This window comes from Parasteatoda tepidariorum, chromosome 2 (assembly GCF_982258835.1).
Source record: "Parasteatoda tepidariorum strain Cologne lab strain chromosome 2, Ptep-v5.0, whole genome shotgun sequence".
NCBI lineage: Eukaryota > Metazoa > Arthropoda > Arachnida > Araneae > Theridiidae > Parasteatoda > Parasteatoda tepidariorum.
The window spans coordinates 62376920-62512963 of record NC_141756.1 but is presented as its reverse complement, the minus strand read 5'-3'; the positions used below and the strand labels follow the sequence as shown (position 1 = coordinate 62512963).

At 27.6% G+C, this 136044-nt stretch overlaps 2 protein-coding genes across 5 annotated transcripts; one reads left to right on the top strand and one right to left on the bottom strand.

Moving 5' to 3' along the window:
- Positions 1 to 14367: 14367 nt before the first annotated feature.
- On the bottom strand, positions 14368 to 33591 carry LOC107437763 (uncharacterized). Its single transcript, XM_043045164.3, has 8 exons — positions 33551 to 33591; positions 30337 to 30564; positions 28757 to 28928; positions 22081 to 22266; positions 20116 to 20360; positions 18483 to 18689; positions 16961 to 17153; positions 14368 to 14692 (listed from the first exon to the last, which is right to left on the bottom strand). The coding sequence occupies exons 2-8, from the start codon at positions 30500 to 30502 to the stop codon at positions 14491 to 14493; spliced, it is 1371 nt and encodes a 456-aa protein (XP_042901098.3). The 5' UTR covers positions 30503 to 30564; positions 33551 to 33591; the 3' UTR covers positions 14368 to 14490.
- Positions 33592 to 35918: 2327 nt separating this feature from the next.
- On the top strand, positions 35919 to 76870 carry LOC107457469 (sorting nexin-13). Of its 4 annotated transcripts, none has more exons than XM_043045160.3 (25): positions 35919 to 36167; positions 36768 to 36877; positions 37080 to 37173; positions 39490 to 39576; positions 40047 to 40168; positions 40389 to 40504; positions 41571 to 41678; positions 43125 to 43213; positions 43297 to 43380; positions 44828 to 44969; positions 47183 to 47298; positions 56276 to 56375; positions 57745 to 57800; positions 59283 to 59417; positions 59724 to 59828; positions 61492 to 61612; positions 62458 to 62492; positions 65389 to 65563; positions 68298 to 68440; positions 69781 to 69996; positions 71440 to 71622; positions 74327 to 74472; positions 75012 to 75080; positions 75172 to 75284; positions 75963 to 76870. In XM_043045160.3, exons 2-25 carry the CDS (start codon positions 36768 to 36770, stop codon positions 76220 to 76222), a joined length of 2925 nt encoding a protein of 974 aa, XP_042901094.2. In that variant the 5' UTR covers positions 35919 to 36167; the 3' UTR covers positions 76223 to 76870. The 4 variants fall into 4 exon arrangements, with proteins under 4 accessions (XP_042901094.2, XP_042901096.2, XP_042901092.2 ...); XM_043045162.3 differs by having other exon boundaries at positions 35950 to 36167; positions 37107 to 37173; XM_043045158.3 differs by having other exon boundaries at positions 35950 to 36172.
- Positions 76871 to 136044: the final 59174 nt, after the last annotated feature.

The following is a 136044-nucleotide window of genomic DNA, read 5'->3' as shown; positions in this document are numbered from 1 at the left end:
TTTTTCTGAACTTTTATTTTGTAACTGATTAGTTAGCACTAACTAATTAATATATTTACAAAGTCACCTTTTCATAACATTAAGATTGGCATTCTATTTTCTGACTTAATAGTTAGCTCTAAATAATTAATATATTTAAGATCACCTTTTTATAATATTAAAAAAGGTATTTTATTTTGTGACTTAACAACAAACTGATTAATATATTTAAGGTCACCTTTTTATAACGTTAAGATTGGCATTTTATTTTGTGACTTAATAGTTAGCACTAACTGATTAATACATTTAATATCACCTCTTAATAATATTAATTAAGATTGACATTTTATTTGTGAAAACTCGATCCTTAGAACAAAAGTAATTTGGAGTTATATATTTTTTTTCTTTTTTCTAAATGTACAAATAGTTGATGAGTAAGAAGGTATTGATAAAACATTAATAAAAAATAGATTTTTAAAATGCTGGGAAACTTCACCCCCTGCTCGTTCCATTCACTCACACCCATAATAACTACTTAACTCATCCTTATTTTATTTTTCCTTTAACGTCAATATTTTCCTCAAAATCACTGATCATTTTATATTCAAAATATACAATTGTTGTAGCTTTATGTAAGAACATTTTATTAGGGAAAAATGAACGCTTGATGAAATGAAAAGCACTCTGTGAGTAAAGTGTATAAACAAATATGGCCATTTTAGCATACCTAATTTCAACTCTAACTGTGTTTCTGCGACCTGCAGAGCGGCCCGTATAATGTTTTCTGTTCCCAACAAGTTTAACAGTTAACAATTCTCGAACTATTTATCTAACGTCAATTTTCTTTATTCAATTATATTCCCTCTCACCTTTATAATTTCAAGTTTCTAACTTTTGGAGATTTTGAGAACCAAAACAAAATATAACGTTAAGTTAAACATCCGAAATAGCTGCGTCTGCAGGCCTCATGATTTTTTAATATAAAGAGAAAAACAGGCAAAGGAAGAGTAATGATACCAAAAGGTCTTAGTAAAACGTACTTATATTAAACAAGTATAATACTATCGGTATATGCATACCAATACGCATACAAAAATCAATTTAAAGTAAAGTTTGCATGACACTGTATACATTGACGTGCAAAACTAATGTCAAAAACTTAGTTTTATTTGCATTTTCCTTTTTTTTCCAAACTTGCACGTTTAAAATTTGATTAGAATCTTAACTCATTAAAAATTTTAACTCATTATAAATGTTAATCTTAACGCTTCTTAGTTTTGAATCTCAACTTATTTTCATTATAATCTTTGCCTTTAAAAATTTATAATTGGATGCCCGATTGACGACATTTTAAGTTTTTTCAGAAAATAGGAAAAATGACTTAAAAGTGAGATTCTTCTAACAATAAAAAAATCGAGATATGGACTGACGATGTGATGAAATCTCAAAAGATGTTTAGAAAAATGAAATTTCTTTTGTCATCGTTAGTGGCCCCACATATTTATTCTTAAATTAATCTAATAACAAAATTTTAATCAAAGCTGTAATGTTTCCGCATTAAAAGTAACACATTTTTTAAAAAAATAGCATAGGAATTTAGAATTTATCATTTAGCCGGTTTGCAATTATTCTTACAATCGCTCAAAATGGTGCTTTTTCAATTAATTGAAATATACATTTCAATCATAATACGAAGGCTTAAAGATCTACATCTAAGTAAAAAAATAAAGAAACCAGTCACAGTGTAATCATTTCTATTTTATATTACGTCATACTAATTATTAATGAAATGAAAAGTGCAGTTATTACTTTATTTTTAGTTTTATATTTAAATGTATGATATCCTTCCGGCATAATTTTTTTACAGGATTCAGAAGGCAAATGTAAAATGACTTTATATAATGCTAAAATTTATAAGACAAATTCAATTAGAAAGAAATTCGAAATAGGATTTCTTATCATTATTAATTTTGTCAAATAAAATTAAATGAAAAAGTTATTATATATTTTTTAAACTCACGTTATTTTGTACACAAGTAATTTTTTTCCTTGGATGTAAATTTTCATTCGTACTATTCCATTTCGTGGTCTATGAAAATTGTTTTACTGAAGTACCTACTTTTTTATTTTAAGTAATTATTACCACAATATAAGTAGCATCCATAAAGAAAACTACTTAAACATCATTGGTGTTAATAATAGTTTGGGGAACTTTTCACGGCTCTCCAAAACAGAATAGTACCTTTTCAATCCAAAATAAGTAAATAAGTTTTGTACGTTTTGCAAAATAAGTTTTGTAAATAATTTTATTATTCAAGCTGCAATATTAGAAAAGTGTTATGCCAAGTGCTCGATATTTTCCTTTTAGAGTTTGTTTTTCGTATGTTTATACAATTTTTAAAAATTATACAGTGTTTTTCTCTAAGGGGTGAAAAAACTCATCAGTAAATTAGTGTTTCAGAAAAGGAAAGGTTGAAAACTAGAGATAAATAATTAATCAGTAATGGATAGACTTAATTTTATATTATATTTATTTTTCACAATATTGATATATTTATTTAATATATTTATTATATGTTATATATTTATTTTAAACAGAGAAATTAAAAATCTAAAATTCGTAATTTAAATAATAAATTTTGATTTAAATAAAACCGATTTCGTTTATTTTTATTTACTTATTTATTATTATTTTTTTGATAATGAAAAAGAACTTTCTGGGGTATTTTAACAAGCCGGATTCTGGATACTTTGCTGCAATCTGTTTTTTGCACTGAAAGAGCTTTTTTTTTTAAAGTTTATAGAAGTATTTTCTATGCTATTTAATTGCGATCATGTCGTAAAAAATAGGAATGAAGAAGTATGAGCAAAAGTCTGACACCTAAGAAATAATTTCTCCAAAGGAACAATTTGGTCGCTTAAAGAAAAAATTTCTTTCAACATTTCTTAGATGGCAAACATTTTTATCCATTTTTTTAATTTAATTGTGGTTAGTTGACGAAATTAAAGTTACGAAGCTCATATTAGTTTTTTTTTATTATAAATTAAATAATACAAAAAATACACACCGAATAAAAAAGAACTAGTTGGCTGCGCCCACGGCTCGCTAACTGTCGCCAACCCCCGAAAATTGCTACGCAATCTTATATGGTTTGCTTCGCAAACCAAGCTTACTTCGCTCGCTACTAACTTAGGTACATTGCAAATTCACAAAATTTTAAGAATTCAAAACAATCATTCAAATCCGTATAACAACTTTTTTTTTAAAAAAATTACAATTTTTTAGTAAATACTAAGTCATTAAAATTAATTTGAATTCAAATAAATGACATGTAATTCGTTAAACCTATTAGAAATGTGCTATAGTATAAAATCTTAAAGCGTAACAGCACGACTGAGACTCATTTTTCAATGAATAACTAATAACAATAATATAACAAATAAATTCGTGATATAAATCAAAAATCGTCAGCTAAATTCGTAATATATAAATTCGCGAAAAAAAGCGCTTTCGACAAAATATTAAAATAAAGATCTATTGACAAAGACTACTCACTTCTGCCTAGCTTAAGGTTATTTCAGTTTCCGTTTTTAAAAGCGCTACATAATGAGCCACCTCAGCTAGATTTGGCATGTGACATTTTCAGCTGCAATTACTGGTCGATTTTATAGCGTTGCCATTCGGGGAGTTGTAATGAGGCTTTTTTTGTCGCCGTGTAAGAGAAATACTTATATAGATGATTATGTTGAAATGGTAATCCAATTTATGAAGAATATTAAGGATACTGTTCACTCAAAAAAGTTGGAAAAAATAATATTGAAGCATATACAATGTATACAAGGGAGGAGACAAGTCAATGCTGTATGATGATGAACATAGAGATTTCGGTTAAATATTTTATTTATTTATTAATGTTTTTGTTCAAATATAGGTTCCATAGCAGCTTATGTGATGTTTCACTTCTTTGACCATACAATCAATACTTTAGATTTTAATCGAACAGTCCTGGTTAATAAAACCATTCTGGCGCGTATTTTTAATGGGACTGTCCAATAATAGTTGACTAGAAGAGAAAGTTTGACTTATGTTAAGTATTTTGTTTTCGAAGAATATATAAATTTTCAAAAAATTATCGTTAAAGTAATTAACATAGCTATCTGAAAATATCCTAGCAAAATTAGTTGATGCTTAATTTGATGGTTAAAACAAGTCGATATTCTTTAGCAAAGAAATTTAAATGCAAGCAGCTTATTTTCGATAAATAACGTAAACAAACAAATTGCGGGAAAATACGAAGATAATTAAAATTTGACTTAAAATTCTCAAAAAGTCAATACTAAAAAAATTAAAAATTTATTAACTTTTATTTATACTGAAAATGAATAACATAATGTTTAAAAAGACTATTTTTTAGTATAACATGTATTTTCGCATACATATAACTGCAAACAGAAAATAAAATACAGTACTTAATACAGTACTTGTACTTGTCTGCTTAATCATGTTCATTTATTAATGTATTCAGTATTTATTTTATACAATACTTATTTAAACATCAATATGCAACAATATTTATTTGACAGGATGTGTTCAATTAGTTTAAATAACCATAATCTTGAGTTGCATAATCATATTCTATGAAAAGAATACCGTGTTAATATATAATTAGGAACGCGTTGTTCAGTAAAATCTATGACATTATAGTTTGCACAGTTTTTTCCTTTTGTTAATTTCTTTTACTTACCTTTGAATATCATAATTTTTATACAGTAAACGCATGCAGCATTATAGCGTAAACTCTTAATTTATTTTTTAGTAAAAATTATTATTTCAGAAATTATTTTAAGAATCATTTCATTTATATTGCATATACATGTATTTAAAAGAAAGGAACTCAAATATAATTTTACTTTTATTAAATAAAGAACTTCAAAATAGAGTTTACCTCTTATTTTCTAGTAAGCTTTAAAAAATACACAAAGTATCACAAATATTTAAATTCTCAATGCAAATACAACTTAATCGATTTAACATAGAGAAACTAAGGACTATCTTAAGTCATTTAATACTTATGACAGCTAATGAAATTTACTTATACTGCAGATTTTAAAGTAATCAGTAATATCGTTACCAAATAAACTAGATATAAAACTGCGAGAGTAATTTTTTGTGATAAATTTAAAATTCATTAAAAACTAAGTTTGAAATCGCAAATGGCAAAAATTTTATTAAAAACCTCAAAGGATGTCCAAGCCAAAGATCTTTGAGTGGAATAAAACAATAAATTGTCATTTGCACTATTCCTATTGGACGATTCATATACAAATCCCAATAGAAACATATTCCTATTGGTTGTGATCTGTTACTAATTGTTCATTGATGATTTTTACTAGTGGACAAGTAAGTAAAGTGATCTCAGCTTAGATATCTCACTGCGCTTTTCGGAGTCACAATGGTACACCTTTCTCAATAAGATAAAGGATGATTTTATGCGACAAGTTAAGGCCTCTTTAAGTGATAAATAATCTCTTAAGCCAATTTAATAAAAAAATTATTTCATAACGTTTATTTAGTAAAAATAAAGGTATTCAATAACAATTATACCATTTGTGATTTCAAGCGTTGTTTTCGCTGAATTTTAAATCAACTTGAATAACAGTAACAGATTATGATAATAAAACAGATTATGTAATAAAATTTTGAAGACTTTTTTCTCGGAGCATCTAACAATGACACATCTAATAAACTCATAAATTTTTATTTGAGAAGCGTAAATTTACATCATTGATTGATGCATCAGCAAACAGTTTGCACTGCAAATATGATAATTTATTAAGTTTCCATTTAAATAAATTTGCCTCATTCTGAATAAAAGGGCTCAGAATTAACTGCTGAACACTCATTTTAACAAAATTTTTGAAGGCAATTTCCCTCTATATAAAAAAAAATGAAAGCGCCACTTCTGTTTTGGGTGCTTATTAACTTAAAATTTTATTTTGATTTGCTACCCGCAGAAACTATTAGACTTAAAATTACGAAAGTGTGTTGAAAAGTGAAAGGGGTGTTCTAACAGGGGTGAAAAGGGGATAGAATGAAAAATTAACATTTGATAATTATTTCGAGAATAATTAGCTATTAAATTTGGAGTTAAAATAGCATGCGGATCACTCTACAGAGTACAGAAAGGCAACCTCAGAGTACAAAAAGGCAACCTCAACACATCTTAGTTTCACATCGTAGTTCTTTTAATTAATAATAAAAGTAAAAATAAGACAACTATCATGTATACCCAAATATTCAATTACTTTTTTTATAAGCATGTGTTTTGAATTTTTTTACATGCTTTTACAAAAAAATAGTGGAAAGTTGCTTTAATTAAAAAAAGGACGAAATATACTTTTAATCAAAACTATAATTTCTTTATTCCTAAATTAATTTACGCTATTAATATACCCATTATCAAAATAGTGATAATTTCTCATTCATTCATTTCTACATTGTCAAGTTAATGTTCATATTATTCTTAAGAACAGAAACTCATATAAAACAGCTAAAAATAAAAACTGCCATCGAACTGCCCACATTCGATTGATAAATTGAATTCTATTACCAAAACTGTTTCAGAAAAAATACTTTTTTCGGGTAACTTCGTAAAAAGAATTTAAGACTTTGTCGATATCAATTTCATCATGGAAGATTAACTGGTCACGAAATAATCTCCAGTACACAAAATAAACTTACACTAAGTTCACCCTACAACTCCAACCGATCATTCAAACTGAATCAGAAACAAAAACTGCCCAAAACCAAAATGTGCTTATTTGAAGTTTATGGATTCTCGCTTTTACTAAAATCTTTCAAAGATCAATTATTATTGCTAATCAATATTTTATTGACGCAACATTTCTTTATTTTAAATGCTGATAAATAAAGGTGTCATTTTTGTTTAAGTAAAAATATATCATCGAACTCTTTAGCCGACTAATGCAATAAATTATTTGATTCTTAAACAGCCTAATAAGATGTGTGTGATATGTTGTTGATATAAGTTATTACAATTGGCACAAAGTGTTACTCAAAGTAATGTAATTAGTATAATTCAATAAAACATCTTGCGCTATGTTGATACATTTCAGATTGTCGCATTCGACATTATAAATTTAAACAATACGAAAAAGTTTATTAGTTATTTCAATAAGAAAGTTTTATTTAGAATTTGTTCGCTATGAGAATGTAAAAGAATTCATGCATGAAGAAAAACATTACTTCTAATTGAATATTTTTTCTCTTTACTATATTAAAAGATTTTAGTTTAGATATAATATGCAGGCAAACATTTTTATTAAATAGGATTGATTTTACGTGATTCTTAAATACATAGAAACATTTTTAGCATTTCTCAAAGAAATACATAAAAAAGTGAAAATATATGTCTTTTGAATAACATCGAAGAGTTTTAGAAATAGAATAAAACTAAGTTTGAAAACAATTGTAAAAAGGTCTTCGTTTTTATAGCAACTTAAAATTTTTTATCCAATTCTATTTTACAAATTATTTTTTTTTTTTTGTAATTCAGTACAGTTCATAGAGCTTTTTAAATTTATTCATTGCAAATTGTCTGTTTTTTTTTCTTTTTGAGAATAGTGTTTTTTCATTGTTTTGTAGAAAATAAACTAAAATACAATTTCTGTCAACTCTAGGCCTAGACAGGTTTTCCGTTTTTTCATTCGAAAACGAAACATTTCTCTGCGTAGGTTCCAAATATAAAATGCATAGTAAACAGTTTTCGAAGTTAATACAACTAAATTTATCCCAAATGTATTTCTATTTCCAATTACGTTATTATTTAATTGCTGTGAGAATAAAGGCAACAGTAAAAATATTTCATTATGACGGCCTCAGTTCTTTTTCGCACTTTACTTAGAATACTTCTGAAGCAGAAGCTGAAAAAACTATAGAAAAAAGAGAATGAATTTCTGAAGATAATGAAACGAGCATGTTCTCTCCAAATGTCACCCCTTATATGTCTCTGATAATTTGTATAATCTTGTGACAATATTCAGTTAAACTTACCGGAATTGAAATTAGTTTTTCTTACAGGCTTTGAACTAATAAATCAAATCATAATCTAGAAATTAATTCCTATAAAATAATCGAACTTAATATTATATATTGTGATTACTTCATTTATAATATCCTATTTTGCTATTTTCTTATTGTATTTTCCCATAAAAACGTAAAGAAATAATAAGGAAAATCGTATATGTATAATAATTAACACATTGTTTTTAGACTACATTGTTGATTATGCTAAATATATGAAACTTTAAAAAAAACTCAATTTTGATATATTTCATTAAAAATATTAATTCCTTAAATATAAGTAAATAAATTATTCAATTTTCTTTATACCGCTAAATCATGGTTTAAAATTTAGGAAACTTACAGCGAAATCTTGATTTCAATGTAATTCATAAAGAATGTGTTATTGCCGAGTTTTTCTACGGCAAAAAAGCATTGCATCAAGCATTAAACTTTATAACTGACAACCTTAAATCAATAAAACTTTCAAGGTGAAAAATTCTGGTAAAATTTCCGTACTGAAGGGTAATAACATTTCTGGTAAAAAAAAACTATAAATCTAGAAATAAAACTTAAATATATGGTATTCATAAAACATTCATTTTGTAATTTTTCCACTCATGTGGTTGTGGTTTATTGGAAATTCTGATTTTCTAATATATTGTTTTTATTGCCACACATTTAGTAAAAAATAAAACAGTGAAAAGTAAATTTAACCGAATTAATGGTTTTCATGACATATTCTAAAGAATCATTTAAAAATTAACAAATCTTGCCACAATTACCAAATTTTACCACTTATTATAACACTATATTTTATGGTTAATTTGACCCTCATCATTATCAAAGAGCTTCACTCAAAATAATGGAGTATTTCGGTATTTCCTTGGAGTCAGAAACACGGTAAGTTTAACCATAGTAGTTTCGAACATGCTTCTTTTCTCAGTACTAAATAAATCAAAATAACCTGAAATCAAAAAACCTCAAATCAAAACAACCTTAAATCAAAGCAAACTTATATCGTAGCAACTCAAAATCAAAACAACCTAAAATCAAAGCAACCTAAAATCAAAACAACCTAAAATCAAAACAACCTAAAATCAAAACAACCTAAAATCAAAACAACCTAAAATCAAAACAGCCTAAAATCAAAACAACCTAAAATCAAAACAACCTTAAATCTAAACAAACTTAAACCAAAACATTGTTCCTAAATCTAAACAACCTTAAATCTGAAATCAAAACAAACTAAAAATCAATGCAACCTAACGTTCCAATAAACTGAAATCAAATTTTTTGTATGGCTGGCAAAGTATTTCCTTTGATTAAAGAATCACCATTCACCATCAACACTCACCATTAAAAATCGCGATTCAAACTTATTGGCAAGCTTTTAAAATATTTTCGCAGAAAGCTATAAGAAAATCTTTCAGGCAATATTATTACAAACGGAAGTCTCAAAACACCTAACATAAAAGCTTGAAAGTAAACCACTATTTTCCCGTCGTTAACATTTTTCAATACAGCCCAAACGGTAATATCTTTGACTTAAATAAAACATTGGTCCAATACATTTTTCCCCATCTTTTCAGCATTTTGCTTGGATTCAGCCTTTCAAACAACAAGTATTATATTTCTGTCGTAGCTTAGGGAAGGGTATCTTTTAAGATGTAAGTCAAAAGTAAATAAGATACGGCGTATGAGCATTGTGATAGCCTAAAGGCTGCAATGGGGGAAGGCGAAGATTTTTCGAAAGCGCTGTTCTTTTCACTTGAAATATGAAACTCAAGAAAATACCAATCTTTCGATTTTTCGGAATGTAGTTCGTGTTAAATTCCTGAGAAGATTAAACAACCAATGCGAGTAAAATAAAGCGGAAAAAAGGCATTCAATCATAAGAAGAATTGAAAATTGGAATTTATCTTCGTTTTTCTTGTGCCAGGAATTTCCGAACCTAGCAGATCATATTTTAGAATTGACGGGAATCTAATTAATTTACAGTCGACTAGCTGAATATTCTTCGCTTTATGGAACGTCATTACATTTCCTTACATGACTAAAAGAAAACAGAATATCTTTAAAATCTAAACAATTCTCTCTTTTTTTCTTATGGCGTAAATAATTCGGTTTTTTTTTTCTTAAGTTTAAGTATTAAAATTAAAAAATATTATCAAAAACTTACTTGAACAATATTGGCAAAAATAAAAAAAATTAAATCAGATAAAATTTAAAATAAAGAAAAAACATCTATTTACATATTTCTCTTACACGGCGACAAAAAAGGCCTCATTACAACTCCCCGAATGGCAACGCTAGAAAATCGACCAATGATTGCCTCTAAAAATGTCACATGCCAAATCTAGCTCAGGTGGCTCAAAATATAGCCCTTTTAAAGACGGAAACTGGAATAACCAGAGAGAGCATCAGCAGGTTGTTTAATTCAGCTGCGGCAATCTCATAGTCTTAAGCTAGGCATAAGTGAGTAGTCTTTGTCGATAGATCTCTATTTTAATATTTTGTCGAAAACGCTTTTATTCACGAATTTATATAGACTAAACCAGCTTTTAGTCATGGGCAACTTTATGTTGGCCTCTCTAGGGTTAGATCATTTGACAGGCTAACAGTGATAGCTCCAAGTCCAGAAATTTGTAATTTTGTGTTCAAGGAAGTTCTTAATCTTTAATAGTAATTATTTTTTGTTATTAACAAAGCCCTTAATCTTTCTCAGTATTTGTTCGTATTTAGTATTTATTGCAAATTAATGTTTAGTATCTGCAAGTTTTTCTTATGTATGTCAAAGTTCAAAGATTTATTCTTATGTTTTTAACAAAGTTGTGAATTTTTTAAAAAGTCCTTATATGGATTTGAATGATTGTTTTGAGTTATTAGAATTTTACGCATTTGCAATGTACCTAAGTTAGTAGCTAGCGAAGCGAGCTTGGCTTGCGAAGCAAACCATATAAGATTGCGAGCAAGGGGCGCAGCCCACTAGCACAAATAAAAATTCTATTTCACTTCAATAGTAGAAGCAAGTTCATTAAGTTGATCTTGCCTCTTAGAGAAGAAACATGAAAAGGATTAACAAAAAAATTACTTTCACTGGTAAGCACAACAATAATTGTCTTGCTTTTAATACTAACAAGAAATGGCTGAAAATGCTTTTCTAATAAAGTAAAGATCTCCCATAACAGCTTGTTGGTCGGCGAGAAGAGTTACGGAGACTAAAGTTGCACAATCTCGAGGTCAACGACATGATGGTGGTAATATGGTCAGCATGCCTGCCATCTTTACCTTCTAGAATTCTTTTAATAACTTGTTTATCCAAAAGCGCAAAAGGTTTTCATAAACAAAAACCAGATAAAAATTACATTATTTTTCTCATAAAATTAAACTAATTTCAAATTTAAAAAATCCAATGAGGTTACCCTGGTTTGAATCCTAGCGGTGGCTGGTGGAAATGAATTCTGCTCCTGACTTAAACCGACCACTGTGCTGACGTAAAATATCATCGGGAGTAGACGAATCATGGGTTTGAGTCCATATCTCGTCCGGCTAAAGGTGAAAGGTTTTCGTGGTTTCCCTCTCCATGTAACGCAAATGTGGGTCAGTTTCATAAGAAAGTACTCCACGAATCTTAGTTTGTCCCAAAGAACAACACGGAAGTCTTCTGTGTTGGATTCAAAATTATAAGACTACGGAGTTGAATATAGATAGTTGTAAACTCAGAATTAGGCTGTTCAACGCCGTTCATAAAATAAAATTAAATTAATAAATTAAAATTATATTTCACTGTACTATTTTTCACTAATACTATTCAACTCAAGTCAAATTTTTATAGGTTACTTTGTTTTTTTAACGCATATACATCAGGAATTAAACAGCCGAAAGTCAACCAATTTATTTATTTTCGATGCAAATAATTTTCGATGTTTATTTTCGATTTGTTTATTTCTACATTATCTGCACTCCTTTTTTGAACAATCAAAATATATATTCTCTTTTAAACCTGCAGTAAATAATCTCCCAATTGTTAGAATTTCAAAATAATAGGGGGAGGTTCTCATGAATTCCTTCACTGTATAAATTTAATTGAACTACTTTTTCCTTTTCCACTTTTTGTTCCTTTGCTATTATTACAATTTAATTTTTTTATTATTCTTTTTTACCTTTGCGGATGCCATAAGAAATGCATTAGAAAAAATTCTTAACTACGGTAAGAAAAAGTTTTAGTTCGAGGAACGAAAATTTGCGCTTCAAAGCTTAAATTAGGAAAACAATCCGCATTTCCTATTTCCTTATGCTGCGCAACAGAAGCGAGGCAAGCACAAAACGTAAGCAAGAATTTTATTTGTTCTCATTTAGTGAAGTTAAAAGGAGAGTTTCGTTATTAAATCTTTCTTAGAAAAAAAATAGAAAAATATGCTCGCTTACTTGTGAATTTTTTTTTCTCTAAAAGGAAAATTAGTATAAAAAACTTTTCCTTTGGTTTATTTTCTTACTTCTGCTGTTTCCTTTATCAAAAAATGTTTTTTTTTTCTAAGTTACGAACATGAAACGAAATTAAATAAAATATTTCAAAACGTAACTTAAAAAAAATTCTTACTCATTAGTTTCAAATAATAATAAATGTGTTTTATAAAATTAACTATCGGTTTTTATTTTCGTGGTATAAGTAGCATTTCTTTTATTAGAATTTTTTTAGGTTCACATCTCAAAGAAGATCTGCATATAATTTTTTATTTATTTTTTCATTTTATTTTTTATTTTTTATTCTTAGTTTTAAAAACACGATTAAAATTTAATTTTTGCAATATTGAAATTTTATCATGCTTTTGAATATTAAAACTGAGAGTCACACATGATTCCATACTTCTAATTCACAAAGCATTAAGTTCAGCCTAATAAATGCTGAAAAACGAAATTTTATTAATATAATTTCAAATGTATAGCTACGTTAAATTATCAGTGTGTGAAATGTACTATGAAAGTATGCATTTTTATTAAACAATCTCTTTTTTTTATCTTCGTGATATTACAGACGTGCAAAAGTATTAGAACAATATTCTCGTGCTCCTAAGGGATAAGTTTTCGAACTTTCAGAAAGCATTTTACTAGAGTGAAATACAATTTTCTGAGCCAAATTATAATTTGTTAAAATACAATACAACTATTTTCATTCAGATTTTTATCTTTTAAAATCTCGCTCTTCCTTAAGAAAAAAAAATTGGTACATAATTAAATAGATCAAGTGTGATCTAATTTATTTAAATTTTATTCTAGATGTAACGAAACATCAAAAACAACATTTGAATTTTCAAATATAATGTTATCGCATTTTTATATATTAATTTAAAAATGCTGTTAGTTACACAGTAACTCAGTTTTTACATTTTTTTAAAATTTCTTATACTTATTTATCCTTTTGCTTCTGAAAATCATAATAATTTTTATACAGTAAAAGCATACAGCATTATAGCGAAAATTCTTTTTTCCTTTTTAATAAAAATATTTACTTCAGAAATTATTTGATGAATCGTTTGATGGTAAGATCGTTAAACGTGTGTGGCCCTTCAATAGTAATTATCCAGCATTTCGTAAAAACCATAATTTCCACGAGTAAAATACAGTGTGTTCCTAAATTCCACCAACCAATTCAGTGAAGTATAGAATATGGGATAGGTACAGAACATGGACATTCCCATGGAATGTGTGATTGCGAACCACGTTAAAAGGATGAAAATGGAGAAAAACACACTCATTTTCTGGCTCTAGATAAAAAAAAAAAATTGGAAATCTGTGAGTACTTGACTAGTTTATAAGACATCTTTGGACATACCTGAGGATCTTATGACTCGGATCGTCGACCCTTCGGTTGATATGAAAAACGACCCAGCAACTTCGAGCGTGTCAGAGAATCAATTTTACGTCTTGGTAGACTGTGAAATGGAGTGTTCACTGTGCAGACGGTGCAAAATTTGTACAGCGGTGCAAAATTTGCAAATTTGTGTTACTTTGCACATTTTTTGTGATAATTAATAATATAATTTTTTTTTGTGGTTAGCAAAATTCTAGAATCTTTTGTAGTCGTTTTACAGCTTGACTTCAAAACCCGCAGGGATTTTTTTTTCCCCTTCATATTCTCAATACGGGTTTCGACCCTATGATCTATGGTCAGTTTTCACTCTCTTGTTGCCTTTCGTCACTCTTCGTATTTTGTTGATCAAATTTCGTAACACCCAGCATAAAATTCGCTTGTTAAATCTGGGGCAAAAATAGTGTCTGATATAAATTAGTAGCAATAATATTACTTTATACTTCGTAATACATCAGGTTACATATTTGTCAGTGTTGATCTCTGTAAAATAAACACTTTTCACATTGCATAAAAACCAATTTTTAATATACAGTGGGAAATTTTTGCGAACATTCTAGAAATAATGTTCCAAACTCAATGCATCAATAGACGCGTTAGGAGATGTTGAGTTACCTTTCATATTTAAATAGCATGGTGGATGAAACTCTTCGAGTCTCACAATGTCTAGGAATGAGGAATATGTAGCGATGGCACCACCTAGAATTCCACTGGCACCAATAATGATTAGAATTATTTTCTTATAAGTGGGAAGCGATCTATGAGGATAAGGACAAACATTACTAATAAACAGTACTCACTATTTTTAATTAGATGTTTAGTAAAAATAAGTAGAATTTAAATTTTTTCTACGATGTGTATTTATAATAAGTAGAAAATTTAATTTATTACATATTGATAATTAAAACGGCAATACCAGACCATATAGTTATCTATCACCAAAGCTTGATATGCCTAACATTGTGAAGCAGGCTTTGATTTAATGATGTAGAATCCTCAAAAGATCGTGTTAAACTCTTTTCCAATTCGATTCAAAATAAAAACAAAATGATAATTTAAAACTTATGGAGGAAACGGCATAAATAGACTGACATATTATAAATGTTAAACATGTGAAAAATCAAAGTACTGACAATTCAAAAAATATTTTGGATGAAGGAATTGCACCTAACAAATCTTTTTTGTGATTGTGAGCTAATTAACCAGATACGAGCGTAACGAAAAGGATGGGTTAAGTGAAGCTTGATTAACAAGCTCGAGAAAAGGGTGAGAAACGAAGGTACTGTTAATATGCAGACCAAAAATAATTTCTGAGAACTAAAATACTCATCTTCAGAGCAATTAATAAACTTGAGATAATCTCTTTTCTGTATAAATCACGTTATGGAATCAGATGTTCTGAGAAAGTTTCCCTCATTAATAATAATAAGTTTTAAGAAATGATTTCGTTCGATAAGCTTATTATGATTTTATTACTCTGATCATACCTCAACTCAAGTGATGTCGCAGTGGAAAAATTGCTAAATGTATTCACAGTAGTGCACGTTGGTCAACGGCACTGAATCGCCAGAATCTGCTCCTAATTCCAACTACTTTAGAGCTTGAACTTGAATATTCGTAAATATGAAAAAATTTATGATCTTCCTTTCGTGGTTTAATCGATTCATCCACAATTATGCTAATTTACGGAACTATCAGCATAAATCTGGTCAAAATCAATCGATTGTTTGCTCAGAAAATGAACCTGCTAGTAAGCCTAAAAAGAACAAAACGAGAGCTGCTAACTCTGGCAATCGCTATCCATTATCCATGAGGATTGAGGATGTTCATGATTCTTCCCCTCAAGACCCACCGGTGCCCTTCGTTACTTTTACTGTTTCGACTAATATTAAACCAACTATTATTACAATACAGGTACTAAATCAGCAAACTGCTAGATAACTTTAAAAAAACAGCACTAGATGTCCTCTTTCCATCTCCACGACTTTCTGAATGACCAAACAATTCTAAATTTGTTACCTAAGGACTTTCTGTTTCACAAAATAACTCATTCTCAATCGTAGAAAATGTTTAAAGATGAAAAGACAAATTAGTAAACCTGGAGAAAGTCTTCAGCTTACAAATTTCTTAATGTAAGTTCTTAATGTAATTCAGCTGAAAAATATCTTAATTCAGCTGAACAATTGCAATTCCTTTGAAAGTTTCCCATTTACAATTCATCAGAAAACAACGAGATCTCTCCTGGATAAAGCAAAATTGGAGAACGCATTATAAGAACTAGGACATTTTTATAAGAGGTTCAATCACCCCCAATCTATCACCTTCAATCACCTTCTAAAAAGGGATTACCACGCGGCAATTCGACAAGTTTGTGAGAATATGGACTACCCGAGTTTTCTTTTCTCTCTTTTTTCAATTCAGAATGATTTGATACCACAGGCAACACCAGATGCACATTTGTAGCAAGCCACTTTCTAGGGTGGAGGTTGGACCTCCGATTCAGAGTAGATTCCGATCATTTTGCATTAATAATAAGCTTAAAACGATGTAAGCACAGCACATATATATTACAATTTACATACGCAATATTTATAAATGCACATATACAATTAGATCAAGAGGGAAAATGGTCATTTTAAAGGCAAAATGATATTTTAAAGGATTAATGCCCATCCGAACAACACATTATCGATATGTTAAGGTTTCAGAAAACTAATCAGATGGGTATGTGATGCATGCTTTCACTGTCAATTATTTAAGCTTTTATTGCTATAAGCATACAGTTGTTATAGTTAGGTCCCGTTAAAAGAAGATTTTGGCTCAGGTATTAAAAATCCGAATGATGATATATAATTTTAAAAAGAATATTATCAAGTTCAGAATAATATCGAGTCATCATTACTTTACTGAAAAGAGCAGCTTTTGATGAATCATTCATACTGGTCATTGCAAAATTCCACTAACATTGACCGTAAAAATCAAGCATTTACCCTTAAAATTATTATTAAGCATTAAAAAGCTGTTACCTGTCGGGCCAAGTAGGAAGAACATCTGAGCACAATTTGTAATAAAATAAACAAGGAAGCACTGTGGAGCATAATACGATAGCTGATGCACCCACTAAATTAAGTATTTTACCAAAGCGGGGAATAGACAGGGCTACGAATAGGACAAAAAGGAGTATTGTGACTCTAACCAGAACTCTTTGCCAACCAAATTCTGTAAAAAAAAAGGAAACTCAAATGTATGAAGTTTATAATTAGATTTTAGCGAATAACATTATCGACAAATATCTCGTAAGTAAATTCAAATCTAATAATTCTTACAGTAATAAAAACTAATACAAAAATATTAGGGTGCAGGTTAAGTTCTAAGTTCATATTTTCGAAGTTATATACACTTCTTGTCTAAGTTTTCGGGGGAAGAAAAAGCTTTAATGTGTTTTCTGAAGATAAATTAACCTTATACGTGCTATCTTAAGAATAGGTTATTAATTTCCTGTAAACTTTAGCCTTTGTTCTATAAAACTATAATGATCGCGTATGTATGCGGCCACAAAAACAATAAAATATCCTTTCTCACGTTAGCAACGAAGAGCTGTAAGAGACTGAGCTATAAGCTGGGCCGAGAGGAAGTGTAAAAAATATACTTTTCATTTAAGCAAAGAAATTGTACTGTATTTTTACTTGAATCGTGTTTCTTAATTTACGTAAGCTACCTATTATTTTAGATACATATTTTAGTTTTGATGATGCTTAATAATTCACGCAGATTGAGATAGCGGTGTTTCAAGGAATAAAGCTAAACGGGATAAAAAAAAATCTATATATTACTTATAGAGAAGTATGTTATTTATCGCAATCTACTTTTTTCTCTCAACCTTGGAATACTACTTCCTTTTTCACCTACTTTATTTATATGTTTTTTTTTATTCCTTTTTTTTCATCTTTTTCATTGGTTTTTATGGATTTTAAAATTTATAATATTTCTGAAATAAATGATTTCAAACTGTTTTGACTTGTAATTTAGAATTTTAAATATTTGGAAATTCTATAAATAATTCGTCATAAATATATTTTCAATGTAGTAGTATTCAAACGTAGGTATATCAATATTTTAATGTAGTATTCTAATGTAGGTTGTGTATTCAAAGTAGCATTCGAATGTAGGTATGTAAATTGAATAAAATAAATGTTAAGCAAAGATTTCAGAGGATATCTGTGTCACATAAGGTAATTTTGCATTTTAGAACATTTGCAGCTTTATTAACATTTTAGAACTTAATTTTGAGTAGAGAAACCGCAAAATGAGCATAATACCTAGTTAAACTACTGCATTATACTTAGATTAAAATCGTCTAGTATCCAATGAGTAAGCGAAATTAAATCGGCTTAGGAAGCCATGTGAAAAGATTTGCAAAAATTTTCATGGGTTAATGAACGCAGCGAGTAGGGACTAGGGCATTTTAGTTTAATATAATCTAAAATTTTTCAAAACTTCAAAAATTCAGTCGTAAATGTAACATGAGAAGTAAATACGTTGACTCACTATCGGGAACATTTAAGATGTCTTCAAATTCTTGACTTGTAGCGTTGATTACCATTAAGAAAACAAAGAGAGAACGAAAGGACATGAAAAATAATACTATGGTTCTGTATACAGAGGGTGGTGTAGAATCTGTAATATCCATATGTACAGTATCCCCATACACATGATAGCCAAATATTGTTATCGGAATGTACATCAAGAAAACGACTAAAAAAATGTGTTTAGAAAAATATTGACAATTAATTTTTTTACTTTAAAATTTCAAAATAATAAATAATTTTGTATCATAAAACAGGAGAAAATTTCTTAATAAATTAGTTGCAAACTAATTCTTAACCAAATGAGATGTTCAAGCTGACATCAGCTTGAACATATCATTTTGTTAAGAATTAGTTGATGATGCTTATATGATGATGCTTATTCAAACATATGGTGATGCTTATTCAAAACTGAACTTCATTGTAACGGCCTGTATACGCAGACTTGCTCAACTAAATTTAATGTATTGTAACACCTCAACACCAGTGATCTAGTGGTGTCCCCAAACTTTTTATTGCCACAGACCGGTCAACGTTTCATAATTTCGCCGCAGCCAACTGAAATTGGTGAACTCTGATTGTTTATATTTAAGATCGCTTTGATTTAATAATTTGATTTTTATATCTACCTTCTAATAAACATGCCTTCTAATAAATATTGTTAATATGCCTTCGAAATAAAACGCAGCTACTTGCGCCGTATTTGTGAGGCTTTTGGTGACGACTTTCAGTTCCCTGTAAGACTCTCGTACATTGAAAGTCGCGCAAACCCGAGAGAATACACCACAGTAAATAAAATGGATATAATTTAATGACTCTTGAGTGACCCGGTACCTTTTGATCCACTGCCCGATACACAGAAGAACAGTTAATCTAGAGGAAACTACCAATATAACCAATTGCTTAAGTTACAATGCATATAAAATTTTGACACTGAAAAGCACTTTTAATTATCTTGCCGTCAAAAACAAACCATATGCTAATTGATATTTTAATTTTGTGAAGAGCGTAGTTTTTACTGTATATTTAGCACATACGTAATCTGCCTACTTGAATATAATGAGACAATCTAATACGTAACAGTGAAGTTACTGATTCAGTTCAACCTTGGCTTAACTTCTATATTTTGCCTTAAATAATGCATCGTGTGCATTAGTTGATTGCTGATAGCAATTCGAGTGAGTAGAGAAAAAGCCTTTTAGTGACTTAATGCAAATTAACTGCAAAATGCAATGATTTATTTTTATATCTTTTAAAATACTTGAGAAAATAAAGATCATGCCTAGCTTTTCCTTTTTGTTCAAAAGTTTCGCATTGGTAAAGCGTAACCAATCAAATTGTTCACGTCTTATTGTTTGAACTCTGGGCCTTTTTAAATGCCGGAAAAGAGATGCTTTCTTAGGTTGTTGCCGACAAGACTTAGAACCCTCTCCCATTCCAAAATCACTTAAAGGCTGTCACTTAGCATCTTTACCCACTAAGATCAGCGAAATTTAATAATTTTGCAGAATCCTGTATTTTAAAATTCTACTCTCGTCTCCATTTTCGTAATAAGAAAGAATATACGTAAATATGAAAATATGGTATATACGTACTAGCAAAGCCTGTTATGACAGCCCTCGGAAATGCATCTTTGTTCTTCATATCATTTTGAAAAGTCGGAAAACTAGCTGCCCCACCAAATGAGAAGAATATTGATCCCATAGACAAAAAAAAAGATAGAAAAGTAGGATTTTTGTGGGTTACTTTCAAACTAGTCGATGAGGCATGTTTTGCAATAGCTACAAGCAGCATAATGATAGATCCGATGATAGTGACAAGGGCCAAAACAGCAGCTATCCTAAAGAAAGAAAGTTTTTTCCTAAACATATCATAAGGAACTAAAGTTAATCTGTCATAAAAAATGAAAATAGTCTAACCTGATATTATTATACGATACGGTTTTGAAGTACCATGATTTATGAATGTCATTTTGTAGCTGTTAACACTTGCATTTGAAAAATTGCATTTTTTTCTGTTTTTTGTTGTGTTGATTACATTTTTCACTTGCTGATTTATATCAAAGTTATATTTTGTTCCTACCATTACCATTCAAGTACTTTTTTTTTAAGGAGATGGGACTTTTGGGAAGCAATCGACAATTTCATTTAACTCAGCCTTCTCACTCCCATCATCCACCTATAAATTTACACCAAGTCATATTAAGTATCATTCATATGCGTCAAAAATGTAAATAAATTGAAACTTGAGCTGCACTGGTTCAGGGGATAGAGCGTTCGTCTCCCAATGAGGTAATCCAGGTTCGTATCCCAGCGGGGGCAGGTTGATACGAATTTTGCTCTTGTCTCGCACTGACCGCAGTGCTTACGTAAAATATATTTAGTAACAAACGGATCAATTGGTAGAATCCCATTACCGTCAGGCTAACCATGGAAGATTTTCATAGTTTCTCCCTGCATACAGCGCAACCACGGGCTACTTCCATTAAAAAGTTCTCCACGAGAGCTGGTTTGTCTCAATGCTTGACACGATGTGATCATCATGAGCTATCATTCATATACGTCAAAAGTGTGAATAGGCTAGAACCTGCTTATTCACACTTTTGACGTATATGAATTGGTGGTGATTCATCTTAAAAAGCTTTTCGTCTTCCAATGAGATGATCCAGATTCAAACCAGATTTGGTTAACACGAATTCTTCTCCCGACTCACACTAGTACACAGTGCTGACATAAAATATCCTCAGTGTATGACCGATCTTGGGTTTAAATCTCCTTGCCATCAGGAAAACCGTGAATGATTTTTTCCATGTTACGCAAATGCGGGTTAGTTCCAGTAAAATGTTCTGCGCGAAATCCAGTATGCCCTAATACTTGGTTCATGAATTCCCTTGTCTTCTGGGGCTGGGTTTACATACTACAAAGCTAAGGAGTTGAATATTGATAGTTATAAACTCAGAATTGGGTAGGCTGTTTAATACCGGTTTTAAAATAAAATATAAAATGAGCTAGATCTATAGAACTGATATTTTTCGGTATTTATTAATTTCAAGCTGTGGTAAAAAACCTATTACTACAATACCTTTATAAGCTTCTAATCTTAGTATATTAAGTACCTATTATTTCAACACCTATTTTAGCTACCAATATTATATTAGATACCTATTACCAGAATACTATAAATACCAATTATTACAATTATTTTAACCTCATCCAATGAAAGTTTGGCGATTTATTGCTTACCATTAAATATATGAGCATGGCAACATAGAAAATTTTACTCACTTCGAATAAAAGAATGCAGAATTGCTGAGATGTTTTAAGAACATTATAAATTTAAGTATTTTATAATTTATTCTGTAGATCGAAAGCAATATTATATACTTTTTAACGGTATTTTATTAATATCGAAAAAGGAGAGGAATTTTAACTTTTTCATGAAGAATGAAGGACCGATTATTCAAAACATTACATAAGTACTAATTTTTATTAATGGTAATCACGCTTAGTAATATTTAACGTCGAAAACAAGTGTGAAAGGCTTATACGATATTATTATACCAGAAATCTTTTGGTGTCCCAAACCACATCATGGGACATATTACGGCTGCTAAAATAAGAATCCAATAACAGAAAGGTATTCCCCATGATGATGGAATCAATTTGGCTATCATTTCGGCTGGAAGTAACAGATACACTATTGAAATACCTAAAAAATTGATCTCCAAAACAACAGACAAGAAGTTCCTGGAAGAGAAAGCATTTATTTTGTTGAATAAAAGCTATGCATTTAACTAAAAAGTATGATTTAGACTTTTTCAACTAGAAATACGAATGAAAATTCTACGAATCAAACCTCATTCATCCAGTTTCGAGAAGAGCTTTGTTTGAAAATGACCATTGTAAGGAACTTCTTTTAAATTATTTTCGAACTGAATATTATTTTAAAGGGTTCCATGTGTTTTAAAATTTAAAAAAAAAATACTCTTAATATTTTCCAGCCGTGGCAAAGAGATACTAAAAAAATACAAAATGACTTCAATTTTTTCTAGCAGTTTCACTATCATTAAACTGAATAGATTCTTTTCAAATTTCTTTTTAAGTTCAGTTTGCGTGAAGTTATTTGGGTTTAAAACACAAAGCTGCATTGTAAGCTTCTGGAACGTAACGAATTAATTATTCAGTTGAACTGAATTTCTATTTAAGAGAAATTGAGAGAAAAATTCTTTTTACATTCTTATTTTCGCATTACATTTATTATTCTTTTCAAATTTCTCTTTAAGTTCGGTTTGCGTGAAGTTATTTGGGTTTACAACACAAAGCTGCATTGTAAGCTTCTGGAACGTAACAAATTAATTATTCAGTTGAACTGAATTTCTATTTAAGAGAAATTGAGAGAAAAATTCTTTTTACATTCTTATTTTCGCATTACATTTATTATTCTTTTCAAATTTCTCTTTAAGTTCGGTTTGCGTGAAGTTATTTGGGTTTACAACACAAAGCTGCATTGTAAGCTTCTGGAACGTAACGAATTAATTATTCAGTTGAACTGAATTTCTATTTAAGAGAAATTGAGAGAAAAATTCTTTTTACATTCTTATTTTCGCATTACATTTATTATTCTTTTCAAATTTCTCTTTAAGTTCGGTTTGCGTGAAGTTATTTGGGTTTACAACACAAAGCTGCATTGTAAGCTTCTGGAACGTAACAAATTAATTATTCAGTTGAACTGAATTTCTATTTAAGAGAAATTGAGAGAAAAATTCTTTTTACATTCTTATTTTCGCATTACATTTATTATTCTTTTCAAATTTCTCTTTAAGTTCGGTTTGCGTGAAGTTATTTGGGTTTACAACACAAAGCTGCATTGTAAGCTTCTGGAACGTAACAAATTAATTATTCAGTTGAACTGAATTTCTATTTAAGAGAAATTGAGAGAAAAATTCTTTTTACATTCTTATTTTCGCATTACATTTATTATTCTTTTCAAATTTCTCTTTAAGTTCGGTTTGCGTGAAGTTATTTGGGTTTAAAACACAAAGCTGCATTGTAAGCTTCTGGAACGTAACAAATTAATTATTCAGTTGAACTGAATTTCTATTTAAGAGAAATTGAGAGAAAAATTCTTTTTACATTCTTATTTTCGCATTACATTTATTATTCTTTTCAAATTTCTCTTTAAGTTCGGTTTGCGTGAAGTTATTTGGGTTTAAAACACAAAGCTGCATTGTAAGCTTCTGGAACGTAACGAATTAATTATTCAGTTGAACTGAATTTCTATTTAAGAGAAATTGAGAGAAAAATTCTTTTTTCATTCTTATTTTCGCATTACATTTATTATTCTTTTCAAATTTCTCTTTAAGTTCGGTTTGCGTGAAGTTATTTGGGTTTACAACACAAAGCTGCATTGTAAGCTTCTGGAACGTAACAAATTAATTATTCAGTTGAACTGAATTTCTATTTAAGAGAAATTGAGAGAAAAATTCTTTTTACATTCTTATTTTCGCATTACATTTATTATTCTTTTCAAATTTCTCTTTAAGTTCGGTTTGCGTGAAGTTATTTGGGTTTACAACAAAAAGCTGCATTGTAAGCTTCTGGAACGTAACAAATTAATTATTCAGTTGAACTGAATTTCTATTTAAGAGAAATTGAGAGAAAAATTCTTTTTACATTCTTATTTTCGCATTACATTTATTATTCTTTTCAAATTTCTCTTTAAGTTCGGTTTGCGTGAAGTTATTTGGGTTTAAAACACAAAGCTGCATTGTAAGCTTCTGGAACGTAACAAATTAATTATTCAGTTGAACTGAATTTCTATTTAAGAGAAATTGAGAGAAAAATTCTTTTTACATTCTTATTTTCGCATTACATTTATAATTCTTTTCAAATTTCTCTTTAAGTTCGGTTTGCGTGAAGTTATTTGGGTTTACAACACAAAGCTGCATTGTAAGCTTCTGGAACGTAACGAATTAATTATTCAGTTGAACTGAATTTCTATTTAAGAGAAATTGAGAGAAAAATTCTTTTTACATTCTTATTTTCGCATTACATTTATTATTCTTTTCAAATTTCTCTTTAAGTTCGGTTTGCGTGAAGTTATTTGGGTTTACAACACAAAGCTGCATTGTAAGCTTCTGGAACGTAACAAATTAATTATTCAGTTGAACTGAATTTCTATTTAAGAGAAATTGAGAGAAAAATTCTTTTTACATTCTTATTTTCGCATTACATTTATTATTCTTTTCAAATTTCTCTTTAAGTTCGGTTTGCGTGAAGTTATTTGGGTTTACAACACAAAGCTGCATTGTAAGCTTCTGGAACGTAACGAATTAATTATTCAGTTGAACTGAATTTCTATTTAAGAGAAATTGAGAGAAAAATTCTTTTTACATTCTTATTTTCGCATTACATTTATTATTCTTTTCAAATTTCTCTTTAAGTTCGGTTTGCGTGAAGTTATTTGGGTTTACAACACAAAGCTGCATTGTAAGCTTCTGGAACGTAACAAATTAATTATTCAGTTGAACTGAATTTCTATTTAAGAGAAATTGAGAGAAAAATTCTTTTTACATTCTTATTTTCGCATTACATTTATTATTCTTTTCAAATTTCTCTTTAAGTTCGGTTTGCGTGAAGTTATTTGGGTTTACAACACAAAGCTGCATTGTAAGCTTCTGGAACGTAACGAATTAATTATTCAGTTGAACTGAATTTCTATTTAAGAGAAATTGAGAGAAAAATTCTTTTTACATTCTTATTTTCGCATTACATTTATTATTCTTTTCAAATTTCTCTTTAAGTTCGGTTTGCGTGAAGTTATTTGGGTTTACAACACAAAGCTGCATTGTAAGCTTCTGGAACGTAACAAATTAATTATTCAGTTGAACTGAATTTCTATTTAAGAGAAATTGAGAGAAAAATTCTTTTTACATTCTTATTTTCGCATTACATTTATTATTCTTTTCAAATTTCTCTTTAAGTTCGGTTTGCGTGAAGTTATTTGGGTTTACAACACAAAGCTGCATTGTAAGCTTCTGGAACGTAACGAATTAATTATTCAGTTGAACTGAATTTCTATTTAAGAGAAATTGAGAGAAAAATTCTTTTTACATTCTTATTTTCGCATTACATTTATTATTCTTTTCAAATTTCTCTTTAAGTTCGGTTTGCGTGAAGTTATTTGGGTTTACAACACAAAGCTGCATTGTAAGCTTCTGGAACGTAACAAATTAATTATTCAGTTGAACTGAATTTCTATTTAAGAGAAATTGAGAGAAAAATTCTTTTTACATTCTTATTTTCGCATTACATTTATTATTCTTTTCAAATTTCTTTTTAAGTTCGGTTTGCGTGAAGTTATTTGGGTTTACAACACAAAGCTGCATTGTAAGCTTCTGGAACGTAACGAATTAATTATTCAGTTGAACTGAATTTCTATTTAAGAGAAATTGAGAGAAAAATTCTGTTTACATTCTTATTTTCGCATTACATTTATTTACAGAACTATACGAGCTTGTGTGTGTTTATTACAAAGAACGTCTCATAAACCCATTTTATAAAATAAATAGAAAAGCAGGTAGCTTTGAATAAATAAAAAGAGCATAAAGTTATACCGTGTCTACCCCTTGTGGATCGGATTTTTTTGTACTATAACTCTAAACTTTAAGACTTAAAAGGCACCATCTGAAATATGATAATTAATTAGGGCGTGCATTAGTTAACGAAAATCTGAGTCAAAAACATATTTTCTCTGAATAAACAAACTTTTTTCTGTTGACTGATTTGAATTATTGACACTCAAAATACGCGGATTAACCGCAATTCTAGGAAATATAGTCCCAATTGGAATCAATAGGTGGAAGTGCGGTCAAATTTTTGGAGTGTTGAATGTCGAATGCTTAACGTTTATTTTAAGACTTGTGTATTTCGGTATAACTAGATGATTTTTTAAGCGAATTCACAGTTTTTGTTACACAATTATAAAATTCATTTGTCCATAGATAAATCATAATAAAAAATTGTCTATTACTTTTATTATTTTATTTGATGATGTAAAAATTTTTGAATTGCAAGGTATACAAATCTTTGCCTCATTTTAAAGTATTAAATTTGAAATAGAATAATATAAAATTTGTAGGAACTAGGTAAATTTTAAAAAATTTATTGAATTTTAAAATTTACGTTAAAAAAATTTGTTTTCCCGTCAATAATTTTTAAAATTTCAATTAAATTTCATAGTTCCTCATTTAAAATTACATACTTTAAAATCTCTCTATATCAAAAAATTGTAAGTCCCACTCCAGTTGTTTTGAATGTTACAATTTGTTTTGCTGCACAAAAACTGTAAGACTTAAGTACTTGAAAACACAAAGTCGCAGGAAAATAGGAAAATATACAGAAAGTACAATGGCATAAAAAATTAACACTCGATAAGTACTTCGAGAATTATTAAATGTTAGACTTTCAGCAAAAAAAACAAAGAGTCCCAGTCTGCAGTTCTCAGAAATGCAATTAAAATAATTTGACTTGCTGCAATATTTGTTTATGAACTTAACACGATCTTTTTCTTTTAATTCTAATTTGTTTTAAAGTTATTGCAATTTTAAATGCTTTCTTTCTGATTTTTTTCACTTTTTTTGAAATTATCGTAACATTTTGTTTGGTTGTGCAGAAACTATAAAACGTATAAATTTGAAATTACGAAGTCGTCTTAAAAATGTATGAGAAAAACAATGGAACAAAAAAATTTAAATTCGATAATAAGTTTTTTTAGCAAAATATTAAATGTTAAATTTTAAATATAATAATAACTTGTGAACAGCTCTACAGTCAGTAGAAATGCAGTTACAGAGTTGAAATTTGACGTGTTTAAGGGCTATTTTCATTTATGAACTTAAAGCGAGAATTTGTTTTAAATTCCATTTTATTGGAAAATTATTGCAATTGTGAGCTTTTTTTCGGGACTTTTCTTTCACTTTTATTGTTTCAAATTGCAACTACATATTCATTTTTTTAAAAAAAAAATGATATTTATAGCGATCTCGTGTTTTATAAACTCGCACTTGATTCAATGCGAAATATCACTAAAAAGTGAATGAAGATTTAAAAAATAAGAAAGTGAAAGATAAGAGGATACCAGATAAACATAGTTAAAAATGATATATTTTAAAATTAAAGACTGAAAACAAATTGAAAAATGTTTCCAACTCGATCTGCTGTATGATATAAGGTTATTATATATTGTTAACATTTAAAATTACTTCGAATTTATTTCTTCTTATTGTGTCACACATCCCTAAGTGTCAATTCATATATCCCTTATGAATTGACTAACATATTAACAAAATGTGCTTACATAAAAAATATAATAATTATATATTTTATAAACATAACTATCTTTCTCTTACCGATTTTTAAGAACAAAAAAAATGGAGATGAATGAGAAGCAACTTGTTGGCTCGTGAGGGGAGCCTCCACGTTTACCTAACAATTCAAAACATTTTTTACCGTTATCAAATAATTTAATAAAACAAATAATAAATAATTATTAAAAAAAATTTTTTACATGAAATTAACTTTTGTTGAATGAGTTTCATCATTAAGTGCAGAAAAACCTGCAAGAAAAATCTGCTTCGAATTCTCTCGGATTACAACGAAATACGTAAAACGTTAAATTAAAATTAAGGGATCCAAGCATTTGACTGCTCTTCTATTTTAACTAGTGAGACCTTATCTCTCAGATTGTGGTTGACATCAATGTTATGACAATCAAGAATCCGCGTCCGACAAGAAAAATCATTTTTATTCCGAGAAAGTAGGTTTTCAGCAAAAATCTGATCATCAGATAAAAGGTTACTCAAGGTGCTGACTTTTTTTATTTTACATACTGTACATCTAAGGTTACTTTGGAATTCGAACTCGCATTTTTATATAAATCACTTAATACCTACAAAAATACGAAACAAAGAAATTTCCATATTCATAATATTATTTCAAGCAAAACATAAAAAACAAACTTATAATAATTTCGTTTTTCATAATTTTATTAAATTATTCTGGAATTAGACAGTTTGAAATCAGTTAAAAATAAGTTAGGAAGTAAAATAATATACGTTTATTAATGGTTTTTGAGCCACAATTCGGGAATTAATAAAACATTTCTCTTACCATAATTTTCACAGTTTTGACATTTATAGGAAAAGAGTTTTATTATTTTTCTTATGAGTATATTTACCTCATGTGTACTCCATATGCTTTTTCAGCAATGGCTGGATATGGCTTCCTGTGTCTAACATTTCTGAATTCGACATATCTTTCTTCAAGAATGTTCCAACAACGAGCTAAACATAATCCAGCATACAATGAAGCTGAGCAGCACAATATTATAAACACTATTCCACCCCAACCTATAAAATGATTTTTAAACGTATGCATTATCTACCTTATATGTAGGCGAATATATGTAAATACAACAATGTAAAGTGATTTGAATTTTTTTTAATAAACGAAATTGAAGAAAAAAAATTATCTATAGGATGTTTATTGATAATTGCTTTTAATATAATTTTTTTTAGCAATCTTGTTAAAATTTAAGTCAAAAAAATGTGTATATACATTAGGGGTCACAAATTAATATTTAAGCTAGGAAAAAACAAAAACAGTATCGAAATCTGACAAAATGCTAAGCAGGCAGAACTAAGAACAACAAGATCTGTTTGTTCACCAGAGAAAACCTGGAATAATTAATATTTCATTCTAAGATACCTCGAAGTTTCATCAGGCAAACAAACTATTTTTCTCTACTCCTGCCTGCCTCTCTATTAATTAACATATTACGATATCATTTTTATTCTTCCATTTCTGGAATAATAGTTTGTGATTCCTTATGTGCATATGTTTGTTTTTACTTCATTTTTGACATTCTAAAAATTGCTGGTAATTAATAAACATCTTATACAATAAGGTTATCAATTCAGAGGTTGAAAACGTAAAGAAGGTATGGTACATCATAAGGATTAAAAATCATATAGCCACCCCAGACCAAAAATGTCATAGTGCACCGCTAAATTTGCTGCCCTATTATGAACAGACTATTCAATCACATTTGAAGAGAGAGAACTTTTTCTTAATCTAAATTATTTTAATTTAATTTTTTAATTAATTACTTTAAAAAAAACGTTCTTTAAAAAGTCCAGATTTTGTTTTTTTATTTACAAGATATTTCGAATTTATTGACTTGGCAACTAAAGTGCTAAGTTCGCCAATTAGTTCACAAAATTGAATAATACATAAAAACGGCAATTTTTAGAGCTACTCTTGAACACAATATTTAACATTTATCATTTATCAATAGAATTTTTAAAAAAATTTAAACAATTTAGACGAATGCGGGTAAAAATGAGCAAAAACGGCCTATATATTATAAGGAAGAGCCCCTAGCGCTGCGTGATGACATTTCCTGTCATAGGTTGATGTTCAACTTTTGTTCTTTTTTATGTGCCCTACCTCCCTTCTAAGTTTAGATTATAACTGTTAACAAAATTATAACTGTTAAGTAGATTATAACTGTCATACTGCATAATAAGGAAGTCCCTCTACTGATATAGGATAACATTTCCGGTCATAGGTTGTTATGCGATTTTTGTTTTTATGATGTATTCGCATTTGTTTCTTTTTTCATATTCTACCTCTCCTCTAAGTTTATAACTGTTATACTGATTCATACTGTATATTGTTCATTGTAACATTTTAAAAGATTTGAGATGATTATACAGGATTTGAAATGATGGAAGAAAAGCGATATAAAAGCGTTACCGGTATCTGCTAAAGCTCTAGGTAAAACAAGTACTCCACTGCCTGCCATATTGCTCACAATAAAGAATGTTCCGATCCAAAATGAGTAGCCCTCTCTTTCTCCTAATTTCTTCTCCACCCTGTTAGCAGTAGATGTAGCTGAAGCAGCAGCAGCCGGGTCTATCATGTTTGCTTACCTTCTGAAATAATTGTAGGATAGAGTTGTGCTGGAAATAATGATGCACAATACTGAAAAATACATTATAAATAAATAAATATAAAAATAATGAAAGAAAAATAATCCTTCAAAAAAAAAAATTAAATAAAGTTCTAAGATGGCAATTTTTTTTTTAAATTTTTTTATTTTAATTATGGTTAGTTGACCAAATTAAAGCTACGAAGCTTATATTAGTTTTCTTTATTATAAATTAAATAATACAAAAAATACACACCGAATAAAAAAGAATGATTTGGTTAAAATAGTAATCCAATTTATGAAGAATATTAAGGATACTGTTCACTCAAAAAAGTTGGAAAAAATAATATTGAAGCATATACAATGTATACAAGGGAGATGACAAGTCAATGCTGTATGATGATATAAACATAGAGATTTCAATTAAATATTTTATTTATTTATTAATGTTTTTTTTTTCTTCAAATGTAGGTTTCATAGCAGCTTATGTGATGTTTCACTTCCTTGACTATACAATCAATGCTTTAGATTTTAATCGAACCGCCCTCGTTAATAAAACCATTCGCGAGCTTATTTTAATGGGACTGTCCAATAATAGTTAATTAGTAGAGAAAGTTTGACTTATGTTAAGATTTTTGTTTTTGAAGAATGTATAAATTTCAAAAAAATTATCGTTCAAGCAAGTAATATAGCTATCTGAAAATATCCTAGCGAAATTATTTGATGCTTAATTTGATGGTTATAACAAATCGATATTCTTTATCAAAAAAAATTTAAACGCAAGCGGCACTTGTCACTTATTTTCGATAAAAACATAGACAAACAAATTGCGGGAGAATACGAAGATAATTAAAATTAAACTTAAAATTCTCAAAAAGTCAATACTAGAAAAATTAAAAGTTTTATTAACTCTTATTTATACTGAAAATGAATAACATAATGCTTAAAAAGACTATTTTTTTAGCATAATATGTATTTTCGCATGCATATAGCTGCAAACAGAAAATAAAATACAGTACTTAATTTAGTTACTACTTTATAAGGAATGAGCACATTTAACCTTGAGAACATTGTAGTTTTGAGTAAAATTAATAAAAAATACTTTTATTAAAAATATTTGTGGCCACTTTTTATGACAAACGAAAGTGAAGAATGTGGCTGCTCATCGCATGGACTAATAGAATTAATAGGGAAACAGAAGATTTGTAGGGTACTCCAAGGGTACTATTTCAACTTTAACATATTTAACTTATACAATCTATATATATATTTCTCTTACACGGCACCAAAAAAAGCCTCATTACAACTCCCCGAATGGCAACGTTAGAAAATCGACCAATGATTGCTGCTAAAAATGTCACATGCCAAATCTAGCTCAGGTGGCTCAACATATAGCTCTTTTAAAAACGGAAATAATAACCAGAGTGAGCATTGTCAGGTTGTTCAATTCAGATTCATGCCCTAAAAACATGATAATAAAATTTAATGCCATGTAATGTAATGGCACTAGATTAATTGTTACAAACTTGCAGCGTAATTTAATTGAAGCTAAACTGATTGATGATGATGAAGCAGGTACATTTTTCATTCCGAGAATACCTCTAATCCCCTCTGATAACAACATGCCGTTCTCTTTTAAGAGAAAACCATTTCCTATTAGGCTGGCCTTCTCCATGACTGTAAATAAGTCACAAGGTCAGACTTTTGAGAAAAACAGTTTAGTATTGACTAAACAAGTTTTTAGTCATGGACAACTTTATGTTGGCCTGTCAAGAGTTAAGTCATTTGACAGCCTTTCAGTAATTGCTCCAAGATGCCAAATCTATAATTGTGTTTTCAAAGAAATTCTAAATGCTTAGTGCTAATTTCTTAGAGTTTTGCAGAAAAAAAATGTTTTTTGGAAAAAATTTATTTGAAACTTCTATTGGCAATAGGCAAGGGGAACTGCCAAAATCAAAACTCCCCGATTAGAAATGCAGCATGGCGACCTCCACGTGATATTTCTCGGGTAATGCTAACAGCCATGCATTTTAATTTATTGTATGTAAAACATCCTTATTTTGTTCTAAAATGTTATGTACTTTATCACAAATGTTAATTATAGAAATTGATTTCAATAATGCTGATCACCAAAAAATATTTCATTTGGCGATAAAACAAATTTTTGTGTTCTTGAAAATGAAAGACTTTTTGAGGGATATTATCTCACAAGGAAAAGTTAGGGTTTAAAGTTTATATTTTTAAATAATAAAAAAATTTTCTAAAACTTTCAGAATTTCTAGCATTAACTAATTTATTATACACATTTAGTTGAATTTAGGTGAGTGACTGCAATATTTGATAATTTATTTTGCTAATATGTTTTTCATTTAGCTAATGCTTTAATTTTTTCACCATGTACAATCAAAATAGCTAATTAACTTTTAATAAAAGCCAATAAGAACAGTGCTAGAATTCTTCTACATGAGTACAATACTATGTCTTTGATGATAATAAACTATGTCTTTGTGCTAGAACATTGTGTTCATTGGCGAGCGAGGGCAGCGAGCCATGGTTCACGGCGTGAACCACATAGGATTGCGTAGCAATTCTCGGGGGTTGGCGAGCGTAAGCGAGCAGGGGGTGGAGCCTCCTAGTACTTATTTAAACATCAATATGCAACAATATTTATTTGACAAGATGTGTTCAAATAGTTAAAAAGCCATAATCTTGGGTTGCATAATCATATTCTATCAAAAGAATATTGTGTTAATATAAAATTAAGAACACGTTGTTCAATGAAATATATGACAATATAGTTGCACAGTTTTTTCCTTTTTTTTAATTTCTTTTACTTACTTTTGAATATCATAATTTTCATACAGTAAACACATACATCATTATAGCGTGAATTCTTAATTTCTTTTTTAATCAAAATTATTGTTTCAGAAATTATTTTCGGAATCATTTTATTTATATTGCATATATATGTATTTAAAAGAAAGGAACTCAAATATAATTTTACTTTTATTAAATAAAGAACTTTAAAATAGAGTTTACCTTTTATTTTCTAGTAAGCTTTAAAAAAATACACAAAGTATCACAAATATTTAAATTCTCAATGCAAATACAACTTAATCGAATTAAGATAGAGAAACTAAGTACTATCTTAAGTCATTTAATACTTATGACAGCTAATGAAATTTAGTTATACTGCAGATTTTAAAGAAATCAGTATTATCGTTAACAAATCAACTAGATATAAAAATACGAGAGTAATTTTTTGTGATAAATATAAAATTCATTAAAAACAAAGTTAAAAATCGCAAATGGTAAAAATTTGATTAAAAGCCTTAAAGGATGTCCAAGCCAGAGATCACTGAGTGGAATAAAACAATAAATTGTCATTTGCACTATTCCTATTGAAAGATTCATATACAAATCCCAATCATAGAGTTGAAATACTGTTGACTACTATATCAACTCTTGATCCCAATAGAAACGCATTCTTGTGGGTCTGTCTTGCTGTGATCTGTTACTAATTGTTCATTGATGGTTTTTTTCTAGTGGGCAAGTAAGTAAAGCGATCTCAGCTTAGACATCTCCCTGCAATTTTTGGAGTTGCAATGGTACACCTTTCTCATTAAGATAAACGATGATTTTAGCCTACAAGTTACGTCCTCTTTAAGAGGTAAATAATCTCTTTAGTCAATTTAATGAAATTTTTATTTCATAACGTTTATTTAATAAAAATAAAGGTATTCAATAACAATTGTACCATTTGTGATTTCGAGAGCTGTTTTCGCTGAATTTTAAGTCAACTTCAGTAACAGTAGGGAAACATTGCAATTTTTCAAAAAGGAGTTGTTTTACGTGAGCTTAGGACTGGAAAAATATGCTATAAAATATGAAGAATCAGAACACAAAAGACTGATCAGAAAAATAAAACATTCATATTTGTTTGAGTTGAATTTAAAACAGATTATGTAATAAAATTTTGAAGACTTTCTTCTCGGAGCATCTAACAACGACACATCTAATTAACTCTGAAATTTTTATTTAAGAAGCGTAAATATACATCATTGATTGATGCATCAGCAAACAGTTTGCACTGCAAATATGATAATTTATTAAGTTTCCACTCAAATAAATTCGCTTCATTCTGAATAAAAAGTGCACCGAATTTACTGCTGAACACTCATTTTAACAAAATTTTTAAAGACAGTTTCCCTCTATATAAAGAAATTGTAAGCGCCACCGCTGTTTTAGGTGCTCATTAACTTAAAATTTCATTTTGTTTCGCTACCCGCACAAACTATTAGACTTAAAATTGCGATATATATATATATATATATATTGCGCAGAATGTATGATAATCCATAGATATACATAGAGAAATGTACAGGAAGTAACACAGAGATTGAAAAATATTTAAATTTAACATCCGATATTAGTTCGAGAGTGTTTGAATTACAGTAAAAAATTGCTGTGTTGGTAGATTTGTGTATTACTGAAATACAACGGCGGAGTTTCAATTTGAAATCATAAAAGGGGCAATTCGTGGATTATTTATTTTGGCAGTTTTTTTTTTAAAAAATATTGGCGATTTATTCATTGTTGTAGAGAAATTTGTTCATCATATCCAAACCCTTGCAAGACCCATTTCGCCAATGGGTAAAAAAAAACAATGATGATCGAATGAAAAGCAATTTCTGGGTTAAGGAGCGGAAATGCTATATCCCTACTTATGAAAATGAGCTAGCCGATCAGACTCGTCTTTCCAGAACTCATAGTCTAGAACTCATCTCGTCTTTCTAAACAGTAGCTTTTGGAAATGCGCCTTTAAACAATTGGATGCTTGCAAGTTACGTAGGTAAATCGACGCATTGTTGATTCAAAAACTAATCACGTTCAAATCGCAGGAATGACGCTAGCTTTCAGGAATCCAATAAAATCTAATTTAAATTACACGGTTAGGCATAATCATTTTTTCTTAATTAGTTGCAAATATCTAATTGCATTAATTGGTAAATACCATAAATCTGTTCTTTGCTACCAAAACGGGGGTGCCATCGCCTTGTCTCTAGAGAGGATCAAAATTTTAATAGCCTGTCTTTGGATTTTTCTCAGCGGCCATTCCTGCTACATGTGATTTATGCACTTTCCATTGCCATCGAAGCAAATTGAGTATTTGAATGGCAAGTTCATAGCAAGAAAATGTTTTTCAGTCTTCCTAGAAAGCAATTGGAAGGGAGAGAACCAATGATATAGATAATTACTCGTTAGAAATGTATCCTCTAACGTAATGTAATGAAATATACATTGAGATTGAAAAATAAATAAATAACCAAACAAGCACAGCGCACATGCGTTTCTTTTTGTTACAGTCTAATTGAGTCTTAAAATTTATTTATAATATAAATTAGTTGAACTGGCAACAGGAATTTCACTTTTTTTCTACTGCTTTTTGATCGCTGATTTGTTTACATTTTACACTGCTTTCCTGTCTGGTTTTTCCTTATAATTTTCAGATTTAATGACCATAACAACTTCAGTTTTCAATTCATCATGCTATTATTGCTTGAACTAATTTGATTTGCTATGCATCAGTTGCAGAAAATGTTCATAGTAAGCGTGACATGCATTCTGTAAAAGTTCATCAATATGCCTTTTTGCGGTATGGTAGGCGTTTTGTTATTGTATTTCGTGTTTTTTTCTTTATTTATGGTCAATTATTTTATTTCAACATTTCTTTCTGTCGCTTTTTATATTTTTTATTATATGCCAGTTTTTATTTAATTTTATTTCTGGTTTCTCTTCACCATATTGAACTCAAAATTAATTAAATCTTTATCTGGTGTTAGTCAATAACTTGGAAAAATATACTTAAAAACCACGAGCCTATTGGTTTTTCACTTTATAATCGATCACACAACATGCATTCACTGTTATATTAATAATGCATTTTATAATGCAAATAGGGAAACATTTATTTAAACAAATTATTTTTATGCTCGAAAATATTTACTGTCTCTATTACAGTTATGAAGTTATTGTTCAAACATTTGTGTTGAAGATTTACTTATTATCTACATTTTTTAAATGTATTTGCATGAAATATATTAAATTGAATATGCACTAGGAGCGTTAAAGTTAAAAATATCCTATTTAATTTATTTATGTTTAAGTGCGTTAGCTTAAAAATTAAATTAATTTTGTGTCATATTCACATAATTATAAATGACCTACTGCATCTTTACAATAATATATTATTTAGATGATTTGGAAAAACTTTTGGCTGTGGCTCATAATCGCTCTCTTCATTGCTTCATTTGGACCAGTTTTATTGATCACTTTAATCTTCAGCATTTTAATTCTAATTTTGAGGTAAGTTAGAATCTTTAATTGTTTATTTACATGTCCACAATTTAAAAAGTTCTAGTAGTTTTTACGTGAAAGCTTTCTACATTTTTTAGTATAAAGTCAAGTTTTTTTCTCTCATTAAAAATTTCAATATGTTACCTATTCTTGAATTTTATTGTATAAAGTCTGAAGTATGTTCTAATATTTGTTGTATCTTTCTGTGTAGTATATTTCTGATTACTCATGTCTATAGCCGAAGAATATCAGTTGAAAAAAATGATTTACATAGAAGAGTTGCTTATCCTACTCCACTTTTAAAGGTAAATGAAAAATATATTTGCTAAAGAGTTTTGTTGCAATTCTTTAAGTTTGTACTATCTACTAGGTATTTTTATTTTTGATATTTCTTTTATGCTTAGAATGATTTACTTTATATGGCACGTTATATTTTTGAAATAGATTGCGTTAAAACTTGTTTCTAGTTAAATTTTCCCTATCTATGCGTTTTTATTATTTTTGATAGATTCTTATGCTTGAATTTACTAGGCATTTTTTTATTTTTGAAATTTAATGGGTTAAAACTTGTTTCTGGTTTCTAAAGCAGAAGATGCTAAAATTTTGATTGAAATAGCATTTTTATATTGGTGAGTTTTTCCTCTTTTTGATGGAATAATGCTCTTTTTCAATTTGATTAAAAGAAAAATTAAAAAAAATTTACTCTATTACGAATTTTTAAATAGGAATATTTTTTTAAGTTTTTTCTTACCCATGTAAACCTGATTTCAAATTACCCAATGTGATTTCTGTTTAAGTGATTTAAAATTACCCATCACAATTCAGATTCATACTCATTAAAATCACGTACTGTGTTTCATGTTCGTAAAATTTTAAATTTCACATTGTGAAAGATATTTGTTCTGATTTAAAATTCTATATTGTTATTCATATTCAAAAGATTTAAAAATCTCATATCTGGATTTCTATTATTCTGTTTTAAAAATCACACATCGAGATTTATATTCACGGTCATTTTAAGGTTTTTCTTACCCATGTCAACCTGATTTCAAATTACCCAGTGTGATTTCTGTTTAAGTGATTTAAAATTACCCATCACAATTCAGATTCATACACATTAAAATCACGTACTGTGTTTCATGTTCGTAAAATTTAAAATTTCACATTGTGAAAGATATTTGTTCTGATTTAAAATTCTATATTGTTATTCATATTCAAAAGATTTAAAAATCTCATATCTGGATTTCTATTATTCTGTTTTAAAAATCACACATCGAGATTTATATTCACTCGATTTAAAATCCTAAAGATCCAACTTTGATATTCATATAAATATGTATTCATGTAAATTTACACAGTTTTATATTTTAAAAAAAATCCTGCATCAATATTTTTTATGAAATAATTTATAATATTCTATGATTATATCCTTCAGCATGCTTTTTCTTGCTTTCATTTATTTTTTCAATTATTTCAAAAGTGTTTTGCACATAAAATTTTTGGATTTCTGTTTTAAACTTTTTTGGATTTTTACTGATTTCATCCCTAAATTCAATCAAAGTCCTTGTTGAACAAATAATATTTTAAGTAGAACTATTAAGGTTCACTTTTTTGCAGAACAGTTTAAGTTCAAGACCTGTTGTATGTTTAGCAATTTTTGCTTCATCATGAGGGCATTAATTAATTTATTAATGTAATCTGTTCATAAATGAGTTCTTTAAGGTTTTTTAAGTTTACATTGTAAAATTATTCATCTTATAAAAAATTGTGATTTTAAATAATGAGAATTGTTTATTTATCTTTGATGTTCCCCTCTCAACATTTCTAGTCTCGAAACAGTTGTATTTCTGTTTTAGGGTTTCTCATTTAAAAAATTCTTTGTGGTCTGAAGTTTGAGCACAAGTTTGTTATTTTCATGCTATCTTTTGTTTATTTATATTTTATCTTTTGTTTATTATTTAATTTTATTTTAAATAAAATTGTTTGACAACTGACTGTGCAGTGTATAAAACTGTTTTTGTTTTTAAGCAAATAATCAATTTGTAACAATTGATCAATTTGAAACAAATGATCAATTTTTAAACAAATAATCATCTTTGAGCTCTTACTATTAACCAATAGTTTATTACAGAGTAAATTAACATTAAAACAGTTAAATTTTTATAAATTCAAATTTGATGGCCATTTTATTAGTTATCTGGCTGTTGCTTAACTGCAAAGTATATTTTTGTTTTTAATAATAGTTTCAGAGAAATATTTGATAAACAAAAAAGATAATCATGACACCAATACCTCATTAACAAATTATAGTTAATGTTTTTAATAAGTGCAAATTTTTCTGTGCACTTTGTCAAAAATAAATAGCTTAGCATTTGTCTAATAAACTAAAATTTTTAATTTTTAGCTGATAATTTCAATATTTTTCAGGGGTGATTGTATTAAAAATAATTTAACAATATATGAAATTATTATCAAGATTTGGTCATAAATTATTCAACTTGGATGACAACTTTGGATCTTATTACAGATTTAATTATTATTGCATTTATATAACTTATTAAGTGATGTAAAGAAGCTATAAGCATGTTCATGGTATTAATTTCAATAATTGTTACTTTTAGATGCATGGGCCTGGCTCTTCAAAGAAAAGTATCAAATATGACCAAAGATTAACAGGATCCAATATGATTGATGATCCTTTACAAGAGGTTTCAGTGATTTCTTTTGTATTTAACACTTTTATACCTAATTATATTTGTCTCAGTGTTTTTAATTTTTATGTTTTAATAATAGGAAAACCTGCCTTCATGATGGGTTTAGCATTACAACTTGCTACATATGCAAATCTGTAAAAAATGCAGCATATGCATATTTGAAATTATAAAAAATCATTTTTCTTGCTGAAGACCTTTTCACCCCTTCCATAAAGCAAAATAAATTTTTATTTTACGTCCATTTTTTGCTTCATATTTCTTGAAGTGAATTGTTTGAAGGCATATGAATCTTAGTGCTCTTTTATTACAGATCTTTTTATGGAGATTCCACCAAAAAAAAAAACATTTGTTGATTAAGGAGTAAAGAAAGATTTTCTATAAGCTTTTTTTTTTAAAGTTGTATTGTACTTTTTTATAAACTATGTTTTCATTTGAAGTAATGAAGTCTCTATCTGTTACTCTAGGTTCTTAATTATGCTTTTCGAGATTATATTGCAACTTGGTATAGCCATATTTCTAAAGATGAAGATTTTCTTTTAAGTTTAAAGGATCTTGTCAGAAAAGTGATTGTGGCATTTTCTGGCCGGTATGTTTACTTAATTTGATAAAATTTTAGTAATATTAGTTAATGTTATGTTCACAACATTAACAAATTTAACTGTTGAATTACTTTGAAGTATTAATTAGTTTTGGTAGCAAATATTGAAAAATATTAAGTTTATCTCCTAAATCATGTTAGTTAAATTTATTACTTTCTTTCCCATATAAAGTTACTTTGTTTATACATCATTACTTTTAAATTTTAGGTTTAAAGATGTTGAATGGGTTAATTATTTAACAACAAAGTTAGTTGATGATTTTACATCCCATCTTCATATCTTTCGTAGAGCACATTCTCGTTTAAAAGATTTTCAGAAGAAAGGTAAGCATTTAATTTGTGTTGCTTAAATAATATTTCCTTAATTGTTTTGTTAATAAATCAGTTTAAAAATAATTGCAGTGGTAAGTTGGCAAACAATATTTTTAAATCATAATATTTTTAAGTTATGTTGTTAGGCATGTCTCATTAAATTGTAGCCACCTTGTCTGTTTTCTATTACTGGATGGACATCCCAGAAGCAGAATATTTTCAAATGTTCTGCAACAGGACTTATTAATTTATATAAATGTTCTGCAAGCATTTCCCAGCAAAAAAAAGTCAACTTTACGTTAAAATACTATATTTTCATTTATAAAAATAAATAATCATACACAGATACACTACATTATTTTTTAAACCAAGGCAAACATTCTTGATTTGTTACCTTCTCAATCACTTTTGAAGTTAAAAATTCTGTTAATGACGATGATGATGAAGTATTAATAAAATACCTATGATATGAAGGTCCAAACATTAAAATAAGGGCTGCCTTAAAAATCTTTCGCAGGGACAAGTGCCCAGATGGTGCACCACTTGCAAACATGAACCTTCGCCGGTCTGTTGTTAAAACAACTTCTTCATCTCCATCGAAAGCATTTGATCTTTTAGAAACAATTCTGTCAATCGTAGATCCCTACGATTCACAAATTGCTTCTGGAATGGGAATAGAAAATATAAAAAGTCATAAACTTTATGAAATTTGAAATCTCTGAATTTAATACTTTTACGACTTGCTTTAGAAGCTCTCTTGATAAAAATGGTTACAGAAGTATTAAAGATACAATTTGTTCTGCGACGTACGTCACACTTTTAGGCACTTTTTGCTTCTGGGCTGGACATAAATACATATATTATCTTTAATGGCTATAGTTGCACCCTTTTTGACATATTATTTGGAGCAGGAAGTGAGTTAATGTAAATATGCATATTTTAAAACACTTTCATAACATGTATGTTTATTTGTCATTGGTTTTCTTTATTTCACTTACAACATAAAATTATGGTGGCTTTATTTAGAGGGACATTTATTGAATTAAAGATGTTTTTTAATGTAGATAATATTTTTCAGATCCAACAACAAATATGAATCTACTGTCTTTGTTTTTTAAACTTGAAGGCTCCTCTGAAGATAATCTAAGTCATAGTTTAGTTTGTACTTCTAAAAAACATGAACAAGGTATGTCAAGAGTTTGTTTGTTATATTATTTTTAAGTATTCTTATGATTTGAAATAGATAATATCTATTAAAAAAGTGTGCAGTGTATGTAAATGCAGTTTTTTATTTTATTTTGTGAAATTTCTTATTTTTCTTTTTAAAATCTATATCTCCAATTAAGGTTTCAATTTAAAAATTTTGTATGACATTTTGTTGCTCTATTAAATACGAAATATGTAATGACATATTGAATATTTTTCTACTCAATATCATTTGATTGTCTTTGAATTCATTAAATTATGTTCAAAATTTTCTGTTATGAAAAAATGAAGCTGCATAAAAAGCGTATCGTGGAATAATAATTTTAAGAATTTCAAATTTGTTTAAATTTATAAAATTTTTAGTTTGAAAATTTTTATGATATTAAGCTTCAGTCTTCATTATGTTATGAATTTTATTAGATAAACTCATTGAGTTCTGCAATTAAAATTATTTATTTTATGAAATTTGTAAGTAGTGCACTGCTTATAATCAATTATAAATTAATGTAAATTCATTGAATTCTTCATTTTGAAATATACACCTGGCTTAATAATGCTGCATTTTGTTGCTTTTAATTTTAAACACTGCATTTGGAATAAAAGAATTGTTGATCAATAATCTTGACCTTTTAAATTCTTTAAACTAAAAATCTGAAATGTTTTTGCTTAATGTTCAAATCTAATTACATGCTTTCATAGTTCGATTTTTTTTATTTTATTTTCTTTCCACATTTTTGTGAAATATATATATCTTTTTTTTAATTGCTTTTGTATTTCTAATAGTTATGCAATTAATTACTTTTAATTATTTTCATTTAATTTGATTTTCTACTCAAAAATTAAATTTAAAAAATTGATGTGTTAAATATATAGTTTCAACTTTAAAATAAGAAATGTGTTTTATCAGACATGTTTTATTGAAAGTTTAATTTAAAATTAATCCGTTTTAGAAAATGCTTAATTTTTGAACCTTCAAAAGTAAGTTAATAAAGCATTTTTTTTTTTTAAAAAAATAAATAAACGGAAAAAAATGCTTATTATTGAAAGGTTCATGAAAAAAAAAAAAAAAGACAGCCAGAGGAATAAATAATAGATTTTTCAAAAAAAAAAAAAAAAAAGAAAGAAAGAGAGAGGGAGTAAAATTAACATGTAATATTAAAGACATTAAAATATTAGCACACATTGATATATAAAGAAATATATTTTTACAATGAATATTTTTGTTTATTCTCAAGTTATGAAGTGTTTTTGTGTTTTATGTCAATACTTTGGTATATTCTGTTTCTTAAGGCTATAAATCAGCATTAATAGAATTGATTTTTCTTTCTTTTAAAGTCAAATGAAAATAATTTTATTGCTTTTAAGCAAAGAATGTTATTAGAAATAGTTTATTTTGACTATAGTTGATTTTATATCATTCTTTTAGAATATTTGGAGGAATTATGTGAAGTCATTATGTACATTATTTTACCATTTGAAGATTTCCAAAATTTAGTTTCTAGGCTTATCTTAAGGGTAATTATAGAAACTTTATTCCTTTTTTTAAATTTTGTTTTAGTTTCTAAATTCTTAGCTTTAAAAATTGTTTTATTTTTCAGGAAATTATTGTCAATGCAGCAGTTTTACCTATTATTGATCTCGTATCTGACCCAGATTATATTAATCAAATTATTGTTTGGATGGTGTGTATAATGTTTTTATGAATAATATTTTCATTGGTAATATTTTTATTATCATGTTTTGAATATCTAAGTTTTACAGAAGTTAAGTGAAATGGTTTATCTCATTTTTTGTTAATAAATAACTTTTTTTAGTACTACATAATTGTAAGCTGGCTGAAGGCAAGGTATTCTTTCAAGCCCTCAAAGTTGAATAGTATTATCTATCATATTAAATAATTTAATTTTGAAATTGAATTGAATTTAATTTAATTTAGAAATTGAAAACATGTCAATAATAAAAATATTAAAATAATTGTGGTAATAATTAAAATGACAAAGGTTTATTAATTTTTATGATGAATGGATAGAATTACTTTTTTTTGTTTAGGTGCTAATTTTTTTATTAGGAAATACTTGATTTGCTTGGTAGTGGCAATCATATTCTTTATTGACTTAATTTTTATTTTATTGACTTTATTTGTAACTCCCATTGATGAGGATGATACTTATTAAAGGGGTTTGTATCCATTTTTGATGCTTTATATGTTTTTTAATTTAATCTAGTTTTATTGTGTAGAATTTTTTTTAAAAATAGTATAACTGATGAAATTTCTTATGGTTTTAAGAGGTTAGTCATTCTTTTTGGAATTACTATTTTGGGTACATTAATTAATATGCAGCAATTCTGATAAAGTGTTTCGCTGAATTTTTTGTTGTTATAAATATAGAAATTGACAAATATCATCGATGTTGATACCCAACTCATGAAAGTGCTGTGTGCATGGAAAGTGCTGTGTGCATCAAAATGTATCAAAATTATCATTAATTGTGATACATTTTGATTACTAATTGTTTGGAAATTATGTTAAAGCATTTATTTATTTTTTTGTCATCACTACTCAAATATTTCTACAATAACTAAATATTTTTGAAGTTTGTGCTTGACTTGCATGGATCCCATCATGAATTTATATGTAATTACTCTTACCCCCCCTCCCCCGCTCTTTTTCCGCAACTATGCTCTTGGTTAAAATTGTCTACATAATTTTAGTTGATACCCAACTCAATCATAACCAATCATATCTTTCAATTCTCAACCACATTTGTTCGATTTTGCATCGATTTGATATAGTTTTCGGTCACCATTCCATAGTTATCGCTACGAATTTCCACATGATTTTATGTGTCCTATATTTTTTACAGGCTATTATTAAAAAATGCCAAAAGAGAGATTTAAAGAAAACATAGCAATGCAAAGATATGAGAGAAATAAAAAGAAATATAATAATTAAAACTCGTTTCTCAGGTTGATTTTTTGATTGATTAAAATGTAACAAATATAACATTTAAAGGCTGAAAACTTATGAGAAACATGGCAAAAAAATTTTGTGCTGCTGAGTCCTGTACATGAAAATATTTTATATATATTTAAAATCTAGTATGAGAAGCTCAAAAAATTTATTTTTAGTGCAAAGAAACAACTTTTACCACTGATGGATTTCTACTTGTTATTAGATGTACTGATAACATTGCAGAATTGCAAGCAGTTCAAGAAATGGTGAACCATGAAATAGCTGTTTTAAGATCCAGAGACTCTGGTGGAAATGATGGTAAAATCTTATTTATCATAATTGGACTGATTTTTTATTGTGCTTTACTTGGCTTATTGTTATTATGTTTTATTGGCTTATTCAAATATTCAAAAGAATTCATACAATTTATTTTACTGGTGACAGAAAATCTGAAACTCTTGTTGTTGTTGCTCATTCTTGTTTTTCTTAGAAGTGTCAGCTTTAAACCACTGAGTATTGCAAACTGTTTGCTGTTTCTCTACTCCCACATTATTTCTTCTGTGTTCAACACCTTAGTTTACATAGCATTTAATATTTGTTCTTATCTTGAGCTGAACTATGAAATTAATTACATTAAAGCTATTGCCTAAGATAGCATTTTTTATTTTTAATTTCTAAATAGACTTTTTTACTAATTAAAAAGAAAAAAACTGTAGGAAAGCTTTTTAATCCACATTTTACAATAGTTTAAAAATCGAGATTTGCTGCAAAACCAGGTTAGCTTTAAAGTTGGCTATCTGATTAATGGTGTTTTTGGTCTGGTTTCCAATATAGGCTTATAACAGTTGATAAATTGTGACTAAATGCTTAGCGTTCCTGTGTTTTAGCTTGTGACTGTGCACATAAGTTTCTAATTGAGTTTCATGTTTTTCTCTACTATTAGTTTCATGTTTTTCTCTACTACTGTAGAAGCAGTGTCTCCTAATAAATCAAAATAAAAAGGAAAAGTGATATGGTATGTCATGGTGAAAAAAAAAGCCAAAATTCTTTTCTGAGTATGTGAGATATGAATTGGAAAGTTGACTAAAGATTAAGAAAATTATAATGAACCGCAAGCTTGTGGCAATTTCTCTGGGTATTGCAACTAAAATTATCAAAACTTAATGATATAAGATTTCAGGTTGAATTGGGATACTGCCATGGGTTAATATTTTCAAAAACTTCTTTGCAAGGACTTCAAAAGACAAAGAAAGAAACAATGAGGTTGAAGTCTTAGAATAAGGCGACTTTTAGGATAAACCATTATCTTCACAAGAATATATATGGTTTTTAATTTTTTTTTAAAGTCATAAAAATTCAATAATTTTTAAATCTCATATATCAATATTTTTTGTCAGGTGATTTTCAAGTCAGTTTTAAATGTGTATTGTGATTTCATTAGTAGTTTTTAATTTTTAATTTTTTATCTTGAAGTTCTGATCAATATATGTGTGAATAATATCGTTCAATTTTAATAAGATTTCAGTTTTTATTAAATTAAATTTAATTTAAATAAACATTTGTCTATTTGCAGTCTTAAAAGCTCATATTTGAGCATTAAATTTAGCCAAATTTAAGTTTTGGCTATAAGCAAAAAGAGCTAACTCCAGGAAAAAAACAACTTTTTAACTCCCATCTTTCACATGCCTCTACCACCTAATATGGTGTTTTAAAACACACTGTCCTAATCCCTCAAAAACCTGAGTTTTTTTACCTATTTCAGAATGTATTTTTTAGAAATGATCTGTTATACAACTAAAAACAATTTTTTCCTATTATTAATTTTAAGTTGATTTGTTTCTATATTTGTCAGTCTTAATTTAAATTGCTTGTGTGACTTTACTTTACCTATTAACAAAACATGCACAATCACTCTAACAGTTCTAAATGAACAAAACAATTACAAAATTAAAGTAAAGAAAATAATAAAACAAAATTTTTAAAAACTATGTTCTTCAAATGAACTAGAAAGAAGATTGTAATTTTGTTTTAGTTTAACAGAAATTGAAAATGTAGGTTACATAAAGAGCAATTTTGTTGGTAATAAAAGTTTAGTATAAAAGTAATATGCTGTATGATTTCACTTTAAATCTGACAAAAACTGAATTGTTTTCTCTTTTCTAGTTCCAATCAAAAACATAGTTTTTTTAAAATCAATTTTGTTTTATTATATAATATATGAACACTTAATAGTAATACATTTTCATCTGCAAGTTCTGTTTTTTATTTTGCATTTCACTTAAAATTTGCATTTTGAAGATTTAAACTATCTATGTTAAAAATTTGTTCGTTTGCTTAAATTCTATCTGTTAGAAAATTTTAAATTTAAAAATGTCTGTCTATAAATATTTTTTTGGAAATGCTGAAAATATTTAATTTTCTTATACCTAAGTATATTATTAAACATTACTATTTGTTATCTTTTTATTGTTTGCTTATTTAGGAATTTTGTGAAAAAAATTTAAACTAAAATTTTGGTATGGACATTTTAGATACTGAAATAAAGCAACAGTTGAGTAGTTTGTCTTATGTTCGTAAAGTTGTCGAAACACAAATGCGAAGACTCAGTGATGGGAGTGTCGATACTGATTCAACTGGAATGCCTACAGTAAGAAATTAATATATTTGCGAGTTACTATGTTATCTTTAAGCTAGTAAGTCAATCATTTGCTTTCTTGTCCTTCATTAAATTTTATATTTTCTTTTTTATACTATACCATATTACAGAATTACCTATACTTGAGAAACAAAAAGTGCTTGTTTCATGGGCTCCATCCCTAAATCCAAATTCATAGTTAACACCAAAACTAAACATAAAAACTCACAAAAAATGCTTTTACAGGGTGGCCACTCACTCTGAAAACCGGGAATTCTCAGGGAATTTTGAAATACCACTGGAAAACCGGGAATTCTCAGGGAATTTCACGTCAATTCTGGAAAATAATTTTGTCGCGCGTCGCCGCTCTTTTCTTCCCATTCCGTTATGTTTAGTTTTTCGGAGCGAGACACATCTGCTTCATCGCGATCAAGCATCACGTGATTATCCTTCAATGAACGCTTCGTGTCCCCGCGAAAAAGCGGAAATTCGCCTTTTTTTCTCCCAATTTTGAAAATTTCCGACCATGTTCCAAAAACTAAAATTTTTGGGAAGTCCTATTCGAGAAACCCAAGCCGCCCGAACGATAGTCGGATTACTGCGACTTCCGCTATAGAGTGAAAAGGAGTCTAAGCGTTTCGTTTCTACCGCCGATATTTGATTTTTTTGTTTGACTGATTTTCGGAATTTTAAATATTAGGAACTGCACCGGAATCTGCGAAAATCGCGATTTTTAATCAGACGATTTTAATATCAATCATCGATTTTCGTATTTAACTGATTTAAAACTTACGCGTTGCAATTTTTTGACGCGATTTAAAAATCGTACTAGCAATTCCTATTCACTCAATTTAAAAATCAATATCGCGATTTGTATTTAAGCGTTTTAAAAACCCAATATTGCGATTTGTATTCTTGTGAGTTTAAAATCCAACGTTGCGATTCGTATTCACGCATTTTTAAATCCAATTTTACGATTCGTTATTACGCAGTTGTAATATCAGATATCGTTTTTCGTATTTGTACGCTATTTAAAAATTACTCACTGCGATTCGTATTCACGTGATCTAAAAATTATGCATCGTGATTCTTATTTACGCGATTTAAAAATTCAATATCGCAATTTGTATTTTCGTGTTTTTAAAATCCAACAGCTCGATTCATATTTACGGGATTTTAAAATCCAAAATCGCGATTCATAATCACGCGCTTTTAAAATCCAATATCGTGATTCATATTCACGCGATTTTAAAATCCAAAATCGCGATTCATATTCACGCGATTTTAAAATCCAATATCGTGATTTGTTTTTTCGTGTTTTTAAAATCCAGAATCGTGATTCATATTCACGCGATTTTAAAATCCAAAATCGCGATTCATATTCACGCGATTTTAAAATCTAATATCGTGATTTCTATTCACGCTATTTTAAAATATAATATCGTGATTTCTATTCACGCGATTTTAAAATCCAATATCGTGATTTGTTTTTTCGTGTTTTTAAAATCCAAAATCGTGATTCATATTAACGCGATTTTAAAATCCAAAATCGCAATTCATATTCACGCGATTTTAAAATCTAATATCGTGATTTCTATTCACGCGATTTTAAAATCCAATATCGTGATTTGTATCTTCGTGTTTTTAAAATCTAATATCGTGACTTCTATTTTCGTGTTTTTAAAATCCAACAGCACGATTCCTATTTACGCGATTTTAAAATCCAAAATCGCGATTCATATTCACGCGATTTTCAAATCCAACAGCACGATTCATATTCACGCGATTTTCAAATCGAGAATCGCGATTCATATTCACGCGATTTTGAAATCCGAAATCGCGATTCATATTCACGCGATTTTGAAATCCAAAATCGCGATTCATATTCATGCGATTTTAAAATCCAATATCAAGATTCTTGAAAGAAGTAGAAGTGAGTTTTCTCTTGAATTAGTTACTGTAAAGATGTGATATATTTTTCATTAGTAAGCAGGGTTGGAGTTTTTGCCGGCAAAAAGGGGTTTTTGCCAGGACAGTGGCAAAAACCTGGTAAAAACCGGCAAAAACTGGTAAAAACCGGCAAAAACCAAATTATCTAAATTGCTGATTAAATATTATTACAAAATAATTGAAACAAATTTAAATCAATCATAAGGAATAATAATTTTGAAACATTACATGAAAAAATTATTTTTAACATATTAATAATTAATATAAGGGTAATAATTTTTAAAAGATTGAAAGTTTTTGATCTCCTTTCATTTTAGAATCCTAAAATATGTTTTTTTACAAATAAATATTATTATTTGTATAATATTATTATTTATTATAAAAAATTATTATTTGTACAATAATTAACTACACATGTTGATAAGATATTTTATGCTTTAAATTATAGTTATATTAATTTAAAATAAGTTCATTTCACTGGAAAAAAGAGAATAATCACAAATTTTCCAATCAATAATGTTTTAAACTACTAAATGATATATTATTACATTATCATTTAATTATGGAATAATAATTTTGTTAATTTTTTTGTAACTATTTATATTTATAAAATATATTTCAATTTTAGGAATAATTTTGTATCAAAAATGTGTTTTTGTCCTCTCATCTTGGAAAATATAGGTTTTTGCCACTTTTTGCCAATTTGCTTGGCAAAAACCTGTTTTTGCCAGGACGGTTTTTACCGGTATTTACCATGGTTTTTTCCACCTGCGGCAAAATCTTGCCAACCCTGTTAGTAAGTAATTTAATAGTCGTGCCTTCCTATAATTGCTTAATTTTTTTTAATATATTAGTGGTCAAAATTTTAAAATTATATTTAAGAAAAATTTAAAGTTAACTGTCTAAATGCTTCTGCCACTTTAAATATTGAATAAAAATCTCCCAGCATAGTTAAGAGTTACTAAAAACTTATAAATCTCAGTATCATATAGAGCACTCTCCCCCCCTCCTCCCAGTGACCTGCGTTGTAAAAGTTCAGCTTGTTTTTATTTTTGTCCACTTTCATGCCTGATTATGGCGAGCAATTTCAAAAAACCTATTTAGTTATGGGCTTTGATGAAAGTCTAAATAAAATCGCTCAGAAACAACAAATGGGCGTTAGTGTTTGACTTTGGAATAAAGATACAAATAGTCCAGACACGATATTTGACATCAGTATTTCTTCGTCATTCAACAGCAATGGATTTGTTGGATAATTTCAAAGAAGCTCTTACCCAATTTTCCATCAATAAAAATAAAATAATTCAAATATTTATGGATGGACCTAATGTCAACCATAAATTTCTTAATGATCTTAAAAAAGAACCTGAAGAAATGCCGCAAGATCCTGTGCTGTTAGATATAGGTAGCTGTGGACTGCATACAATCCATTGTGGGTTTAAACATGCAATAAAGTCTACAGAGTGGAATGTAGTGAACTTTTTATGGGCGCTATACTACATTTTTAAAGATGTACCATCACATAGAGCTGATTTCATATATTTCACAGGATGTGAAAAATTTCCAAAGAAATTTTGTGCAATCCGATGGGTTCAAAATGTAGAAGTTGCTGAGAGGGCATTAGAAATGTTGCATCATATTTTCGAATTTGTAAAAGCAGCAATGAAAGAGAAAAAATCTTTGTTGGCTCAAAACATTTCAGTGTACTCTCGGAGTGTATCAAATACAGTTTCTTTGCTGCAAAATTGGCATTTTTTCAGTCATTAGCTGCTTTTATTGAAACATTTCTCACAGAATTTTAGAGTGATGCTCTATTAGCTCCTTTACTTTTCTCTAATTTAACATAAATTTTAAGATCTCTTCTTGATAAATTTGTAAAACCCGATATTTTAGTGGAGAACTCTTCAAAATTAGGAAAAATAGATTTGTCATTGGCAGATAATCTGCTTCCAATCAACGAAGTTGCTCTTAGTTTTGCAGTTGCGGATGAAATAAGGAAAATAAAAGATTCTTCACCTTCTGAAGAATTTTCCTTTAGGAAAGAATGTGCAATTGCTTATAGAAAATTCTGTGAAAAGATTTTAGAAAGATCACCTTTTAAATTCTAGTTAACAAGGGGGCTATCTTGTCTTGATCCTGGTGTAATTTTAAATATAGCAATTATTGAAAAAAGGCTTTCATCTTGCCTTTCAATGTTGGTATCTAGCAATTGGATATCAGGTATCAAGGCTGACAGTGTGAAAGATAGTTACAAAACGTTCATTCGGAATCCTCTAGTTAAGAAAGAAATGGAGCAATTTGAGAAGAGGGAAGAACGACTGGATAATGTTTTCTTCTCTCTATTTGAAGTTTGCAATGCACCAAAAAATTTACGTTCCTTTGTTAAGTTTCTCCTCATATTGTCACACGGAAGTGCTTTTATAGAAAGGGGCTTTTCTATTAATTCAGATTGTTTAATAGAAAATCAACATGAAGTTAGTTTAGTTGCTCTAAAGCAAATTCATGATAGCGTTATGGATGCTGGTGATGTTGACAATATAACTGTGACGAAATCCATGATAAACTACGGAAAACAGTCTCACACACGTTATATCTAAGTGTTAGAAAAAAGGAAGGAGGCAACGGAAGAAAAAAAGAAAGTTATGTTGAAAAGAGGCAAAATGAAAAATTAAAAAAAGAATTGCATGCTAAAAAACAAAAATTAACGGCTGATTTTTATTTAGAAACTTCTTTAATTGATGAACAATTAAAAGCTATAAGAAATTAATTTTTAAAAGCTTTCAATTATTCACTTGTTGAGCTATTTATACTGTAGAATTTGATTAATTCCACTTTTTAAAACATCTCAAACTTAAGTGTCAAAGAATATATTAATATATATATTGGTATATTTTTTATATTTATATTTAAAATAAGTTTCCCAGATAATATAAATGAACAACATTATATGACTAAATATTTTTGGCTTTTCATTTATTGATAATTTATTTCACAAGTAATTTAGATCTCAATTCTAAATTTTTAGTTTGATGGAGTTGATCAATTTGTGTAATAATCTATTTATATAACAACTTTTTATTTTATACAAAATAAAGTTTCTAAAATTCCTTGAAATGTAGATTTTTATTTTTATAATTTTTATAAACTATTATTAATTTTTAAGTTTATTTTTATGGTTGAGTATACAGCAGTTATTTTTTTATATGTAAATTTTATGGCTGCTATTTCAATAATCTGTATTTTTAGCAGAAATATGTGTATTAATATATATTTTTTGTGCTAGAAATGCCTAACTTTTTACACCTGTTTTATTAGAGAACATTTACACTTTTTTCCTCGTTTTAATGTGTCACCAGATCTTGTAAATGTGTATCCACATTTGTAAAAGAAATTCATACAACACATTTTAAATGCAACACAGCTGTATATATATATTATTTACTGTATATTGTTGTATAGCTAATAAATTTATGAAGTCTCGCTAATGTTGCGTTGTGGTATCTGGAATTTTAGAAATTTACTCTGGAAAGTCTGGAAAACTCAGGGAATTTTTTTTGGTCTGGAGAGTGGCCACCCTGTTTTATATTCTTTATTTTAATCTTATTTTTTAATTTCAACTTTTTCTATTAGGGATAAAAATTTTTTTATCAAGGTTTTAAGTGGCTGAATGAAAGACAGTTTTTACAAATTGTTATTTCCAGAAAAGAGTGCTTTTTACATGTGATTGAAACTGGATATGCTTCTATAACTGTACTCATTTCTGATGATATTCATGCCTTCTAAAAATTTACTTATTTTCTGGAAACGAGAAAATTTTCAGTCTGGCTGGCATTTCACATTTCTTTGAAAGTCACAATTGCTGTTAATAATTTCGAAAAAATCTTCCATTGTTTCGAAATGACACCAAAACATATTTCAGAATAATTAAGTTCTAAAATACCTTTAATAGTTTTAAACAATCAATCATGTACAATGCTTTTTCTTTATAATTTTTCATTATTTCTGATATTATTTCATGCTTTTCAAACTAATTCTCTTGCCTGTTAAATCCAAAAAAAGTGGAAAAAATTATTTTCTGAAAGAGTATGTTCTGCATTTATAATGTATCAAATGTAGCAGTCTATTTCACTCTTAAAATCAGGAATCTCATTAAATGTAGGCTTGTTATAAATACGTTCTAGTGTATAAAAATTCTTATTTGTTTTCGTGCTATTTTCTTTAACAATCAATTTAGGAAACAACTCGGGAAAAGTATCTACAGGGTATCCGCGCACCTGAAAAGTCATGAAAAATCATGGAAAGTCATGAATTTCAGTATTGAACAAAATTTGTCATGAAATGTAATGATTTTTGCTATTTTTTTAAAAAAATCATGGAAAGTCATGAATTTAGGTCTCCCAGTGTTGCAAGTGCTGCGCCGATTCGTGCCAATTTGGAATGCTCCAAATTGAACTAGTAGGCTTAAATTGCCCCTATCTGCGCCAAAAGGGATATTTTTCCCTGGGTATCGCCAAGTTACAATTTTGCGGCAACCAAGCTACTGCCATGTGATGGGTTGCTCTGGATTCAGTGGGAAGGATTCTTGCACTCTCATGTGCAACTCTGCTTCATTTTTCAAGATATTCTCAATTTCAGGTTTCATTTTCCACTTTCCGAAATGGAACCGAAACTTCCCTCGAATTATTGGGGACCAACTAAACATTGCCAAATTTTAATAGCAAAAGAAAGTTTTATTTCTCTTGTTAATTTTATCGTTATTGAAGTGCCGTCGTCTTCGTCAATGGCAAGCTAATGGCCTTCTTGCTCTATTCTATTTATAGAATAGTACCCATGATCTTGGAATTAACTTGGGGACCATTCACTAAGTACATGTTTTCATGTTGCTCCTTAGAGCAGTCAAAAATCACAAAGCTTCAAAACCTCAAAATTTCCATCTCCATTCATTTAATTTAATAAGGATAGAATTAATTGAATTTCTTAAACGTAAATTTTTATCTGAGGGACCATCCACTAATTACATATTGTTTTTAAACATTTATTTTACTTTATTACTTTTTTTTACTAATATTTTTTTTACTTATTGCATTTTATTACTATTGTGTTATTACTTTCAAAATTTTCAGTGCTCTTATTTTGTTTCAGGAAAAAACTTAATTATATATAGAGCCAGATAAGTATGAAGAGAGGGGCTTTCAGAATTATTAAAGCAGCAAAAAAATCTTATGATTTTTCAGATTTGTCATTCAAAAATACTTTATAATTCATCTCTTAATGATTTGATTTAAAATAATTGATATAAAAATTTTTAATTATCACAGATTTGTTAAATATTATGAGTGTAGGGACAATATAATAATTTACTTCTGACAAAGAATTTTTAGCTTCAATACTCATTGTATTTGCATTTAAAAATATTTAATTTTTTTAATTATTTCTTTAATAAAATACTGTACTAGGTCATCAATTTTAATTAAAAAAATTTAGGGGTCATTCACTAATTAACATTTGTAATATAAATTTATTAAAGTTTGCTTAATTCTTTACATATTTTTATAAATTCGGTATGATCAATATTAATCTTGTTAATATTGTGTTGAATATTCTACTATAATATTTATTTAAATTTTAAGAAAAATATACACAATAACCTTTAAGTTAAATTAATTAGAGTTTTAAATTACCTTTTACAGAATTAAATAAAGTAATTATTAATTTAAAAAATAGTATGAGCCACTCAATATTGAATTTATTTAAATTGCTTTTGCCAAAAGCTCATTTTTAAAAAAAATATTTCAGCTATATTAGAAATTTTTTTAGGTCTTTTCCAAACTGAGACACCATTGATTCACTTGCTGTATGATGAAATTGTGTCTCTAGTTTAAGCATTGTTAGGGAGTTTTTTAAAAAGTTCTGCTTTTCTTAGTTTGACAGGAAAGGACTTAAAATCTTTGGATGTAGAAAATGCAGAAATTTGGCAAAATTCAAATGTAATAGTTGGACTAGATGCCACAAATGCGATGACATCTTTATCTTCTTCAGAAAAAAATTCTATGTCCTAATAATTCTATTCCTTTTATCTGAGGCTAAGACGAGGATAGCAGAATATTTAACAGCATTGGAAGATACCAAAAAGAAACTTAATTTGTTTATGCAAGGACCTTCAAAAAAGTGTAAATAATAAGATATGTTATTAATGATCAAAAAACTCTTATTATTAAATTCTTGTTTTAATTTTTTTTTATTAAATATGCTCCAAATCTTTGTTTTGCTGTTCCAAAATTGCTTTTTTCTTGCTCCAAAACCATGTTTTGCCACTTGCACCACTTCCAAAAAATCAAATTTTTAAAATGGAATCCCCCCTCCCTAATTTCATCCTATTTCAACTATCTGAATTCCTAACAAAATCACCACTCAGGCATATTTTATAAGAATATAAAATTATTTTATCATGTTCTTTAAAAATTATGGTGTTCTTTAAAAAAAAAAAAATGAAAGAAAAACCATCATTTCTAGAGGGAATTATCTTTTAAATTCTTCTGTGATTTAAAAAGTTTTATTTTTTAAAAATTTTATCAATTTAAAATTCTAGTTGAAGCAAACCAGTCATTGGAGAATTTTTTTTATTCCGAAATGAGAACAGAAAAATCAGGAGTATTTCTTTCCTTTCAGATGAGCAAGAAAAGTTTCTTTAGAATATAATTCTACAGAAAAAAATTATTTGCTTTTGTATTTTTTTCAGCTAGTTTATTGTTTCAACTCTTTCTTTACTCTGTTTTTTAAATTTAAAATCTATAAATATAAAAATGCAGAGTATAGCAGTTTTGGTTATACCTATAATTTCAATTAATGTTATTATAATGCTTTTTTTAATTCATTGTTGCGTTTTTGTTCGAGAAAATAGTAACTTCGTTAAGTCATGAAAATCTCTTGGAATTAGTCATGGAAAATCATGAAAAGTCATGAATTTGAAAATCTAAAATGTAGCAGATACCCTGTATCTATTGAATTATTTAAATAGATGTGTAAATTATCTTTTTAGGGCATTGATTGGAAGGTTTTGACAGAGCCGGGTGTGAAGCTTTTCCCTCTACATTTTGATGTTGTTCTGACTAATAATATAGCCCTTCATTATTTTACTGGTCAGTGGTTATAATTTTTTTCCATTTAAAGAAGCTAAAACTTGTGATCTGTTATGTGAGAAAAAATATTTAACTATTAAGTTTCATATAACTCTTTAATTATTTTTTGATTCTTTTTGAAATCCATAGGCTGAGCGCTAGCTGCTTTTGCTTTCCTCAATGAAAAAGATGTTCCACAAAAACAAATCGATATTTTGTAAGCTACAAATCGTTTGTGGTCGCCCCCTTTTACATGGTGGACGCTAGAGGACCACTCGTCTGGTCAGCAGAAGGGGAGATAAGGAGTGATAGATTTATGAGGAATTGGAATGTAGAACCCCTTATCTTATCAATTTGTTTTTGTGGGAAGTCTATTTCACTGAGGAAAGCAAAAGCAGCTAGCATTCAGACTTACTGGTTAGCCTTTGTGCTAGATCCATTCCATGAGAATGTAATTAGCAAATAATTTAAAAACACGAAACCCAACTCTCACATTTTTGATCTACGTTTGTTCCATGTATTTAATTTTATTGTTAGTATAAATAACTGTGCCATCTTTTACTTTAACTCGTGCGCTCGAATTAATTTGAGCACGCTAAACAGGCCAAACTGTGCAGACTCGAGACAATTCGAGCGGCATTGTATTTTATGCTGCCATAATTTTCCCCACTAGAATATAATCGAGAATTGAAAATAACAATGTGAAAGCTAAGAAAAAAAATCGTTTTATTGATATTTATCATTTACATAAGATTGTAAGCTATAACACTTATTTATTCAAGAATAAAATAAAGCCTTTTTCCATGGAACAAAAGCGCAGTATATCAAAATTGTTCAACAAAAGAATAGTTGAGCCAGGACAATGTTCTAAAGTGTGTTGTTTTACATTAAAAAAATAGATTTTTTTGGCAGTTTTTTTTTCTTTGAAAAATCTGTACATTAAGGGGTTAAACAGGCACTCTTTTCAGTGCAGAATCTGCTAACATTTTTTATTTGTTTTTACATTTATGATGAACTGCTTCTGATCAAACGTTATCTAGAGATGGGGAAAAGGAAAAGGCTTCACATTCAAAGTCATAATCAAGCATTCAAACTCATTCTAGTCATAAATTATTATTATTTTTTTAAAAAAATTGTGTTATTTCTTTGAATATATATATAGATGCATTATTTTAAAACTAAGGAGTTTTTTTTTTCATAACTTAAAAGCTACATGGAAGCACCATGTCTGTGTTTATTCTTTATTTTTGCATTTATATTTTTTAAAAAAAATTAATTCAAAGGAATATAAGTGCTCTTGTTGTCCATATCAATCCAATTTAATTTATTTCAACATAAATTTTTCCTTTTAATTAATGTTATTTTTTGTTAATATTTATATCTCTTTCAGATTTTATGAGTGCTTTGTCAGCACAAGGTTATATTTTCTTCTATCATTCTGTTGAGGTAAGTTGAAATATTGTGTAAATGAATAAAAGACTTTCTCCTCATGTATTGTAACATTTTTATTTATTTTTTTTATTTTTTGGTTTAGCATTTTAAATGAATTCTCAATTTATTTTTTAAATTTTTATTTTTTTGTTGAAATTTTATATTCCCCCCCCCTCATTTTTAGCAGTATTCATTTAGATTATTTGTTCATTTGTGTGTTTTTTAGAATTGTTAAATTAGTTTTATTAGGTTAGGTTCAGAAGATTTTTTTAAAATACCTTAAGTAAGCTGAATTATCCCTAAAATAATGTCATCAAGTTATCCTTTCGAGAAAAATCCGGATGGTTTACTGGGTTACCACCTGAAGTTGAGAGTTACACTAATCAAGTTACCTTAAAGTAACCAATTTAATAAGTTGAGGATTTTATCTCAGCCGTTATCTAAAACTTCTTGTATGTTCAGTACACTTTCATACTTTATATCGCAAAGGTTTCCTATTTTCTGATAAAATTAGAGAAAGTCTTATTTACTATTCGGGTTAAGTTTGATGGAAAAGGGGTAATTTGGATTTTATTTTCACTTGCAAAAGATTTATTATAGTTCTATACTTTCATATTTTACATAGTTTGATACTTTCATATTTTACATAGTTCTATAATTCAGGTGTAAAAATTTTTTAAAAGTGCATTTTTTATCAGTTGCATCACATGAGTCACTCATTTTCTGATAAGAAGACTGCTTATCTTAATCATTCTTATGAGAAGGCGAATGTAATGGCATCTTTTTTAAAAGCAGCTGCATTTTGTGTTTTTAACACTTTCAGAAAAAGGATCCCTATATTTTATCATATTCATCTATATTTCATCAGTTAAATCCATTAAAATTTTCATGTAAATATTTAGGATTTGAAAGATTTAGAAAACAAAGATTTAAGTAATTTGATTGCATAATACTTTCTTCAATATATTTGTGATAAAATTTGTGGTTGTTCATCAAACATGCAAAAGAATACTATAAGAGTGTGAGAATCTTTATATTAATGTACTTAATGTGTAACATACTTGATTGGAAATTTTAAAATTCATATTATATCCACCAAATATGATTCTTTTAATGAACGGTAACATGATCAGAATCTCAAATATTATTTTCATTATGTTTTCAACTACATGGCTTATCAGTATGTTATCTACAATAAATCTATTTTCCATTCCTCTTTTTCATGAATTTTTCAGACTTTAAAAATCAGAAATTGGCCTTTTTTATCAAAGTGAAATGCTAATGTGAGATGATATCCATCTTTTATAATTGACCTTTTTTATCAAAGCGAAATGCTAATGTGAGATGATATCCATCTTTTATAATTAGATAAAGTGTATTTTAATTTTTTAAGACCTATAAACTTATTTGGAAAAAATATGCACTGTAATTGTCCATTTTTTTTTCATAGTTGAAATCATATAGAAGTTAAAATTTGTATAATATTTCTTTCTTCAGAGTTATAAAGTTTCTGCTGAACAAATGCTATCTCAAAGTAAAATCAATGAGAATACCCAATCACCAACTCCCCCAGACATGGAATGTTTGAGAGAAGCTGCTGTTCATATTTTTGATTTATATTTATCTGAAAAAGTAAGTTAAATGAATATCCAAATTATGTAATTAATTTATTGTTAATTGTTCTAATTTTATGTGTTAAAATTTAATTTTGTATATCTTAGATGGTTTTTAAAACTCTTGTTATAATTTACCCAGATATTTTTAATAATAAGATTAAATTATTTAAAGTGTAAGCTATAGTTATCCAAGCCAATCAGCTAAATCCTTTCACTTTAACTATAAAGATTGAAATATAAAATATGTTATTGGGCTTATCACCTATGTTTATTGATATTTCTAACTTAGATCTGTTTAATGATAATATTGTTTAATATACAGGCAACTCTTAGAGTTAGACTAGATGAATCTCTTTTAAAGAAGTTACTATGTCGAATACGCACAGAAACACCTAGTAGCACCTGGTTTGATGAAGCTCAGTGGAAAGTAAGTTTATTGACTACATGTCATGAATTTTGTTTCATAAATAAATATTTTGGCATATTGCTATTTTTTTTCATTGCTCATGCCTTAGAGATGGGTAAATGCAAATATTTTTTTCTTAGTTGTTGCATATTGAAACTGATACAACTGAATATTAAGTTATAAAAAGCTGATACTTCTTGTACCATATGCTTATAAATACTAATTTATATTTTATCTAATGGAGGGGAAAATAAATTATGAATTGAATATTCCATTGTATCTATTAAAAAGTAATTTTAAATTTTTTTTATTTTTTTAAAATACAAGATTGAAAATAATTTTGTCCCAAAAGTTTAATGGCACTTGCTCTAAATCAAATTTGTTAAAATAAATAAGTAAGCATTTTCAAGTATAATGAAAAATTTTAATTGTGAAAGCTATAAAAAATTCATGTATTATTTATGACAAAATGATGAGCTGAATGTGATACCAAACAAATTTTTTTCATATTTATTTTATGGTAACTAGCTGTTAAAAGAATATAATTCCTTCAGCTTGTGAGAAAATATTCTGAGAATGAAATTAAATTTTGTTATCCTAAATTGCTTTTAAAAATCATTTAATCAACAGTAAAAAAAAGTTTTTTTTTGTTCTTAATTTAAAGAAGGAAATGTAAATGGTTTGTAACTCTTTATCAAATGTATTTTTTTTTAAAAAATCCTTCGTATAATGAAAGCTTCTAAAATATTTATAATAATTGACCTTTCAATTACTGCTTGTGGAACCTTTTATTTCAATTTTGCTTGTTGAACAAAACAATTATTAAAATATGATACACTAATTTAATATATCATAAAAATGTAATAATATAATGTAAGAAACTCAATATAAATGTCTGTAAGGAAGGGAAATTGTTGTGTCAATCTTCAAACATTAGATCCTTTGCATTAGTTCAAAAAGTGATATGATTTGGAATCAATTTTAACTGCATTAGTAGATAGCTGTGAGTTCATTGAACTTATACCAAAGTGTAACCATTTCTTCTTTGAGTTAGTACCTTCTAACCAATATGAGTGGACTAGCTACTCAGTGGAACTGATATTGAAATCAGTTCCACTGATCATTCACATTAGAATAGTATACAAATATTATGATAAATTATACAAATAAATGTGGTTTTCTGGTTACAAGATTTTAAATTTAAAATTTGTTACCATCTAGAAGTAAAATTTAAACGATATTTTTATAAGATTTTTAGCAGATAATTTGAAGAATAAAATTAAAGGAGAGGGAAAGTTATAGGGGATTTTAACGATTCTATTCTACGATACGACGAAGATAATTCCTTTAAAAATTTTGAAGGTTTTACACTACTTTATGTTTTGACGATAAATTGGTACAAAGTGTACTGAATTTTATGATGTAGCTTTCATTCAAAATATATGGTTAAGTACAATATATCAAATGAACCGACTCATCTCTACCCTGTTTTTATTTACTTCTTATCATTACAGTTTTTTTTTCTTTCCAAAAAAGATGTGTGATTTGTTAAAGCTTATACTTTGTATCAATTGTAACTTTTTACATAAACAAGAAAAAAGTGTATTTTTTTAAAAAGTCTGAGTCACAATATGTAATTGTATATCAGTTTGTCTTAAAATGTTTTTTTTAATTGTATTATTAGGTTTATGAAATAATGCAAGATGAGCAATATTTTCCTGCATTTAAAAACAGTCAAAGTTATATTAAGTTGCTTGCAGAATTGGATCTGTTAAAAGAAGGGAACATTAAAACTGAAGAAGATAGTAAGTTTTCTATTTTATCATTGAAAATCGCCGGTCGAATTGAAATGCATTTTTAAACATATTAATACTCAATCGTGACTGTAGAATGTTGTTTGCCGCTTATTCGCAATTTGTTGAATACTTTGTTTGATAATCATTTCTATTACACCTAAATCTCTTTATCTGATTCTAAACTTTTAAAATACACTAGCTTTTTTGTGCTATGTTTTTGTTTCCTATGTTCTTAGTACTTGTTTATGATCGTGTTAGTACTATGTTCTAATGTCCTATGTACAACTAGTTTTTAAATCTTCAGAACTCCTCAAACTTTCAAACAAGATTTTATGCCAAAGTAAATAAATGACTTACTAGCTAAATTTTCAACAAAGTAATTGTGATTTAATACAACTATAAGAATCAGAGTAATTGTGGTTGCATGTAATCCAGCAATCTATTCTTGCATTTAAATTAAATTATTTTGCTCTGTGCAAGTATGTGAATTTAGTTCAGGCTTCCTTTTCATTTAAATTGAGGACAATTTTAAAATATTAATTTAGACTCTTCTCAAAGTCATAGGACTGAAAATTGATAGGACTGAAAAATATTGACTCTTAATGGTCTTATTGTAGCTTTCAGCCACAAATTTTTGTTTGAAATAATCTGGATATTACTGCAAAGGGTTAAGTGAATGTTATATTTTTTAGTTGTTATTATAGTATGCTAATGTAAATTATATTTTTTATTAGTTTTTTTTCTCAGTTCCATCTCATCTATTGAAAATATTTGATAATCTTAGTAATTTTTTATTGATACTTTTTTAGTTATTATTTTAAATGTATTTTTCATGATTTCATTGTTGTTTTCAGATATTTTCCTGAGTCCTAAATTGGCAAGCAAAGATGTAAGTGAAAAATGATAATATTTTTAATAACAGTTGAACCTCGATCAATCGTTCCTCAATGGACTATTTAATGAGAAAAGGACCAATATGAATCAGCATAAAATATCATATAATGTCCAGAAAACATATGGAAGTTAATAAAATTGAAATTGGCTTGACAATTAGTAACTTTGCAATAAATATAAAAATTTTAATTAAGAAAAGATATGTACTTATTGTAAAAATAATTATGAAGCAAAAGAAGGGTGAATACACACATTTATGTAGTTCGAACACACTCTTGTCTTTTCAGAGCAAACAAATAAATTTTCACCGTAAGTGACAGAGTGCTCTTCATTTTCTGTAACTTCACGTGAATACAGAGAGTTTCTCATTATTTTAAAGCCTACGAGGCTTTCCGCAAATGTCGGTGCTAGTTGTTCTGTTTCTTTGTCTTCATTGGTATCACTTTGTGTTTCTTCAGCTATTGCAACAATTTCTTGAACTGACAACAGCAAATATTTTAAACATTTTCATCAACTGAATCAGAAACATCAAACTTGATTAAGGTTTTTCATCCAACCAGCAATGAATCCTCCTGTATTTCTTCATCATTAGTGGGAGTTAGTATTTTTCTTTTCAAAACAAAATTACCTCAATATTTTTTTAAAAAATGTTAGAAGAATTTCTAAACGATATACGGAAGAATAACTAATTCCAAAAGGAATAGAAATGGATATTAATGTTGTAAGAATAACATTTGTGACAGGAGCGTTAAATCAAGACAAAGCATAGAGAAAACAAGAGATGCAGAAATGATTGATCGAGGTTCGACTGTATTTCCTGCAGAACTTTTATAAGAACTCTAAAAGGCACTTTGTAAAATAGTCGCAATTTTCTGTTTATGTTTGTTGCACTGAACCTTTACAAATTTCACTCAAAAAGATCAATTCTATGATTAAAATAACTTGGAAAAACTACTATTTTTAGATATAATAAATGACGTTTCAAAGAAAAAATAATACCGTAATTTCGTGAAAATACCCCACAGCGTTATTGAGTTAAAATTGGAAAATTTTGTGGGAAGACTTATCTAATCGGGTGGTGTACATAGAGTACCTTTTTTTCTACTTTAGAAAATTTACTCTTTAGAAGCCGGGTTGGAAATTTCATCATAATTTTTCCACCTATAACTAGTGCCTTTTAATTATTTTTTCATGCTTAATGTTACTTCAAAGAATGGTCAATGCACCTGGAATTGTCCCCTCCCCCACTACTGCTGGCATCCTCTCTTGGAATCACTTTCTGGGGACCACTATCCTCAAGAGAACAAAGTCTCTCTTTCCCTTCAGCTGTACAAACAGCTGTTGAGTATAGGGAACAGGCGTGAAGTGAAGAAGCACAAGACCTGACTGTCAACTGGGTTTTCAAGCAAGAAGTGAGGCCGTTGTGGAAGAACTGAATGGAGGGCATCATCCACTCCTACACATGCGACAGACAATTTATGAGGAGGTCGCCGCACGGGTGTTCCAAGTTTGGAAGGCTGTTAAAAAAAACTGTGATAAATGGCTTCAAAGATGCGAAAGTTATCCCTTGGATAAAACAAAACTGAAGGTGATACTGAAAGTGTGAGTGACTGGGATGAACCTAAAATAAACAATGAACTAATAAACCTAGTTAGCTCTGATACAGAGAGTTCTGATTTTGAAGGTTCTTAAGTGCAGTGATTTGTATATATAGTGATATGTGATATTTAAATAGATTAATTTTTAGTTTTTCTTTAAACAAAATTTGTTTGGATTTATCGTTTATGACTTAAACAAGATTTTGTATTGCTGATTTAAAAGTAACATTGTTTCATTTTTATTTTTAACAATTTTAATACTTATTTTAATGGTTACTTCAACTTAAACTTAGGAAGTACTTAATTTTACTTAGAAAGTTATTGAAATACATTTTATACACTATGACTGCTTCTATTTTTTGTGTATTCAATATTCTTTCATTGGTTTTTATTTAACTATTTAAATTATACATAAATGCATGCATATTTAGAACACGTATTAAGTCTGTCATGAATACCTGCGTTAGTATAGTAAAATTCGGCACATTGTATCCAGTGAAAAGCTTTCTTTTTTATCCGATCTTTGAGGGCGTCGCGTATATACTAGAGCGGTGTTTCTCTGTGAAATTATGATATTATTTTTCGTTTTTAAATTTGTATTAAGAGAAAAAACACTAAGTTGATGTTCACATTTGTATTATGTATTTTAAATTAGTTTAGTGAATCACCAAAATAAATATTCATGAACAACAGTAGCAGCATTTTATCATATTTTTGTGGCTTTTTATTTTTCTCAGTCTAAAGTTTAAAATTTTGATTTTTTTCCCCTTTCATTAAAGGAAACAGCTTGATTAAATAACTTATTTGTTGTATTAATGAAATTTTATATTGGTGGATGAAGTTCATGACTCTTTAATTAATTACTTATGTTATATAAAATAAACAATTGTACAGTGCCTTAAGGTGTAGGCATTCAAATTAATCTCAAATTAAAGTTATCTTTATTTCTAGGCGACTCAGAGGGGTTTGCTAAATTCTTAGTAAAATTCCAGTTAAAGAATGATGGTCCTATTTGTAATTTTTATATCATCAAGTTTTGTAAAACATTTATTGGACTGAAATTTAGAATTATTAAAATGAAAAAAAACTAATAATTAATACTCTTTGGACTATTTTTCACAATGAGAGTTTTGTACGATGAATAAGTTACATTTTTATTGATATCCATTTTTTTAAACGTAGTTATTATATGTTTTGTTTATTTTCGATTTTCAGTAAATGACACTTATATGTTCTTAATAATTTGGCTTTTAGGTGTATGATTTCATTAAATGTGCGAATTTCTATTTCTAGAGCTCTGATGATATTTCTTTATCAGATAGCATTAGTCTTAATTCTTTAGAGCAAGAAGATTATGGTATTGATTATCCAGTCACAGATGCTTCTCAAAGTGTTGTTTCATCATTAGTCTTGTCAGATGAAATCAATACTGAAGATTGTGAAATATCAGCACAAATTTACAACACAGGTTTGTTTAAAACAGTTTTAATTTCTTTGCTTTAAGATAAGTACTTAACATTTTGTAACAAATTATGATATATTACAACTTAGTTTTAAAAATAAATTTATGTTATTTGAAAATATGTACTATTCATATTAAGTAGCTGAAATCGCATGTAGGAGTAAAATAAACAGTTAAGTATTTAATCAAATTTAAATTTTTGCTGCTTTTTCATGCTATTCTAATATTTTATTTTAATTCTATAAGGTATAAAAATATTTTTGCGTCGATATTTATTATTATTTTAATTTGTTATGGTGGTTATTATAAAATTGCTTGAATAGAGGAATTAATTTTTTTAAAGGAATATTTTCCCAACTTTTTTCTTTTATTATATCTTTTGTATCACCATGTGCAAAGCTTTTTAAACTGCCTTAAATTTGCCTCCAAAGGCTAGGATATCACTTTTACTGACTTGTAGTGCCAGAATTTATATTTATGATTTTATTTCGCAGTTTAACTTGATAAATACGAGTGAAAAAAATTAATCTACTCATCACTGGCGTGTATGAAGAAAAATGTTGTATTTTATTAATCAAATGTTAAAATAAAATATATTGGCTTATTTTATATTGAAATAATATCTCTCTATATTTGATTGAATTTGAAATTCTTTGTTTTTTGTCATGAAAATGATAGTTAATTTAAATTTGTTTTGAGTAAGAATATTTTACCCTTAGTATCTAATTTTTCAAGTTTATTTCTTAATGTGTGAAAAATAACGCGGATGCATATGAAGGGATGTATGTTGAAAGTATGTTAGATTGCTGATTTATTTCTTGCATTTTTTTAAAGAACTCATTGAAATGTTTTATTTTTCAGGGATTGCATAAATTGAATAAAAATATGATGAGGCATTTTTTTTTCTTTTTATATTAATGTGGAAGTGTAATGTCTAACTAATAAATTTAAAATAAATTTTTCACCTTTGTTACATAATTTCTTGTAATTTTGACTAACATTCTCTTATTTATTAGAATATTTTTTCTCTTATAAATTTCAAGGATCGGGTATGGATTTTTTCTTATATAAATGTTGTATTTTTCTTTGTGAAAATTAATCAATTTTTAAAATTAATTCTTAAATACATATTGGGTAAAATAATAGCAAAAGAAATAGTAACTGTAAATAACATGTTAGTGTGTCTTGAATCTTTGGATAGAATCTTGTAAGATTTCTATATTTTTATTTTTTAAACATTTTTCTTCTTGTGATTTTAAGGAGTATGTATAGATAATCTGTTATACACCTGTTGTATTTTATGTTGCAAAAATCGATAACTTTTTAATTGATTATAAACATTTCTAATCTTGGCGTGAAGTTATTGCAATAAACTAATATGTAATAATTGCTAAGTATTTTTTGTGACGAAGTTTTAGAATCTTTGTAATAATATTTTTATTTCTTGTTTCATAGTATTAAATACATAAATTAGAGAACAGTTTTAGTTTGAAAAATCAATGTATTTTTTTTATTTGTTTTGTTTTATATGTTTATAATGCATGCCAAAACCAATGTATTTTGTTTTAATGTGCATCATTTTCTTTCTGTGCAATAATTTCTTTACTAATTTTCAGCCAATTTCATATTATATGATCCTCCATTCTCAATCTATTTTTAATTTATTTAAAAATGTTTATAAATTCTTCAGTATTTTAGATTTATTTATGCAGTATTTTGCATTTATTTTCAAACTGCAGAAAAATTTCTATCTTGCAAGTTTCAAAATGTGAAAAATCTAATAAAATTAAAATCTATTGATTGATTAATAGAGACTCTGATCAGGTGCTTGAAATTTGAATTTTTTATAGTTGCTTGCTAGTGTTTTATTTGCTAATAAATTTTTAGAAAAAGAGATATTTTGCCACTTTTACTGAGTTTGTTTTTTAATTTGCTCATTTGTTTAAAGGAAAGAGCAGCTTCTATGCAGCTTTTAGAATTTCAGAGCGCTAGATAGAGGAAAAAGTGTTAATGACAATTACATATCTGTTTTACTTTTGTTTTTAATTTATTTAGCTGTTTACAAAATGTATAAAAATTAACCAAAATTAAACTTTAATGCAAAAAAAATTAGTCGTATATCAATTTTCTCTTTAAAAGTTTATCAAACTTGGCATAATTAATTTGTTGATAAAGTTTAATGCTATTTATTTATATTTTGGGAGTATTTGTTTTAACTATGTATTGGAAGATTTTTAAAAATACCCTATTGTCAAATGATAGAAAGTGATTGATGTAATTACTTTTCAGTCATGTTATTTATTTTGCAATAATGTGATATTGCTTAGGTTTATGAAATGTTGTACAATTATTGCATTTACTAACCAATGGAATCAATAAAAGTTACAAGTTAATTGCTATATTTTCTGATCTAGAGTGTTCAAAAACACTTTTTTCATTTGTAACTAATTGCTAGTCTTCAAACCTTTGAAAGCTTTAAAATTTATTGATTAATGTGGGAAATTGTATGATATAAATGCCACTAAAGTTATGAAATAATCCTCTAATTATTTCTTGAGAAATTTAAAAAAAATTTGCCAGAAACCAAAAGTATTTTTTCTATTAATGCAGGGTAATTTAATTTACTACGAAATATCGAGTAACTGCAAAATAGTCGGATTTTGCAGTTACTTGATAATTTTAAAATCTATCAATCTTGGGATATATTGTTGTAGTATATTGTTTCCATATTATTCCATAGGTATCACAAATGAATCAGGTTCAACATTTGCTGTTTATGCTATAGCAGTATGTCGTAAAGATCCATCAGGCTCTGAAGATAAATGGAATGTTATCAGAAGATATAGTGATTTTCGGGATTTTCATTTTGCAATTATTCAGAAAGTAAGATGAATAATTTTATTTTATTTTGTATTGTTTTGATGTAGAATTCTTTTAAATTTGTTTACCTTTTTAGAAACTATAGTAATTTAATGTTCTGTTACGATAAGTTTATATTTAATTAAAGCTTATCAAGGTCAAGTTTTTAATAACTAACTTATATTTTGCTCAGTTGGCTGTTATAGTTTGAAAATATTTTGATATTTGTTTTAATTAATACTATTATAACTTTGAAACGATTTTTTTTATTTAAACATGAAGTTTGTAAACATGAATTGCCTAGTGTTAAAAGTTTGAAATTGAATTGAGAAAAGCATTCAAAATAATCATACTTCTTTAAAAGTGAATTGCTCCTCAGAGTGGCTATTTTTGTCTGTAGTTGTTAAAAACTGTGTCTCATGATAAACAGTTTTTTTTTTTTTGTAATTATCTCTAAATCTTTATTTACTTCATTATTTTTTTAATGAAAATAAAATTTTATTCAAATACATTGTTTATAATTTTGATTTAAAACATGCATAGTCTTGTTACTAATAAAAAAAATAGTTTGTTTTACGTTTTTTATGTATCTGAAAATTTTATTGTTGTGTAAAAAAAACAGATACTACTCAACTACAATCATATTAACAATTTATTTAATTTAAATTTCATACCATTAAAGCGTGAAAATTTTTGCTTATTAAAAATGGAAAGAAATTCTATCTCTCAATATGCTGCTGGTTTGTTAGCAAAATTATAAAACTGTATGCCTTTAAAACAATAAGGAAAATTTTTTTAGTGCAGGTTATGTATCATAAAATTATGAAAAAAAACTTTTGTGTGCATGTAAATATTTTTACAATCAATGTATTTTCTTTTTTTTTTTTATATAAAATTAGAGAAAAACATTGTCTGAGAAATTCCCTTATTTGTGATTTTTATGATATTGAAATAAGCATTATTTGCTGCAGAGTTTGCTTAATTGATTAAAAAATTTAACTGGTTGAGAGTCTGCAATAACAAGTCATTTACAGTCCATACTAACATTATTTATCATTATTCAATAATGTTTAGGAATATTTTGCAGCCTTTTTTCCGAATAGTATTTCATAAAATCTGTGGACAAATGGTAATAAATGCAGTAGAGATTTTCTAAGACTTTTATTGCAACTGTGAAATATTTTGTTCCCCATCATCTGTTATATATGGAGCAATTTAAAGTTTGTTGCTAGCTATTAACTAAATTTCTCGTTATTTTCGAATCACTGTGTAAGTTATTACAGATTTTCCCTCATTGTGATTGTTATGTATGCTTTAAAGTTTTTTTTTCGTTTATTGTTATAATTGCTCTTTTTTATTTTCAGTTTCCTCACCTTAGTCAGTTACAGTTCCCTGGTAAGAAGACTTTTAATAATTTGAGCCCCCAATTTTTAGAAAAACGCACAGGTCAGTTGTGTAATTATCTGCAGATTTTAACTAATCCTGACACTTTAGTAAACAGTCCCGGGTTGAAAACTGCATTATTGCAATTCCTGGAGCCTAAAGTGTATGAAAAAGGCAGAAAACCTTTAGCTAAAAAGGTGAGTTCTGTTATTTTGCATTTGTTTTCATTTTAATTTTTATTCTCTATGCTAAGTGTGATATGAAAGTTTAGGCACTTTTCATAAAAATTGGCTGAACCTTTGACTCAGAATTTATCTTAAACATGTTTCTCTACTTTTTTCAATATTTTGTATAAATTCAAGTCAAAATATTATATGTAGCATTTTAATAATTAATGTTTATGAAATACAGCTCAGTTTCAAAAAAGAATTTTTCAAATTTGTGCTTATTTAAAGCTATTCAGATCTATGAGAAACTATTATTCATCATTGAAAGTTGTTTTGTTAACAAAAAAAAAAAAAAAAAACTATTATTGATAAATTTTTGAATATGAATTTAAAAAAAATGATTAGTTTTTTTAAAATTTTATTTTATATTTTACAAATATAATTCCAATAATCTAACATACTTTTTTTGGTAACTATTTGACTATTTCTTATAATTAAATAAAAAATACCAAGAAATACTTTTACTTTTAATCAGAGCATCGGTGGAATAATAGAGGAACTCAGTGTCCCATCTGCATCAGAAGGTTAATGTACTAGTATTACATCTTTTGGATATTATTTTCAATGTATTAAGTTAACTTTATATATTTATAGTAAAGTGCAATACATAAAATTAGATATTTGGTCAACATTTACTACAACATTTCTATTGATAGTGTTATTATTTTAAATTTTTGATTTTTCTTTATTCTTTAATATTTAAGTGTTTTAAACAATTTTATTTTTTTAACTAATTAAATTTATCACAAATTGTTTTTTTTTCTTCAAAATACTGTTTTATTATATTTTTAAATAGTTTATGCACTGCAAAATATTATAACTGTGAAATTCTTAGATAATTAATTTACTCAAATATTTGTCAATATTTCAATATTAAACTTCTGCAATGGATGTAATATTTAAAATTTAGATGGCTGCTTAGTATTTTTAAATATGTCTGAAATTATTTTTAAAAAATTGGGTGCAGTAAAACTAACATTAAATGAGAATTTATTATAATGATCAGTACTTAAGATTCTGTCATAATTGGTTAATTGAATTATAATTATAATTATTTAACTATTTATATATATATATATATATATATATATATATATATATATATATATATATATATAATATATATATATATATATATATATATATATATATATATATATATATATATATATATATATATATATAGTAATATTACAGACAAAAATTAGAAAAATAATACCCTTAAGGAAAATATCTATTGTTTTTTGTATTGAACAGTATTTGCTTTTATTTCATACAAAGATTATTTCTTTATTTTTTGGATTACAAGTATTTTGATTTCAAGTATTGTTTTGAGTTATAGAAGGTTTATTATATGCTTAATTTACTTAATGTTGTATGGTTCACAATTGCAGTATATTCTTACTTTTATAGGTTGATGCACTTGTAAATCCATTGTCCTCTTCTATCAAATCTGTGGGTCATATGGTAAAGCAAGTTCCTGATTCTTTCATGGATGGCCTTAAGGATGGGATTGTAAAAGTGTTGGGAAATAGAGGATCATCGCCCGTTAATCAACCAATACCAGAAATAAAGATCTCTACCACAATTGAAGAAGTACTCTAATTTATTTCATCATAGTTATTTGAAATGTTTTGAAAAAATCTTATTTTAATAAGATCAATTATATATAACTAAATCATGTACACTGTGCAATGTTATTAATGTTGAAGCTCTTAGAGCAGTTTTATTCAGCATTAGTACCCAAATAACATTTTAATTATGTTTTTGTTGTAAATTTAAGTTTTAGATAAATGAAAATAAAGATGTTAGAGTTATTTAAAATATAAGTAAAACACATAATTTTTTGTAAAACATTCTCAACATTTTTAATGTTATTTTATTATTTCTGTAGATTTATGTGTCATAAATATTATCTAAAAACTACCACTACCTCTTAAGTTTCTTTTATGAGGGCTCCATCGTCATATGAAATGATGCTTTTTGTATATAATATGCTATTTTCATATCTGCTGTGATGAGATTTCAACAGTTACTCATGGCTGTTATTTCAAATTTAGCCTACCTATAGCCAGTGCTCTTTGTAATTATTCTGAAAATGACCCAAAATGTAAACATGGAGAAAATCCACATTTTTGTGAAATTGAAAAACGTTTTTGACCAAGTTTTTAACATTTAAAACTTACTCCAATGCTGACTATATGGGCTCATTAAAATTTTCAAAATCTGAGATAAGGCAGGAATTTTGATAATTTTCATCTGGGTGGAAAAATGTCACTTGATATGCAGTTTTTTAAGAATATAATAACTTTTAAAATACTTAAGTTATTTTTCCATTCTAAAGCCTAGATGATTCTTCACAGCAAGATTGTATATATAGGGTGCGTACAGACTCCTTAAAAACTTCTTGGAAATAAAAAAAGTCTCCAAGGAGTACTTGGAGCTACTTAGATTTCTAAATTAGTCCTTAGAAACTCCTTAGTTGTGTTGCACAGATGAACTTACTAAGTACGCTGATGAATTTGCTGTCCAAACAGGGAAACTAAATGATATGACTTAGCTGTCAAAATCTAATAGTTTAAGAAAAACTTTAAAAGACAAAAAAATTGAATTGTAAGAGTTAGAAAAAAAATAACAACAGAAGAAAAAAGTAACAGCAAATAATTTTAATTTTACATGTTACAAGCAAACATAACTAATAATTTACTGTGATTTTTTTTTGTTTTGTTGTTGCATAAAATTCCTTAGATTTTCTTATGTATTCAAATTTAAAAATATAAGATTGGAAGGTTTTTATGTTAAATCTTGTTAAAGTACAAGTGTTAAAGATTATTAAAATATTTGAAACTGGAAAATGTGTTTACGTGTAAAAGCGATAACTTTATTTATTTTTCTTGATGAAGTTTGACAGAGTCAAAATTTATTTCAAAAGGGCTAGAAAAAAATATGCAAACTATACATTTTTGCGAGTTCCTTGTAATAATTGCTTTTTAATTAAAAAAGAAACTGTATAGTTATCTTTTACACAAAGTTTTTTAATTTTTGATAAGTCCTTAAAATTTAGGTCTCCTTGGATACTTCTTGGATTTCTTCTTCTGATCTCTGTATGAACCCTGTATGTAAAATTGTTAATAAATTATAGCTTCGCTACAAGTGTAAGACACTTAAATTGTTACTTTTTTTATTTTCTTTGGCAAAACAGCTTTGAAAAACCATGTTTATAGGGTTAAAATTTTTATACATATTCAATTAATTGATTTTTTTAAAAAAGGAAAATTGTTCTAATTGCATTAGATTATCATTATAACTTTCTAGTCAGGAAGGGAGTTAAAATTTGTGTATCCGATTGATTGACCTTACAAATGTCTTTGTAAAATGACAATTTGCATTGAGCCTTTGAGTAAGATTTTCAGAAACTTCCTTACTACTCATTATTCTCCCATTTCGCTATATTATGAGGAAACCTGAGTATCAGGAAAGCTAACAGTTGAAAGTTCCACAAAGATGGGACAAATTATCTTAGGGTTATTATATAAGTATTATTTTTTGTTTCCTCTCATTTCTTTGATACTTACTTATTTTATTTATTTATTTATTTATTTTTTGTTTGCACACAAATGATGATCTTAATAAATGAGTTCTCTTACATGGTTCCGATGGTGTGCCCTTTTAAACGTTTCAATGTGCAAGTTGTAAAGACTGCTCAGTTGCCAAGTTTTTAAAAAATCCAATTTATATTTTCCACGTAGCATCATTATTTTTTATTTAGTAACAATTCTTTCTGTAATTAAAATAATTTGTAACAAAACAACTCTATATAATTATAATTAGAGCCCTATATAATTATAATTAAAGCCCTATATAATTATAATTGGAAATAATATGATTGGATTTTTTCACAAAGTTATGAAAGAAATTCACCCTGCTCCAATCAGGTTCTAAATTTTCTTATGCTTATTTTTATAAATTTTTATTCTAATGAAAAAGTTAATTTTTGAAATGCACTTGGTACAAAATTTTGAATAACCATCTGAACATTAGTCTTGGTTTTTTCCAAATTTTCAGATTCTGACTTTCCTGCATAAAAAAAACTAGTTTTTTCCATGTTCAGTGGGAAATAATGTGAGAGGGAATTTCCGTAAACTTTTTCCCATGGGCCCAACTTTTAGATTTTTATATTAATGTTGTCCTTTCTTTTATATGTGCTTGTTAATTTTCTAGCTTTAACATATATATTTTTCTTCTTAAAAAACTGATATATTTATTTACTAGATTTATTCAATACCGGTTTTACTTTCAGGGGGAAGATAACATACCACTTAGAATTTTAATTCTTCTTATGGATGAAGTGTTTGACCTAAAAAGCAAAGACCAATGGTTTCGAAAGCGAATTGTGATTCTTCTCCGTCAAATCATTAATGCAACATACGGTGATGCTATAAATAGGTAATTTGTTCATTTTTTTAGGAAACTATTACATTTATCATTAAAATAATCATTTGAAAGTTTATTAATATTGCATACCATTTATAGAATAAGCTTGGATTACGAGACTGAACTAAACGAAATTAGTCTTGGAAAACAGTTGTAATTCTTGCTGCAATGTAATAGCTAAACAAAATATTAAATTCATTATTTCTGCCACAGTCAATGAGAACCATTTTAAATATTTTATGTGATCAGCAGTTCAATTCTTATACAATTTTGCATTCTGTGTCAGTATTATACATTTTTTCTTGATTAATTTTATCCTGATCCATATATTTTCTTGTGAAATAGAAAATATATGATCCATATATTTTCTTGTTTATTTTTACTATAAAATCCAAATCAAATATTTTTTGTGTTTATCATTAATTAATTATTTTTATCCTTATATTAAAATCGTTAATTTTTAATACCATTAAAATGGTTTTTAATCAAATTAATTAGTAGTTTTGATATGCCAGCATTTGTTATTCTTAATTAAATTATATTTTTTGCAGGAAAATAGTAGATTTTGTTCAAAAAAGTACATCTGCAGAGCAGATGGCAGAATACATTAAATCATTTAGGTAAATTGTGACTATATTATTCATTTTGAAAGTTAAATTTTAATTATGTGTCAGTAATATCCTTAAACAATCATAAATTTTGTTGTTGTAGAGAAAATTTATGGCCTAGTGGTGCTCCTGCTGTACCCACACCTGAAAGAGAGTTAAAAACTAAGATGAGGACAAGAGTGGCAGCAAAGTTATTAATGCTCTGTTCAATACCTGGTGAATAAATTTTTTTAGTCATTTATGCCATATATCAAGAAAAAAATCACATTTATTTTTTTTCTTCATGTAAAATAATGTATTATTATCAAAGTCAAGTGATTATTTTTTTTAAAACTTTTAATTAAACATTTATTGATTCTTGATCCCATAAAGAAAGCTTAAACAAATTTGAGTATCTCTTTTTTAAAGAGATACTCAATATGCACGTGACTCGTGACCTTTATTTTGGGAGTTACTTTGGGAGCTTTATTTGATTTTTGTACAAATTTTAATTTTCTATCGTTTAATTTATTTGCGAATTATAATTTGTGTAAAGATTTACAAAATTCGAAAGAGTAAATAATTAGTGCATTTTTCTGCCTACAAAATGCGAGAATATTGCATATAATATTAGAATTAAGATATTACTTTTATAATTAAAATTTTTTAAACATTTTTATTCTATACTTTCTTCTGAAAACACAATGTTTCTGTTATTTTAAATTAGTGATTGTTATAATTAAAATTATCTTAAAGCAAAATATTAGTTCTAGGGAAGTTTGTCGCTGAAAGCCTGAAAAAATTCTGCCATAGAGATTTTGAGTATTTTAAATATTTTGTACTCATATTGCTTGAAAAAAATAAATCTTTATATTTTTTATTTTACTCAATCAAATAAATATTGCTTTATTTCAGATGAATTGAAGCACGTTATCGGTAGTGAAACAACTCGTAAAGGTGTTTTGTGTGTGTTTGAAATGTTCCAAAGATCAGAATTGAATCGTAGACTTAGCTATGTTCTTCTTGAAGGAATATTAGAAATCTTATTTCCTGGATGCAATTTAACAACCATTATTCAGAGGCTACATTGCAGATCTCCCCAGAATATATTCGACCAAATGGATCGTATGCAAGTCAGTCCAGTTATTGAAAGAAAATCTCAGTTGAATAGGTGACAAACTCCAGATCAGTATTAATGGCATTTGTCTTATGTATATAATAGTGTCTATAATGTAAAGAAATTGTCATATTTGAAAGATTTTTATAAAATGTTGTGACTGTTCCTGCGCAATGGCTCTGAAACACCTGTTTTTTCTCTATTATGTTTTTAATCTGGGCTATTTACAACCATTAAATTAAGCTCTCAAATGATTATTCTTTTAGTAATCATAATTTATTGTATGATTAGCCTTCACTATCAGGAATGCTAATTGTACAGAGTTTTTTAAAACCTTGTCAGAATCTATTTTTTTTAATGATCTCTTATTTCTAGTATACATATTTTTATTTATGAATGATTTTGTATTTTATTTTTTTTCACCCAAATTTTGTGTTTGATTGAATTTATTTCATAAACTGAAATTAAAGCATCCTTCCCAGGGTTTTCAATATTTTGATTGCTGATCTACCTGATGAAAATGCACTATAACTCTTTTATTGATAGGGAAAATTCGACTCATGAAATTTCAATTATATGTTTTATTTAACATTTCATTGTTATTACAAAGTATAATAAATGCATCTGTTAATTGTTGAAAATTAGTTTTGTGAATATGGAGGAAGTTTTAAAAGTTGGCATTTCTACAGTAGTGTTTTATTTATTTCTATTTATTTATTTTTTCTATTGTATTGATTCTATGTCTTCAGTCATACATACTTAGTTATTTATTTTTAGTGCTAAGAAAATAATATAAATTGTATTTGTAATTGTTTGGCGTGTTAAATTTTTTAATCTATATTTTTAGTAATCATTAACACTACTATACCATGTTTTTTTTTAATATATATATATATTACAAGAAACTCTACTTTCTTAATTTTTATTTCTTTTTTTCTCCTTTTCTAGATGTAAGACTTAAAATTATTCTTAAATTTGTTTAATTTTCTTAAATAAAAATGAAAGTGTCCTTAATGGCCCTTTATTTTTTAAAAATTTTAGTAAATGTTCCAAAAATTTTGCCACTTTCCAAGTTTTTGTTGAAGTTTACCGAAAGAATAAATATTAAATTGTTTCTAAATAAGAATTGTATAAAATTTTTTAAAAAAATTATATATTTTGTTTCTACAAGACGTTTTCACATACCTTTCTTTAAAAAAAAATCATAACTTTCACAAAAATGTTTTGCTCAAGTGCGAGTGCTTCTAAAACTATCACCAATTGTGTAGCTGAGACAAATCGTACAAATTGCTTCCACTGGAGAATCAACGTCTTTAAATTTGGATATAATTAAATTCATAAATTTTATTTTTTAGGCTTCCGGTATTTTTCTTTGCATTTTTCATCCGAGTCTTTATTTATCTTTGTTTTAAAGTCTGTTATTAAAACACATATTATGTTTCTTTTACTTACTAATAAGAAATCACTTAGGATGTGTAACTGAAGGTAACTAGTTTTTATTTGAAAAAAATTTTTTAAGACATTCCTATTTAATAAAGTAATTGCATAAACACAAACATTGTATTCTTACTCATCATTCTCAAATTAAGTTCCTGTTATTTATTGTTAAAATATAAATTACCTATTGTGAGAAACAATTAAATTGTTAAGTATCATTCAACTGTTAAGTTTGCTAAGCATTTGAATAGTATGTTCCAAAATATATATATATATTGAAAACTTTAATGACATATAATTTGTAGCTGTTTAATGCATTGATTTTTGAGAAAGAATTCATTGTTAATGTATAGTTTTTAATAAAAAATTGTGTCTTTTAAATTTAGCTCAATTTATTGTTAATATATATATATTTTTTAAAATCTTCTTATATTAAAGCTTGTAAATTGCAATTAGAGTATCATGGTAAATGTTAACAAAGAAACTATTATAAAGAATGCAATATGAATTGGTAGACTATTAGAACTATCTGATATATCTTGGTGTTAGTTCTGTGAAATATTTTATGCATGCGAAAAAAATAATTTATATCATTTACAAGATTATTTGTTTTACGCTTGTTAGAAATGGTTTTTAACAAGTAATATTTATTAGATATTTTACGTATATGAGATATTATGCACTAAAAGCAGCTGATGGCTACTTTGCTATTATCAACTAAATTATTACTTCTTTAGGATGGATTTTATAAATATTTTAATTTAAATGTTTTAAAGCCATTGCCGAAAAGTTTTATTAAAAGTAGATCTGATATTATGTCATATTATATTGTAAATACTTTTCGAATTTTATAATTTTTTGAATTCAAGGAAGTTCTATAATTATGAAAACAATTTGAAATTTATAATCTTACTGAAAGTGAACATTTTGTTTTTGAATTTCTCTTTTAATATTTTGATATAAAATGTATAGGCTCTATTTTCTATTTGTTAAAGAAAAAAAACCAACTCCTATTGATTTTTACTTATTGTTAGATTACTTCAATACTATTTGATAGATTAAGCCTTAAATAAAGAAATTTATGTAAATGTTTTTTCATAAAAAAAAAATTGCTTTTAATGAATGACTCAAAACAGTGTGATTATTTGTTACAATTAAAAACCTTTTTAAGATGCATCAAAAAGTTTAAGTTAGTTATGATGCATTTAATTGTGCTTGGGGGCAACATTTCTGTATTCATTAATTTATAAAATCTATTTTAAAGATTTTAAAAGAAATATTGTAAACGTTTGTTTAAACAAATGAAATTTGAATAAAGCATTATGAAAACTTTCATTATAACATACATTTTAAAAAGTGTTTTAAAAGTTATAGGTGCATATAATTATTTGTAATTTATATTTTATGAAACTACTTATTTGTTAATTTCTAGAACAAATTTTTGAATTTTTTTATTTTATTTGAAAAGGAATATTAATTGAATCAAGGAATTTTATAAATTTATCTGGTGCTTGGAGTCTTTTGCATAGTTAGGTTTAAAGGAAATTATTTAATTTATGATGCTAAACTTGATATATTTGATTGTTTTTTTCTTTTTTAATATATATTTCTAGTCAGATTTCTTTTGATATATAATGTGATAACTATAGCATGTAAATACAATAAACCCATGTTTCATAACTTTTTTGCTGCTTAATAACTTTAATCATAAATCTTAAAGCTTATGTTTTTTTTCTTCTTCCAAGCTAGCAAATTTTCAGCATAATGCAAATAAAAATAAACAATGTAACATATCTTCATTTTCTTATAGTTCTAGGCATTTTTTTAAATCTTGTTTTAAGAATGGTTGGTTGAAACTGTTGATGATACTTGTTAGATTTGTGACAAATGTGTTGTCCATCGTTAATTATTATGTTGATCAAATTATTGTTTAGAATTTAAGCGAATATTTTTATTGAACAATTACATTAAAAATGAAAATAATCTTTGCATTTTTGAACAAATTTAATATATTTTTTATGTTTTCATAGTTTCAAACTTTTTTTTTCATGTGTCATTATAAGTACAAATCTGGTATAACCAAATGTATTTGACTAATTGTCTTTCATCCTGTTTATATTTTAATTTATCACTTTATTATAAAGCATTCTTTAAGTACAATGTAATAATTTCTTTGAACAAAATTATTTTTTCACTTGTTTCACTTTTGATTTTTAATTATATTTTTCATTTTTAGATGAACCATTTAAATTTAAAATAATCAAAGTAATTTTACTGTTTTAAATACACTTAAGATTTTATTTAACTTTAAATTAAAAATTATAGTGTGTTATTAAATTGAAAATTAAATAACACATTACTGCAAAACAGCAAAATTTACATTTACAATGAATTTATTTTGAAATGTTAGGGAGGATTTTATAAAGAAAATTTACTGTGAAAACAGTTATGCCTTCTGAAAAATAAATTTATTCCTAAAAGTTAGCAGATAAACTGTTAAAATTGAATGTTAGGAATAACTTTAAAAATTGATGAATTAGAAATAATAATGATTTTATTCGAAAAACTTACTATGGAGACAGTAATGCTTACTGAAACATTAATATGCGATAAATAAAATAACGAAATTAAGGATAATTTTCAAAATAAATTTATAAAATTATCTTTCTAGTATATTTTATGAGTAAAATTTTTTTTTTAAAGTTCAGTTATTTTTGAGCAGTTTTACCCAATGGTGGTTTAGCAATAGGGCAAAATTGGGAGAATGTTTTTCCCCTATTTATTAACTTGAAAAAACCAGTTTTGCTATGAAGAGAAGACTGCAAGTTAAAATGAAACCTTTTACATGCAGAACCATCAGAGGGTTAGGAATAAAGGAACAACTTTATTTTAGAAAATTGTGTTCATAATATTTCAATGTAATGTTTTTTTATTTGTTAGACATTTACTATTCTTCATGAATTACTTATTAATAGCGAAAAATAAAATAGAAATGTTACTGTCTGAACACTTAAAAAAATTTATATTTTAAATAAATTAGTTATGAGAGAAATAGGAATTCTAAAATATTCTTAAAATTATAGTATTAACGCTTATTTGGTATTTAGAATCAAGTTATGGTGCTTTTGTCTTCGGACTTTTGACTTATAAAAGTTTTAAGGCTTTATAAAACTATAAATTTTTAAAAATAGTATTTATACTGCATTTTTTTCTTTTTTTGATTAGTTACAAAAATAGTTTTTATAAAAAAAATCATTTTAAAAACCCATAATTATTATTAGCAATTGTCAAAGTCACCAAATCTGTTTTTAAATATCTGTGATCAAACTCTTGATAATTAAATGTTCCATCGGTGCTTTATCTGTTAAATTTGAATTGCTGTTACAGTTTAAGATTAAAAATCTAAATCTTTGTAGATCATGTGTATTTTCACATCTTTTATATAATTCGATTTATGATTTTTAAATTCTGCACAATGAGGAATTTTTTCTATTCTCATTGTTCTATACAATCTATTTTTATGATAAATTCATAGAAAAGAAAACAAAAATAAATTTCAAAAAATTTAAAAATGTTAATTATTTCATTAATGCTCTGTGCCCAAAATAAAAAACGGACCACCCTGAATAACTTTTGATATAATGGTCGGATCTTCACGTTCTAGGACTCAATCTTAATAGTTTGGTGGACTGATCTCAAATAGTCTAAATAATTAGTGCAGACAATATAACTTATGGAATCAGACATAAAAACATACTTTTTTTGAATTAACTTTTATTTCGATGGATTTGGATTTCTGACCCCCATAATGTAAGGGGTAGTCCCAATTTAGGAAATATGGTCCCCATAGTTTAGTTTGACGAGCAATCCAAGTTTGCACCCCTTAATGTTAATTTTATTTTTTGTATATTTCACCTTATCTCAATAACTTCTTCAGCGAATTGAAAATTTTTTACACACAACTAGAAAAATTTTTTATCCAAAGATAATTTTATGCAAAAAAAATAGTAAATATTTTTTTTATTTAATTAATAATAGTTGGAAACTCTTAAAAGTTGATTACTTAGAAACCATTCGACCGATTTCACTCTAATTCTGGTTTTTGCCACATAAAATCAAATACTTCAATATAACGTAAAAAATTTTATACTTTACCATTCAAAATTTTTTTGGCTTATTAAATAAAATGATAAATATTTAAAAAATTAATTTTTCTTCGTGAAACTATCTTAAGATAAATGATTGTAAGCAAAAATATTTCACTTCCCTTGAAAATTTCTCGAGATATAGTCAAATATGCGAAAAGTAAAATTAACAAGGGGTCCAAATTTTGGAGCTCTCCCCTAATCATATTCCGCAAATTGCAGCTACTCTATATTTTGGGGGTCAGAAATTTGGATTTATTGAAAAAAAGGTAATGATTAATTAGGGAAAATACGTTTTTGTGTCTGATTTTGTAACTTGATATATCGTTTGCACTAATTATCTTATTTGAGCTCAGCCCCTCGAACCATTAAGATTGAGTCCTAGAACGTGAAGATCCTATTGATCAAAAATTTTTCAGGGTTTATTTTTGTTTTGCCACTGTACATAAGTTGTGGAAACGAATTTGTTCTTAATTACATAAATTTTATATGGAACAATATTTTTTTTTGACTCACTCAAAATTATGAACAATTGTACATCGTTATGTTAATTGAATTATTATTTTTTGTAAATCTAATATTTCATACACTTATGTCCTTTTTTAAATATCAGAAAACAGTTTTTTTTTTTATTATTTTGCATATATTTTTTTTATTTTAGAAGAAAATTACGAAAATTAGAACACATTTATTTTGAAAATCTCTTAACATATTATTTCAGTAATATTTTCATATGTGATATAAATTATGAAATAAAAGATCTATGTAATTTTTTTGAAAACTTCTTTTGTGCATTTATTTTGAAAATTCAAATGATTCTATTTAATTATTTTATATTTTATTGTATTTTATTTATGCATGTAGTTATTTTCTGATTTTAAATATATAAATGATTGATCTGGTTTTTCATATAATTTCTAAGAAGCTCTTGTAATTTTCATTGAATCTGTCACAATCAGCATTTTATTGTGGGGGACCAAGTGATTTAAAAATTTGTAGATTCTTAAAATTACCTATGATTATATTATTCTAGTGCCATATTCATGTCTTTGTTTTTTTATGGATGATTGAAAAATGTGCAATAAACACCTTCACTGTGTCACTTGAATTTAATTATTCATAAATATCTTTCAAACACCTTTTCACTTTTTCATTACTTTAATTATAAATGATTTACTAATTTTTGAACAAAAAATACTCAGAAAAATTTATGGCCCAATACAGCTTACTAATAACAATTTTATTTTATATCCATTGTTGAACAGCCGACTATTACTGTTCAACTCCGTAGCCTAGTAATTTTGAACCAATCCAGAAGACAAGGAAACTCCTGGATCAGTATCCCGTGAGGTATTGATTTGTTATGGGAACATGGAAGACTTTGCGACTTGTCAGATTTAGCTTGCATCAGTCACCATTTACTATACAGGGAGTCTGGCCGGTGGGCGGTCAAACCCACAAACTCTTGGATATGGGCCCAGTGACCTACCAACCAGGCAATCCCGGCCTCTACTTATAACTATTGTGGAATAAGAACTAATGATGAACTGGAAGCTCTTATTAAGCATAGAAACATTGTAAAATTCATCTAAGCACAGAGGCTTTCATGGCTTGGTCACATTGAGAAATCACCTGACAATCGAGTGGTAAAAATCTTGCATTGGATGTGCAAGAGGCAGAACAAAAGAAAAGATAGATGGATGTTGTCTTGAGTGATTTAGAAACTTTAAAGATCTCCGACTGGAAGATTATTATCAAGGACAGAGCTGTCTGGAGAAATTTTGTATGGTAAGCTATGTAGTGCCAATGAAGAAGAGAAATTTTTATAAATCAGTGTACTCTGTTTTTATTTCCTTATTTATTTTATTTATTAGGTTTTTTTATTAATATTTACTTGGCGCCCTAAAAATTGTTTTTAGGGATTAAAGAATGGCTTAAAATTAATCCCAAAGTTTGTCATCAGGTGACATGGCTGACTGAAAAGACCAAGGAATATTGTTTTCTGTTGTATTCCAACTGAAATATCGGAGGTAGAGCCGTCACAAAATTTGGAAAAAATAAACTGTTTTTCTAAGCAGTATGCCGCATATTATTTATTTCTGTCTCCTCTTTTTTTTCTTTCTTTAATTCATTATTTTACAAATCCTCCCTTCCTTTTCTGTCTCAAAATCTATCTTCTATCTCAAAAATAATGAAAGTAAGAAAAAAATTATTTTAAACCTTATTTGCTGAAGGAATTTAAATCTTGTTCATTAGAAAGGAATTTGTTTGTTAATCTCTTAATGCACAATTTATTTTTCTGATAGTTAAAAGAAGAAAAAAATAGCTGATTATTATTTTGTTTATTTTAACACACCTGTAATGTATATATATTTCTTGTTTTTCCACAGAATATTATATTTTTCCGTAGCTTTTTATGTTATACAGTAATTTTAATAAGTTTGGAATCATAAACGCTTAAAAAATTGCCCTAATTCTTCCAAAAAAACTCTCTTCCATGCTCATTCTGTTGTTAAAAATGAATATTATGAAGATAAGTATATGTTTTTTTTCTTAAATTGTGCAAAATTTGCATAGTAAAGTCAAAGAATATTACTTGGTAGTAAATTTTGAATGCATTCACAAGAATGATTTTATTTTATTTATCTTTTTTTTTTTTTTTTTTTTTTTGGTTCTGATGAAATACGGTTAATATTGAAAATAACCATTTCCTCTCAAATTTCTGAAGATAGGTAGTGAAAAAATATGTTGTTTTGCTTATTTAAATAACAATATCAGCAATATTAGACTATAGAATTTTGGAATGTTGTAGATAAAAAATAAATGCTGAAGCATTGATAACTTTATTTGTCCATATCTTCCCAGAAAAATCATTAAGTTCGTAAACATTGAAATGATGTATTGAAATAAATTTTTTCATAGAGGAAACTAGGCTATAAATCATTAACTAGATTTTTTTTTTGCTCCCTTTATAATACGAAATTCATTGATTTCTTTCCTAAAGTTAATAAAATTCAATTTGTTCTGTTGATTCATCAAATAGTAAATTCCATCTTTTATTGATAAAAAATGTGAAGTTATTAGTAGTTATAGGAAATTTAAATTCTTATGTTTTGCTATTTCAACAAACAGTTTTTCAATTTTTTTTCCGCTTATATAATTTTGAACCAACTTCTTTTTTTTTTGTTTCAGGTTGAAATTTATATCACTTGTTAACATCTAAATTTACAATTTGTATATATATATTTTTTTAATCTTCCAGGGCATCTTAAATTTATGAATTCAATAAGCTGTTGAAAATATTGATTTAAAATAAATATTCTTAAAATAATTGTTTCTTTAAGAATAGAAATTTTAATTTAAATTTTTCATTTTATCGCGATTTGAGCCTTATTAATCCAAATATTCTTATGAAACAGAAAATAAAAAATTATCAAGTTTTGAGTAAAGAATGAGGAACGATAGCAAATGTTCAATGAATTTTGTAAATTAAATTTCTTGTTTTTATTCGATTATTAAATGCAAATTTAAAAAGTATCTGACATTTTCGGGGAAAACTTTAATCATACTAATGTAGCCTTCGAAAATTTACTTCATACCTTCTCTTAAGTTACTCTAGTATTAAAACTTGGAGACAGATATCTACAAAATCTAACACCATCCAGCAGTTCTAGTTTCTTTTATTAACCCGTAAAACAAAGATGAACTTTTCAAAGTTGTTGAATAAACATGCAGGATAATAAAATAAGCTGTTTAGCATTTTTCTGCTTCTCTGTCTGCATTTCATATCAAGTTTGAATCTATCTTCGCTTTTATCTATAAAAATGTTTGTAACATAGTAGTTAATTTTTTAAGCAAATGAATTCCGATAACTATTTATTTTAGCTATTTTTGATATAATTATTTAAATGGAACAAAACAATATCGTTATAGTGCTTGTCAAAGTAACAAGCACATTCAAAATCAAAGGCTTAAAACTAAACAGATGTTTCTTTATTATGTTGTAAAATAATTATATGATTACTTAGTGTTGCTAAATAAATTTTATTACGCAACATTTTTTGTTCAACTTTTTGAATCATTTTCCTATTATTTAATTCTCATTTAAATTTATTATGCATTTCGTTGGATCTAATTTTTGATAAGTTATATTTATCTCTATAATGCATTATATGTAAAATTATATACAGTTTACATATGCAAATAAAATAATTATGAAAAAGAAATAATTATTTAAAATTGCAAAGAAATGCTAGAAATTAATTTTCGCGCAATTGAGAAAGTAATTTTGAAAGCAACCGAATGTTAAAGGAGAATATTAATAAAGAAAAAGAATAAAAATCAAGTTTATGAATAATGAAGTTGCAAATATAATCAAACAAAATGTGTTAAATTTTATCCCAATACAATTGGATCTGATGAATTAAATTCGTGTTTAAATAGTAATTTTTGTAATAAAGAAACTATTTTTCGTATCACCTAATTTAATAATTTTTTTATTTTGATTTATATATCTGTTTATTATCAAAACTGATTGCGAAGCAAATATGGGGTTGACGAGCAGGGGCGAAACTCCATAATAACGGTAATAACGAATCATGGCATTTTTTTTCTTTTCAACTTATTAAATTCAATTCGGAAACTTTTTTCTCTCCCAAAGTTGCTATAACACTTTCGCCTTGTAAAGCATGCCGAGCTGTCTTAATATTTTGGCAAAATCTTAAGTAGTTTAAAACTTTTGACACTACTTTTTCTTCAAAAAACGAAGAAAAATACAATGGATTTTAAAGGATAATAAAAAAGTTTTCTCAAAACTTATTAAAGGCATTATACACCAGAAACTAATCTCTTAAAACTGAAGTTATTAGATCGAGCGTTTGATAGCATTTAGTTTTTAAATCTTAAAACTTTTGATTACTTACATCTCACTAAGAATAACATTTTCTTCTTAATGAACCTAGATTACAGATTTAAAAATATTTTATAATAGGTTTGAAAAAAATTATTTTCATTTGAAAAAATTTCTAAACTTGGTCTGCTTGTTCACGGATTTCAGCCTAAGGTCTTTTTAATTTATTTTGATCACTATTTTCTGCCATTTATGCCCCATCTTTTTTAAAAAAATTTCTTTCGATTGCGCCTGGAGATTTTCTTCCGCTATAATTCTACGTATTGTTGGCTTCTTTCAAATTTACTACTCGCCAATTTAGTATTGATACTGCAGCTTCGTCCAAATTTAATGGTGCCACGAATATTTCAAAAATCTTAGCGACTACTTGAGGAATTCATATAATTTTATACGCCTTTAGCCTATGTTCCTTTGGCGATATCTATAGAAATTGGACGTTTAAATTCTGATCTTGGCTTTCATTTCTTCCTTAAACTATTTTCAATGATTCAACGTTACCTGAATTTAATGGCCTCGATTTGTGGCATATCTACAATAGCGTTTGATCACTAGATTCTCGGAATAAATTTTGCTTCGCATCTGTTATAATCTTTTTCTCTTCTTTTCGTTATTATCGAGAGGTAGTGCCAGATTTATGACTTATTATTGTGACTATGTGGAATTTACAATTTACATGAATAGGAATTTCTCGCGAAAAAAAGCAGCCACACCGTTTTTCTTCCGATTTTGATCTAGATGCGATATTTAACTATTGAATCAATATAATCGCTTTTAAAATATTAGTTTTGCAAATAGCAACAGAATTAGAGGAGATTTTATTAATGTTTCATCGAAAAAATGTTTGAGGAAAATTTTATTTCGACAGTTTCAGAAAAACTAGTTCAATGCTGAACTACGTCACTACTTTGAAATTAAATATTAGGTTGCAGCCTTTAAACCTATTAAAATATATATATTTTTTATTAAATGTTAAATTGAACCAAGTTTTTGTTTGAGTTCAACCTTAGTATTCTGTGAACGAATATCTGAAGAATTAAGTTGAACCATCATATGGTTCAACTTTGAGACTTATATTAAGATTGGAGAAAATTTGTACAATATTTTGGTTAATTCATTTGTTAGTATGGTTATTACTTAACTTTCTATAAGTACTTCGGGAAGATTATAATTTAAGAATATTTTTTTCGAGGCACATTCTAAAGCTCATAAACAAAACAAAAATACTATGCATTTTGCGTTGGTGTGTAAGTAGGTACGCATGCACAAATTTATTTTAAATAACTCTTTTTGTGAAGCACAGCTTTCATATTCACGAACACAATAATAATTTTCATTCGATTTATTTCTAAATACAACCAGAAGTGATATACTTCCTAGTGCAGGTAGGAATTTTTTATTTACCTTGGTAATTTTTCAATAAATTGTTGTTAATGATTTTATTATTTAAATGATTTTTAGGTATTCTGTGATTCGCATTTCTCTGATACACGAATTTATCAAATAAATTAATTTTTAAACTATTTTTAACTTAAAGCATATAAAATGCAGTAAATATATGGATAAATTCATAATTTAACAAGGAGGAACTGGCATTTTTTTAAAAATTGCAGAATCCTCTCACCTCAAATGTTTTCTAAGAAGCATCTAATTAAATGGAAGAACAATTACTATATAATTCTCACACTTCTGTATTCTAAAATGTAGAATAAATAGTAAAAATAAAGAAAATCTCTTTTCTGTTTGCAAAAAAATTAACTAATTTATTAAACACACGTTTAGATAAATTACAAATCTAAAGAACTTCGCTTAGAAAAATCTATGTTAAAATAGTTTTATCTAGTAATATTATTATGAAAAAAAATATTTAATTTGGAAACAAACTTTACTAACTAGGTCTTAATAAAATTTAAAAAAACGGGTATGTTTAATGGTGATATAGCTGATATGAATAACTAAACAATGAAGGAGTGAATATATTCCAAATGGCTTTAGTATCAAATGCTTCAACTGAAATTGAAGATTTTAAATGTTTACTCGCTAGAGGCGCCAGAAAACAGTGTCTTAGTGCAAAAGAATTTCTAGTATCTAATAACTGTTTGATTAATCTAATTGAATATCTCATTGGTATACTAATTGCTTGGGTACACTAACAGTTCTTGCAATTCATAATCATTTAAAATTTCCCTTTGTTTCCATTGGCTTTTTAATTATGGTAACTGCCTGTGTTAACTTTTTTCTATTTTTTTTCCGAGCATGCTGGAAACAATCCTTTAGTATAAGGAACTTAATTAAAATCTCTTTCATTCAAAACTTTAATTAAGTTTAGGTTGCCTGTGGGGCACTAATTCTAAGTTTCTTTTAGTTTTTACCTTTAATTTTTATTCTAACAACAATTGTTAGTTCTAGATTTGCTTTTGTTTATATTTTTTTCCTACAAAATATAGCACTTTAGGTGTTTTTCTTCTTTTGCTTGAATCAATTGATTCGCTTTCTATATTTTTATTGATCTTCACCTTATAAATATATTATTAGCATGATGGTTAATTAAGACATTCATATCGTGTGTTAAAAAATAACGCAAATGGGATTAAGAAAAAGAATAAAATCAGAAATTAGCATTCCTTTAAAGTTGCACTATCAATCACTTACTTCAAAGCATTAAAATTAAGCTTACAAAATATGGTAATTCAATAAAGCAATTATCATAAAAATGATACAAATATTTCTTTTATCACGCTATCCAAAACCTAATATTTATGATTAAAGTTTTGATTACTGTATGATGCATATGATATTCGGCGAGTAATTATTTGGCATTAATAGTATTTCCCTGTGCAATTGGAATAACGTTGAATCCCAAAATTTCGGACTAACTAACCAACAAAATGCCCGTGAAGTGCTGTTTTAAATTACATATTTTGATAAAGTGAAGATTTAAGATGGAATGCCGTCGAGTACGGTAATTTAAATAACATTAAACGTTTATTTTCTTTTTTTAAAAAAAAATTGCATGTACCATTTTTTTTTAACCCCTTAACATTCGGTAAATTTTCAAGAAAACGGTCATAAAAGTGCCTATTTTTTTTTTATTCCTGAAAATAATATAAAAATATGTGTATGAACAATATATATATTTATTTTTAATTTTTGATTTGTTCTTAGCTTGAAAGTTTACAAAAATTAAATTTTTAGGAAAAGCCAACATTCAAGGTTACTGTGACTTAATGTTGGTTTTCCAGCAAGCAAGGAAAATTTAAAAAATACGTGTTTTAAACATTAAAAAAGAATTTTATTAAACTTACGTATAATATAAATAAAGATTAGTAACTTTTTCTTGTGTGATAAATTTCAAAGCATGAGATACAGAGGCCTACGTCACAATCTGGACAGTAGTACCGAGTTTCCTTTCTACATCTCTTATTGTTTACTAACTATCTACAATTACCTTAAAAATATCCTGGTACTGCCATGTGGTGTGTAAAATGAGAAATAAAATGTTTTCCGGGCAAAACAAAATGAATTAGCTTTATTCTCACTGGCGCGTTACTATTGAACACTCCAGCCCGGAAATATCACGGGAGCGAAAAATAGAGGGCGAAACCTCACCCCGTCATTTTCACGGGAGCGAGAGGGAAGGGGTTAAGATAATTTTTCTAAGCTTGATAGTTTTGGTGTAAAAAAATAACCAAATAATGTTTTTTTTTATTTTGAAAATTAGACGTGATGAGGTTATCATTAATAATAGCCCTTGATTAGTAATAGTAATTTGGTTAATGGGTATTATAACAAGGCAGAGATGTGCATGGCTTTGTCACTTTACACTTTCCCGGTATACTTTACGCTGTTTTTTTTTTTTTTTTTTTTTTTTTTTTTTTTTTTTTTTAAATTTAAGTGCCGCTTTACAGAATACATCTACCAGGCAATTTCACTACTTTGATGCCACTGCTCGGTATTTCCAAAATTGATAATTTTTTTTAAGATGCCATGTCATTGCTAGATATTTTCTACATATATGATTTTTTAAGGTTCAGAGTCACTGTCCGGTATACATTTGTTTGGCATTCCAACACTGATGCTTTATAAGATTAATTACCACTACCTTAGTATTCCCTATAATGATGCTTTCGAAATATACCCCACTCGGTTATTGTTAGGTATAAGAATAACCAAACAATCCTGTTAAAAGGGAATTTCTTCTGCATGAAAAAGTAATGTATTGAATAAAGAGATAGTTCTTTTCCTTTGATCGTCAATTTAGTAAAATTTTTATAAATGAAAACCACACGCTTGCATGCCAATTACGGTGATCTTAAGACCCATTACCTAAAACAAAAGTAATAAAACTTTTAATCCTTAACCGCCTGAACTGGGACAATTTTCCATTACCGCCTCAAATGGGAACGCATCAAAGAGAACGAACAATAAAAACAGTTAAACGATAAAAGTGTACGATTGTTAAGGTAAAATTCAAAACTTAGCCCCTAAGTTCGAGAGGGCACTGCAAACTGAAAAGAGCTATTAAATAAAATTGTCGACATTTAAATGTCGAATTTGAATATCGCCATTTAGATGTCGACAATTGTCGAATCAATGTGGCGCATTTAGTCGACCATTTTACCAGATACCCAAGTAGCACTCTATATCGATCGATCTCGAAAAAATTTCGCTTACGTACTCATGTATCTCGTATACTCATATAAATATAAGAGTCTGAGATGCAGCAAAAATTTTGTTTTATAATTTTTTTAGTAATCAGCGCCATCTATTTTCTAACTTAGTGACTAATTGTGAAGCTTAATGAGAATGAATTTCTGGCTTTATCAGCAGAAATAATTGGCTTCCTTCATAGTGGTTTTCTTTTGTTTCTTTCCATATCTCTTTAATCGAATTTTGAGGCGATTGTACTTATGGCAATTTATGTATTTAAATTATTAAAAATACAATAGTAGGCATAAAACTTTCGTATCATCAATAATACATTTGTCAAAAAATAGTTTTGAAACAAATATTTGGTCACGTTTCTTGTACCGTGAACTAACATACTTTCTTGTGACCTTATTATTTGCTGTGAATGAAATTTGATTATAAATTCAATAATTCCCACACGAATTTCGTAATAAAATATGCATACTTTGAAAGGAAATTATTGATTCGAATATACTATTTAAATATTCGTAATGATATCAAATTACGATTATTTAGATAGTGAATAATTTGGGAATAAATTGTTCAAAACACGAATCAGGTTATAAGTAATTGAATTATTAATTTTTGCTTTTTCAGTAATAGAAATGACATTTCTCAAGTGAAATCGGTAATTTTCATTGAAAAAAAATTCCATTTAAATATTTTGGTTTCATTGTGTGGTTGAACCTATTCCAGAATTAGTATGCAATACGTCCATACATAAATCTAGTTTTGCCTAACATCCAAATAAAAATGTTAGATATTCGAAATTGCAATTTGAGTGAGCTAATGTAATTTTAACGTGTGATATATTTCAGTTAATGAATTTATTTTTATTTTGAAGTACCTACATTATTTAAGGAATAAAATTTAAAATTTCAGTCTGCAGTAAAATTTTCTTAAAAAGGCTTATTTCCAAAAATTTTAAAAATATTGATTATTTTACGAAGCGATATTGTCAGCGAACAGTCAAGCGGGTTTGTAAGGTTTTGTTCTTTATTTCTCAATATTCATCTCCAAAGACTCAGTATTGGAATATTCTAAAACTAATACCTTTTTTGCTAATCTTTTTTTCAAAACTCCTTTAATCCCTTTTACTACTTTAATCCTTGATAAAAATTTTTACAATTGGGTGCCCTTCTTAAATGGGCAATTTCTTATCTTCTTGCATAAAATAGGGAAAATGACTTGAAAACAAGATTTTCTAATAATGTTGTGGTAAGTATAAAATTTGCTAATACAAACAAGCCTGCTCAGGAATCAAGAGAATTTTTAAGGTAGAAGGTGCGTTTCTTTTTTTTGTTCAGTGACGCCATCTACGGCCAAGAGTACGATTTCAGCCACATACACGTCACAGCCCGTTTTAAGGGGTGGACGCAATCATACTTCATTCATCTTCATCATCCAGCATTCTCATCGTAATGTTGACCTGCATTAGAGAACGATCAATCTTCAATTCTGTACGCCAGAGGTACTGATTTGTTATGGGAACATGGAAGGCTTTGTGACCCCGGCAGATTCAACGTGCACCAGTCACCATTTTATACACGGGGACTCTTCGGCTGGTGGGAATCGAACTCACGTTATCGCAAACAGAAACCCAACGTCCTACCAACCAGGCTATGCCGGCACCCCAATTCTACGCTCTAACTCCCTCTACATTTTTATACTCCTGTATAATTTTAAGTTTCTAAGATATGACTGCAGCAAAACAAAATACAACGTAAAGTTAAACGCTCAAACAGTGGCTGCAGCGCCTGCGATTTCTTAATAAAGATAGATAATATTCATTTAATAATTACGTTTTTAAAGTTAATTAAATTTTTTATTAAAATGTACAGTTTTTCTTTTGCAAGCAAATTCAAAATTTTGAATTTGATCAACAAATTGTGTACAAAAGTTGTACTTTTAATCTTTACGCGAAATTTTAAATACTATTGGTAATTTTAAATAGTATTTGTAATTTTAAATAGTATTAGAAATACAAATTTTATTTCGATAATTTCTTTTCCAAACAAATGTAGAATTTTAAGCGTTTGTAGAAAAATGAGTACAGAAATTATACGTTTTGTTAGAATGCAAAAATTATGTGAGAAATTCATGTGAAATATTTGTAAAATTATTGTAGTTTGTAAAAATATTGCATGCAAAATAACTGTTTGAGCATTTTATTCTCAATAAATAAAATGAAGTATTTAAGGGAAGAAAACACTATTTTAGCAAAATGGAGATGCTTTAATTAGAAAATAAATTGTGTTTATGCGAGAATTTTCTGCTTTGAATTTCAAACTACAGAAAAGAAAATTTTACAGCAAAATGTTCTTTTTTGTATTCATTTCAACTTGAATTTTAATTATAAAATACTATAAGGAACACGAGAGACAGAATGAACTTTCTTTAATATATCCTATTGCCGCAGGGAAAGGAAATTAAACAAATCTCATTATAAAATCAAAAGTAAATGTTATTCTTTAAATTTTCGTTCGTTTGGTGATAAAAGCAATGTTAAAAAAGTGTATATTTTAGCTGATGTGCTTCATTTAAAAGAAATAACAAAACGTTATTGTAGGTATTATTTCAAAGGAATTGATAATATTAACAACCTATCTGTCTGTGACTAGGTTTCTTACCATATCTTCATCTCCCTTTTATATTATTTAGCTTATTTTGTTTAAATATCTTGCTCAGTCTAGTTCTCGCTGGCCTATTGGTCAACCATTTTTTCCTTGTTGTAACTTGTTTAGAATTTTCTTCCGCCTCTCTGTGTTTCTTTCGCTCATTCTGTGTTTTGTCACTGAATAATGTTCTCTTATAGAGCTGAAACTGTAGTATGTCTGTTTATGTGATATTATTTGTACTTTCCTCAAATTACATGCAAAAAAGGGAAGCTTTAGTAATTATAATTGATCCATAAAATAGGTCGAGGGAATAATGTGGTCCTCACTATTCAGTTTAAGGGAAAATTTAAAAAGTTAATTCACGCATACTTAAACTAAAACTAGGTTAAAAGACAGGTGGTGCATAATAAAGTGTGAGAAAATGATTAGTTTTGAATGATGAATTAAGAAGGAGAATTTAGATAAGGAAATAGCATAAAAATATTTGTTAAAGCTCATTATGTTACAAACATACATACAAATATGCATTTTATAAAATTTGATTTCGTTTTTTTTTCTATTAATTTTGCTTTTATCTAGCTCGAAGTCATACATGTATGTATCAAAATTTGTTCATTACATTTCTATTTATGATAACGAAAAAGATTGGAAATGGGTTTCTCTTTCAATGACAGCTCCATTCAAATTTCTATTTTTATATCACATCATTGGAAAAAGCAGTGTCAAAACCAGATGTTGTAAGGTATTCAAATTTTGGGAAAAAAAGGGGGTGAAAAGTTATCTGCTAAAAAATAATTTGCAATTTTAGTTGTTTGTAACTTAAATTGTTCGATAAAAGTATTTTGTAAAAAAAATATGAAAAAATATCTAAAAATATTTTCCGTTGAAACTTTTATTTTTCATTATACACAGTTAAATTTTTTTAGAAAAGAAATATTATCATTAAATCATTGTTATTCTTAAGTGTTTATAGAAATGCTTACGTTAGAGGCTGAACCATGTCACTGAATAGAATCAAACTATCAATTGACGTTTACTCCATTCCTATAGGATGATTCATATTCACATCCCAAAAAAAAAACGGATTCCTGTATTGGTTACTATATGTAACTCGTTGAACCTTGATAGATTTACGGTGGACAAGTAAGTGTATGTCAGCTTAGGTGTCTCTATAGGTTAAGTAGTTAGACTCGTGATTAAAGAGGAAAATAGTACAAACATTAGTACAAAGCATTAGTACAAAAATGTTTAAACATAATAAATACATAAAAATAAATAAATTTAAATAAATAACAATAATAAAATAAATGAATAAACTGACGCGAATTGTTTCCAGGCAATCTGTATTAAAAAGTAGTAATATTCCTATCCGATGTTGATTGTTATATAATTTATACTTTTGTACAATTTATTAATTTTACAATTTATTAATGTATACAACTTATTAATTTTATAAATTTTTTCAACTTTTATATAATTTATTAATTTGCTTAAAACCTTATTGCATAGATTAAAGATGTTTTATAAACTTAAACAGTTATATGATTTTTGGTCTTAAAATTATTTAATATTTTCGACATTATTTTATGCTTATTCTAAAGAAAATAAGAAGAAAAATGATCGCTTAAATAATGCACTTTAAACCATTTGAAATACTGCGTACCAAGCAAAATAGTCAACTTTTCTCGTTATATCCGGAATCTCGTTAAATGCAGGATCCTTATAAATGAATCTCATTGTATTTTAAGGAAATAGAAAGCAATATCTAGTCTGTCTCTCGTTTCTTGCATTCTTGTTTACCTAGACTAAAATGACTAATTAAACAAGATAAATACTGATTTGAAATTAAAATTACAGATTTTTTATTGCTTATTTTTATTTGTATTTTTTGCTGTAAACAATAAACAGAGTTTAAAATTTCATTTTTCACTTAAATTAAACGGGCACTTTGGAAGATATTCACACAGAAAGTATTGATTTCCTGTGTGAATTTTGCAGAAAATACTGATTTCACTACATCACAATTTTAAAGATATTTTTGCTGGAAAAACTCAGGTTTCAATACTGCGTTGTCCGAAAGATAATTAAGTAAAAATTATTGACTTCAAAATGTCAGAACTTAGAAGATATTTATACAGTAATTATTGTATTAATTGTACAATTTGGAATATATTTATATAAAATATATTGTGCTTTAAATTGCATAATTTAAAAAATATTTATGCAAAAAATATTGACTTAAAGATATTACAATTTAAAAGATATTTATACCATAAACAATGATTTCAAAAGTACAAAATTAATTGAATATTAATGTATAAATTCTTCTAAGCTGCTCAATTTAAAATATATAACATAGAAACATAATAGTCTAACACAGTTTTCCATTGTTATCAGTGCATTTTCACTGGCCAGAAAATCACAAATTTAGAATCCAGTTTTCTCACATTGATTTCCATACTGTTTTGGTTGTCATCAGCATAAAAATTAATAAAAGTCATAAAGGTATTGTTTTCTTGAAATATTCGTGTATTTTGTTTCCATAATTTAAATGTTTACTTGCACTGCTATTATTAAGCTTTTGATTTTGACTGTTTTATGAATTCAAAGCTTAAAACTAGGAGATTTGTTTTATTTTTTACTATAACGCAATTCTGAGCTACATTTTAAGATAAAAATATTTCAAATTGATGTCTAATCTTATTAAAAGTATTAGATTCATTTTTGGGGCAAATTACATTACTATACAATGATAAATTATAGTTAAAAAATTTCGTTAAACTATTTAGAGCTTAACGATCATCTTCATGCACATTGTGATGTATGCAAAAATTGTATTCAATATATCGGTCCGCTCGGTAAGCGAAAATATTAAATTATGGTTGTGAACTCACCAAATTTGTTATAACAATGAACTTTTAATTTTAAATTTATTTATAAAATGAACTTTAAATTCTAAATTTTTACTTTGAAAAATTACTTATGTTTATCAACAGGTCTTAATGGAATCATAAGAGATATATTCGACCGAGGGAAGTGGGGGCACAAGCGTAAGCAAACAGAATTCTTATTGGTACGTATATTTAAACTGAATAATTTTATTTTCCGTTGAAAAAACTGTTTTATGCCAAGAAACAACAATTTTCGGGAAACAATTGTTGATTGTGAAGCAATTGTTGGTTGTTGTATCGGTGAGTGGCAGCGAACAGGGAGCTTAGCCACCTAGTTTATACAAAAAAAAAAAAAATATTTAAATTGCACAATTGAGAAAATATTTATATCGAAGCCACTAATTTCATATATCACATTATTAAATTCTTCAGTAATTTAATTATGTTTTCTATTATCCCTCCCCCAAAGAAATTTCTCAGTGTGCCAGAGGTTATTGGCATTTTACTCACGTGTCTGCGTCACGGCAGATACTTTTGCAGTTCAAGTGAAATAAGTTTCGAGCATCCACAAGCTTCGCTCTTGTATGAATTAGAAAAATTAGGGAATTTATTATTTATAACTGACATGAATAAGTTGAATCCAACGATAAACAAAACTACTCGGTTGACAAATTAAGAAATACCGCTCGCGTGACTCTTAAACTCAATTATTTTTTTTCATATTGTGTTTCTATTTATAACAGAAGGAATGTAAATTTAGAACAGTTTGACTTTTTTTTCTCGACATTTCATGATGTGGTTGTGAAGAAAAAAAATGTGTAAGAAATAAAAAACAATTATAAAAAAAAATTCTATTTAAAAAAAATCTATTTTAAAAAAATAGACTTAATTGATTATATGGATTCAATGACATAGAGTAAATTGAATATAGACTATATTGTATAGAGTTTTTCGTAAGACGTCCACAAATGGATATTTGCAAATCGAGAAGAAGTGAAGTGATTATGCCTAACCATGGGTTTTAAAATAGATTTAATTGGATGCCTGTAGGTGACATCGCGCGTGTGTGCCGAACCTGATTGGCTCCTGAATCGACAAATGCTACGATTTACCTATGGTGACGTAACTTGCAGATATCTAAGGCTAATTCAGGGGCTCTACAGTTATCTAATTGGCATTTTAGTTTTGGTTTTCAAAAGCATTGTTTTGGCTTTCAAAATTTAGAAAAAGAGCAGTTTTCTAAAACGGAAATTAGGAAACCGGAACCAAATGCTACATCCATTTTCTTGAATACGCATTTTGATCTGAGGGGATTTGATCCTAGACTATGTCAACCTTCATCTATCAAAAGGTACCTCATAATTGTATCAAGTTAACATGTCTTATACACTAGTGATTTGGTATTTAATATTTGTAGTGGTAGTTACGCCACAGATCAATGTCCATTTAATTAAACAAGCATTTTGAGCCATGACCATTTTTTAAATAAGCATTTAATACTAGTCTATTTTTTTAAAATTAAGCATTTTGTAGTACGTTTATTTTTTAAATACGCAATTTGATCTTCGTCAGTTTTCTTAACACTTATTTTAAAGTGTTTCCATTTTCTCAAACATAAATTTTGAACTGGGTCTATTTTCTTAAATACGTATTTCGATTCATGCCCAGAATAAAAAGCTTACTGGAGATCATGTAGCATAAATTTTAAGAACATTAAAATATTATGTCATGTTGAGAAAAATAAGTTTTTTTTCGAACTTCCTTCTTTACAGTTTCTAAGTAAAGTTTCTAAGACTGTAAAAGCAGCTCGTGATGTGTGTGGGAGAGTTCCATCTGAAAAAAATTGCTCATAATTGGTATGCCAAACTTAAAAATTGAGGATTTTTCCTCAATGATTTACTTCGTTCTAATCATCCACGCTTAAAAAATACTGGATCAAATTACAGTAAAAAGTACCGGTACTCACGGTGCCTGCTTTTTACCGTTATATCCATTTTTCCGGAACATGCCCTAAGACAAAATATATGATACACCGTAATTTTTACAGTAATAATTATCGTAAAAACACAGAATCGCTCTAATTAAAAAAATTAAAAAAACGGTGAAATGAATTTTATAGATGATGCATCCAAAATGCTTGTAGTTTATGCCATAATTTGATCCGGAATTTTTTACAGTGCAGTTGAGTTCAATGAAGAGCGATTAAACCAACTTTTTCACTAAAAAGTTGTCGCGAAATTTCGTTGAACATTGGAAAGAACTCAATGATTAATTAGTTGTTAAATTATTGGTTAATTTGGTGGTTGACATTGAAAAATAAACTTTTAATATATTTAAAAAACCAGCGTGTACCCAATTGTAAACCCAGCAGTTCTATCAGGAACGAAATCAGAATAATTTCCCACTTTTATACTAAAGTAATTTTGTGAAGACATCAGTACTGCCGTGAAAAATGATAAAACAAAGTTGATATATAAGAAAAAGAAATGTTTTTGCACGCACACAGCATAAAATTTTAAATTTAGAATTTTTTGTCACTTACGTTGATTTTTCTATTGCACGGTTGATTAGCTCTCAGAATTTTTTTTACAGGAAAATTAATTTTAACCTTGTAAGTGTTATTGACTTTCCGTGGTGATAAAAACTCTCGAAATAGCTTTACCCCGAAATGAGAAAGACAATTTCAATTCTAGTTTATTTTAGTAAAGCGTAAAATATCCGTGACTACTATGACTTATCAATCAATACACGTTATAAGTCATAGCAGTTGTGGCGCCATCTATGCCTAATGTAATATTTTTATAGTGTGTAATGTTAATGCGTTGTATTAAGTGGCAAATTTCAGAATATAGTTTGACTACAGAAAAAGAAAACGAGCAATTATAATTTATATGGGGAAAACAAATTTTGGCATAAATAGTCTCCTATACATGAATGTAAATAAATTTAAATAACTTGGAAGTATTTTTCATTATGAAGTCAGAAATAGCCGATGTTTTCAGAAATGTTTTAAATAATGAGTAATACTCTTAAAAGAAATCTACAGTAGTCGCGGATATTTCACTTCTCCTAAAAATTGCTAAAAATGAAATGATTTTACTACCATTTTTTTCTTCATTTCCTGGTTCCCTGCGGGAGTTTCTCTCGTAACTGTAAGTCAATAGTCGTGACTTTTTCTGAACTTTAAGTTGAAGACTTTCATGAAAATATAAAAAATCTTTACCCACATGTCCACATGTCTTCCAAGTAGGGAAATTTCAATACAATTTTATTAAAGTGTTCAATGCTGTATTCAACAACTGTATTCATAAATGCAATTATAGGATAACTTTGTGATGTTTCATGTCATTTTAGATTTACACAGCCTTCTTTTATAATTTTACTATAACTATTTCAATTTCAGCAACTTTAATTAGTTTTTTTTAAATAAAACAAAAGAAAAATAAATTTTTCTTCTTCAAATCTTTGAAATAATTTTGCGATTTTTATTATTATTCTATAAAGTATTATTTATAAATCTGACTTAGGTATTACTTTACTGATGCAAGTAAATAAATTTAAACTTCGCAGCAACTTCATAATATAGAAGAAATTGGAATTTTAAAATGCTTCATGCATGGAGTTCTTTTAATAGATTTCTATTTTTAGCTGATAAGTTATTGTTTACGAATAGCAGTTACAATTATAATATTTTTTTTTCGAAAAATGAAGATATTTTTTTCGTTGTAAATCAGCCATATTAATATATTTTTCAAAATTTAGAAATTTAATGCGTTTATTTTCTAAAATTGGAATAAATATGCGAGTAATAAATTGCTTCTATTTTGATCACCTTATTTATTAAACTCTTACGCAAATATATTAAATTTGAAGTATCAAGCAATTCAAAATTTAATTTATTTGGTTTATAAATATCGGAGAAAAAAAATTTTATATTTGAAAGAATGTTATGTGGTATTTTAAGAATTTTACGGCACTAAACAAATTTGAGTTAAAAACGTTAAGGTAAAATGTCAAAATTGAAATATGGAGTTCATGTTATAATAATGATTTCAGTTACGAGTTTTTCCGAATAATGTTGTTGGGCTCATAAAGTTGATCGCGTTCTGTAAAAGCTAAATAAATCACACTTTTAACGTAATGTGATATCAGCTTTGACTTAAGGAAAAATTTCAAGTTTAAAGATCTGGCTTACAACAAAAATAATTTTAAAATAAATGTCTACGACTCTTGTATCTTTTTAAAAGAGAAGAAATAATACTCTAAATATATAATTCAAAATTCGTATTATTATAGAATTGGTAAATATCTTTTGTCCTATATCAATTGATTCGAAAATGTATGTTCTCTCTCTTTATATATATATATATATATATATATATATATATATATATATATATATATATATATATATATATATATATATATATATATATATATATATATATATATATATATATATATATATATATATATATATATATATATATATATATATATATATATATATATATATATATATATATATATATATATATATATATATATATATATATATATATATATATATATATATATAAAGCGCACGGGTAAATATAATAGAGTGTTTAAAAACTTTTCATATACATTTAAAAACAGCAAATTAAAATTCATTAAAACTACGTTTTTCAAGTGGATGATAGCTTTATAGGATAACAAATATTTGGAAACAGTTTTCGATCTTCATATCTAGAGTCCCAAAACAAAAAATGTTATGCTCAGCATTTTCGCTTTTTACTTTAAGTGTTTCATTGAAGTTTTTTAGTTTAAATTATGCGTTCTATGCTAGTTAGGACTTAATACCCATTTTAGACAGATAAAAATTAAAAATAAAAATTTTAATGAATTAGTTACTAAAATTTTTTTGTTTTGTTTTATATCTGCAATTTTCTTTGAGTTCCTACTTAGATTTCAATAAATAAAGTAGGGATAATATCGCCATTAATTTTATTCACATTATTTAAAAAACAATATAAAATTGGATTAGCATCAGACACTTTGGATTTTTGAGCACGATTGCTTGTTGGAAGGGGATTGAAATTTCAATGGGCATTAAGTGATGGCTTTAAACGTTGAAATAGCTGAAAAAATCTGTTAAGAGCTGTTCAAAATCCTATTCATATATGTATTGTCATCCAACACACACCTTCTTTTAAGATTTAAACACACTAGCTAGTCAAAAAGTGATCTAAATATTTAGTAATGATAAATTTCAGATAAGATAATTGAGACAAATTTTGCTTTTGTTGGTCAGAAAAAGAAAAGGGAAACTTTTAGTAAAAACTATTATGGCTCTGTGGTATTCCTAGGATAAAATCGCTTAGAATATAAAATGTTCACCTTTATTTTTGAGAAAAAAATCCTGAATTTAATTTGTAAGTTTTTTTCTGTCCTTCAAATTTCATATACTATTACTTAATTTTCATATTTTATATACAAAATATTTGTGTCGAGCATAAAAATTTTGCATTTAAGGGCCCCGTTCATAAAACCATCCAAGAATTTGTAAATATATCTTATTTTCTAATTATCTAATTTTGATTTATAAAGTTTTTTCCCTAGACATGAATATACTATTGCCTTCTTTTCCATTTTAAAGCTATCATAAAACAGAAAGGTTTTTGAACTATCAATACTGCGCAATTTTTTAAAAAATAAAATTATTTAGTAATTATTATTATTAATTTATTTATTTTAATTTTTGAACATTACGAGCTTGAAGCCTTATAGAACTCTGCGCAGATGCCCACTTTCCTTACCCTTCATGGCTCTGTATACTATAAGTTAAAATTTATAATTCCATGGTATACTTTTTTAAAATAGGAAAGAAATCCATTTTTTTTTCATTTCTAAGTAGAAAAAGTCCTTCAAGTAACAGTGTCTGTACAACTGCGGTTAAATAATTTCAAATACAAGAAACAAATGTATATGTTTTAACAAATATCTTGTTTAATAAAGATGAGGTGCTATCAGATCCACTTTTTTCAGTGTGATTTTTATTAAATATTATTATTTACTTATTAATTTATTTACTATTTTTCTTTTACGTCTCTTATTTTTTTAAATATGATAAAATCGAAACTTAGAAAGACGATCAAAGTTAAATAAAAGAAACTCATTGCGTGAAAATGGAGTTGCAAGAGAAAGAGTAAAAGATAGGCGCTATTGTTAATTGACAAAATTTGATTGCGGTTAAGAGTGCTAAATGATGTCTGATTCAGAAAGAGGCTCTCCGGAACAGCTTTCGCAGTTCCTTTTTAATCGCTTCGCGATTTAGTAATTTATAGATAATACGCTCTAATAGACAGATAATTTATTTTATGTTCATTATTAATTTTTATCTATTATCTGGTTAAAAATTTTTACTTGTTTTTTTCAGTTGGATTTTTCTCTTTAACAATAGTTAAAGGGAAAAGTTAACATATACACAATTTACAGTTAAGAGTATACTAGGGTTCAAAACGTCCTGCTCGCTATCACAAGATAACCCCTGGAACAGCTTTCGCAGTTTCTTTTTTATCGCCTCGTGGTTTAATAGTTTGATAGATAATGCGCTCTAATGAACAGATATTAATTATTTTATCATTAATAATATTTCATTATTATTTATTTAAAAGGTTTTGCTTGTTTGTTTAGTAGGATTTTTCATTTTAAAAGTCAATAGTTAACAGTATACTAGGGTTTACAACTCCCTGCTCGCTATCTCAAGACAATCCCCGAAGCAGCTTTCGTAGTTCTTTTTTAATCGCTTCGTGGAAAGTGTTTGTTTCGTTCGCTCACTAGGTACTAAAATATAGCAGTCTTCTTGTTAAGCTATGGACCGAAACTGTTTGACATTTTGACATTATTCTGACAGCAAACATATACGTGCTAATTTATTGAAAGTATTAATACGTTTAATAGTTTAAATGAATATTGATATTTATTTTTTATATAAAGCTATTTTGAGCTAAATGAGTAAGAAAAAAAAAGGAAATGCAACCTGCTCTGAATTTTCTCCTTCGGCTACCCTGGTTTTTTAAGTTTTTAACTATTATTTTATTTTCGATTTTTCTTTCGCTGGCAGTTTTCTGTTTTTTTTCAAACCAGGTTTGTTTTCCCCACTCAAGTCTGATGAATTTTAATAATTTATTTGAGTAATAATTATTTGAATTTTAATACTTATTTTTGACGTCTCAAAAAAGTAGGTTTTATAAACTTTGGAATATTTCCTAGTAAATAAATGAAGTTTTTATATTATCAAGTATATCTTTCCACTTTAATTTCGTAAGATTAATCATTTCAATATCATTGTAATATGCATCGTTATTTAAGGATCACATTATTATTTGTAAATAAAATTTTGATTTGTAATGACGTTTTTCAAAGCATTTTTTGGTTTTATTTGATATGTCCAGGAATAATTAATTAAAACATAATATGTAATTTTAAATTGCATTCGGAATATTCGATCAGCCAAAAGTTTAATTAACTAAAAAATAAAGCAGATAAACTAGTAAAAGTAATTAAAGTATCGAGTACTTTTGAAGCTTTCATCTGGAAATCTTTTGAATATTTTAATTAATTACTAATTGTATGATACGACACTTTGATTTTGTTCTCTTGGTTTATTTTTATTCATTTAGTTTAAAGCATCTAAGCAAGCAAATACACATGTTATTTCCTAAATTTTTTCTAATCAAACAAAAGCCGCTTTCTTTTAATTACTTTTTCAAAATATTTCATTAAATTATAATTTCATAAAATATCTAGATTCAGTTTGGGTAAATTTAATTTTTTCTCTTAAATTAATTAATTTTTAAACATATAGGGTTTCACACAAAATATCTGCATGTAACACATGTTAGGTAAAGTTACTACCTTAATGATAATTGATTGCTAAATTTTTAACAAAAGCCAGATAAAATATTTCTCTTGCAGAATATTAATCTTTTTACAAACCATGCATATTTTTTTAAGTTACTTTGATTTTTAAATCTTAGAGTGTTTTTCATTTGCCTTGAAACAGTTTACGTTTAGCATTTAGTTTAAAAAATGAATGCATAAAAAATCAGTTTAAAATTAAATAAATTAAAGAATTCAGTTTAGACATTCAATTCAAATTATTATCATGAGTTTTTCCATAACAGTTTTTCAAAATTTAGCTAAATTTCGCTTCATTTACCGTTTTTGATGTATTTAGAAATATTTGAGCCCCATTATTTTTAGTCCAGAAAATTATATTTGTTTTAATGTAACTTTTAAAAAAAAATATTATGCTAATACTTCACTCTAAAGTGAATACTTCATTCACTTTAAATATATTTACAAATTAGAAAAAACAAGCAATATGTTTCAAGAGCGCAAAAACAGTTTTCCCATTTTCAAGACTTGCCACATGTGAACAAGTGTTTTTGAGAGCTTGAAACATGCCCAATTTGTATATTTTTGAAGCGAATGAAATTTTTAATTAAGTAATATCTTATCAAATATATTTTTGTATTATAATAATATGTGTTTGATATTTCATTATAATATGGGGTAAATAAGTATTTTATATTAGCATATAAGTACATATTAAATTGATTTTTAATCTAAGAAAAAAACATTATAATTTATTTTTATTTCCATTTCAAAAACTCTATGTTTGCATAGTTATTATCTAAATTTAATACAGTTTCTAAATTAAGGTATAAAAATTTAAATATTTTATTTTTTATTTTATTTTAACGATAATAACTAAATTATTATGTTATATATTTTTTTAGCTTTATCTAATTTTTTTAAGGAAAACAATTGCGATAAAAGTTATCCATTAACTAATCATATCACTTTGGCAGTTTTTATTAAAATCTGTTACGAACAAAAAGAAATACTACAATATAACACATTTGATTTGACAGCAAACACTATTTTCCTTTTTTTCTAATCAGATTTTTTAATTTCCCCCCAAATAAAGATTCTCTGCAAAGGAGGTTTTTTAAACGTATTTTTATCAATCAATATTACCCATTATATTCATTTTCTTTACTTTTTATTTTGCTTTATATCGTTATTTTATTTTCATTTCTCTAAGATATCAACGTATATTTTATCTTTCTATTGATATTAATGAATTGAAACTTTCGGTATGTTTTAGAAAGTTCTTTTAAAGATAAATTGAGCTATAAAACAATGTGGGCTTTTAAGGGAATTCCTATTTCAAATATTTTCATCAGTAAATCAGAAAATAGTTGATATATTTCCAGACAAACGAATGGGAGCATTTTGAGGAATGAATTGCTTTATATGGGAAGTCTAGAATTTATGCAAATTAACATTTCTTTTCGTATTATTTAAATATACCTTAAAAAGATTTTTTTTAAATGTTTAATGACAATATGATGTAATTTTTATCTTGAAAGGATTAAATTAATTTTATTTTCAAATGCATGTGGTTTCACATAATATAATATCAATTGGTTTTCAATAGAATACTTAGATTTTATATGCTAAATAATGTTCCTAAAATTGTATTTTCCTTAGGATATACAATTATGGAATAGAATTGCAAATCCTAAAATAACCTACAATTAGAATAATAAACAAGCTATAGACATCTGACTTGGATTTATCTTTTCTAATGAAGTTTGTTATTCTAATTTTAAATGTGAAAATCATTTTGCAACATCACGTAAGGTTTTTAAGATATTTACAAAAATTAATTTTTATGGAATGCCATTTAATTTTCATAGAATAGTGCTAACCGTTTAATTTTTCATAGAATATTACGTACCGTTTAATTTTCATAGAGCACTGCTTGAGCCGGGATAGCCTGGTTGGTAGGGTGTTTGGTCCAGGTCGGTCTGAGAGGTGATGTGTTCGATCCCCGCTTGCCGAAGACTCCTCTAGTAGTAAATGATGACAGGTGGGCGTTAAATCCTTCGGTCACAAAGTCCTCCAAGTTCCCATAACAAATCAACACCTCTGGATTGGAGCTCTGGTTCAGGTCAAAATTACGATTAGTGGATGAATAAAGTGACGCCCGGTGGCTGAGCCGTAGAGTTTTGCGCTGTCGAGCCACAGGTCCCTGGCTCGATCCTTGGGCCGGGCGAGGTTGACTCGCGCTTTCATCCCTTCAGTGGATCGATAAAATGAGAACCAAGTATGCTTGGGAACTAAACACTGGGGGCTCCACGTTGGGCCTACCACCCAACTGGAACATCTGCTGTTGCATCTCAGAGTCCAAAGGTCAGGAAAACTGAGATGGTTGCAGTAGGCTTTGGCCCTCTATGGGCTGCCGCGCCACTGAGTTTAGTTTTTTAGTAGGATAAATAGAGTATGATTCAGTTCTCCCTTTAAAACGGACTGTGACGTGTGTGTGTGTTTAGCAGAAGACGTATTCTTGGAAATAGATGTCGATACTGAAAAACAGGAAACGCACCCTCTGCCTTAAATTCACTTGGTTTCACCAAGCAGACTTGCTGGTACTGCAAGTGGCATTAGAAACAACAGCAACAACTGCTTACCAGTTTAGTACTGGGAATGATGCTCAAGTTTTAATAAATTTAGAGGAACACTGTTTAAATTTTATTAAGTTCAGTTGAAATATTGTCTAAATTAAATTAAATTTAATGGAATTCACTTGTATCGGGTGCGACGTCTTCACATTTTCTCCACAGACAGTTAGATTGAGTGAATTTCTTTGCAATGAGTAACACTTTTGACACAGATTGGGGGAAAAGCTCTAGAAGGAAAAAAAGGAAAAAGAAAATTGGAAAAGAGCACCGGGAAAAAAAGCTCTACTTTAACAATTACATGAATTTAATAGCCAATTTGATTCAGGCTGTTAAACATAAGCTCAATATATTTTCATATTATTAATTAGAATGTAATAAGATACTTTTTTTAAAAACTGATTAATTTGTATAGTTTGATTTGAAGTTTGTTGATATGAGTTTTTAATGCTTATTCTTATTTTCCTTATTTATATGTAACACAATGATATAATACTCAATAGTATTATTATACAGTATGCTTCAATTTGCAACAGTTATTCAGGATTTTAATTTTGTGATAGGTTAAAAATATTGCAAAAAATTATGTTTAATTTCATAAAAGTTTTTTTTAAAAAAAATCACCTGTTAATAAATAATTATTACAACACAATTAATGCAACTATTGAAATTAAAAAAATTTGGAGTGTTAAGAGTCCTAAAAATTTTGTTAAATAGTATGAAGTTCGTAAAATTCTTTCATTGTTTTTATTTTCGTAATTAATCCTTGTTTTAAGCTTTGTGTTTTTTAAAAAAAATCCAATTTCGTTTGAATAAATATTTAATTACTTTAAATTCGGGCTTACGTTGTTCAACTGTTAAACTTTGCTTACATTGTCAAAGTAAATTAGAAGTAAACTCATATAGTTGTTAAGGTAATGCTTTTTTTTCAACAATTTTTTCGGGAGAAGGTGGGTTCTTTTCGGTGCTTCTTTCTGATCGTCTTTCTTTTGTTTATTATTTGTAATTGAGTGGGCGTTTAAAATTTGTAAAGAACTAAATTATACCTTAAATTAAGGATGCATTTTCAGTGTGTATAGATAATATGTATGAGTATTTTGAACTAGGTATGTCTATGCAGTATATATGCAATGGGATTTAATCTTACTGTTAATGATAGCTGTTCATGAGTACTCAATGCGACAGCTAATTGCTCAAGAGAAATTTAAATGGTTGAAGAAGTATACTTAAGAATCGGCGGGCGATAGAGGTAAATGTTTCACATATTTTGAATTGACATATTTTAACTGACTTAAAAAGTGTATTTATCACTACTATTATTATTCTTTTCTTTCAAATTTGTCGTATCAGTTAAATCATAAGAAGGAGTATATAACGCAGAAATAACTACTAATACATAACCAGTTAAGACAAGCAACAACAAAAACATTAATTATATTTCTATTGATTAAAATATGGATAATATATTCAATTATTCAACTTAATTCAAGATTATTAGTTTTCTAGTGAAAAGTGAATGGCTTCTAGTTGGATATCGTTAGAACAGAATCTTCGTTGGAAAGAATCTAGCATTGACTCAATCTCTGATAGACAGAATCTAACAAATTTAACAGAGCGAATCAATGGTGTCATCGACGTTATTCGTTATTCATCGACGTTATCAATGGTGTTTAGGATTTCATATGGACATAATCCCTGATAGGGAGAATCTCGCGTTGACAGAGTGTTTAACAGAGAGAGTCTCGCGCGGACAGAGTGTCTAACAGAGAGAATATTGCATAAACAAAATTTCTAATACAGAAAATGTCGTATGGTCAGAGCTTCTAATAGAAATAAGGGCTCATAGGCATTTTATAATCACTAATGTTTAGAATCTAGAACTAAATATTTAACAGAGAAAAACTTTCATGGACAAAATCTATGGTAGGTACAATTTCATATGGGCTTAATCTTTGATAGGTAAAAACTCGCATGGACAGAATGACTAAAAGAGAAAAGATTGCAAAAACAAAAACTCTAATAGGGAAAATCTCTAATGGTGTGCCAGACTTTAATAAAAAGAACTTTAATAAAAAAAATGGCGCATAGGCATAATAGCTTATTGAGAAGAATCTGGCATAGACAAATAGAATACAGCCTACACAGCTAGAATCTCGCATAGACAGAATATTTAACCCACTGTTCGAATTTTCATTCTAAAATTACGGTAAAATAACCGGCAGCAGTCTGTCAACGCAATTAACCGTAAATTTTACAGTAAGGAATATTTTTTACCTTTATAGTTCTGAAACCATTAAAACTAGTATAGTTAAATAATCATGAATGCAAAACTACATGTTTTTAATCGCTTACAACTAGCATGGTTTCAAAACCGTAAAAATGAAATTTCCCTGGACATTGGCGATGGGCTTTTCGTTAGATAATTGGCATTGAAGTTAATTTGTGGTTGCGCGGTGTTTCAAGATCTGTGGATGGGGTTTAATTAGCTTATATGGTTGTTTTATTTAACGTAACAGATGGGGAATACTAGGCTGCTTTATGCGAGAATGAGAGTATCATATTTAATAGTCCAGGATCATAAATTGGCAGAACAGTAGAAACTCTTAATGAAGGGAATGGATAAAATAGTGTGGTGTCAAGGCTGGGACTCGTGCTCCTGTTCTGTCGGTTATGAGATTGACAGATTATCACGCTCGGCTATAATATGTATATAAGTGTTAGGTGGGTCTAGCTGGTGCAATAAAATTCTGTTTGTTAAACCGTATTAGGTGAAAACATTTAATAAATGGTTTTCTCGCTGTTTACTGTTTGAAGACCATGCCGTCTTATTTATGGTTATTTGTTTGAATATAGTAAAATAACAATTAAATTAATTATTATTTAACTATTTTTTAGCATTTTCTAACAGTGCAGAGGGAAACTTACATAGATACATCTGTGAAATTTAGAATTTCATGTTAGGTTGATCTCTTATAGAGAGAATCACGTGCGGACAGAAGGAGTGTAACAGAGAGAATATCGCATAAACAAAACCTTTAATATTGAAAATCTCGCATGTTCAGAATTTTATAGGGATAATATGGTATGGATAGAACAACTCACTTCCTTAGAAATGTGACTATGACAGACTCTCCAATGGAAAGAAACCATCAAGGGTTGGTTCTTTAATTTAGAGCATCTTATACAGTTGTTGTGAGATATTTTCCCCTCTAGCTTTAATCCGTAATGTCAAAAGCCCAGTGCTTGAAGCTAATTAGCTGCTAAGTAGGTTTTATTTTATTTTATTTATTTATTTTTTTGTTTAAGCTTTGAATAAAATTTGAATGTAGTGCTTTCCAACTTGGATGAGAGAAAAAATCTCACTTGGTGTACCAAGAAGAATTTCTCACTTAAAATTTTGTAAAATATTTGAAGTAGAAACAAAGATATCTGAATTTCCATAAAAGAAGCAGTCCTAAAATTCAAATGTCAATTTTACCGTAAATTTTAAAATATTTATATTCTTCCTGCAACAACAGTCTTTTTATGACTTTCAGTTGGAGTTGCAAGTATTAAGTATATTTCTTTATTTTTAAAATTGCTTATACATCAACCTTTTATGCAATAATGTTCGCTTTAAATTTCAATGTTATAACAGTCTTATAATTTTCCCTTAAAATTTATTTGAAACTGATGATTTATTCTACATCTAAGTCCTTGTCTTCAGTTAGTTACAAATTAGTCTAGTAATGAAAAAACAAAATTTATTTTACCTATGAAATCGAATATCAATATCGAAGCTTTTAAAATTAGTTAATTTAAGACTACAGTAAGAGATTTGCAGCTTTGGAAAAATAAAAATAAAAAGTTACTAGTCGGAGAGAAATTACGATGTGATGTTAACCTAATTGTGCGAATAAATCTGCTGAGTTGGATATTACTAGAATAAGAAAAATAATGTATAGTAATTTAAATGAAGAGAGAAAGCAAGAAATTAAAATAATTTCTCAATTAAGTTGCCTGAATTAGAGAAACTTTCTCTGCCAAACCAATTAAAGATTTTTCACTTGACGTTTAGTTGTAAAATACTAGCCAATTTATTTCATTTGGGTTTTAACGTGTTTTTTACATTTCCTTCCACTTAAATTCGATGTATTTGAGTAAGTGAATTATCTGCATTATTTTTAAAATATCTAAAGCACCTTAAAAAGAATATTTGAGCTTCGCTAAAAGTAAAGTTAAATATTTTTGAAAGATATCTTGATTTTAATTTTAGTTTCTATTTATCAACTGTTAATGAAATGCCAGTTTAAAACGTGAATAAAAATTGTTTCTCGGTATAAGTAAGTCGTGTTAATGGGAATTTTGTTAAAGAGACTTTATCATTAATCTAAATGTAAAAAGCGTAGTTTTAGAAAAATGTCATAATCTAATGAATTTAATATTTGCATATAATAATAAGTTTAATTTAATATTTGCATATAATAATTTTAGGCGACATTATGAGTTAAGAGGTCATTCAGGGAGGTCCAATTTTTGCGCATTGTACATTACAGTAAAGAAGTACACCCCCTACTGGATGGCCGAATGACCTTACAAATAAACAGAAAACCCTGAAGATTAGAAATTGGATGGGAATAGCTATGAATAGGAGGCGCTGGCGTTTGTCAGCTGTTGAGGCAGCCGAGGCCTGCAAGTGGCTGTTGCGCTGACAAAGAAGAAGAAGATGCTACATTAAAACTAAAATTATACTTAGACTAAAAAAAATAATACTTTTAACGTTATAAAATGTGTGTTAAAGAGTTGCTAATCAGGCGCCCACAAAGTTTCACTTAAAGTTAGGGACACCAAAAATATATCTGATTTTTTATTTCATCACAGTTCATTAAATTTTGAGATAGGAATTATTTTTGATAAAATATATTTTTTAAAATTTTTAAATTATTCGAATTGCATTTGTAATTTAATAATATTATAATTTAATTATAATTTAATTTTTTTTCAATGTAACATACTTATAAGAATGCAATAATTTACATTTGTATTAATTATAATAATAATTTATCATTCAAAATCCGTTTCACCGTAAAATCCATTTTTATCGTAAAATTATATACAGTAATTTTTGCTGTAATATTTATTTAATTAAAGTGATTCAATAATTTTACGGAAATTAATACTCTAAAAATTACGCTATACTCGAGATATTTTGTTTCATGAGATGTTTCGGTAAAAATGAATTTTACAGCATAAAGTACCGGTACACTGAGTGCCGGTACTTTTTACCGTAATTTGATGCGGAATTTTTTCAGTGTAGTGACATAATAAAAAAGTTTTATTGAATTTTATTTCTTAAATGCATAAATTTACATATTTTATTACAGTTTGTTTCACTTTTCGGTTAAAAACTTTAGCTTTGCTTGGGGCAAGAAATTTGAAATTGCAATTAATATGTTTTACTTTGATTAGGTCCTTAACATGTCCTTTATCGTTGTAAAATATTTAATGCTGCCTTTAAACAATGCATCCATTTTAATAATTGTTTTGTCTCTTTAAATTTTCCTATTGGTCTCGACAATATTCTTAATAGTGTATTTTTGTTAATTATCTTTTTGTGTATTCATTCTCTAATAAATAAATAATTATTTCTGCAAAAAATTTGATGCATCAGATTTTTTGTTCCGTAACATGTTCCGGTAAAAATTGGTTTCTGTACTGGCACCCTGAGTAACGGTACTTTTTACAGCAATTTAATTTGGAATTTTTTCATTGAAGTGACATAAGACCAAATATGTATTATTAATTTTTTTAAAATAATTATGGTTAAACAAATTGTGTATTTTAGAAAACATGAGAAGTGTATTAAAATTTTTTTGAATGTTTATTTTTGAACAAATAGAAAAATACTAAATGCAAAAAAAGCAAACAAAACAAGTATAACGCTATTTTTAATTAAACTAAACAGCAAAACATAACAGGGATAAGTCTATTTAAGAACATTAATACTATATATGTAGTCAGTCACAATCACTAAGGTAAAACTAAGTTATTAAGCATCTACTTTGATTTCCGGCATGAACATTTATTTCATATCCTAAAATTTCCCAAGAAATATTCATATTTTGAAACTGTTAAAATTGTACCGTGCTTTTAATGTACAATTCACTGAGACTATAACTAAAGGAGAGAGTTACGTGCATGATTTATTTTTTTAACGAAAAGATAATGAGTTTTTGTTGAAAAATATTCCCCTAAAAAAGCTGGTAAACGCTTATGTGACATAGTATGAACTTTGATTTATGTTTTACATAAAACCAATCATATTTAAATAATTTATTCCAACTTTTAAAGCTAGTGTTTCGTACGAAAAAAAAACCTAATAATATCTAAAAGACTTAATCAGGACCTTAATATATTTAGTATTTTGAAATGTGTTACTGTCCTGTGAAACTTGAATGAAAACAAAGGCAACTGTTTACATTGAAATAATTTACATGTGTTTACTTTTTTTGTGAGACATTTTTTTTTCATTTACTGATATTTACTTAAAAAGAAACGTAAAAAAACCTATTTCTTGTTACCCAATAATATACAGCTCAATGTCATTACACTTCATAGAAACTTTATTAATTCTTCTGACAAACTTATAAAAGATTAAAACCACCATATTGTTAAAAGCTTTGTTGTATTTTATTTTCCAACAGCTGGGAGTAATTAGGTTCCCCATATGGTGTAACTTTTTCGGTTTTTCTTTCATGCAATTTCTAATCAATAGCTTTTTATGATCAATAGCACCTCAACAGAAACAGTTATAGAACTGTTAACTATTTGGAATGAACTCAGGATAAATAAAAAATATGCATTAGATTTCTAATTCAATAGTTTTTGACGTAAAGCATTGAATTCTTTTGATTTCTTTTTTTGAAACCGAGGAAGATTTTTAAAATATGATGAATGTAGTTAAACTTATTAAAAAATACTTACACTGTAAAAACTTCAGGATCAAACTACGGTTACAGTACCAGCACACAGGGTGCCGGTTCTTTTCACCGGAACATGGCATGGAATAAAACATCTGATGTACCGTAGTTTTTTATGTAATAATTACATTAAAGTTTCGGAATAACTTTACTTAAATAAATATTTTTGTAAAAATTACTATATAATATTTTACGGTAAAAATCGATTTTATAGTAAAATGAATTTTATGGATGATGAGCTCAAAATGGTACTTTGTACCAATATTTTTTACTATGTATTTAATAGTTGAAGTTGATAATAATTATGGAAACACTTTGTATATATCAATTAAAAATTATACATGCTTTTTGAATCTATTGCTAAAAATTTTTTTCGTTGAACCACAATTGTGCATATTTGTTGCAGCGATTTTATGAGGTCATTATATAATAAAAAATGTTTCTTTCTCGCTTAATTTTTTTATTGTAATAGCTTGATAACGGAAAATAAATAAATGACATCATGTTAATGTCCTTAAATGCTTTAATATTTTGAATCGCTTGAATCTTTTATTATAGTTTTAATATTTATTGATGATTGAGTTGATCAATCAATTTGTTGATTGTTAAATTGTATTAACTTCATTTTTTAGATGTTGAAAAATTAATAAATAACTTTATTTAAACTTAAACGTTCAGAAACATTGTGTCAATGATCTTGTATTCAACTCAATGAGTGCTTCGTAGGTAACTGTGTAAATTAACTAACTCATGGAAGTTGATGTGATGCAACAACGCAGGCTTATTAGATTAAGAACCGAATCCATCTAAATAGCCCTGATACATTAGTTACCCCAAGTACAGATTGCCGCCATCTAACCAATTCTGCCTCCAGAGGCTTTTAATAGCCATTTTAAGGGGCTGGAAATTGTATCAACTTGATTTTCTTCATATTGGAAAATAATAAATAACATTATGTTAATTTTCTTAAATTTATGAATATTTTAATTCGTTTAATTCTTAGTATTATAATTTTATGACTTATCGATGATTAAATTGATTAACTAATTTGTTGATTGTTAGATAGTATTAACTTAATATTTTGGGTATCGAAAAGTTAATGAATAAATAACACTATTTTTAACTTAAGCTTTCAGAAACGTTGCTGTTGTTTCAATGATTTTGTATTCAAATCAATGAGTGCTTAGTGCGTAACTGTTTAGATTAACTAACACATATAGTAGTTGAGGTGGTTTGAGCCCAGAGGCGTATCAGATTTCAAACTCAGCAGCCACCTAAATAGCCTTGACACAATAGTTACCCCAAGTGCAGATTGCCTTCCTCAAACCAATTCTGCTATCGAAGTTCTTAAGCCATTTCAAAGGCCTGGAAACTCAGCTTACTTACACTGAGAGTAATGCAAATTTCAGTTCATCAGTATTAATGGAACATGCTTCTCGTAAGGTGAAGTTTAAAAGTTAAAGCATCGTCAAAATTAAGGCAAAAAGTATTGGAATTTTGATTGAATTATCCTTTAAGTCAATTTTACTGTAACATCCATTTTTATTAAAAAATATTATACCTTAATTTTGACAGTAATATTCAATTAGAGTGATTCAGTCATTTTGTTGTTATTATTGCAAAAATTACGATATATCAGATTTTTTGCTCCATAATATGTTCCGATAAAAATGGATTTTGCGGTTAAAAGTACCGGCACCATGGGTGCTGGTACTTTTTATCGTAATTTTATAAGGAATATTTTAAAGCGTGAACGCATCTTTTGTGCCAAGCTCGTTATTTTGTGGATTAGCAGCTACTTAGTTCAATCACACTGAGACAAAAAGATGCTCAAAACTAACAGAATATAGTAAAATACAGCGTTTCTGGCTCTGTGGGAATAACAAAAAGCTCGGTCATTTTTACCAAAGTGGTTTGGTAATGATTTTGGTAAGATTAACAATACAATATAGTTTTATAATATTTGATAAAATATGGTAAATGAGATAAAATTTGGTAATTTTTTGATGATTCCTTGGAAAATTGCATAAAAACCATTTATTTGGTTAAATTTACTTTTAAGTCTTGTGTTTTTTGCTAAGTATGTTGTAATAAGAATTATAATATGGAGAACCAGACTTTCCGGTAAGCCACTACCATACGAGCGGAAAAAATTACCAAATTAATGGTTTAAATAACGTATATTTTGCTTTTGTTTAGCGGGTTGTTATTATTACGTAATTCTGTAATTTCTATGCTTCCTAAAAACTGTGCCTTATCAATTTATTCAATTTATTATTTCTTATTTAGGCATTTCGCTTAAAACTTATCTAAAAATTTATCTTTTATAAGACTTCATGACTTGCTGAAATATATTTGCATGATTGAATTTAATCTCTGCAAATTATCTAGGTAATTTGCAAACTACCAAGGTAATTTGAGTATTTAAACATTTATTGGTACTTTTATGGTCACCGTAGTTAATCCACATGATGCCCACACTGTAAAAAGTTCTGAATTAAATTACCGTAAAATGTACCGGAACTCTGGCTGCCGATACTTTTTAGATAAAATTTATTTTTACCGGAACATGTAACGGAACAAAAATATCTGATTTTTACCGTAATATTTAACAAAAAATTACTGAATTACTATAATTAGATAAATATTTCCAAGACAATTACTTTATAATATTTTATAACACTAGAGGGCTCCGTCCCCTGCTCGCTGACGCTCGCCAACCCCCGGAGAATTGCTTCGCAATTCTTGCTTGGTTTGCTTCGCAAAACCAAGAATGCTTTGATTTCATATATTTCAATATTAAACTGAATATTAACTGTTATCATCGAAAAGAATTAATTTTCTTAAATGCAGAATAAGCAGTGTGTCAATATCAATGTCACTTTTTTTCGTTGACTACAGTTCCTTCTATGTCCTATTTGTTCTCTAAATGAGCCAAAATTGTCAGAAATTAACATCAATGTGCAGATATAATCTTAATATGAAACTTGTTTAAAAAAAATGATAATCACAATAATACAGACTTTGTCCCAAAGAAATGAATATATTTTTAACACATTTAATTCAATATATATATATATATATATATATATATATATATATATATATATATATATATATATATATATATATATATATATATATATATATATATATATGCAAACACTATAATATTTTTCAATAAGCAATATTGTTAAGAACAGGGTAATTTTTAAAAAAATATTTTAATAATATTCAGCAAAATAACTATAAATGAAAACATTAATTTTGCGGAATTAAAATAAACAATGCACCAATAGCATTTTCTTTACGCTAAATACATTTATAAATTTGACATTATATATATATGTTAGTAATGTTAGGTCTTTTCTTTTTAGGCATTACTTGTAAATAAACAAATCGAATTAAGATTTAAAACCAGATTAAACTTACGAATTAACGTTTTAGAAAACAAATAATCAGATTAATCAATATATCAATACGAAATAAGTTGAGATGTTGTAAAACTGAAGAATGAAATTCTAACTATTTTGTGATTGGTTGCATCTCTGAAAAAGAAAATTCAGACTTGTAAATCGCTTTTTTAAGCTTGCCGTTTTCAGACATGTGATTGGCTGTTGTGAACGGCGGTTATTCTTCATTATTAACTGCAAAATCGTGCTTTAAAACTAAAATAAATAAAAATTTAAAATTATGTAAAAGATTTGAATGCCCTAAATGTCTTCCCTGAAAGATTCTGAATGAATTGATTCCTTAATCTTAGATTTTCATCACGTAGTTAAAAAGTTTTTCAGGGGACAAAATTAACTGCAAAAACTTTTTTTTAGAATAGAGAGACAAAAGGATTTCACTCTGAAATAGATTTCATGGTTGATTCACCCAAAGTAACGGAACTTATCTTCATTTGATTAGGGATTTTTTACAGTGTAATTTTAATCTGTAGAATTACTAATTTCTACTATTTACAGGTAGATTAGATCTTTTTTAACGATTAAAAAAACGAAAGAACATTTATATTTCAGAAAATTGTGGGTTCTAAAATTATTTGCAAACTTTTATTCTATGTGCAAGCATATCAGCAAATTATTATTCATCCTTGACGTAGAAGAATAATATTTGATTTGGAATTTTTTTAAATCGTACAAGCAGGTCAGAAATAGAGTCACGTGCTTATCATTATACAAGAGTTCAATTTCAGTTTAAACTTAAAACAAAAACAATCCCTTTATGTCTCTAAATCTCAAAGCCATAACGGGTATACGTAAGAATATAAAAATGAAAAATAGGGTAATTGTTTTCAGCCATTCCAATGGTAACTCAGAATAAAATAGTCAGTTTATTTCATATCGGCCTATTCAAGATGTCACTGAAAACTTATGTGACGTACGTGACAAATGACGATAGAACTGTAGTCTGAAGAATATCCAAATCAAGTAAAACTTTATACGATTTTCACAATTTGAGAATGAAAATAGGTTCCAAACTCGACAGGATTCGTATCAATCAACAGATGGATGTCCCGTCCGATTTGTTTGGGACAGACTAATGTCGCTGGAACGTCATGGAATGGACATTCATGACACGTGATTAATAGAATCTATTATTTCAAATTAATCACTTTTTTTGATTGATTTCACCAGAGATGATAAATTTTTTCATCGTTGTTACTTGCTGGAAAATTCGTAAATTAAAATTTGATAGGAAGGACTTACCTATACACAAATTTACTGTTGTTTGTACAATTGCACTGTTGTTATTTATTACTGTTGTTCAAAAGTATGCCTTTTTTGGCAATTATATTCAAAATATATTGATTAAGTTTAAAATATTTGCTCTGTTTGGGAAAATAAAATCTTATTTATTGTATGTTTTTTATGTTTTGTGTATGTTTTATGTATGTTTATTAATGTATGTTTTTTATACCCCAAATGTTTCAATAAAAAGTTTATTACGAAATGTTCGATTTTCATCATAATTTAATAATTATTTATTCAAAAAAATACGAACTATAGTTTATATCATAAATATAAACATAATATATACATAAATATATATATTTGTATTATAAATACCAGTACCTCTGGTATGCATGGTACTGGTAAATAAATGGGTACATAACTGCTGGTAAATTGTTCACATTTGCTTTTGAAATATTTTTTATGTTAAAAAATATAATAAAGACGAATGATAAAAACAGCATTTCTTCAGTTTTATTAAACATATGTCATCACACGTTTTTCAATCTGAAGACATATTTAAATAAATTTTATGTGTGTTTGAAAGCAATTGAAAAGATATTAAACTGAAATATTTTTAAGACAAAAAGATTTGACATGTAGAATTAGGTTTTTGAAAATGGGAAAAGTTTTATTCTAGTTTATTTGGAGCTTTCAAGAAAAATGATATGCTTAACTTTATTTTAAATCAACAAAAATTTTAGTATATTTTGAATAGATAGTTTAAAACAAATGATTTCTTCCTACGGATTTGCTTCAAGGCAATAATGAAAACTAAATATGGAGTTATTTTCGACAAATTTTATGCATAAGATGATTGATTATAGATGAAGTATGAATGTTTTAATAAAACTATTAGCTTAACTATTAACTTCAATAGTCTGACAGAATAATTCGTAATAATTTAAAAAAAAAATTAAGTAATCAGACTGTCTGAGTAAGAATTGAAAAATGATAGTATTGTATATAAAACAATGAAATAATTAAGTAAAATTTTGAAAGCAAAAAAAATAAAAAAGCATATTTATTATATTATAAATACTTTAATTTAAGCATTATATTTAATATGACTCTTACAAGAAGAAAGCGATACTATTTGGACAACTACTTCTTATGATTAAAAATAATTTTGTGTATACGTTTTGTTTACTTACCGTTTCAATTCTATTTATTCATTTATTTATCGTTCATTGTCGTTTATTTATCGTTCATATTCATTTATTTATCGTTCTATTTATTTATCGTTTTTTTTTTTAAGATTTCGAAGTAAAAGTTATTTTGTCATTTATGTTTTCATATCTTTTTTTTACAAAAATACAAACAATTTTAAGCATTTTTCTTTAAATGTGTTAAATTTGGAGTCCTTTGCATTGAATAGACCTTTTAGAAATGCATATTTTGCATATATGCATATTTTGAGTCACCCAAACTTAAAAAGGAAAAAAAAAACAAATGACGAACCTGAAGTCACACCCCGAAACATATATTTTAAAAGTTATTCCATCCGAAATAAAAGAATATATCGTTACAAAAGAGCTTACCGAACCAAACTTTTTTCATTTTTGGAGAATTTAAGTCAGTATAAAGTATTAATTTAATTTAATGGATAATATTAGACGCACTTGTGGAACATAATATTAGAACAACTAACATTCATTTTGTGATTTCTCAGTTACAGTATTCACAAAAAATATTAAAATGAACTTTCATATTTGTTTAAAGTAATTTCTGACGATCGTGAAAATCGTATAAAGTTCTCTGGATTAGGATTTTTAACTGAATTTTTAACGACAGATAATGCAAGATTTTGATATGATATATTATAATCTCCCATGATCTCCAATATATTTCTCCTCCAATCATATCTCTCATATGATATTATATCATATCACACGAGAGATATGATATGATATATCATGAGAGATTTGATATGACATATCATGAGAGATTTGATATGATTTATCATGAGAAATTTGATGTGAAATATCATGAGGTTTTTGGTATGATAAAGCATAAGAGATTAGATATGATATATCATGAGAGATTTGATATGATATATCATGAGAGATTTATATTTGAGAGATTTGGATAAATCGTTCCGTTGTCGTTATCTAATGTTCTATATGATACGGAGTTTTTTGTAGACACTTTGAATAGACAGATAAGAAACAGCAATAAATTCAGCAGTTTATTGTATAGCTAGTGGTGCGAAAAAATACTTTTGCCATTTTTTTTCAGTTTGTGGCATTCTTTCATTTGCTCATTTAATGGAGAAATCTTTTGACTTTAAACGAAAGTTTTTTTTCTTCAATAAATTAAGTACACGCATAACGTTGAGCCTAAAAAACAATCGCTTTATTGTACTGTAAAAATTACGGTAGAAAGGATCAAATTACGACAAATTTTTTTGATCTTAAGATCCATATTTGATCATGAACGGTTACGGCACAAAAAAATCATGTTACGGCACAAAAAATCTGGTATACCGTAATTTTTGCAGTAATAGTTACTGCAAAATCACAGAATCATCATAATTGAATACAGAAAAAATTGCCGTATAATATTTTACGATAAATTCAGTTTTATTATCAGTTTTGTTTCGCGTGAAATGCATCTAAATATGTAATATTATATAAATATATAATATGTATATATATATATATATATATATATATATATATATATATATATATATATATATATATATATATATATATATATATATATATATATATATATATATATATATATATATATATATATATATATGTTATAAATATGGAGTTAAAATTTACAAAGATTGGCCGAAACTAAAAATACAATTAAATTTATGCGATGTGAGCAATAACCCTTAGAGATAAAAACATAAAGGAAAACACAATAAAAAAATCAAGATGTCATTGTAATGGAGTTTCACATACCTGTTGCAGGTTTACCTTGGGATGTCTAAAATGTTGGAAAAACAATAATGTTCTTAAAAAGGACACAGAATAAATGAGTTCTGGTTGATCAAACAAATGTTCGTTTTATTTTTAACAGCAGCAGATGGTTTGTTAAATTGGATAATAGTAGAGCATGACATCGAAGGGGCACAGCCACACAGAACCTTATAAATATCAGCACACTAACTTCTGGCACATGATTGAAAAGGATAGGCCATCAGTGGAGGACTATGGACCGCTTCTTCAAATCACATTTGGCATTTTCATACCAAACTTTCGAGATGTAACCAAACTCATGGAACGCGGGAGTGGGATGCCGCTGGAGTCATCTTTTCAAAAACATCTGCATGGCGAAGAAGGATTTCATCACAGCCGAGCTCGACAGCTCACAAGCACCCATGGGGGGTGTAAGAAAAGGATGTGTAACATCTCCGTCATGTATTTAAACAGACAAACAAAACTCCGTCTCTCCAAAGAGAGGAGGGGGTGAAAATTAAAAACCCCTGTTAAGGGATCGTAAGTATGTGTTGACAAAAACTTCGAATGCTGCCCGCTCCCAGAAATGGGCGGTATTTAAAGAAATAGCTAGAAGTGGAAGTTAAACTTCCTAAAAAGTAAAAGAATCTAGCTTAAGGAGCGAACTGAAGTGAGTTAACTAACCCCTTAAATTTAAGCATAATTAAATACTAACGGCGACCGTACAGTAACTAAAAACATGTGTTGACATCAAAGGTCACCGACAGCTTTTTTTCCAAGAAAAGGAGTGTCTGAGGAATGTGCAAGGAACTTCCTGGGGAAAATGTCCTCATTGCGCTAACGCGTTAAGGGGCGAGAAGAAAAAGATGAAGACAATAAAAATTGTATCATAAAATTATAAATTAAGCCGAAAAAATAAGTATTTTGATTAACAAAACAGGATATTTAGAAATTAGGCTGTGACTTAATGTCACAATATATATATATGAAGTATATATTTATTACTTTCTTTTAAAAGAGCATTTTGATCATAATAATCATTCTCAAAATAAGCTCTCTTTAAATAACTTTCCTGCATAGTAAAAAAAAATTACTTTGATAGAAATAATTCTTTGTTTCTAAATTTCCCATCTGACAAGATTAGGATGCGCCGCTTTGAGCTCTCTACCCAAACGCATCTGTTCAAATCAGATTGAAGTAGATGTAAAATCATATTGTAGAGTTATGATAACTTGGCAAGTTTAATACTTAGTTCTCTCATCAAATTAGCGGTAGTTTCTGAAGCGTGAACTTGTATACTAATATCCGTCTTCAACGTAACAGTAACAACTCTAATAGGTAAAGACATGAACTGAACAAACTATTCAATATTTGTCACTATTTGTAAAGCTATACTAAGTTAAGGTTCATCGTAAATATTTTTAAAATACAATAAAATTTTCTGCAGTTAATTTGATTAATTTTTTATTTCTACAAATTGAGAATTATTTTTTTCCCAATAAAATTCTTTTGCACTTTATGCACTTCTATATGTCTTTAGAATAATAAAAAAAATGAAAAGAAATATTAATTTAAGTTATAATTAATTGTAATTTTAAATTATAATTAATAAGTATGCTATGTGGAAATTGAATTTGAGCGTTGTTCTTGGGTAAAAAGGTTTTTGTTATGCCTCTTGTAAGAAAGAGAAATGCCTACCAGCACGTGTCTGAGTTTGATCGAAGTCGAATTATGGCTTACGAATGGACGAATTGTGGTCGAATTTCGCTTTATCATACTGAAGTATTGCTGCTCGCGTTTATCGAGATCCCATGACTGTTAGACTGTTAGGAATTGATGGGTTCACGACTGTCATATGGAACGCCGTGCAGGATCTCATCACTAAGAGCCGAGAAGACAGACATGCTATCCACATGACCTTTAGGGATCGTACAGCTACGTCATGTACCCTGAGTCAACAAATGAGTTTATTTGCAAGACAACAAGTGTCTGCACGAACAGTTAAATGACGTTTTCAGCAGTATGGACTGTCAACACTGCGACCATGGCTTCGGCTACCCTTGATGCTGCATCACAGCCAGGAGCGCCTACAATGGTGTGATCAACGACGAACCTGGGCGCAGGAATGGCATGACGTCTTCTTTTCAGACGAATCCAGGTTCTGAATCCATCATGATGGCCGCATCCGTGTATGGCGACATCGTGGAGAACGCCCATTGGCAGCTTGCATTCGACAGCGTCATACTGGCCATCACCTGGAATAATGGTATGGGGGGCCATTGGATACACGTCTCGATAACCTCAAGTTCGCATTGCCGGCACTTTGAACAGCAGCCGTTCCATTTCTGATGAGTTTGGGCCAGTTGCTCTGCCTTATCTTCGAGATCTATATAACGCTAAGTTTCAGTAGGGCAATACACGACCTCATGTTGCCTGCACTGTCCTGACCTTCCTTGACACAGAACATGCTCACCTTTTGCCTTGGCCAACACTTTCTCCTGATCTCTTATCAATTGAAGACGTCTGGTCAATGGTTGTCGAATGACTGGCACGCCACCACTCGTCAGTCACTACAGTCGATGAATTGTGGCATAGTGTTGAAGCTGCAAGGAATGCTGTAATCGTCCATGCTATCCAATCTCTGTTCGACTCGATGCCCATTAGAATAACTGCTGTTATTGCTGCCAAGGGAAGCTGTTCTAAGTACTGATTCCTCAGGATCTATACATCCAAATATCCTGAAAATTTAATCACTTGTTCTTCGAACTATAGTGTATGTGGCCAAGTAAAGCAATTTTAATGACCAGTAGTGTATTTCATGCAAGGCATGAATGCTTGCCACTACTCAAAGGTAATTTGTTGAATGGCTGCAATGAAGAAAATAGCTCAAATTGTTTGAGTTATCTTCATGAGATTGGTTGAAAGTTTAGACCAGTTTTTAATTTCATAATAAATAATATAAAATTTATAAATATTTTAAATATTTTTTCGTTTCTATTGGCATATAATAAGACCAGCATATAAAGTAAAATTCGTAAAAAAAACGAGAAATTTTTTGAATTAGTATACCAATAATATAAGGGCGTTCCTTATCAACTAGTACACTGTAAGAAAAAACCGTTGAGTTTATAGAAAAAGACTGTCTGCTGATGTGCCAGTACAAATTTTCCTCTTAACGAAGATTTTTCCCTTTGAAACATCCGACAATTTAAGAGTATTTATTTTAACAATTAATTGCTGTAAATCTTGGGTCTACAGTTTCTCTCCATGTTTACTTTACATGCATGGAAGTTTCAGAAACATGTGTGTTATTTATTAGTTATTAATTTTACATGATTGCTCTTCTTTTCTCGTAATATAGGGTAGATTAAACAAATAGTAAAAGTTCAATATTTTTGTATGTCAATTTGTGAAAGATTAGTAAAAAGGCTCAAATTCCTGTACACATGCAGCTCAAAGCATTATTTACTAAAATCAAAAATGAAGTAAAAAGGATACAGATACATTCTTAAATTTTTATTTCTAGAATTTTGAATATTAAAATAAACTGTAAACACGCAATGGATACTTTTTTCTTTCTAATTTATGAAATTAAAGTAGTTTAAGCGAAGACTAACATCCTCTCGAACATAAAGAGTAAGAAAAAAAGTAGTTTTTTTTTCAGATACAGAATAAAGTTTGTTTCCTGTTATGTATTTTATTAAAAGGAATATTATGGACTAACAAAAAGAATACTATTCTTTGTTACAATAAATATGAAATTTCCAAGAATAGGTAATTTACTAGGCCAAGTAAAAATTTAAATAGTTTAAAATTTAAACGCAATAAAATTAGTTTCTTAAAGGATATTTAAAACTCATAAAAATGCCATATTACATGCAATCAAGTTACATAACAATGAAACCAATAGCAGTTTTTGGACAATTTCGTGCAATTGAAAAGAATTTAGTCTTTTAAAGACATTTAACTCTTATACCTTTGGGTTTGGAGTCTAGGTAAGGTTCGAAAAGTAATAGGAGTTATTTTTGTGGAAAAATTTGATGGCTTCTGTTACCCTTCACAAGTAGCAACAATGAATTTAAAACTATAGAATAAATTAAAATGGAAAATTAACAGAGAATGAAACCAACTATGTTCATAAAAATACAACTCCTAAAATTATGAATTTGTAGATTAAAATTATAAAATTTTAAATTTTTTTGTGGTATTATCTAAAATATTACTAAAAATGTATAAACGTTTTTTTGTTAAAAAAAAAACACATATAATGCTAATATAATACACATATAACACTATATGGAAAAACATTATGAAATAAAAAATAACCAGTAAACGCCGGAATATGAACCCAGTTCACCTCATTGGGTGTCCTTTGACCCACCGACTGCTCTTGGGTTATGAAGAAAAATATTAAACTGTCTTTATATTAAAAATCGTACTTTTTGAAATCATGTTTAGGCTCAAAAATGTTTAAAACTATTTTTTTCTACCCACCCATATAAAAATGTCTTTCAATATAACTTTCCCAAAAATTATATTTAAAGACAGATAATATCCAGGTAGAGTATGAATTGGATAATGAAGTTGAATCACCATTTTATTTATAAAGTTCAAAACCATAAAAGAATTTCTATAAAGTGAAAGCAAGTATAGAAAGTAATCGTAAAAGGATTTGAAAAAAGACAACGTTATCTTACGGTAAGCAAAACTACATGACAAAAACTAAAATTTGTATAGACAGTTTCAATCCTTTTATGATTAGGGGGAAAAGAGAGACTGTTTTGTTAAAAACAGATTTAAACCGTCAAATAAACATAGAAAGTTTGTAAAATAAACGGGGATCATTTGTAGAGCACGGGTAATGATTAGAAACAGAAAAAAAATCCGTATTTAACTTTTAAAAGTGTTTTCTGTCTCTAGAATTTACAGTTAAGTTTTTGCAACGTATCCCCAAATCCAAATACAAGGAAAAACAAGGAATATGTAAAAATATGACAGGACCATATATTTCTTAAGATTATAACAGAGGCTGAGATAGTCAGGAGCGGCATTGATGTGCATTTTGATAAATCCTGCTTCAAATTGCACGAATGAAAATTTATTTGTAATCATTTTTAAGACTCGTTGACGCAAAGGCATATTTGAGAAATAAATAAATTGTGATAATAATTCAATGTTTCGTATTATGAGAAACATTCGAACAAAAAGTTATACACATTTCTTGTTAGGAAATGGAATTTTATAAAAAGTTTAAACTAAATTGTTTTATTAGTCCCTGATGAATAAAAATATAGTAATTTGTTTGAATTTTCTAACTGAGAAAATGTTGATCCAATTTGGTTTAAGACTTAGAATTCATTATTTAAAGTTACTTAGTTTAAGAGGATGTAAAAGCTCCTAATTTTCAATTTAAAATTTTGTTTATCCTTAATTATTCATAATAACAATAAATAAAAATAATTAAAACTTATTTTGTTTGTGAACTAAATCATCTTTAGATGAAATTATTTCAGTGTACAAAACATTTTTATGGTCATAATTAGCTCTAAAGATACGGTGAAATGTTGAAAGAGTAAAAAAGAAATTAAGGAACCAAAATTCTTGGTTCCTTAATGTCTTGGGTTAAGAAATTAAAAGAAAGAGAGAGAACAACTACTGAGCCATTATCTTCCAGATTGCTATCATACCCACTGGTTTAAATATCAAAATTTATCAAGAAAAGGAAGATATTTTTTACGAAAAATAAGATACTGTGTCTTATATCTTGATTTATCACTTACCCTAATTAAATGGAATGGGCTTATGTGTGAACTCGAAAATAAAGTTTCAGCAAGCAAAATTAAAATCATTACGTCAAAAGTTACAAGGAATGTAAGGTTCTCTTTTATTTTGCAAACTAAAAGTTTTTTTAATTTACCTAACACAATGTAAAATACTTACGGAACATACGACAGTTTTTAAGCCAATAATTCCTTATTGGATATAAGATACGCGCTTGAATATTATTCATTTTAAACTCTAAATATTTTCAAAAGCATTAAAATATTTTGATAAAGATGTAAATGTTTAATATTTCTCCTATGTCTTGAGAACACTTTTAGATAAAATATTTTATTAGAATCTGAGATAAAAAAGAGCTAAAATTTACTGTCACTGTTACTTAATGTTCATAAATATTTTATGTATTTATTCTTTTGATGACTTAATGTAATTGACTTAAAATATTTTTAAATGAATAAGCTCTTGACACCTACAGCTTTTATCATCCTAGAATATTGAATTTTGCAAAGGAAAAAAAACCAATATCATATAATTTATAGCTTTCCAACAATCTCTATTTAGTTTATAAAAAAACAAGCAGCATAAAAAAATAATATGCATAAATATTTGGGCAAAAAACGAAGAAAAAAAAGAGCATCAGCCTTGTTTAAAACACATTCCGGTTAAGTGCACTCTCTTTTATAAATATAGAGTTAACTTATCGATCAATAAGCTGATTTGCATTATAAAGTTTAAGATCTTCAAGTAAGGAAAAACGGTAAAGTCTACTCTACGGTGAAAAGATTCAGATTTTAAGTTGCTGCATTAAATAGTTTAGTTTCTTCAGATTGATTTCATTCCGTTTACTTTTTTAAAGATAAAGGGATGCTTTGCTTGAATGATTTGCGAACGTTGGAAAGAAAAACGTGTTATGTTTTCTTTTGTGCCGCTGAAAAATGGGAGCTTATTTTATTTTACTTTTTTAAATCTCGTTTATTCGATCTAAATAATTAGAAATTGAGAAAAGGAAAAAAAACTGAGAAAATATATTTATAGTATCGTAAAGTTATTTATCATAGGATATGTGAATAGATTTAAAATTGCACTTTAAGTTTAAAGTATATTAATTTTTCTTTCTCATTTTGAGACCAAAGAATTGTAAATGCATTCTTCAGGCAGAGATATTTATACAAATTATTTAATATTTATTTTAAGTGGTATAAATAATTTGCAAGAAAAACTATTTTAGTTTAATGGGTGGACATAGAAACGAGTATATCTGAAATAATTTTTAAAAAATTGTAGAAAAATTTGTACAAGATTTAAGAAACTCTATGGATGCGTGGATATTATCCTTTAAGGTTACTTAAATATAATTTTTTTCTCAAAATTTTATGTATTACAATAAATTTTTGCATTTATACTAGAGAAGTATATTTCGATGAAAAATTATTCAGTAATATGAAAAAAATTTAATACACGGTGTCCGAGGATTGTTGGTAGAAATTTTAAGGGAAGGTAAGGGATTCAGAATAGCAAGAAAACCCATGATCGGAAACGACGTAAGAAAGTGGTATGACAGGTACAAGAAACAAAAAAAGATGCAAGACCAAGATCATATGAAATATTTATTGGTCAAAGATATAACATTGACAGTGATGTATGATATGCGAAAATTTTACAAAATATGTTCGAAGTTTCCACCATTGCTAGCATGCTAACGATACATGCGATACACCCTCAGGCCATGGATTGGTGGACTTTCTCAAATACACCTGGATTTTGTTGAATGTTCACAGCAGCATTGATGATAATTGCTACTAGATCTATTTTGGAATACTCAGTTATTGTAAAAACAGCACTTTTCAGTGTACTCCAAAGATAGAAATTCATACAGCCTTAGTAAGTAGCGTGGTAATCAGGAATCCGGTCCACTATGCCAAATCCATCTTCTGAACAATCACACCTAGTGGCGAAAGACGGCGTTTTCAGCCAAATCTGAATCCCTGTATGTCCCATACCTCACATTAAAACTTGTTCCAATAATCCTGTGAGATCCTGCATATTGATAATAAAATTTTTTAATTATAAAAAAATAATATAATATAATATTATAAGATAAAATATAAAAACTAAATTGTTTTTTGTAATTAAAAATCATCTATAATAAAAGTAAGATTATTACTCATATAATTAAATAATTATCTATTTGCGTATGCAAATCATAATTTTATTGTTAAATTAAGAAAAAAAAATTGGGACTTTTATTAGGAATTTAATGCTAAATTTAATGCTTAGTATCGCTAATTCTTAATGTAGTTGTTATTGAATTACGCATTAGTATACTTACTTTACTTATTGAAATCAATTTAAAGAAAATGGAGTCATTTGTGGATAATAATTTCAGAAATTCATAAATTTCAATGCAGATAATTGTTTTGCTATTGAACTAATGCTTATGAAATTTCAAGTTCATTTCGACTTCTAAGTTTTTTTTTGTATATATGTGTAAGTAAAATTAAAATAACTAAATTCTCAGTTCAAAAAAATATTTCTAGGGTTTTTATTAAATTGCTGTTTTGCAAATTGCAAGCTGTTTTAAATGAAATAAAATAATTGAGAGTAAAAGAGAGTTGTTGTGCTTAATTATAAAACAGCAAATTTTTTTTGGTTTTTTCCAATTACCTTATTATTGTAAACGACCACATTTGGCATCTCAACTTTTTCAGTTTACGAAAAAAATCTTTATTAAAATAAAGAATAATAATAATCTTTTAACTGAATTGGCTCAGAATTTTGAACGAAAAAACCATTACTAAAAGAATGTTTTATTTACTAAAAACATTTAAAACATTTTTTATGCAAAAATACTGCAAGTGAGCTATGAAATGAATGCTAGATTTAATTAAAATACTTTTTAAGACCAATAAAAATTTATTCAAACAAATGCTCTTATTTGTTTTTGAAATGTCTTTGTATTATGTCTTCTAATGAAGAAAGCTTAAGAGTGTGAGTTTTTATGCTGATATCTTTAATACCTTTTCCCCATAACCCAACTTTATTATTTGAGAAAAACACTGATTTTGTTATCAAACAGCAAGCTTATGGTATTAGCTTTTTAATTAGGTTTTCCTTAAAAGAGGAAAGTTTATAATTTTTTTCATTTATTTGTAAAATTAATTAATTTGCTTTTCATTATTTGAGTTAAAATCGGATAAAGTTATGAAATTTTAATTTAGTTCAATAAGACCTAGCGCTTGTAGTTTTTTTCGATTTCATAAACTTTCATTTTATCCCTCTGATGAATAATTTTTTATTAAGTCTTTTCAAAATAAAAATACAATTCATTATGAATAAAAGCACCGGTACTTTTTACCGCGAAATCTATTTTCACAGGAACATGTTACGGAACAAAATATCTGATATACAGTAATTTTAATAATAATAATTACAGTAAAATCGTAAATCACTCTAATTAAATAAATATAACCGTTGAAATTATGGTATAGTATTTTAATGTAAAATGGATTTTATGGATTGTGCACCCAAAGGTCCGATATCTTATAACGTAATTTGATCCAGAATTTTTTACAGTGTAAAACTGAATATGATATTACATTTCTAACTATACCTTTCGGTTTTTTTGTGATAAACAAATTGGGTTATTAATTTTCTTAATTGGGCTATATTATTTAAACAATAAAAATTTGGGCAACATATTTTATGACTACTGTAAAAGTGATCCAAGACTTCAGTTTATAGTTTATGTATGAATGAATATTTTTTTCTTAATATGTTTAAATTAATACGAATGAATAAGAAAGAATTGGAATTGAAACAACACAAAAAGGGATTTTCTTTTCAAATTTTGATGCTTTAGGCGATATTTTGACTTTTAGAAATTATTTTAAAGGTATTTGACTATTTTTGACCTTCCATAAATATAATCGAATCAAAGTTTTGAAGAAAACAGTACTCAGAATATTACAGTTTTATACTTTAAGAACGTATGTCTATTCTCAGCACAAAACTTTTAACAATTCCATTCGTAGATCTACTGTCAGTCAACAAAAACTTTTTACTGTTTCAATCGTATGTCTACTCTCAGTAAACAAAGCTTTTTCATCGTTCCTATCGTATGTATACTCTTAGTCAACAAAACTTTTTCACCGTTCCTATCTTATGTATACTCTTAGTCAACAAAGCTTTATCACCGTTTCTATCGTAAATATACTCTCAATCGACAAAGCTTTTTTACCACTCCAATCGTATGTCTACTCTCAGTTAAGAAAGCTTTTTTACCACTCCAATCTTATGTCTACTCTCAGTTAAGAAAGCTTTTTTATCGTTTCAATCGCATGTCTACTCTCAGTAAAGAAAGCTTTTTAACCGTTTCAATTGTATGTTTGCTCTCAGTCACCTAAAAAAACCTTACATATCTTATTTTGTTGACTAATATTGTTTATTTAAGTTCTTAGGCTTTGAAAATATACGTAACTCAAAATCTCAATTAACAAATGGAAATTTTCTTTCTTAAAAAAATACTTATTTTTTCGTTATTACCCTGTGTTTAATATTTGTTCCCCAAAAATTAATTCCGACAAGTATGACAACCACGTATTAGGTTAAATCATAATTGTATCCTCAAAAAGGTTTATTCACAATTGTAGCAAAACTTTTTCAAATATTGTATTTAAAAAATTTTAATAAAATCTCTAATAATTTTTATCTGAGTGATTGAAATTTGAAACTCAGTGTTTAAAATTCTTTTGAGGAACATTATATGACAAATGTTATAATAAGGAATTTTAATGTGGAATTATGAAAATTTTTTTCATCATACAGTGCAAAAAGCTAACTTTTTTAAAATTCCATAGTACTCAATGTCAGCGTTTATTATCAATTATAAACATATGATTATCTTACATAACCAATTTTCAATTATACAATACTTTTTTTTTGAAAATCCATAAGCGCTTTTTATTTCACACCTCGAAGTTATCATACAGCTATTTAGCAATTTACCTAAAATTCCACATTTGTAATTAAATGTACAGATCTTTTATTTAGCATACTTTTTATTAGAAGCACATTTTACCACATTAACAGTAACGTTAATTGGCAGAAAACATTGTTATTATGAAGTTAATAACGTTTGTTTACCTACTGTGATGAAAAATTTGGAAAAAAATATCAGTCAAATTAGAGAATTGAGTGAAATTAATCAAAATTTTTTGAGAAACAAAATATTAGCACCGAAAATTTATTGCTTCACTAACTTTTTGCGATTTTTTTTGAAAAAGTCAAAAGTCTGTGATTGGGGACAAGATGGTGCTGATTCAATTTTAATATTTAAATAAGCTATAACATCAAACGTTACGAAGCAGCAAGCGGAACACGGGAGCTAAAGTATTCCATTTTATAGTAGTTTTTTTTAAAATTCAAACTAGTATGCATGGTGTTCCGTAATCACCATCTTTAATATGAACTTTTAGATTCCGCAACTAAAATAAAGTAAACATTCTACACAAAACTCATACTTGAGTAATAAAAACAGCGAAAACAAGTTTCGTTTGTAGGTGAGATTAATTAAAATAAGGAGAGGTGAAGATCTAAGAGATTAGATTCGTTTTTCCGTTGAAATCTAGAGTAAAATTGCTAATATATATTTCGATCCACATTTAATTAATCTCAATAATGATTAATTAATTGTGGATCGAAGTATATTCTTACATTTTGATTATGCGCTTGATTTTTTTTCCACTAATTATTATGTTATATCCATTAATGGACATATTTTAAACTATATTTTCGAAAAAAGTTCTAAAGGTTAATATGAGGGTGTTGAATACCAAACACTCTGTGATTTAAATGTAACAAATAAAAATATTTTGATTACAGTAAGACAATATTTTAATAAAATTGTAACTAATATTTTGACATTTGTAATACCTAATTTTTTACAGCTTATCTTCCTTTTATAGGTTCTAGCACATTAATGGAAAAACATTGACTTTAAAAGCGATGTGCAAATTAAACGTATAAGCTGCAAAAATACTCTTTTTTAATAGGTTTTAGACTTATAAAATGTTATCGAAAATGATAAAAAAAACTTGCTTCCTTCTAAAAAGCGAAAACTTTGAAGCTTATTTGGAATCGGGACAGGAAATAAAAAAAAATATATATGAAACAAACAAGCGCTTTTAAATACTCCTCTAAAAAATCTGAAGCCTTTAACTTTTGAAACGGCCGTTTGTAAGAAGCAAAAAAGATAAAGAGTTCGTCTCATTTAGATTCTAAAGAGAGATACAATTTAAGCTTCCGCTGCTTTTGTCTCTTTGTAACCCCTTCAAGAAGTACATAAAGCACTTTTTGTCCAAAGTTTATAAGTAGAAATACTTTTTGTACATTGGTATTGAATTTTGATTAGATCATTTTTTTATGTTGCTTATAACATAACCTTATTTCTGTGCAAGTTAAAGATAGAAAGTTTGCCCAAAATTCAAGAGAGTAATATCGAATAAAAAGTATAAAATATAATTTTTTGCCTCACTAACCATGAGTGCTGTTGACTGCATTTATTTTTGATGCATTTTTATTATTATTTTGTTGTTATGCAATAATTTCAAACAACACCTGTACTATAACGAGGAAAGCTGTTTTGCGCTAATTATCATTATGTGGTACGAAAGATTGTCATTAATAATAACTCTTACTAAATTATTGGCAATAATAATTGCAATATAAATGACAATGTTTTAATATTTTTTTTTAAAACAAATAGTGTATCAGAAGCTAATATTTCAACTTATACTGTACTAAATAGGTACTCGAATATCACGAAACTTTCTTCGTTTTTAACGAAACCATTTTCTGTTGTATGCTCTGAGAGAACATTTTATTAGTGACAAAATAGCTAATGTCACTTCTTCGAGGAAACGAATTCTGTCTAAAGTAAAGAAATGTTTCGTCATTCTATTTAAAAATATAAAAAAGGCATCACAATGTGAAACACGTGTCTAACTTCTCAAATAATAACTTTATCGAAGGTGCCTTATGGTTGGCGCAGCAGAGGAACAAAACGAACAGACAGATAAATTGCACACATGTCTGAAGCAAGATTCGAACCTCGAATCTCCTTGGTGAGATGCCAACTCCTTGACTACCATACAGGCCAGTCAGCTTAATTCGGCACTTTATTTTCGATTTGATGGTCTTTTTTCCAGTTTCGTCATTCTAGTTAATCTCTCAGAATGCACTACTATTAGGTTTCGAGTAGAGGAAACATTTTTGTCACATCGCCTTTCAACACAAATCACGTGATTTCATGACGAAATGATTCTCAAAAATAATTAATCATTTCTCAAAGATTTCAAAATCGTCAAAAGTGAGGGTTTTACTTCTGAAAGAGTACTAATCATAGAATCATATCTATTGAAGAAGTATATTATGGAAATAAAAATTAAAAAAATAAGAAAATGTTGTTCTTTTAAAATTTTTTATTAGTGGCAAGATAAAATGTCGAACTTTTTTCAGCCTCTCATTTGGCATCTTTAAACACATGCGTAGTTTGCCTCATCTCTTTTTGCTTACGATGAATACTCCATCTCTTCTAAGTGGCAGTCAGAACGCTTGGGGGTTTACGTATGATACACCAGGAGTGAGACTTACTAAGCGATGCCAATTAATTTTTTAAACTAATAAATTCTACTTAAAAGACAAGAGAATAATTTATTTAAAACTTGAAACGAAAGTTCGATTTTGAACCATTTACAGGTATCAGAATATCTCATTCTCTAACGTGAAAACTAGTTCCTAAGGACTCATTTCACAATCATTCATAACGGATTACACACTCTGATCAATTTTTTTTTGTTCTTGATTTCATCCACCTCGATTTCAACGTCTTATTCTCTTCAAGACTACGTATTGGTTAATTTTTTCTTGTTAACCATCAATTGTCCAGACTTTATTAGCTACTATCAACGCATTCTTTAAAACAGTACAGTAGCAGACGTGCTATTTAGAAGATGATATTTTGGTTGCAGTGATTGTTGAATTTTTTGGTTCTAGAAAGAATAATTTGTATACTGATTGCCAGCCAAGATTTGTAGCTTAAATAAAGTAATTTAATTTTGAAATTTTTTAAACGTTTGGCAATATAAACTAACTGCAAAACTCAAATCTGTTAATTCTTTGAAACCTATATTTTAACTAATTGAATCTGTTGAACATGTCTTTCGATTATTTCTTGGGGAGTTATTAGAGTGGTTCTCTCTCCGTAATATACCTTGCATATTTGTGTTT

Excerpts from the sequence above, each read along its gene's own strand:
- LOC107437763 (XM_043045164.3), bottom strand. The coding sequence starts at position 30,502 with ATGATAGACCCGGCTGCTGCTGCTTCAGCTACATCTACTGCTAACAGG. Across the intron at positions 17,154-18,482 it reads CATCTTAAATGTTCCCGATA|AATTTGGTTGGCAAAGAGTT; the intron begins GTGAGTCAACGT and ends TTTTTTTTACAG. Across the intron at positions 14,693-16,960 it reads CTTCCTACTTGGCCCGACAG|ATCGCTTCCCACTTATAAGA; the intron begins GTAACAGCTTTT and ends TTATCCTCATAG.
- LOC107457469 (XM_043045158.3), top strand. Across the intron at positions 56,376-57,744 it reads AGCCCTTCATTATTTTACTG|ATTTTATGAGTGCTTTGTCA; the intron begins GTCAGTGGTTAT and ends TATCTCTTTCAG. Across the intron at positions 61,613-62,457 it reads CATTAAAACTGAAGAAGATA|ATATTTTCCTGAGTCCTAAA; the intron begins GTAAGTTTTCTA and ends TGTTGTTTTCAG.